The sequence below is a fragment of the Tasmannia lanceolata genome, unplaced genomic scaffold, assembly GCF_043159265.1.
Source record: "Tasmannia lanceolata isolate RefF3 unplaced genomic scaffold, GAP_Taslan_0.1 ptg000007l, whole genome shotgun sequence".
NCBI lineage: Eukaryota > Viridiplantae > Streptophyta > Magnoliopsida > Canellales > Winteraceae > Tasmannia > Tasmannia lanceolata.
The window spans coordinates 17770054-17891747 of NW_027518684.1; the positions used below are offsets into that span (position 1 = coordinate 17770054).

Sequence of the window (121694 nt, forward strand, 5' to 3'; positions counted from 1 at the left end):
GTAGTCCTCACGATTCCAACAAAACGCATTCCCAAGAATCTGATCCACCGTTTCCGAAACGCCATCGAGAACAATCTCAACCACCGCCGGCGTCGGAATCCCGCCGGAGCTCCGGCGAGATTTATTCCCACCAAAAGAAGCCCCACTCCCTAACGATAAAACCATCAAATCATTAACGCCGTTAACTAACGGAAAATCCCTCTTATTATTCAGCACGTGCGTAACCGCAGCTGCTGAAGGATTATTCATCACCAAACCCCCATCCACCGTTAAACAACACGTTTTTCCGTCAACCGACGTTAACTCAAACGGCTTAAACAAAGTCGGGGTCGCTGACGTGGCACGGCACACTTTCCAGAGCTCGAAATCGAAGCTTCGAGACTCGGTAGCATCTGCATGGGAGAAAACCAACGGCCCAGAACTATTCAGATCGTAACAAGGAATCAGGAGAGGCTTACACGTGTCCCTCAATGTCAAAGATGAAAACACTTCTTTTAAAACCTTTTCCAACCTCTTCCCGGAATATATTTTCCTGAAAATTCCACGTTTGAACATCTTCGACTTTTTTTCCGAGAAAAATTTAACGGCGTCTTTTGCCGTGAAGAGAGGTCGGCCGTTACCGTTATCGGCTGTTAGCATGGCGGCGAATAAGCCGCCGACACCTGTACCAGCGATGATGTCGAAGAAATCGGCTATCCTTGAATCTGGGTCGTTGGTTTTGGACTTGATCTGATCTTCTAGATGGATTAGAATTTGTCCGGTTATAAGACCTTTGATTCCACCACCATCAATGCTGAGAATTCTAGTCTTTTTTGTTGGGTTTTCGTATTCTGAAAGCCATTTTTTCTCTAGCTTTGAGAAGATCTCTAATGTTAGTTTACTCAGCTCCATTTTGGCCTGGGCTTGTTGGGTTTTTTGTTTTTTTGTTGTTTTCTTTTCTGGGTTTTTGGTGAAAGCTAGAAGAACAATGCATGCAGTGTGAGAAGGAAGAAGAAGGGTTTTAGAATAGTAGAGTTAGTAGTATGGAAAGAGAAAGGAAAAATCATACCAGTTTGATGATAGGCATTGAAAGGTGGTCTCTCTATTTGGTTTGTCTTTGGCTTGTTATGGTTATCTTCTTGTGAGTTCATAGATTTATAGAGGGAGGTATGAGATTCTGACCATCTTTGTTCTATATTTTTTACTGTCTTTTTTTTTTTTTTTTCTCTCGTTTTATTGTATGATTTTTTTTACTGCTTTTAGGTTTTAACTCATACGTGGTTGGTGGGGGTGGGCAGTTTTCTTAACTGCTCTTACACGTGTCAGTCCTATCTGTCACGTGCACGAGTATCTTCCTGTTTGCTTCATGGCGTTCGGCTTTCTGGAGGTTTGGCTCGGCTCCAAATATAGGGAGATGAGAAATCCACACCCACTTTAGGATAACTCGCACCACGTTACTGTGAATTGACGTCAAAAAGCGTCAAGAAGGAGGGTATGTGGCAGACTATGACGCCTTTTTCACGTCAATTGATGTTCCATGGGTGTGAATTATCGTAGAGGGGGTGCGGATTTATCATCTCCCCAAATATATCGTTTTTGACAGATACGGGTACGAGGGTATTGTGTATACAAAGCACAAATTAATTTTGACAGACATTACCAGTTGGCAAAAAAATATTGAATGATAGGAGCCGTTGATGTAATGGGCTTAGGATCAAGTTAGATCAACGGCTGGAAAAAAGCCAATAAAATATATCTTTTCTTTCTTGGAAAATGGTAAGTAGGTGGGATTAAACCTACCACCTCAAGAAAAAGATAGAAACTCTGGATCAATTGTGCAGTTGTGCTACAAACTCAAGCTCAATCAAGGTTTAAAATTTAGGTTTCAGGTGTAATTTGGGTCCTCACCGAAACCGAAATTTTAGTCGAAATCCTGAAATTTCGGCCGAAATTCGGTGACAATAAAAATTAATATTTAATCAAAAAAATTGCCAAAATTTCGACCAAATTTTGGCAATTTCAGTACTTCTTATAATCTCATTAGGTACCTCATTAGTTTCTTCTTGAGGTTCTAATGAAAATTCTATAGGTGATTTTGAATCCATTAATCTAGGAATGGAAAAGAACATGTTTTCAAAGAAGGTTGCATGCCTAGATTCAATAATAGTATTCATGTCTAATAAGTCATTAGGTTCTATAATTAGAAACTTATAACTAGGAACCCATAAGCTTTACTATGATTTGCATATCCAATGAATATGCATTCAATGCCCCTTTCTCCTAACTTTCTTTTCTTAGGTTTGGGTATTTGAACAATGGCTCTACAACCCCAAACTTTAAGATAATTTAAGTTGGATTTTCTCTTTTTCCAAAGTTCATAGACTATAACATGAGTTTTCTTATTTGGAATTTTATTTAGAATGTGACAAGCTATTAGTAAGGCTTCACCCCAAAATTCTTTATTTAAATCAGAATTGACTAACATGGAATTAACCATTTTCATTATAGTTCTATTCTTTCTTTCTGCAACACCATTCTGTTGTGGTGTATAAGGAGCTGAAAACTAATGTAATATTCCCTCATTTTCACAAAATTCAGGGAATTGGTATTCCCCTCCTTTATCAGATCTAATACATTAGATCTTAGATTTACATTGATTTTCTACTTCTGTCTTATAAGTCTTAAACTTATCTAATACTTCATCTTTATGGCCTAACAAATATACATAGCAATATTTTGAGTAATCATCTATGAAAGTCACAAAATACTTGTTACCCCTCTTGTTGGAGAGTCATGTAAGTTACAAACATCACTATGTATCAATTGTAATAAAGAAGTAGATCTTTCTACACTAGGAAATGGCTTTGTAGTTATTTTAGTTTGCATGCACACCTTACATTTTTCTACCAGATTTTCATCACACTTAGGTATTAGTTCTAACTTTACCATATCATACATTTTTCTAAGATTTACATATCCTAGTCTATTATGCCATAAAGAAATAGAATCAATCATGTAAACAGAAACATTAACTTTATTGATATTCATCTTGAACATACCCTCATGCATATAACCCTTCCCTACAAATGACCCACCCTTGAAAAGTACAAACTTGTTAGATTCAAATACAAGTTTAAAGCCATTCTTATTAAGAAGGCTACTAGAAACAAGATTTTTTCTAACATCTGGTACATTGTATACATCAGTAAGAGTAAGGATCTTTCCAGAAGTGAATTCAAATTCCACTTTGCCTTTTCCTTTGACTTTTGCTATTGAAGAGTTACCTATGTATAGAACTTTTCCATCTTCGACTGATGCATAAGTCAAAAATGCGCTTCTGTCTTTGTAAACATGTTTTGTAGCGCCTGAATCGATCCACCAAGTATCTTCTCCTTCAAGGAAGTTAACCTCGGATATTATGGTAACAAATTTTTCTTTGTTACCTTGAGTGTTCGACTTTTTAGATTGACACTCCCTCTTGTAGTGGCCCATTTTGCCACATTGGAAACAAGCACCTTTGCGCTTCTTGTTCTTATCAGAACCCTTGCCATTTTGATGCTTCCTCTTCTTATTACCTTTCCAAGGTTGAGTAGGGGGGTTTGAAACCGTCATATTGACATTCTCCACCATATGGACTTTAGCAGATATTGGTTCAATATCTTCTTTTTTATCTCGAAGCCTTGATTCTTCCTTAACTTGGAGGGTTTGAATCAAATCTTCAAGAGACATCTCCTCTTTTTTTATGTTTAAAACTTTTTCTAAAGTCTTTCTAAGATGGTGGTAATTTGTCAATAATTGAAGGTATGATGACGGTATCATCAAGATTTACCCCATGTTGATGAACTTAACTAATGATATGTTGGATCTCGTGGATTTGATCCACTACCAACTTATCATCAGTCATCTTAAAATTTTAAAAATGACTTACTATAAAAAAATTTTGCTCTGGTGTTTTCAAATAGATACTTTATCTCTAAAGCCGTCTAAAGTGCTCCCGCCGACTCCATATTATGGTAGATGTCAAATAGTGCATCGGTCATGGCACTAAGGATGTGGCACTTGCACAAGTAGTCATCTTGATTCCACTTCCTTCATTTACGTGTTTGAGCAGTCGTCTCATCTTCAACAATCTCCGATTTTTGTGTAGTAAGTACATACACAACTTTTAGAGTGATGAGAACAAAATGGAACTTCTTTTGCCATCTTTTGAAGTTCCCTTTGTTGAATCTTTCCAACTTCACAAAGTCTTATGTCATTTGCTTCATTGATTGCGCATTGAAGATCATCGAATATTGTCTTAAGATTTGTTTGTGGGAATGTCCTTCAGTCAAGGATATGATAAAGAAGAAGAGAATAAGATGCTTCAAGGCGCGTAATCGCTTTTCTTAAGACAATATTCGCCCCCACCAGTTGTGTGCAAAGGGGATCCGCGAATTGTCTCCAAGATACAATGAAGCCTTGTAGAACAATTCTACAAATTTTTGATGACGCTTTGCACAAGCGGAATCAAACCCAAAACACCTTTCAAGAAACTTCGAGCCTTAGAGAAAATTCACTAAAACTGTTTCTGTAGAAAACATATTTTAGTGATCTGATTTATGAACAAAATTTTAACTTGAAAAAACAAGTGAGAGAGATTGCTAGAGAGAGAAGAAAAACTACATCAATAACTGTTTTTTTTTCATTATTGAAAAGACAAATTTCTGCTCTTTTTATAAAGCACTAGATGTCTATTGTCCAAGAGAAATATCTCTTCAAGACATCCTTTGAGTGGTTTGAATAATGACCATTTGATCACAACTCTTTGTGATTTTTGTGTCTTGGATCACCCACGAAGTGTCATTTGTGTTTGAAAAATATCCATGACTATTGGGAAGCAAAAGATATGAAGAAATGATGAAAAACGGAAGTGAAAAGCCATGTCTATTTTCTCCCAACGAATAGTTTTTCGAACAGCCGCGGTCGACCGGGCTACCACGGTCGCCCGCCGGCATGCTTCTGTCCATTTTATTGTTTACGATCCAAAGAACTGCGGTTGACCTCCGACACCTTCCTAGAAATCAATTAAGTTTCCAGTAACCAATCCGCGGTAGCCCGGGATACCCCGGTCAACCTGCCCTATCTGAAAATTGTTTCTATATTTAAAATTAAAAACTTGTAAAACCATTTTAATTTTCGAATACCACTTTGCATTTTGAAAATCTCTAATATATTATAGGTGAGACAAGAAGTGTTCTTAATAGTACGGCAGAATTGCCACCCTTGAATTTAGGTAATTCCACAGTGTCACTTTGTCTTATTAACCTGCTTTTACTTTGTCCGTACAGAGGCAGCACAATTTTTAAATGAGACAATACCAGGCTCTTTGAAGGAAAATTTTATGGGTCCTAAAATGATTTTGGTGCGTAAATTTTTAGGGGCAGTTTGGATACACGGATTTTAGAATCTTGGATTTCCTTAAAATCGTAGTTGGAAGACGAGGGAAGAAGGAGAGCAGCCGTCGTTTTCTAATTTCTCGCCCTTCTTTCCGTCACCAAGAGAGTAGGAGATCATCCCATGTAAGATTTTAAAAATCTCAGAATGGAAGAGAGATTTCTAAAACCTGGATTTCTTACTTAAAATCCAAGATTCTTAAGCGAAATGGAAGGTCTCCATCTTCTATCATCTCCCATCTACGATTTTGAGGAAATCCAAGATTCCAAAATCATTTCCGTAATTTCGGTCTAAATTTCAGATTTACCAAATTTCAGCTGAAATTTCAGATATAATAAAATACAACTTTTTTTCTATTACCGGATTTCTGCCAAAATTTCGGTTAAGGCCAAAATTGGGGCCGAAACCGAAGTTTAAAACCATGGTTTCGAATGAGTGGGGCCCATTATTTTACACCCATGCATACGAATAATGCAAGTATGTAGATAGATAGATAGATAGATGGCCGAATACACGGCACCCCCCTCCACAAGTGACAAAGTGGATCCAATGCAGGCGACAAGATCACATCGTGAAGATAAATGTATTACAGACTGAGAAACTGAGAAAGGTGAAACGACATTCATGGAGAGAAGTGCATCCAAATTGTGCATGGGTGTCGTATCTTCTCTTTCTCTTGGCAAGACGAGGAAGTTTCTCTCCACGTGAACCTTAGCAAAACGATTTAATTACAAATCACGTGACCAGCCACAAAATACTGGTTGGGAGAGTCAAATTGTGTTGGACCCGGTCTAGTTAAGTGATTCTAGTTAAGTCAACTTCACAGGCTCTATTTATTAACTATGGTTGGAGTTTATATACTAATGAGAAGTCTAGATTTTATTAAAAATATCAAACCTAGGGTTGTACTAAAAAAAACAAAGCTCTAGGGTTTTATTAAAATATCAAAGTTAAGGTTTATTAAAATATTTCGCACGCCTCTCGACCTTAGATCTTGGATTTTCTTTAATGGAGTTATCACCCTTGCCATGTTGCTCGAAACAGTCTTGCTCCCTAGCTAGATGGCTAGATCTATTTTGGAGATTATTTTAAGAAGAAAATTAATGCAGACAGATATTTTCACCATGCACCCCCTTTAATAGCACTTTCACCTCTTATAGTATGTCTTTATGGAGAATTTATATGATGGGTGGCCGTGAAAACACGTGAAGTCTAAAAAAAAGTAGGTACGGCCCACTTTTTTTATGATCCAAACCGTTCATCTGTTTGGGCACAACGTAAATAGGTTGTGCCCCAAAAATCAGTTCCATAGGATGATCCTAACCCTCCGATCTGAACTGATATGAATATGGAGATTTTCAAAAATCATTTATGGAATCTTCTACAGATCGGAGGGTTAGGATCATCCTATGGAACTGATTTTTGGGGCACAACCTATTTATGTTGTGCCCAAACAGATGAACGGTTTGGATCATCGAAAAAAGTGAGCCGTACCTACTTTTTTTAGACTTCACGTGTTTTCACGGCCACGCATCATATAAATTCTCATCTTTATGTTAGAAATGCTTGTATTTTCACCTCTGTGTGTCTGTCTTCTATTGAAAATGAAGGAAGAAGACAAACAAAAGGGGTGAAGCTATCATTTTCCAAAGAAAAAGCAATTTAATGTGTATTTTTTTTTGTGTCACACACTTGTTTTGTGTACTTTTTTTTTTTGTCCAAAAATAAAGATTATTGGTGTGATTTTTGGGCCATAGAAGATCAAAACTAACCAAATGTAGGGCTCAGATCGATCAAATGTGGGACCCTCTATGCAGACTGGTGTGGCGCACTGAGGTCAGGCCTTACTGTGGGCCCACTGATCACATTACATTTGCCAAGTTGTCTTTGAGCTGTTTGGATAATATCGAGCTTGTGGGTCCCACACAATCACTTTCTGTGTGGGGGACTGTGAGGCCAAGAAACACGTGAGGCGTGAACGAAGGAGAGCACTACAAGGGATGATATCAATTTGCACCCTTTTTAACGTGAATTGACGTCAAAAAAGGTTATAGTCTGCCACATAAAGGGATGCGAAATATTCTTAAGGGGGGGTGCGAATTTATCAGCGCCCCGCTACAATTGTAGTTAAAGCTCATTTTCCAACGCCGGCTCGGCTCGGCTCGGTTTAGGAAGCAATTTCTAGCCGAGCATACACGAGAAATAAAAAGTTCTATAAATGATTAAATGGACTTGTATGGACCATTTCCCTGAGATTCTTTAAGATACGTGGGCGTGAAATGCATGGGTACTAAAATGTACACGGAGGCCTTCCGGTTTGGATGAAAGGGAAATGATATACTAACCCACTTTCCTTCCGTGGGCACCCCTTCTAGTGTAAAAAGAGTATTCATAAATACACTGAAGGGGTAGCCTGGAGAAGAAAAAAGGAGTGAATATATCACTTCCCTTACCTAAATCCTTTATTGTTGGGAAATGCTATCAGCGCAACCATATTTTGATATTTGCACAAACCCAGCTGTCTCTTCTTCTTTAATTGACTTAGGAAGGCTTTTCAAGAAGAGGAGTAATATATCCGCCCCTTTTGATTGCCTGGGACACCCAGCAACAGTGTATCAATGGCTGCAGAGGGACTAATGTACTTCACGTAAGAAGGATTCAATAGCGCTGATTGCCACGTACACTGCTGCTGGATGTCCAAGTAATCAAAAGATGAGGATATACCCCTTTCAGGAAATGTAATAGCCTTTTGGCAACTCTTTAAGTACTAAAAGACGAGGGGTTAGGGAAAATATCAAAATATGGTTGTGTTGATATCATTGCCCATATTTTCTGGTCCCGAACGGTTTGGTTAAGTCGTGTTGACACAAGAACCCGGCCGCTACTAGAAATCCGGTACCGGAAACTACTCCAACCAAACAATGACAAATAGCCTCCGGCAACCTATAGAATTAGCCCAAATGAGTGTATGCAATAATTCAAATATGTAGTGAAATAAAGAAAGAAAATAAAAGAACCAGAGATTTACGTGGTTTGGCACTTGGCCTACTCCACAAGCAATCCGGCAAGTATAAATTCACTATCAATGATGCGAAATTACAACAAGGGTGGAAAACCTTTACCTCTCCAACAATTGCGAAACCTCACCAAGACACTCTTCTTGCAGCCCAAGCAAAATACCCAACTCCCTCTTACAATGTCTCTCGTGAGAGCACCTTAAAAGAAACCAATAAACTTGGATCATAGCCCTTACAAGAGAAGAAGGAGAAACCCTTGGAGAGAGAAAACCCCTTTTCTTTTGTATAGAAAAGCTTTAATTTCTTCTTTTAGAAACAAGTCACACCAACTAGAGATAAATTTAACTTATAAAAAACACATTCCAAGAATGCCCCTTCTTAAAAAAGTTAATCTAAGTGATTTCAGATCACAGTTCTAACAAGTTGAGTCCTAAAAATCTTCTAGGTAGATGTTCCTAACCCTTCAAGTTGTGAGAGTTTCTGCAACCTCATATTTGAACTTTCTAGGCCATCCATTTTACAGTACAGTACGCCTATTGATCAGTTAGGATCACCCTATGAGGATAATTTCTTGGGGGCATGGCCTATCCACCATGGGGCCAACAAATTAATGGTTTAGATCACCGAAATTGGGTGAGCCCTACTGTAATTTTCGGTGGAAATACACACTCTAACTTGCAAAACATCACCAAATCGTATATCACTTTATTGCGTAGGTGCAACAGCTGTGTAAGTAACAATTGGGTCAAGTACTATCAACAGGACTGTTGATATTGTGATTCTTAATTGTTAGGCTGTTACCTAGCAGCCACTCTAGCTGCATTTGGATTGCCGGAATCATGAATTCCAATTCGTATCTCTGCTCCGTTTGGATGCAAGAATTTTTTTGGTTCTTGGGACTTTTGTGGGATTTCCGCAGGAAACTCACGTTTGGTTGCTAGTTATATAGTGGGCAAAAAAGAATCCCACAAACCAAAATAACCTTGCACGAAACCCAAAGCTGGAAAAAAAATCCCAGGAACCAAAATAATTCCGCACGAAATCCGAGGAACCAAAATAACCAAAAGAAGAACTTTTGTCTTCCCAACCGTTCAAGCAACCAAACAAAGGGATTTTTATTTTACCGGGATTTTTTTTTCCCACCATAGTCCGGTCAACCAAACATGGGATTTTTATTTTACCGGGGTACTTCCAAGGAGTTTTTTTTCCCACCAATCTCCCAGGAAGTTTTTTGTTCCACAAAAGTCCCAAGAACCAAAATAATTCTGGCATCCAAACGGAGATATTGATTTTCTAGTAAACAGAATGGAAAAAAATAAAATAAAAAACATTTTATTAGGCCATGTCTCACTGCTGCGATATTTTTTCATGATAAATCGGAGTCTCCAAGTGGTGAGAGAGGAATAGGGTAGTGGGAGAAGGAGAGAGACTTGATAGGGCATGATTGAGATGAGCCAGAAAAGTGGCTACAATTAGGAAAAAATAAATCCGATTTTGAGTAGAGTTTTTTGTATCCTAACTTTTTGCCGCTTCTCATCACCCGATACACTAGTTTCCTATTTTTTGTTTTCTGATTTTTAGGCATGTTTGTTTTGGATTTTAAGAACCAATTGTGAGTCCAAAACTGGTTGTTGGAATCAAAATTAAACATAAATTTGAGTCCAATAAATCACAAAAAATATTCACTCTAGCTGGGCAGAATCAGAATATCATGCATTCCCTCCCTTTAATTCTGCCCCAATATCAATTCGACAACATGATTCCCTTCGTGTAATTGAACCAAACACCTAAATTGGGCAGAATCAGGATAGGATGCCGATTCCAATGTGATTCTGGCAATCCACACACACCCAGGTGACGTGTGCCAATGCAATGAAAGCTTTGTAGCCAAATATTTTTTGTGTATATCTTGAGAAGAAAAAATTATAAAAAGATTGGATGTTTGGTTCTTTCCTACTTTGATCCAATGATGCTAACTCGCCCTTTGACCACAAGCTCAGATTTAGTTGCACCAAGAAAAGTTGAACTAGTGATTTTTTCGGGGGAGATGATTTTTTCGCACCCCTTTTAGGACAACACACCTTTTGTAACATGAATTGCGGCCTTGCGGGCAGACTTTTAATGCTTTTTGACGTCAAATCACGTTAACAAGGGCACGATTCATCCTGTACGGGGAGCGAAAAAATCATCGTCCCTTTTTTATGCCTTTATCTTATGGATGAGATGATGTTCTATAAAATTAGGGGCCTCGATTAGAGATGCATATCCCAATGTGGACCCGTCGATTGACGTTAACAGCCCCCTCTATATAGGACTGCAGAGGGGTTGATTTACTTCAAGTGGGAAGGATTCAACTATCCTGATTGCCACCTGGAGTTAGCTGTCCCATGTAAAAAAACAGAGTGAATTTATCATTTACCATCCCCCCCCCCTTTAACGTTATCCGTTAAGTTTTAAAGGTAGAGAAAGCGTTAAAGGGGGTGAATTAACCATTCTCACAGAAACCGTTAAAGGGGGATTTTATCCGGGGGGGGGGGATATCACTTCCCTTTTTAAAATGTGAAACTTTAGAAGGGAACAATACATAAGTAAAACAAATCCGTCTATGGTACGTCAAGATCAATCCTAATGATCAACCTTTGGATCCCACATAGGGAGATGTAGGTGTGATCTAGATCGTTGATCTTGTAAAATAAGAAGGTAACCCCATGTCGCATTCTCAGGTTAGGTAACCCCATGTCCCATTTTCAGGTTAAACTAACATCTCATCCGTAAGTCTAAGGTATATGAAAATCAATGTTTTAGCTTTTCTTGATTGTTGGTGCTGAGATCCAGACTTCAGCGCTTGGTGGTCGGTTGTTATGGGCTCGGACTATGCAGAGTCTGCAGACACAGAGAACAAGGTTAAAAGGCCCAGAGTTTGGACTTTGAAGGAACCCTTCGACACTCAAGTTAGTACAGAGCACAAAAAGCACAAAACAGGAGATCAGAAAGCAAGAGTACTGGCAAAATTAGGGGATCAAAGAAGATGCGTGCCTTGGCCACCGGGTTCCCCTCTTTATAGTCGATTTGAGTAGGATGCAGATAGGAAAACTTGGCTTCTGTGGAATCTATCGATTGGGCAAGTTTCCAAGGAGGTTGGCCGTTGCCCAGATTCAAAGCGCCCGTCGGGGCATTATTTTGAAAGGTGGCTACAAGTGTTGGAGCGTTAGGCATAGGTGTGCAATGACCTTTGTGCCCTTGATTTCCTTTATAGTCGTTTGGGCCTATTGACCGACAACTCGCCATGTGGTGAAGGTTGGTTTTTCACCCTAACATATTGCCTCCCACTTCCTTGCATCGTCTTGAGCCGAGGAAGTAGTTTGGTCTATTCTGTCATATAGTTCCTCATAGCATCATTTTCCTTATGTCGTCAACTTATGGAGTTGTCCTTGGTGCTCTTAGTCTACAGCAGACTGAGATGGCTCATCTCGGTTGAATCTTGCCGAGCCAGGGTGCCTGGCGTGCTCATCAGTGATTGGAGTTCTCGTTGTTTGGAGGTCGACGCGCCGATCTGTTCTTGGGTCAGTGGGTGTTACACTGTTACTTGGCGTGTCTATTGGATGGTAGTGGTTAGGTTCTCAAGGTTGGAACAATAGTGCCAAGCGTAATACTTACAACGCTTCATTTCCCGAACTGTCGCATTGGTAATTATAGCGGTACGTCTTTTTAGGTAATAATGATACACATGGTCCGCCACCCGTCTAGCAAGTTTGTTGAACTCCCATTGTGGGCACGTCAACTGGTGGCTATGGCACAGGATGCGCATTCGTCGGCTAGTAGTGGGCTTGCGAGCCGTGCTGGGCGCTTGGCTCGCCACGGAGGGCAACCCTTGGAGACCATACGGATTAGCATTTGTATTTTGGGTACTCTTTCTGGTGGCCATGGCTTTCATATCTTAGTCTTGTTAGTTGAACACGGGATCCAAACGCAAAGAAAGAGGCCAAGGAAACAAGTAAACCAAAAAAATATATATCCCTTGTTCTTAATCCCCAAATCTCTAGATTACTAGATTGTCGGTGGTGATCGAATTAAAAACATTCAAGGATAGAAATTTATACCAGAATTTACTACCCAACTGCTAGTCTCTTCTTGATCCACTTCGCACTCGGCTTCTATGTTTCTCAAACACAGACACCCTGAAAGTTGGAGTGATGGCTCCTCTTGATCACACAAACACCAAAAGATTAGGAGAAGAATTATTCTTCTCTACCTTGGTTCCAAGACAGAGACAAAAATATGGAATTCTATTTGGACTTAATTGGTGGGGGGGGGGGGGGGGGGGGGGAGAGGGGAGAGGGATCACTTGCGAAAGAGGAAGGGAGAAGGAGAAAATGTCAGAGTGTGATTTCTCTCTTCCCCTTTCCCTATAAGGGAGGAGGCATGTTTTCTACTCTAAAATTTAGTAACCTTTTTTCTTTTTAAATAAAAATACTTATTTCTTTCGACGAGTTTCACAATTAGCAACTAGTCCCCTTTCTTATCTCTCCCTTTTAGATCTCCTCAAAATTAGAACTTCACATTTCTACAAATAATTAATTAATTAATTAGCTAATATACAACATGTTTGCACTAAACAAGAGTTCAAGTTGGTGTCTTAATGCCCAAATTCGTTTGGCTTTTACACTCAAATTACAATTAGAAAGTGTAATTTGAGTTAACTTTCCCTCTCCAAACGTTTATGAACTTAAGGATTCAACCCTAAGTAAAGAAATGTTGATTAAATATTCAAGGCCACATGTTTTGGCAACTCCAAAACATGGAAACAACCAAGGTTAGAAACTCTAATATCGGAAAATGTCTTACATGCCACTGTTGCTAGACACTCGTTCTCGTCGTTGCTGCCTAACATAACCAAAACACTTGTAGCGGATGAGAGAATATATCTTGATTGAATTTTGCCGCTGTATGCTGTCATTGAGAGAGAGAGAGAGAGAGAGAGAGAGAGAGAGAGAGAGAGAGAGAGGGGGGGGGAAGGAGAAAATGTCAAAGTGTGATTTCTCTCTTCCCCTTTTCCTATAAGGGGAGGAACTAGTCCTGTTTCTTATCTCTCCCTCTTAGATCTCCTCAAAATTAGAACTTCACCTTTCTACAAATAATTAATTAATCATATTAATTAATTAATTGATTAATTAATTAATTAGCTAATATACAACATGTTTCCACTAAACAAGAGTTCAAGTTGGTGTCTTAATCCCCAAATTCGTTTGGCTTTTACACTCAAATTACAATTAAAAGTGTAATTTGAGTTACTTCCCTCTCCAAACGTTTCTAAACTTAAGGATTCAACCCTAAGGCTCCGTTCACTTATTTTCCCCGGAAAAGAAAGGAAAGGGTTTCGTTTTCCTTTCCTTTCCAGGTGACATGGCAGAAGGAAAAGGAATCTAGGAAAACTGTCAAGAAAAAGGTTTTGTTTTCCTTGGAAAGCCTCTTTCCGATATATTTAATTGGAAACCAAATCTCCAGTAACAAGGAAAATGTCAATTTCCACGTCATTTCCACGTCTGATAATATTTTCCTTGGAAAAGAAGTGAACACAGAAATTCTTTCTTGTCAAGGTCTTGTCAGGTAAAAAAAAAGGCTGTTTTCTTGGGAAAACAGAACAGAAGTGAACAGAGCCTAAGTGAAGAAATGTTGCTTAAATATTCAAGGCCACATGTTTTGGCAACTCCAAAACATGGGAACAACTCGGAAAATGTCTAACATGCCACTGTTGCTAGCCACTCGTTCTCGTCGTTGCTGCCAAACATAACCAAAACACTTCTATCCACACCACATACCATCACATGTGGACTGGTAGGTGGAATGTTGTTTGTCCCATTGGGTCCTCGTAGTGTTGGTGAAGAAAAAAATTGCCAAAAGAGAAAACAACACAACCACTTCAATTATCGATCGAGAAATCCAACAGAGCATACTTAATCCGCACATATTCTGTTTTTTACTTAGAGATTCCTCCTCTGTCCGATACTGTGTTTTGAATAACCTTTCCTCTGTTTCATAAATTCATGTTTTGTTATTGAAATTTGATACTTCCCACCCTTTTGTGAGCATGGCGAAAGGGTTTTCTCCTTTTCTCTTTCTTCTTCTTCTTCTGATTCATGGGTTCTTACTTCCAATTGCTTTTGGTCAAATGGAAGGAATGGAACCAGTGCTGAGAAGGCTTGCAAGTAAACGAGCTTCTCCCTCCATACAAGAGGCTGCTGCTCGTGGGGTTCTCAAGAGATTGTTGCCAACCCATTTATCCAGCTTCGAATTCAAAATTGTTCCCAAGGTACCCATTTATCCAGTCGATTGATTGTTGGGTTTTTTGTTACATGCCTAGATGGGTATTACTTGGTGTGGAATAAATTAGTTTATTAGATTTTGTAGCTTTTTGAAGTCGGGTTTTGCTAAGGTGCATTGAAACTTCATTTTGGAATCATTTTACCCATGCTTTGAGAGTTTTACACTTGTTTTCTGGCTTTTTTTTTTAAAATCAAAACATGTGTAAAATGAAGTTTCCAATGCAGTTTAACTAGTGCCCTAGCAAAACCCTTTGAAGTTTGTTTTCTCAGTTGTTAGGCATGGGTAGTATTCTTAGAGATAAGGGTTAGGATTTTCTAGATTTGTTTGTGTAGGAGTTTTGGAGGAATTGTTCAGTTGGCTGCCAATTGGGTTTTCCGTTTGGTATAAATAACATGTAAGTAGTTTTTTTTTTTTAAAGTATTTTTTTTTCTCGAATCAATGAAGAATTTCAAACTCAAAACTGGGTTTTTGCACAGAAAGGAGGACTGACCCTTCCCTCGAAGTGGGTCGAGAGGCTGATCTTCCCTCTAAGAAGATCAATCACGTTGCAAACCGATTTCTGTTCCTAACAATTTCCCTTGTGGATTATTCTCTACTCCTGGGTCTTGATCCATCAATCAATTATTGGGTTTCTTCTGGTGGGCTTTGTCTACTATCCAATTTGTGTGTTTTTTGTTTGGTTTTCTACTTGGAAAACTCAATCTACTCAAGACAACTGATTCAACCTTCTAATTATTTTGGTGAATTTTGTTTACAATCCAGTTAGTGTGATTTTTGGTTGGTTTTTTACTCAAAAAACACAATATACTCATCTACTTTTTTCTGTTCACAACTCCTACAACCTAACTGAATAGTACGCAGCATTCTCTCATAGATTTTGCTTTGTTAGAGTACGAGAGATCTCACCGTTAGATCATCATGGTGGTAGATCAGGCAAGTAGATTAGAAGAGGTAGCCTAGAGTGATTAGGAAAGTAGGTTAGAGTAGAAGGATTCTATCTTTGTTTCTTTCTACAATTTCTCCCTATCTTTCTATGTTTATCTTTTGAGTGTTCTATATAAACATCCATTAGGCTCTCTGTAATTCAGTTAATATTATTAATAATCTCATAAATTTATCATGTTATCAGAGTGGCCGATCCTGTTGAGAAAATCCGTCGGGAAAATATGATTCGATCGTGCACAAATAACCGAAAAAGTAGAAAATAAACATAAGCCACAATTAGAAACAAGTGTTTTTTAGGTTTTGTAAAACCTAAGATATAAAAGGGCAAGAGAGGCAGTTTTTCTCTCGAGAGGAGGCTATTTATGCAGCAGCTGCAGAGAAGAGGTGAGAGAGAGAGAGAGAGAGAGAGAGAGAGAGAGAGAGAGAGAGAGAGAGAGAGAAGAGTGCTTCTTCTCTAGTTTTTCTCTACGGTTTTTCTCAGATTTCTCTTGTGTATGGCCTTGGTTGAGAGGACAGGGAAAGAGTTACGGGTTTGTGGCTTGTGGCTTGTGGCTTGTAGTTTTGTTTTCTCGTAGTCAAGATCGTGTTCTCGCCTGTGGGTGTAGGCATCTTGGCCTAACCACGTAAAATCAGGAAACAAGGCAACTTTCCCAACAATCTCCACCTTAGTTTGTTTCCCAGCCACATGAAGATTTTTTGTTGATGTTGCCACCAGTCCGCTATCACCACAAACTACCATCAGCCTTCTGAAGTACCATCTACACACCATCGAATCATCCATCGCGACTCGATCAACACGTCCTTCACCCTCATCTGTCATAAGGTGAATCTAACCTTTCTATCTAACCAATTGATGCTAAATTGGGTAGAAACTGATTTTACCGCCATCTCAAATCACTCTCGTTGCGGAGGTCCATCTCAATCGAGAATTTCTCGAACAATCTTTCTACCACTAATGATCGCTCTAACCATGATCCAACCACGATACCTAAGACCCTTCCAACTGTAGCCCAATGACGATCGCTCCAACCTGAGCTTTGATACCACTTGTTGAGAAAATCCACCTGGCAAATCTGATCCGATAGTGTACAAATAAACGGAAAAGTAGAAAATAAACACAAGCCACAAGATCAACACCGAGATTTTACATGTTTCGTCCTAGATGCCTACATCCACAGTCGAGAACATGATCTTTACTATGAGAAAACAAAACTATAAGCCACAAACTTGTATCCCATTCCCTGTCCTCTCAACCAAGACTGTACACAAGAGAAATCCTAGAAAAACACGAGGAAAATCCGAGAAGAAGCACTCTTCTCTGCCTTTCTCCCTTCCCTTTCTCTCTTCTCTCTCTCTCGCCTCCTCTTTGCAGCCACCACACAAAGAGCCTTACACAAAGAGCCTCACGCCAAGAGAAAAACTGCCTCTCTTGCTCTTTTATATCTTATGTTTTACTAAACCTAAAAAACACTTGTTTCTAACTCAAATCGATGAAAAAAAGGCAACTTTCCCAACAAATTCAACCTCGGCTCGAGCACAACACTCGTCTTTCCTTCTTTCCTCGGACGACTGATCTAGCTGTCCACCAGGCCTCTAGTGATATCCACAACTGCCCTCGTTTCTTTACCTCGTGCCTCTCTAGGCGCTTTGTTGCTGACCGGTGTATCGACTTTGGCCGTCGTTGGATTCACCACGATCACCGCCTTCTCTAGATTGGTTGTTGGTTGCCACAGCCGACGAAGATTTCCTTCCATTTGCGTGATGTGTACCCTATCGGATTGTCCCAACTATGCTATGGCAACCCGAGAGAGAGAGAGAGAGAGAGAGAGAGAGAGAGAGAGAGAGAGAGAGAGAGAGAGAGAGAGAGAGAGAGAGAGAGAGAGAGAGAGAGAGAGAGAGAGAGAGAGAGAGAGAGAGAGAGAGAGAGAGAGAGAGAGGGTTGTGAATTGGGTTTATCAAAATCAAATTCCTTTTGAAAAACTTAAACCAATTTCAACCCAAATTAATTTAAGACAATCACTTTAACAATTAAGCCCAAAAAGATAAATCAAAAGTGCAAGAATGTAAAGGAGATAGAGTTAGAAAGAGTGCACCTAAGATATATAGTTGTTCGGTCCTCTATCTCAAGAGGCCTGCTCCACTCCACCAACTAAGAAATGTCGATGGCTTCCACTATTTGACCTTCTTAACTTTGGCAAGATCGTGCCGTTTACATCCAATCGCTTTAACCTTGGTGGCGATCCTTCACCACGGAGAGAGGGCTTTGCTTCTCCGGACACTCGCCCCATTACAATGATGTTCGAAGAAAGAAAGAATAAAAAAATCCCTTTGCAAGGGTTACAAGATGTTGAAGAAGATATACAATGAAGCCTAGATCCAATCCTTTTGCTTTGATGGTCAAGAGAGGTACAATTAAGCTAAAATCACTCTTAGGGTGTTCCAAGTATGTTTGGGAGTGAGTTGGATAAGTTTCAAAGGTTGGCGGACCCTTATATAGGGTTAGAAACCAAACCTAGCCGTTTTAATGGGATTTTGGTTAAAATTCTGCGAACTCCCCCAAAACTTGCCGTTGTAGCCATAACGGCTAGTTTTTTCATAGGCCCTATTACGATCGACCAGGCTAGTGTAAACTTGACATTTTGTTTTTCAATAGCGTTCAACTCTCGGTCGATCGGGGTGGCCGGTCGACCGGCCCTGCCAATTTTTGCACATTTAATTCTAATTAAATTCCTATCTTTTGAGTGTTTTGTCCACCACTTGTTCCTTGTTTATTATCATGTTTTGGGACCCTCTTTAATGCTTGGCCATGCCTCAAAACAACCCTAAAGCTAAGGATTGGATTTACATTCTAAAGTGACACTTGATCTTTTCTTGAACTTCAACACTTCAAGCCATCTTTGCATCTTGGATCTTCTTAGGCATTTGCACTTTGATGATACTCCAATTAGTCTCTACCACCTTGATCCAAGCTTCCTTCATTCCTTGAACAAATGTATTGCAAAATCTACAATTTACATGGGCAAACTCATTAGCAACACAAAATCACTTGTGTTTGGAATCATCAAAACAAGATGGGAATTGGCCAAGGTAGAACCATTGGGCTTACACATGAGTTATGATTGAAGAAATGATGGCAAAAAGAAGAAAGGCTGAAACTTTAGCCGCACGCTTTCTCCTCTAGCACGTGGTTTTCCTTTTCATCACCGTGAGCCACGTCCCATTACTTTTTCTTTGGTTTTAACTTTTAAGAGGGAAGGTGGTTCTTGTTGATTCTCATTTAATGCCATTTAGAGAAGCCGTGCCAAACATCACCCTCAATCTTTGATTCCTACACCCATCACTTGGTCCTTAACATACTCATCACTTTGTCCTTAGCATGATACCCTTGAATTTGATATTGGCACCCCTTCCATCTCTAAAATTTCCTTTTTTTTTTCTTTGCATTTTAAAAGCGCCTCATTCTCATAAAAACATCCCCCTTTCATCGTCCTTTGTAAAATCCCCAATTGGATACACCGAAAAAAGAAGAAAATCTTGCACTCTCACAATTCATAAATTTGTGCTTTTCCTGTCGATATTTCGTCGCCCTATCTTAGCTGCTACCTGCTAGTTGCCCCTTTCTCCTCTATTTATTTCCTTTCTCTATACAATTTTCTCTTATTTTTTAAACCTTACATTTTCTTTCATTTATTTTAGTTGAGGTACCTTAGTTGAGTTGCGTGCCTGAAATAATGCTCTACTCAGCTGAAGTGCCTCGGTTCATTGAGGTGAATGTCTAAGAGCGTAATTTCATTTGAAATTCCATGAGGATTGGTACCAAAAGTCGACCTATGGTGTCTAATTTCATGAGGATCGGTACCGAAAGCCGACCCATGATGTCTTGCCCATCGGGGCTTGTTTTTTTCCCATTGTGGCATTGGTCCATGTGATCCATTTCCATTAGGACCCGTACCCAAAACCAGCCCATGAAGACTCACCCATTGATTGTAGTCCCATTAAGCCCGTTGAGGCTCTTCGCAGCTCATCTTTCAAGTGACACATTCTTCAACAACAGGCAGAATCATCATCTTTAGCAACATTGGCAACATACATCAGCCAACATCTTCAGTGGACATTGGTCATCAATATTCAACAGGGTGCATCAAAATTGGAAAATTTTATATTTATTATCGGGGATATTTATTGTAATCAATCGTATGTCGATTTTTCAATCCACATATGTTTGAGGGGGCATGTTAGAGTACAGGAGATCTCACCTTTGGATTGTCTTGGTGGTAGATTAGGCAAGTAGATTAGAAGAGATAAACTAGAGTGATTAGGAAAGTAGGTTAGATTAGAAAGATTCTATCTTTATTTCTTTATACATTTTCTCCTTATCTTTCTATGTTTATCTTTTAAGTGTTCTATATAAACACTCATCAGGCTCTCTGTAATTGAATTAAGATTATTAATAATCTCCTAAATTTATCATGTTTTGACACTACTCATTGCGGAGAAGGCAGCTGATTAAGATATCTAATTATGTTGGTCAAATTCCTTCAAAATCTGTAAAGAATTACAGTTGGATTCACAACCAGTGCCTCATGGAGCAATCTGAATAATGTACATTGTTGAGCACCCAAATCCAAGTTTATTTATATTGATTTATCTTTATACTTATTATGTAAGGGTATATTAGTCATTTTATTGTTTTTTCACTTATGAGTGGCATAGAATGTAATTGTCTCTCTTACGCAATTAATAAATTTAAGAGGAAAGTCATGAGGCTTGATTGAATCCTTCTCTCACCTCACAATGTTTCTCTTCCCCCTCTTCTCTTCTTTTTTTCTCCTTCTCTCTTCTCCTTTTACCAAGCTCTATTCTTGTTCTTTTTCTTCTTATATACTAATATTTATCGAGTGGGTGCGTTTTTCAATTGAATTGACTTGGCAAAGAGAAACTCAGAAGTCAAAAGTTTCTGATCTGAATTGAGTTTTGACTTTTGACTTTTTTGCATTGTTTTCTTATCTTAAATATTCAACCTGTACATGCATAATCCTTATATTTGCCTTCAGGCAGATTATGATTCTAAAAATTGCAAAAGTCTCTATGGCAGAAACGGAAGTTGTGCCTGGATCTCAGAGGTTACCTTAGAAAAGTTTAAATAGTTAGAGCAGTTATTCTTTGATTGCATCGCCTCCAATTTTCGAAATGTTTGTGCTTGTTATTGTACTGATTATCTGTGTTTGAAAATTTCAGGGTCTTTGTGGTGGATACAGTTGCTTCTTGATAAATAATTTTAATATCTCGAGCAAGAAAGGACGAGAGATTATGTATGTACCTTTTTTCATATCGGAAAGAAAACAATTTTTATTAATTTCATTTTGCAGTAATCTGTAACACTGTTTTGTTTTGCTGAATGTAGGTTGATGTCTATTTTCTAGAGATTACATTCTGAATATTTACAATAATGCTTCCAATTTCTGTTTTTTTCGTCCAGATGTAGCTCGGTGACTTTTCTTGGCTTGAATATGAGATCTGGATCGATAGTTCATAAAAGTGTCTATCTGCTAGATGTGTTTTCAAAGCATTTTCAAATTGAAATATGTTTAAGTGTGGTAGAATTCATAAGTTTAATGATAATGCATCCGAATCCTTGCCTAAGTGGTGGTTATCATTACTTGCATGCTGGCATGCTGCTGGTTGCTAAGCCTCTACCTTAGTTTTAAATTTCGGCCAAAATCCAAAATTTCGGCTGAAATATTTCGGTTTCAGTTTGGACCGAAACCAAAAGTACATTGAATCGGATTTTTACATGATTTCCCCAAAATTTCACCGAAATCTGAAATTTCAGTGTTTTTCACCCTTATTTACAAAATTTCTACCGAAATGCAAAGATTTCAACCGAAATTACTGAAATTTCAGTGGAAATAAAAAAAAAAAAAAACCAAAATTTTTGTCGAAGTTTAACATGATTTCGGCCGAAATTTCCACCAAAACTGAAATATTTCAGTTTCAGTGGTGGCCAAAACCGCCACCGAAACTGACATTTAAAACCTTGGCCTCTACCACATATCTATCTCATAATGTTGTATGGGAAAACTCTGAATAATCAATTATCCTGCATTTGAAGATCTAGAATACCTCTGAATCCTCCCTAGTATGGTAGTATTGGTGGACTCTAGTTCAGAATGGATGAATAAGACTCGAAAAGTTCTGGTTTGTATTTTCCTTGTATTTCATAATGGTTGACCGGTTATGTCCTTTCCATCCAGGATAAAAGGTACTACAGCAGTTGAGATTGCATCTGGTCTCCACTGGTATTTAAAGTATTGGTGTGGTGCTCATATTTCGTGGGACAAGACTGGTGGCAGTCAAGTATCTTCCATTCCCAGACCAGGATCACTTCCACGTGTAGAGGATAAGGGGGTTATGGTTCAGCGTCCAGTTCCATGGAACTATTATCAAAATGTTGTTACTTCCAGTTGTAAGTACTGAACCTTGTATCTGTGCTTAAACTTTTCCTTGCATTGTGACTACCCAATAATAAAGTTTTCCGTTTGAGAGCTTTTTGTTGCTTTGATAAAAAAATTTGGAAGTCTAAAGGAGCGGGATTTGAAATGCAAGAAAACGTCAGTAATCCTTGTGAACTTCTGCTTCTCCCATGTGTGGGGTGGTGGGACCCTCCTGGCATTTTTTGAAACCCCATTTTGTACTTGTATTGGTTACGTTTGGGGCCATTCTTGCATAGTGGGAATGACAGACTTCAATTTGAGATGGTTTCCAAGAGTATCAAGGACCGTGGAACCTTTTACCCATAATGGAAATAATGCAGCTGCACATGCAAGTTCACATTTGATGCCATATGATTATCATGTTCTATTAGGGTTTTCCTGTACTTTTGCGCTGTTTGTCCATATACTATATTTCTAGATATTTTTGATAGGTTAGCTGGCTTGAACCCACAACCTTGTGGTTGTCACACTTGATTTTCCAACTGGGATATGGGCTCAAGCCCAATTTCTAGATCCGTTTAGCATGCACATGTTTAAGTGCTCATAAGCCCTATGGGCGTTAATACTGATACTTGTTCTTCCACCATGTTTCATTTATAGTTTCCATGGTTTTAAACTTGATATCTAGGATTTCATGCATCTACATAATCACATAGATTATGCATAGGAGAAATATTAAACCCTGATGATTAGAGTCCAGTAGCTGAAAGTGTCAGTAGCTTACGCTCTGACCCAAGTAGTATGGGGCACGTGGAATCCCGTGTGAATCAGAAAAGTTAGTTCTTGAGAAAAGATTGTGAAATTCACTCGGCATTTTTGCATTGTTATGTGTGAGTGTTGTATGGGTTTTCATTAGCAACCACATATGAGAATATAATTTGTGAGCTACTTTGGCAACACGATTTCAAATGATTGAATGGGTGTACTCTTTGTGATGTCAAGGTTAGGACTTTGTTCAATATTTTTATTCATTGATTTCCTTCCCACATATGTATTTTTTTTCAGCAATATACTATCCTTTCAACCTACTACTGTTTTGGAAGGAGAGGAAATTCCCTTCCTGAAAAGATAAAGCCATATTTTTATGAAAATTCTTTCTCTATGATCCATTGAAGTATGTGGCACAATTCCAAGCTTCTTGGCTTGATAACGATATTTGAATGCTTCATGCGATGGTTACATGATTGTTTGTTCTGAGGCTTGTGTACCTTGAAATGGGCTCCTTGGTCATGGTTTTGAACTGAAGAACATCTAGTAATACTTGCTGCTTTATGTCCATCAGTTCTGATTTCTTTGTGGTGATTGATTGATGCCCTTCTCTGCTGATGGTACTCTTTCAATTACCTCTATAAACCTTCATCTGTGGGTTCTACTAGCATTGCCATAATTCCATTTAGTGTTGGATGTTCTGAGCATACGAATGTTCTCAATTCTAGACATTTTGAAAGATACCGTAGTAGCATCTATGCAGAGTTTAAAGCTATGTAGAAGTATCTATTGCTAAAAGTGGGGTGCGGCGGATATGAGTGAATCTGGGTTCAAAGCGATTCATTGCTGGTCGTCTTTGGCTTAAGAAATCGTTGTTTCCTCCCTTGTCTTATTTTGCATATTTAGAGAGATGGAGTTATTTTTGCCATTCATAATGAAGGAAATTCTCCTTAGCTAATTTTGTTGTATTGTGTAATGATGCAATCTGACATAGATGCCTAAGTTTTGATTTGTCCTTAGGTTATATATTTTTCCCTTTTTTTTTCTTTACCTTCTCTAGGGCGTTTATTATGTTTTTTATTTTATTTTAATGAACTACTTGTGAAGAAAATAGTGTCAAAGAGCTGGATGTGGATAATTATTTGCTTTCATCTCGTTCAGTAGACCTATCTGAGATGTCAGAGTATGTGATTGGAGTTATAATGTGGTGGAAGGAGATGTGAGGGTATGTAGATGGGTTGCTCCTATGTCCAACAAATGATGATAGTTGGTATATGCAGAAAATGCTTGAATGGAGGAGCAATTACTAGTTTGTTAGTTTATGTCTCCTCAACTCTATTGAACCAAAAATTGTTAAGCTAAACTCTAGACGGATTCTTACCTCGAATTGATGTCTCCGGTGTTCGAAACGATGTCCGGCAGCCCTTGGTTCTCATCTGCAGTCTCTCCTCTTAGGTTTAGAGTTTCTTCTAGAGAAGATTTGTTTAAGATTAGTATACATATACCAAAACTTAAGAAGCCCTAATCTTTATTATTGTTTTGAAAAAAATACCCCTCCCCTCCTCATAAAATGACTTTCACAGTGAGGGTTACTTGGGGTATTTCTAAAATTATGAGTATTCCCAACATGGGAGAGATCTTTTGTTATTGCAACATACAGGAAAATTACATTAATAGCCTTCACGAAGGGTTAGACAGAAGACGAAAAATTGCAGTTATATTCTCTCTTGAATAGCAACCACTTATATATTAATTTGAAGGTAGAAAATATTGCTGATTATTTAATAAATTTAGCTGTCAAGCTTAATTGTTTAATAGTGATACCTAAATGTGAGTTTTGGTTTCACTTATTTTCCATGGTGTAGTCATCTTTTGGGATTTTGATCTACTCATTCCGTAACTTAATAGTAGGAATTCTCTTTGTAGTCATGTTGTGTTTTCTGATATCTTCATTATATTGATCATTTCCCTAAGTCATCAGTTTATGCAGCTCAACTTGTTGATAGGCTGGTATTAAATGTTTTACAGATTCTTTTGTTTGGTGGGATTGGGGAAGATGGGAGAAAGAGATTGATTGGATGGCTCTTCAAGGGGTTAACTTGCCATTGGCATTTACAGGTCAAGAGGCCATTTGGCAAAAGGTTTTTAAGGTGAAATGAGTATTCCACAATTTTCTGTGCTCAAATCACATAACTAAACTGAATTGTTGTTCATTATATCACGTTTCTCTGCAGCGATTGCACTTGAGTTGAACTTTTTTTCCATTGCATGAATTGAAAAATGATTTTACTTTTTCATGTACTAACCTTTTGGATGTCTGGATTTTTAATTATCATATGCTTAGTTCCTAAAGTCACATCTTTGTTTTATAAAAGGTATCTACATTGTTAATCATAGAGAAATGTAGTGGCACATCAGTCCTTTTTATGCCAATTCTATGACTTGATAAACAATTGCTGCTTGTACAAAATGTTTGACTTGATCTGATGGTCCATACGGTGTGGTTTTTTTTTATTGTTGCTTGTTTTCTTTCTTGACAATATTTGAGATACCATGGGTCGTCACAGATTTGTACAACTGTGCTAGTGAGATGGCACTGTGATGATGCAATTGGTATTTATGCATACAAACATCCATGGACATATGTATGTGGGACTTTGTGGATACATTTGTGTTCTTACACAGTTTCCACTTGTAACAGATGCAGTTCTGTTGCATACATCAAAGCTTGGTGTATTCTCATTGCTTTCTATGCGTATCTTGGCATGATTTAGATGAAGATATTTTTTTCTTCTTGCCTCGTTGGTTTGATAGTAGACCTTTCCAGCTCTGTTTCAAAACAAAAATCAAATATCAAGTTCCAGGGGAAAAACTTCCATATGGTACTTTGTAGGTGCCAAACATGCTACTAAAAAGATTGATTATGCAAGTTGTTTTTAGTCTATTTGTAGTAGAGAACAAAATTTGATTGATGCTACTTTATTTTGCCTCTACTTATTCCCAGTACAAACTTCATATCTGCATGTGAGAATTTACCGTAGTAACTCATGAGGTCTTGGAATTTTTCCATAGTATTTTCTTTTTTTATTTTAACTAAATCCTGTCATTAAAAGAAGAGAAGAAAAAGAATTTATTACACTAACTTATTCTATTTTTTCGAATAGCGTACTAAATTATTATATAGTAGCTTCAATGTGATGTAATTTTGGTGTGATTGATGGTCTTCTTTTTTCCATTAAGGTATATAATGATCCCAGTCTTGTGTTACATTCAAAAAATCTATATACACATTTGATTTTTAATATCCAGGGCTTAGTTTGTTTGCTGATTATGTCCTTTTGCTGACAGAATTTCAATATCAGCAAGGACGATTTGAATGACTTCTTTGGTGGACCAGCCTTCCTTGCTTGGGCTCGCATGGGGAATTTACATGGGTATGTTAAGGTGATATTACAGACTGGAGCTGCTTATACACGTCAATTTTTTCTTTCCTATTGTTTTAATTGGGAAGGTAGTAGCATAAATTCATTTTTTCTGTATCATATTTAATTGTATGTATCAGACATTGGAAAATGTCATCTTTTCGCCCTCAGAAAAGATGCTTTTGACATTCTATTATCGGCAATGAAATTCGACGTGGGGGCTTGAGCATGTATCACAACTATGGATTTTAATTTTGGTGTTGGTGCCGAAGCCAAAATTTCGGTCGAAATCCTGAAATTTCGGCCAAAATCCGGTAAAAAAAAAGGTATTAATTTATTATTTAATTTTGGAAAAATAATATATTTTCTCAAAAAAAATTTCAATTTGTAAAAATTTTGGCCGAAATTCGCTCGAAATTTGGTAAATCCAAAATTTCTGTTTCGGTTCAAACCGAAATCTGAAATTTCAGACCGAAATTTTGGATTTCGGCCGAAATTTAAAACCATGATCGCAACCATGAGATTGTAGGTTCAATCCAAGCCTATTTATTGGAAGATAAAATTATGAACAAATTCTGCATTTCACTTGGGGTTGTAGCCTCAAACCTGAAGCTGAGTTTGCAATTCTTCTTTAGGAGTCACTAGTAAATCATAAATTCAAATTCTAAATGTCACCTGGAGTTGTAGGTTATGGAGTAGATAGCTCAAACCTGAAATTGAGTAGGCAATTCTTTTCTAGGAGTCACTAGTAAATCATAAATTAACTCAATCACAAACTATTGACCAAAAGGGAACCTACATGAAGAAAACTCAAGAAACTTGTAGTAGACAGATTAACGTCAATTAAAAGTATATCAACAGGTTACAAAGGTGCCACCAGCATTGTCCCAGTCTTAATTTCTTCTGACCGAGTAATAAATTAGTACATGGACTGCAGTTCTTGTTTAACTTTAAGTTTGTTTCTGACTTGGGTCTTTAGGGGATGACTGCTGTAGAATATGGCATGCATGGACATAAGAAAACCTCAAAAAGTATATTAGCAGGAAAATGTACAACTGGAGCATACATATTCAATTATTCAAACAATTCATCTATTGGGACCTGCTATGGACAGGCTGTACCCCAACATTCTTTTCTGTTTGAATTTCTTAACCATCTAATTTATGGTGAATTTCTTTATGAATGTGGACCATAGCCTTTTTTCTTGTTTAGTAGAGAAATGGATTCAACATTGTCAAGGATCTTTATGGTACCGATGAGATTTTTGTAGATCTACGAGACAAATGCTGGAGGTTAGTTTTGACTTTTATAATGGTTGTCACATCGCTTGGAGATCATAGTATCTTGGAGCTTCATGGTGATGGGCTTGAGGACAATTTGGCAGAGACAAGTCCCACACATTGGTTGAGGAGTGATACAATGGCGTCATATACTATATGACATCACAAGTGCAAATTCAGTGTTGAATGACATGCCATGCCTCTATTAGCCAGGCACATAAAACGGGGTTGTAGGCATCATTGCATGTTCCTTTTGGGTATTGGGTGGATATCTTAATATACTCGGGTTAGGACTTTTGAGGACTCAACAAGCAATGAATCCCATCTTTGTAGTGGTTGATAGGTTCTCCAAGATGGCATATTTTCTCCTGTACCAGATGACTTCTGACACATTCATGATTGCCAACCAAGGTTTGAAATTTCAGTTTCAGTTTTGATTTCGGCCTCAGCCGAAACTGAAATTTCGGTGTAGATTAAAAATTTCGGTATAAATTTAGGTTTCAGTCCCGGTTGAAATCTGAGATTTCGGTGGAAATTTTGGTATTTCGGCTGAAATTTAAAACCGTGTTGCCAACCTCTTCTTTAGGAAGGTAGTGCCGCTACATGTGTACCAAAGACTGTTGCTTGACCATGACATGGAATCCCTTGTGTATTTTTTTTATGAAACTGTAATGACGCTTAATATCCAGAGACAGATGGACAATCAGAAGTGTTAAATTGGACTGTTGGAATCTTCTATGGTGTTTATGTAGTGATGAAATTAGTTGCGGGACCAACAACATGCCCAAGCTGAATTTGTAGATAGCTGCATGAACAATAGATAGATTGGCTGATATCCTTTCAATGCACTAAATGGGTAGATCTCTTATCGGTTGTGCCAACCATGGAAAATGAATTTTCCAGCTTTTGGTAATCCTTAATGGATAAAATTTTGGTGCGCTCCATGAAAGTTACACTTGGGACTTGGTTCCATGTCCACTTGAAGCATGTCATTAGAAGCAAGTGGATTTATTCTGTGAAACTCAAGTTTAATGGATAGATTCAAGTCTGATCTATCAACTCTTCTTGGAACTGAATGTCATGGGAACTGAATGTCGAGGTCTCATTAGAAGCATCAGTGCACTTTGGTTCATTCAATTAGAGTTGATAGATCTGATACCATGCACTCATCCCTTCACCAATTCATTTTCCGACCATCGAAAATGAATTTTCCAGCTTTTGGTAATCCTTAATGGATAAAATTTTGGTGCTCTCCATGAAAGTTACACTTGGGACTTGGTTCCATGTCCACTTGAAGTATGTCATTAGAAGCAAGTGGATTTATTCTGTGAAACTCAAGTTTAATGGATAGACTCAAGTCTGATCTATTAACTCTTCTTGGAACTGAATGTCGAGGTCTCATTGGAAGCATCAGTGCACTTTGCTTCATTCAATAAGAGTTGATAGATCAGATACCGTGGACTCATCCATTCCCCTGTTCTCATACAGTGATTCCTTAAGAAGTGGCTTTGACCCGTAAGCAAGTTTCTAAATTTCGATTTCAGTTTTGGTTTTGGTTGCCGCAGAAATGGAAACATTTCAGTTTTGGTTAGAAATTTTGGTAGAAATCCTGTAAAATCCAGAAACATATGGAAATATATGGAAATGTTAGAATTTAAAGATAAAACTTCAGGAAATGCTAGAATAAGTACAACTACAACTACACACTTAGAAACCATCACATAAGCAAGGCAACCATCCATAATGGTTTAAAAACATCGTACACCTCGTGACAGGCATTGTCATGTCTGATAATTTAGCACATACCAAATTTCACATGTAATTCGTATAAATATTTATTCATAATATATGCACCACATTTCGCATGCAATTCATATAAATCTATATGTAATACATACTAAGATAGCATACAGTATACCACTTTTACACACGATCTTGGTTTTTGCATTTTTGTTGTTTCGTTTTCGGTTTCGGTGTGGATGGAAACAAAAACATTTTGGCCTTTTCGTGTCGGTTTCCGTGGAATTTTAAAACCATGCCCATAACGTGAATTCTCAAGTAATGGCTCCTTCACTCAAATGGAATTAACAATATATACAACATTTCTATTGCTAGACTAGAGAAGTTGTGTCATGCTTTCAATATCAAGATTTTACCAAGGTCAGCAATTGCACATAGACTATTGTGATATGATTTTCTAGCATCTTTGCTAGAGATTGCAGACTATTACATGTACACTAAGATAAATCCACCATTTACCTATTCATGGATTGCTCATTTTCTAGAAAAACATGGGTTGGCCATGAGTCGGTGGCCTCTTTGAATGATTTGTTTCCCTGGCACCCTTTGGAACTTGCAGAGTGGTGCACCATATGAATTTGATTAAGGGGCAGATATGACCTAAAATGTTGGATGTGAGGAATATCTAAGTGTAGGAAATCAGTCACCATAGTAAAGATTCTATGTATAATCCAAATCACGATCGTCCAATTAGGAGCATCTCCAATAGTTTAGAACACAATGTACTACAATCTAACAACAATTTCCTCATGAAGGTTGGTTTAACCATGATTTTGATGGAGCGTATTTTTCTAATTTGGGTCTAGTCAGGGATGCCTCATTCAATATTATAAGGGAAAGATCCAAGGAACCAATACCTATTGAATGTAACAAACGTTCCATTGTGGATGCGAATGAGACCGTGACAACAACAGCTGAGCTAGAAACTTAAGCTCCTTGTGAGCATCTGCTGGAGTTTTTGATTTTGATGTCGGGCAGTTCAGCATACATATAGGTAATGAAACTATTTACCTGACTTGGCTTGGTGAGAAAGTGGTGGCTACTATAATGCACATATATTGCTCATAGTCAGACACACTCCTTGGAGAATTTTGAAAATCTTATCTATAGATGTTGCCCTGCTTCCTTTACTGCCTGTTTTGATTGCAGGAAAAACATTTCCAGAAGAAATTTTTATTCTTGGAAAAAAAATGTTTCCTTTCAACGATTTATAGAGAAATGATATGGTTATAATTTATTTAGAGATAAGTTATCTTAAATTGAAGGCCTCTCTAAATAAAACTTGTACCACACTGGTGAATCTATCTTTTTCATTTGTAACTTAACAGTTGGAAAATAGGAGATTTCTGAAAATTTCTCCCTTTACAAAAATTTTCAAAAAAATTCTTGCAATCCAAACAGGGACTTTGGTTGAGGGTCTTGTAGCGGTATAGCTTAGTTTTTTCCTATGATTTAGCCAACACATCGAATTTTCAGCAAACATAGGAGTTGAAACATGTTGCCTCCGACACACATGTCAATTGTCAACACATATCGACACTTGTGAACATATGCTAGAACTTTCGGACTTAATGCGGGCACATTGAGACATTATTGTATCAAATCAAGTGAAATACTATCGAATATTGTTTTTACCTCCTTTTTTTTATCATTAACTCTTATGTTAATATTTACTTTTCTTTAATTAATATTTGTTGTTATCCGCCCTTAAACCTAAAATACTAAACAAACACTTTTCCAATATTATATTTGTTCCTATTAGTCTTTATTTTTCGATGCATATTGGTGATTGAAGAGAACTAGATTAGATTGATGAATGCACTGCTATTGATTATCTTATGTTACTTTGAGACTTATAGTTGTTTAATCATAAGATTTATTAGTTTTTTAAATGAATACCTTATTTATTTGTTGCAAATTATGATTAGTAATCATTAATTTTATATTGTAGTACGCGTACAGGCGTGTCCCCGTTTCTAGATTTTTAGGGGTTGCGATATTAGATATCTCGTATCTGTGTCGATACTCGACACACAAATCCGTGTCTATAAAGACTTTTTTTTTATAAATGAAAGTATAAAGACATGACTTTTTCTACGAATATGACATCTTATATGTAGTTTTAATAGTTTATTAATAAATGCATGGCTATAGTACTTTCTTGATTTTTATGCATTTATTCCATAGAGGAACACAACCATACTTTATTTGAATCAAAAGAGTTACATATAAGATGGAATTGCCATGATCCACATTTTTTGTCTTTGAAATAATTTCTTGCAGTTGGGGCGGACCACTTCGTCAAAGTTGGTTGGATCAACAATTGGCTCTACAGAAGCTTATCCTATCTCGTATGATAGAGCTTGGCATGACTCCAGGTATAATTCCATTTTAACATAGTTTCTTGGAGAGATTTCACGCTTATTCTTTTCATATCTATTTAACACATCAAACACTATTGAAAATTGAAATGGAATATTAATTTGTTGGTACTTGAATTGTTAACCTAAATTTTTAATGTCAAGCGTGCATTTAGAACAGATTTCCATTTATATTTCTTTTTTGCATAAGAATGAATTTTTGTTATCTAGTAGCAATGCGTAAAATGTACTTTTTCAAACCTTTACCATCGCTCTATGGGATTTTTTTTCTTTTCTTCATCCTAATACATCAAGAAACTTTATTATTGGAATCTCTTTGGTTGAATCCATTGTTTGTCTGTCCTTTAAAATAATTACTCTTTTCCTCACTTAAATCTTAGTTTTTGGTATATCCTAATATAATCGTACATTCGTAAATCTGTACCACTTTGCCTATTAATATTTGTCTTCTAAATTTAGAATGATTACCTTTTTATTGCATATTTTGGATAAACTTATGCATCTTCTCATGCAATAAAAAGATTTGGTTAATTTCCCTTGGGTTTCCCCATCCGGGACATGGATGTCTAAGCTGAGCGTAGATGGCAGAACCAGAGCAACAGTTCCCATACTACAATCCAGATAGTAGAGTTCATCAGAGTAAAGCCTGCCACCATCGCCCTCTTTGTATTTAGTTCCTAACACACAAGACGAGGGGAGGAATGCTGTATAACAATAGAGAGACGTAGTTTACTTATAGACAATAAATTAAAGAAGAACTTTGGAACATGTAAGATTGAGGATAAAAAATACTACTTGGTAGGAGACACCATTCCTTGACCAGCCACGGGAGCTAATTATTCATAAGCTAAAGGAACAGAGAAATTTAATAACGACTTATCAAATAATTAGACTACTGTCTACTCACTTCAGTCAGAGATTCCTGAATCAATGACCCTAACAAGCTTTTTTTTAATGGCAGATTTTAAATAGCTTTTCATACTCTTCTCATTAACAAGCTTTTCATACGCCTCATGTTGGATAACAATTGAATCATGAGCAGGAGTACTTTGTTTCTGATTATCAATGGGAGCATCCCAAGAAGTATTTCCCCATCATCTATATAGGAGAAATGACTCCCCTGTGTTGATTTTCCGAACTTATCCCAACGCTTATCAAATGTCTGGTATGATCTGTGCAATATATAGGAAAAATGACTGCCCTGTGTTGGCTTTCCGAACTTATCCCAACGATTATTAAATGTCTGGTTTGATTTGCTTAATATGAACACATCTTGTTCAAGGATGGAAAATTCGGGACTCGGTCTCCACTCGATCAAGTTCTCGGATATGACATGGTGGGGTCAACGTGGTGGCTTGGACGAGTCAAGATATTTCGTAACAGACATTTAATAAGACAAACAAACATCCAAATCAAAGAATAAGAAGTTTTTCATGTAGAAATCCTAAAGAATATGTCAAAGACAGACCGAGACAACTTCAAAGGACAGTAGCAACGTCAAAAAATAGAAACAAGTACGATAACAACCCTTCATAAATAAATAAATCCTTTCGGATGCACAGGTGCGCACACACACAGACACATGAACAGATAGAGAGAGAGGGAGGGCGTGGGGGTTACCAAATAGCTCATATACACAAGATATATTAGCACTAGAGGAATATATGCTCATCCGCTCATGTACAGTTTCCATGCCTCTTTATCACTATCAAAGAACATAGCTTCCCTGCTGTTCTATATTCAGAGAGTAGGACAGGAATGGATATGCAGGTGTAACAAAATATAGAGCAGTAATGATAAGAAACCAACCTCCACTACTTGAATAGCAAACCAAGGCGTCAGAAATTCCACATGAAGGCAGTACATTCGGGAAGCAGCATAGTACACTAACTATCCACGAACGCAATACAACCACAGTTTGATGTAGCAAATTTGTAACCTCCAGACTCCACACAAGGGCAGTTGACATTCCGCATGAAGACACAACTGCTCAATTTTGAGATGTCTGATTAAGTTTCGATGGTGGAGATATATCATGTGCTTAGTAATGTCTTTGGTCTTTAGTGACAATTATATTCCACTTGATTTGCCATCGTCTTCATGTGGGTTTTTGGTTTTCAGATGTTAGTCATTTTTTCTATAGAGATTTAAATTGGTTATTTTAATATTTCTGTTAATTTTCCTTATCAAACTGATATCTGCCTATTTTCTAACATGCTATTGTGGTGACTGTCAGTACTTCCATCATTCTCTGGGAATGTTCCAGCAGCATTGAAAGACAAATTCCCTTCTTCCATTATAACAAGACTGGGTGACTGGTACTTTCCTTCATTATTATTATTATTTTTGATTCTATTTATTGTTAAAATGTTTTAATGTTCATTCATGATTTTCTGTTAGAAGTATGTAATGGTATGCTGGTGATCTAAGTTTCTAGTTTTTGTTTCACATATTATTTTGATAAACTGCATAATTTATCCTTACATTACACCTAGATTCTACTCTCCTTATAGTATCCTTTGTTTAGTTGAATGATCAGAGTGTCAATCAGTGAATTTGTATTTCCCCTAAAATCAAGCACTCACATTCTCTTTGCATGATAACTCTTTTTTTTTAATGGCAGTTTGCACGATTAACTCTTAATGGATAAGAAATAATAAATAGGTCATTATCTGATCTGAAATATTCTTCATATCTATTGTTTCTCGAGTTTTCTCCTAAATTTCACGATTTATTTTTTTATTTTGATTTATTTTATAATAGTCTCTAATTGGCACCCGCCATTACAACCCCACTTCAATTTTTTGGTCTGGTTCATTACATTATATCTTCTCGAAATTTAGTTTGCGACATATCGCTGAATCATTTCTTTATTCATGAGTTAGAGGTAGTTGGTAATTCATTTTTCTTCCATGTTAGGAACACTGTTAATGGTGATCCTCGGTGGTGCTGTACCTTCCTTCTTGATCCATCTGATCCCCTTTTTATTGAAATAGGGGAGGCTTTTATCCAACAACAGATGAAAGGTTTGCATCCTGTGTTAACTGATTCACTAAAAAGTTGTTTTGTAAACCTTAACTATATTCCATGAGCACTTTGATATCTTTATGTTAAAAAACTGTTAGAACTTAGAACATCATCATTTGCACTGAACTGTGAGATGTGAATACACCCTTCCTTCAAATATCCACTAGAGTCAAAGTATACTAATACAATGATGGGATGATGTTAATCCCAGTCCTCCAAGCTGATGAAGATTCTTATAGCTATGGTTAGTTCTATATGTGCATATGGCATTTTTGTAGCTTCAAGAATGTGATCTACTGGTGTGTAATGTGTTATTACATATATTCTCTTGCATACCATTCTTTTGTTTGCTTTTTGTAATGATTTTTCAAATTTTTTATCTTTCTATCATGGAAACTTATACGTAGCATCTTAGTCTGTTTACATATTCCACTTTCTATCATTTAGTTCCCATACGGTAAAACTCTCTGATTGCCAATAACTATCTCTTCTTTGTAATCCTTATTACAAATAATTTCCTCTTCGAGGATAGCTAGTGAAATGGAATTATTCACTTGAAGCTCTCATTTATAGAGATTCCTGAAATGGAGGGGACTGGACAATTATATTGGCTGCTCTTGGGAAAGACTCAAAACCAGGTCACCATAGAGCATATTTTTCCAACAAGAGTAGAGAAATGTTCAACCTGATGGAACACCCTCACTGTCTATATGAGTGGATATGTCTTGGGCTCCCTCACTATCTATCTGAACTTTTCCTAGATGGGATTCATGGGTAAGCAGGTGACCCGCGACTGAACCAGAATGTCTTTTGAAGATGTGCTGTCTTCTTCGGAGAACAAGTCGATGGGGATGTGAAGAAAGGAAGAGACGGAGTCTCTAGTTTAAAAACTCTATCAAAGAAAGATAAAATGGAGATAGTAGACATAGAGAAAAGAGATAAAAGGAAAGAAAGATGCAGGAGTTGGGGAGAAAGGAAAATGTGAGTTACGCTCAATCCCTAATGATCCATTAATTATAATAATAAGAAAAAGACTAAAATACCCTCGTAAATTGGGGTTATTACTCAAGCTAGTGAGTAGATCTCACTCATACCCAACTTGCTTACAATTTTCTCATGTTTTCTTTTGCTGATAGCCTTATATAAGATATCCAATTGTTGATTCATAGTTTACATAGGGCATACAAATCACTCTAGAAACTAGTTTCTCATTTTTGATGTGCTGATCCACTTCAATATGTTTTGTCCTATCATGTTGAACTGAGTTATACGCAATGTTAATGGATGCCTTGTTGTCACAATACAAGTTCCATAGGATTTTGAACTGGATACCGCAACTATTGTAACTGTTAACTTACCAACTTCTCCAAAAGCTTAAGCTTTTGGAGAAAGGCGTTATTTATCTTTTATACTTTAACACTCCCCCGCACGTGTGGCCCACTTGGCAAACACGTGGCACATGTGGTCCCATTTTGGGCCGACCATCGTATGCAAATTTTTGCTATCCGGGAGGTTTGAACTCGAGACCTTTGGCTCTGATACCATGTTAACTTACCGACTTCTCCAATAGCTTAAGCTTTTGGAGAAAGGCATTATTTATCTTTTATATTTTAACAGTAACAATATTTGTAACCATAGTAACTCACACGTACTATGTTCCATGGACCTAAACTCCTCTTCTGCAATATATCTAGACACACGTCACAACTAACTGTTTCTTGCTTCACCAAATTACTAGGATTTTCCCTATTAGTGTGCAATTCTATAACACATACCTTGCCCAATCAGCATCCTTCCACACTTTTACTCTCAAGTAAACCCCTCGACACACTGTGTGCATGGCCCTTGTAGACTGATATGCATAATGGTCAGCCCTCGTTGTAGTCATACTTTGTGTTCGGATTACTGTTTTTAATGTACTTGAATTTTGAAAATCATATAAAGAAAATATTACATAAACGCTCCCACGACGCTCCCAACCTTAGACTCCTCTTGATTCCCACGATTCCCCGCCCCCGCCCCCGCCCCCGCCCCCGCTTTGTGCTTCTAAATGTTCGCCCTTATAAGATTTCGTTCACACGTTCTGAAATTCTAATGGACATATGCATGTTTATCCATCTTCTCTGCTAGAAGCCTATTTCTCTTTGTATGGACTGAGCAAATGTCCTCTAATTGTGCCCAAATCTTGATTATGAGCATGTTTGGCTCAACAGAACCATTGCTATCCTTTGTAATTATGGATGCTTGTTGTCGTGCAAACTCCCCCATTCTGTTGTATTCAATTGAAAATTCTAAAAAATGTTATGCATACAAACTTAATACCACTGATGTACCTCCGTATGAAACCTCTAATTTACTTCTCTCCCTTCCCAAAGGTATAATGACTTGTACAACTGCTCACTCCATTTCTATGTTGTGTCATATCAAGCATTATTCCCTTTGTATCGTGCTTTAACATCGGCTGTCTTGTTTAATCAGGTTCCTTGTTTTATTCGTGATCACTATCAACCACCCCATCTGGCGAGCTGCGATGGATGACAGAGTAGCTGCTCGTCGGAAGAGCAACGGTTGGGAACTTGTTCCCTTACCTCTTGTTAAGCGTGTTGTTGGGCAGAACTGGGTATTCACCATGAAACACTAGGCATATTGCTCTATTGAACAGTACAAAGCTTGACTGGTTGCGAAGGGGTTTACCCAAACATGTGGCTTGTACGTCAGTTCCTCATTTGCTCCGATGGCTAAGCTTTTTTCGTTCGTGTGATTCTTTCCATTGTAGTTTATCGTTATTCTCTTCTCCATCAACTTGACATTAAGATTCTATTTCTTCATTGTGACTTGATTGGAAGTATACATGCATACGCTTTAATGCCCCAGGGATTCATATGCAGGGGGAGACTGGGAAGATATGCTGCCTTCTCAGCTCGATATATGAGCTCAAACAATCTCCTCATGCATGGGTTTAGCTTTAGGTGTGTCATGCTCGCCATGGGTTTCCTTTGTTGTCAGTTCTGTGAAGATGTGTTCATCCAATCTCGATCATCTAGGCCGACTGTAGCTCTAATTTACCGTTGATGATATTGTCACCACTGGTGATGACCACGGCTTTATCTCTGAAGGTAAAGTCTGATATGGGAAGTGTCTTTGGTGTAAAGTCCGATACATTCTAGGCATTGATGTTGCCCGCTCCCCTTAGTGTACTGTTTTCTCTCAGCACCGATATGTGCTTGATCTTCCTCAGGACACCCGTATGTTGAGATGTCGTCCCTCTAGCTACCCAGTGGAATCGAAACATTCCTTCCATTCCAATAGGGGGAGCTTCTCCCTGATCATTTCACGTACTAGTGTCTGTTAAGCTGGTTAATATATTTAACCAACATTTGACCAGATCTCAAATTTGTTGTAAGTGTTAGCGGCCAGTTTCTTCATGCTCTGCATCTGGCTTCCATTCATCATATCTCCCACTATCTAAAGTCCTCTGGTGTAAGTGGTCTTCAATACTTCTGGAATGGACAACTTTCTATCTCTGGTTATTACGATGCTCATTTGGTTCGGGCAGCCACCCATCTACATTCTACTTCTGGAGATTGTAACTTCATGGGAGGAAAGTTAATCATCTCGAAGCGTAAAAAAATGGCAGTTGTCTCCTCCTGTTCCAGCACCGAAGCAGAGTACTGGGCCATGGCCCGTGGCACCTGTGAGATTATGTGGTTGCAGTCTCTTTTGTTAAAACATGGTTTTCCTTATTCTCCTACTTCCCTCCACTATGACAACTTGACTGCCATCCATATTTCTTCTTATTTTGTGCTTCATGTGAGTACTGACCACATCGAGATTGACATTCATTTGTGTGAGAGATGGTTCTGGCCAACATTATCTCTACTCCATTAGTCCTATCTTCTCAGTAGCTGGCAGATCTCACCAAGGTTTTGGGATGTTCATTTCTTCGGGTGACTAGTCAAGCTGGGCATGTATGACATCTTTGCTCCGCTTGATGGGGAGTATTGTGTTTTTTATAGTTTGCATCTTTCCCCCTTTTGCACTTAGTTGGTTAACTATTTTGGTATTGCCCTTAGGGTTCCCTTGGTTGTTATTTGTTCTCATCATTATAATATAATGTGGCTAGGGATCATTTGAATCCTAAGGCAACATTTCCATCTTTCTCTCTTCTCTTTTATGTCATCCATCTCATGATTTCTGTTATAGTCCTGTCCATCTACTAAAACAATGTCATACAATTGCTCGTTTTTGAGTGTTTGTTATAACTGATATTTGTTTTACATGGTACGTTTAAAGATAAATACAACTCAAACTCAACTCAACTAAGCCTTTGTCCCAAACTAGTTGGGGGTTTAAAGATAAATCTCAATAAAATTCTATGATTAAGGTGGGTTGATAGATCGGGAGGCGGACATTTGATCACAACTAGAATGGTTGGCTTCTTCTTCTGTGCTTGCAACCACTCTGGATAGAAATGCATCTTTTTAATCATGTTGTTCTCTAGGTATCTGTAATATTAGAATATTCGGTTGTACTATCTACTGGAAGTTCATACTATCTGCCAGAAAGAACCTATTGGCCCATAAACTGCTTTGGTACAATGTACGTAATTCTAATGGAAAGATCAATTACATTGTTTGACAGGAGATTCCATTGGTTCTATCATGAAAGTTTCCTCTTATTGTTTCTTCAATGATAAGGACCCTAGATTATTTGTCCATACACTAGATGAACGAAAATGCAATTGAGATTTTGCTATATTACAATATTCTTTAAGAATATACAAGTTAGTCATACATAATAACTTGATCTTAATGAATACAGTTTATAATTAGCCTTCTTATAAAAAATATATCAGTGGATTTTTTTCATAATTTCAAGATAATATATTATTGAGAAGTTGTGTGTGGGATGTTTATATTATAACTTCCAGGTTTCAGATTGGAAGCACCTATCTGTTATTCTTTTTATGTTTTCATTTACTTGGTGTTTATCTACTTCCTCATTTTCTACTCCTGTGCATCTTTATTGCAGAATATGGAGATGTAACTGACATATATAACTGGTAACTTCTCATGCCATTTAAACTTTGTTAGGTCTCATCTTACTTAATCGAGAATGTGTACAAATTTCTGTTTTCTGTATATTTCCTTGCACATGTTACAAATTGGAATGTAGGCTATAGTCATTTCTATGTATGCTTACATATATTTTTAATTGATTCTATGTATGGTTATATTGTCCATAGGAATCGTCCTATTTCATTTATGCACAGCCTTTGTGATCCAGAAGCATCCTCACATTCAATTTGCTCATAAAATAAGGAAGAGAGAGAGAGAGAGAGAGAGAGAGAGAGAGAGAGAGAGAGAGAGAGAGAGAGAGAGAGAGAGAGAGAGAGACTTTGGCCTTTTAATTTATTATCCTATGCCAATGCATGACCAAACTTTAGATAGTCGCAAATGGGCACAGATATGAAGTGGGCTATGGAGACCCTGTGCATTCTAGCAATGGATTTAGGTTGCCTGTTGCCCAAATGTGGGAAACGTGAAAATAGTATTGACAGATGGATATTTTTAAGAACAGTACGATCATGATTTTCAACTGTCATGGGTGAATGATTGTAGGGATTGTTTTCCTTCAAAGAGACAATCATGCCTAGGATATTGCCAAGATTTGTATTCGTACAATTCCCAAGAAGGCAGAAAACGTCCTGTTCATAATAAAAGAAAGCGTAAAGAGACAACAAGAGATCAATTTTTATGCTGGTTTACAACTACAATGGATCCATGTGTGGTTTATGAAGCATTCTATTTTTGGTTCTAAACGACAAAATCATGGAATTTTGTATGATGATGGGTAGATGGGTTTTTAGAATCTATGGGATTGGGACACTTTGGATGCTAATAAAGAATTCATAGATTTTGGCAAGAAAGTCATCTTTCATTAGGTTAATTAAAAAAATGTACTTTTTTTTCTTTTGAAAGAATATATTTTGAGAAAAGGTGTTTACGATGCCCGTTGCAAGAAAAACAGAATTTCAAAAATGATAAATGACACATAAACCTACTCTATTAGTTATTTACTTTTATGAATTGCTAAAATTTTAGAAAAAAATAAACTCAAAGATTTTGAATTATTTTACATCAAAGAAAATCTACTTCTTTTGATTCATAGAAGGCCTCCATCAATGTCTTGATAAAACAGATTTATTACAGAACTAAACATGCAAATCAAGTAAAAAAATATGTGCCATATCCCCTTTTAATTATTCAATTATTTTGATTTTTTTTAATGGTGATCCAATTATTTTGATATGCATATAAGAACAACTATATCTAACAAAATTTCTAATTTCACATCTTAATATTTTGTAAAAATGGGACTACTGTTTGCATTAAAAAATAGGCTTATGAGTTTGGATTCACTTCTCAAATATGCAGATCCCTTTTTTAAATTGAAATAATTTTTTTGAATGGTAAATTGAAATAAATGTTACCAATTACTAGGGAAAAGGCCCCCGAAGGGAATCTTTTTGTAAAGAAAATAAAAAACAATTACCTAGTCCACAAAATAATTTGGGGCCAACAAGTTTATTGGTGGTTCCCTCACCGGTTCAATGCACAAGCCACTAAAGAGTAAAGACCCTAATGTATCAATTACGAGAGCCAGCCCAAGGTGGCCCAACATGTGGAGACACAAGGATCGTAGGGTCCCATGGGGCAAGTCATAGCCATGTGGAGACACTAGGGTTTGTACTTGTACAAAGTTTTTTGTATTTTTAAATTCGAATCATCCATGATATCTGATGCCTAGTCCCTGTAGACTAGGGTTTATACATGCACAATGTTTCCTGTTGCATTATTGACTGATGCAAATGGCACCTAATATCTCTCCGAACATCTGAATGAGAAAAACCATCTCAGTTTCAAGCACATATTTTGGTTCTCTGTAATCTTTGGGGTTGTTTATATCATTATTCTTTAACTGGATTTTGAATTCATATGTCACCGTTGTTAATGTAGTGACACATTTAATGAAAACTCTCCACCAACAAATGACCCAACATACATCTCATCGCTTGGTGCTTCTGTTTTTAAGGCGATGTCTAAAGGTGACAAGGATGCTATATGGCTGATGCAAGTATGTTCCACAATCTTACAAAATTTATAATACGTATGAATGCTTCCTCATTTCTTACATGTCAGTTTCCAGACAAGTTTAACTTCATTTTTATTCCTTGAATATATCAAGACATTCTTGTATATTTTCTCAAGAATCCTGTCTAAGATTGTGTGTTTCATTCTGGAGGTGCAGCATGGGTTACCAACTAAAGTTTTTAGGTTGTTCCTGATGATTTTTTTCTTCTTTTTGTTGTATTTTGGCCGTTGGAGGGTACTCCTCTGGCTGTTCATGATGTATGTAATGGGGTGGGACTACTTGTCCCCAATCTTTGTAAATCTTGTTATTATGAATATATATGTCAATTTTCAAAAAAATAAAAATAAAATCCTGTTTATGAATGGAATATGGGTTAGGAGTTAGGACAAGATATTGGTGTCGATTTGGGGTTAAACACCACACATCGAATCGAAATAAACTGGTGGAAATTGACTTCAATAAATTTGGGGTTTCAAAAATTAACAAATACTGTTTCAAATCAACATGGGACATTGTTTCCATGACAGAAAGCAAATGGTTTGGAGAGGATCTTAGAAATTCTCGCATCACATAAAGGGGAAAAAATGAGTCTGATAATCAGCCAACAAACTATTTCTCAACACCTTGGGTCCCAAATAGTTCCTTTCTGACATCATGAAGAAATCAAGAATGGAGTGGGGAGCACATGAGATCAGGGAGAAATATCTAGGTTTCTGAGATGCAGTTGCAATGTAGATAGGATAGGTGACTGGTTCTGTTCCAAATGCAAACAGATTAACTTTAATTAGATGTGTCTGATAAGTGTGATGGTAGATTACTCGATCGTGAGATTTGTAAAGAAGGAAATGGGGGATAAATTCTCTTGTAAAATGTAAAAAATGTCAGTAAAGGTTCTATTCGTGCTGCAATTAGAACAGAAGCCATCTTAATTAGTTCAAGAGCCGGGGATTACATGATGAGGTATAAACTCTCTGCCCTGGTATCCTGCGGTTGCAACTGGAGCATGAGCAGTTTGGGTCTGATTGTGCAGTGTTAACGATACACGTGCGAAATATGGCTAGAAAGTAAAGTCAATTTTGGAGAAGTCATGGACATGGAACAGCGGACACTGTGTTCACTTTGGCTAACCTAGGGTTGTAGTGGTTACAGGCTGTGTCAGAAATATCGCTGTCGGGAATTTCTCGGCAAGGGAAAATCTCAGGATATATTATTATTATTTTTATAATTTTCAGGTTTATATTAGGAAAAAATGATAGAACAAATTATTTTAAAATATATAAATATATAAAATTTAAGAAAAAATATAAAATAAAAATATCGTAAAAATACCAGGATATTATCGCAATCTTTTATGATAAAAATGGAAATATCGCTATATTTTTAAAATCACGGGAGTATTTCTGGATTTTGTCATTTTATCAAGATGTCGTGATAAAAACGCAATATTTTGAAAATATCGTAGATATTTGTGAAATAGATCACAAGGGAATTTTGTGGGTCTGAGTCAGTGAAAATGGCAATAGATGGAAGTTGGTTTTCGATTGGTGCAAGTGAAGTTGATATTTAAGATGATATAGAGGTCATACTGACTTGGCAAGCATTGACATGTTTTTTCTTGCGCTAAATATGACAGGACCATGTTAACTGGATCAATTGTTTAGTCAAGCGTTCAATTGCAAACCATAGGATAAGAACAGTTTGATTGTGTCAGTCAAGGCTGAGGGGGTTGGTCAGGCTTTCAAGGTAGTAGGCAGAGAACCAAGGTGTTCCTCGGACTTCAAGGTAGTAGCATGGTATCAAATGTTGGCCAAAAAATGTTGATTTCGGCCAACATGTTTGCATTTCCATGGCCATTATAATATTAATCTCTGGAAGTGAAATCGTTACAAAATTTTGGCCAAAATTTCAATCATGTTTGCATCTCGGTGTTGTTTCATTCATGTCAAATGAAACACTATGAACACGTCTAGATTCCGATTAACGTATTTAAATCTCAACTAAGTCCGTAAAAAAGCTTCTATTGACAATTTTTTTGAAGTTTCTTTAATTACGATGCAAATGTTTCGCCTAATTGTTGATTTGATGTATTTGTACATGGATTTGTGCATAAAATTTCAATCTGTGCATCATATATATATATATGTGTGTGTGTGTGTGTGTGTGTGTGAGAGAGAGAGAGAGAGAGAGAGAGAGAGAGAGAGAGAGAGAGAGAGAGAGAGAGAGAGAGAGAGAAGACTTCCTACATCCTAGTGTAGATAAGTTATCTACACTCTAGGCTTAAAATACAGTGGAGGCCACATTGTTTGGGTGATCCAAAGCATTCATTTGATGGCCCCTCACATAGATAGGGTGTGCCCAAAAAATCAGCTCCATAGATTCATCTCAACCCTATGATTTGTGGAGGTAAAAATGGACGTGTATACACCTTCACTAATTTGTCCATTTTTCGTCTGCATAGTTCGAAGGGTTAGGATGATCCTATGGAGCTGATTTTTTGGGCACACCCTATCTATGTGAGGGCCCATCAAATGAATGCTTTGGATCACCCAAACAATGTGCCCCCCACTGTATTTCAAGACTAGGGTGAAGATAACTTATCTACACTAGGGTGTAAGAACTCCTCTATATATATGAGAGAAGAGTTCCTGCTCCCTGGAGTAGATAACTTTTCTACTCCGTGGGGTTAAAACACAGTGGGGGCCACACTGTTTAGGTGATCCAAAGCATCCATTTGATGGGCCCTCACATAGATAGGGTGTGCCCAAAAAATCAACTCCATAGGATCATCCTAACCCTTTGATTGGTGGAGGCAAAAATGGACAGATTTGTGAAGGCTTATCCCGTCGATATTTGCCTCCACAAATCGAAGGGTTAGGATGATCCTATTGATCTGATTTTTGGTACACACCCTATCCATGGAAGGGCCTTCCAAATGAATGCTTTGGATGCCCCAAACAATGTGGGGCCACATGTGTTTTTGAGCTCGAGCTCAGGAGCACTTTCCTCTCTCTCTCTCTCTCTCTCTCTCTCTCTCTCTATATATATATATATATATATATATATATATATATATATATATATATATATGAAAAATTATATTTTGAAAAAGCTTATCATATATCATGTATGCATTTTAGGTTGTAATTTTTGTATGTGAGTTTGTTCTTTGCCCAATCAACTGATTGACACAGTAATTTTTTATTTTTAAAATTAATTATTTTTAGGAAAGTTTAAAAAATAGAAAAAACTATATTTTTGATAAAACTTATCATATATGCATTCTTGATTCTAATTTTTTATGAATTATTTTTGCTCGATCTACTGATTGATGGAGATTTTTCAGTTTAAAAATTAATTGTTTTATTTATTTTGTAAGAAAATCTTGTATTAAAAATATTTGAAAATAATAAGATTTCTTGAAACTGATAGAAAATAGAATGGATGGGATTGTTTAAGTAGCATAATTCATACTATTGTATTCTTAGAATGACCCTTCCTATCAACGAATGTCACTCGGGCTTCGATGTTGTTAAATCATTATGGAGGGATGTATTGGTTATTTGGAGGTTGAAGTGTTTTGTGCTTATTCTAGTATTCCCTAAACTTTCATCATTTAGATATGTTTTCTCAAATTTTTTTGATTTTACAAGATCTGTACTAAATTTTTTCACCAAAAGCAGCATTTTTTCATTTCCATGGCACCGACATGCATGTAAAAACCGACATTACAAACCTTGGATAGAAGGAAAAGGACTACACGTGTATAATATGGATAGAAAGCAAACGTTTAAGTCATGGATGTGGGCTATGATGCAGACGCTGGTTCTAGTGATTACAGGTGAATTTGCTGGTTAGAGCCTTGAAAATCGGCACTAGATGGGATATGGTTTTCGATTGTGGAGGGAAGTAGATATGTGAGATGATGTAACGACCCGATTCCGTCAAGTCGCTACGAGCAAAAGAACAACGCAAAACTCATGGAAATATATATATATATATATATATATATATATATTTTTTTTTTTCTTCTAAGATAATCAACAACCACGACAAAAATCTTATTCCAAATTAAATAAGTCTACCATAACAAGAGGTTCTTTCAATACTCATACTCCAAATGAAAAGTAAAGTTTTAATCACTAAAGTTCAAACTAAAGAAAGTCCCGACAAAATAAAAAATAGAAAATGACGCAAGACGTCATAGCGCAATAATCCATGAAGCGAATTCTCCGATCATACGATCCCTTATCACATGGTTTCTTCGTTTGCAAACGCTCCGCCATCTAACGCTTCAACCCCTGTGGTGGAGAAAACAACGTTAGAGCAGGGTCCTCCAGAGACCGAGCAGAGTAAGAGAGACAATATAAAAAGTGCATACAATATAATCCAAATCCTTAGCAATATCTAAAAACAATAATAACGACTGAAAATGAATTACACTATCCATGGCAATATAATAAAAATGAGTGACAATGATTCAAGTTTATACTATGTATGCAACGATTATATAAATTGAGACAGCACATTCCCCAGGTACATCCGGCTTTTTCCCAGTTTACCTTGCTGTCAGTTCTTTTCTGACTTTCTCCTTTTTGCCGGTGTCCTTGCCGCACGACTACCCGTAGCCTGTCCAAGGGTAGTGGCGTTATGGACTCAGATTTCGGTCTCGCATTTAATGCCGAGCCGTTTCGGGGATAATATCCCTTTGGATGGTTTGCCAACGAAAGGCTGTACACGCTTCTCGCGTTGGCCTTTGGACGTTAGGTCCCATGATGATACCACCACACCCTTAATTTCCCCTTCACTCTCCCCCATGAATGATATGCAATTAGGGATTTTAAAGTACATTACCTTTGTCTTCTTTCCTGCATTGTTTCGCATAAGCTTTAGAACAATTTATTTTTCATTTCATTTCATTCCAGGTAAGCAAGTATAATTAAGCTAAGCAGGTATCAATAAGACAAAATTTTATAAATAGAACTACATTGCATATGACAAGCTATATTGGAAACCATTACAAAGCAAGGTCTAACTATCACCTGCCTTTTTAAACCTGGAGATGTGTGAGAGATTAAAATGGGCCCCTTTAAGTGGGAGAAGGAAGTAGTAGGCCTGAAAGCAAAGAATCATACGCTAAGTTTGTCATAAGCTTAAAATTTTGATTAAGGTGAATTAGACCTTACCATTACTTTAGAACCTTAAGTGTATATGCTAATAGGTGAATTTTATTGTTCAAGAAGATTTTCTCATAAAATTTATTTGATCTTTAGTACCAAGAACGTGGAATATATGAGAGCATCTCTTTGGAATCTGACGAAATAAAATAATGTGTGTGTACGAACACATTTATGTGGAAATCTGTACGGAAGTCATTTAATCTTATCTTACTGAGTATAACTACTTGGTAAAAAAATCATTGGGGTACTCACAAAATTAGATGATACACTCAAAATATGATTTATTTGGAAACTCTTTAGTCCACAGTACAATCGTCTTTCTTTGTTGAAATTTTGTTTTGGGTTTTACCTACTGTTTTGATTTTGTAGATTAGAAGCAAGGCATGTAGATCAATTATTTAAAAAATACTATATGCATCACTGATGAGATACTAACCGTACACAAAATTGTACTAAGAGGGTTAATAGCATAGAACTGATAGATTGAAAATTATAAAAGAAAATCATTTTGTAGGATCTATTAGGAACTGATAAAACCGTGCATTACAACCTTTGGGAAAAACTTTAATTGTTCAAATATCTAACTATTAAAGTTTTCTATTTAGGAACTAATCCAATCACTACTACGTACTCAAATGCTGCTATCCCTTATGAGTAGCTATAGGGAAAATATCCTATTTACAGTTTACTTCTCAAATAGACTTCTAACTGTTAAAGTTTCTTATAATAATTTTTGGAAATTTAGAATTCCTCATATGTGTTTCCTTAGTGGGAATAAATTATAACAATGCTGGAACAGCCTCTGACGCATGCCTTTAGAAAAGACGAATAACAAAAAGGGGTGTCTCAAGGGTAAAACTAGGTGTATAAGTATGTATAGATTACTTTATTTATTTTTATTTTTCCTTTTTGTATCTTGCTTCCTTTGTTTACAGCATCCCTATTTTTTTCTTTTAACATAGGTGTGGGTTTTGCAGGTGTTGGAACGTGAGATTGGGCATGGAAGAAATCTTGGAAATGGAATGGGTTTTAAAGAAATAAACAAAGAGGGCTCCATTGTATACAAGGTTGGGGATGCAATTCCATGGCTTCCAAAAAGGTTTGATGAAGAAGTTGTCATGGAATTGAGGGTAGTTATTGATCAAGTAATTTCAAGTAAACTCAAAATCAGCATACCTCTCGGCTGTGGTGAATGGCGAAGACGAAGTAGCAAGATGGGTTCCCGGCCAAGAACAAGGATGTTGTGCCCGAGCCTCTCTCTTTCTTCCTCTCTTACTGTATTCTTTCCCCCCCTTTTTTTTGTTTCTGATCTTAACAATAAGGTAGTGTAGCTAATTTGGTGGGATTTTTAGGTTTCAAAGCAAGGATAGGTGGTCCCACAAAATATACGTTCCACATAGAAATCTTGAGTTTTGCCCACTCTTCTCTCAATTTTAGAGATCGTGATTTCCCTCCCCAAAATTTCCAACTGTTTTTCCTTTTCAACCTTACTAACCTTCTTAACTTAGCCATCATATGACCCTAATCACTTACCCTAATTATGCATATTGAATGGCTTTTGAATGTTAGATCAATTTAACAGCAAGACATACTAAAACATTGGATTTTAAAAAGGATCTTCAAGTGAGCCCACACTCCTTAAGGAAAGTGCACACGTTTTCCCACAAGAGGGAAAACGTGTGACTCCCCACTTGCTATTTATTCTCCACTTTTAAGTTGTTTTTCCATGTAAAATAATTTCCAAGGAAAATCCTATAATTACTAGCCATTTCATGTATTTATTGAATTAAATTAGGGCCCTTGATTCTCAAATCGTTTGATCCAAGATAATCAAGGAAGGACGAAACAATCACTCTCGAGAATCGATCCAAGGCAGATCGATAATCTCGACCCTAAATTTTGATTCAATGGTCTAGAATTTACAGTTTTTTTTTTTTAAATAACTTTATAGATGAACAAGGGTAGTCGTTACATTCTACCCCCCTTAAAAGAATTTCGTCCCCGAAATTCCTCTCTCAATTCTTAGATAAGGGTAGTTACATCAAGGGTTACACAACAAATCTTGATATGGTACTACCTAGCAATGATTTCAAACATAAACGGTATCACTAAATAACTAAAGGCGTACCTCCAAATAACTCTGGAAATTTTTTTTTAAAAATAACTTTATAGATGAACGAGGGTAGTCGTTACATTCTACCCCCCTTAAAAGAATTTCGTCCCTGAAATTCCTCTCTCAATTCTTTGATAAGGGTAACTACATCAAAGGTTACACAACAAATCTTGATATGGTACTACCTCGCAATGATTTCAAACATAAACGGTATCACTACATAACTAAAGGCGTACCTCCAAATAACTCTGGAAAATTTTTCTGGATATCGGATTCTCGCTCCCAAGTAGCCTCCTCGACGCCATGGTGACGCCAAAGTACTCTGACAAAGGGGAATCGACTTGTTCCGCAAAACTCTTTCCTTGCGCTCCAGAATGCGCACAGGCCCTTCCGAAAAGGACCAATCACCCTGAAGCTCCACCTCGTCCTCCTCTAGCACATGAGAAGAGTCGGGATGATATAGACAGAGCATGGATACATGAAATACGTTATGCATCCGTTCAAGGTTTGGAGGTAATTCCAACTCATAAGCTCGAGATCCAACTCGCTTAGAGATGCGATAAGGCCCGATGTAACGAGGGCTCAACTTACCCTTCCTGCCGAGCTGCATAACCGCTTTGAATGGCGAGATTTTAACAAAAACCATATCTTCCTCAGCGAACTCGAGCTCTCTACGCCGCTGATCGGCATAGCTCTTCTGCCTACTCTGAGCTGCCTTTAACCTCTCTCTGATCAAGGTTACTTTCTCAGAAGTTTCTTCCACCAATTTCGGCCCAAGCAACTGCCTCTCACCAACTTCAACCCAACACAATGGTGATCTGCAAGCACGACCATAAAGAGCCTCGAAGGGAGCCATCTGAATACTCTGCTGATAGCTGTTATTATATGCAAATTCGACTAGGGGCAAGTGTCGCTCCCAGTCTCCCCCAAAATCGAGAATACGGGCTCTCAATAGGTCCTCCACAATCTGGTTAACCCTCTCGGTCTGACCATCCGTCTGAGGATGATAGGCAGTACTAAAATTTAGCTTCAATCCCAAAGCCTCTTGCAACCCACACCAAAACCCAGAAGTGAACCTGGTGTCCCTCTCTGATACTATAGAAGCGGGTACTCCATGCAATCTGATAATTTGTGCCACATACACCTCAGCCAACTTGTTCAAAGTCCAAGTCTTTTTCATGGCAATAAAATGTGCAGACTTGGTGAGACGATTAACAATCACCCAGATGCTATCACAACCGTTCTTGGTTTTGGGCAAACCCATGATGAAGTCCATAGAAATGCTATCCCACTTCCACATGGGTATCTCCAAGGTTCTAGAGTGCCTCCAGGTTTCTGATGCTCAATCTTTATTTTCTGACAAGACAAGCATTTCGAAACATAGCTAGCCACTTCTCTTTTCATTCCGCTCCACGAGAAGTTTCTTTTCAAATCATGATACATCTTGGTGCTACCCGGGTGAATGGTATAGCGAGACTTATGGGCCTCATCCAAGATACTCCTTCTGAGATCTTCTTTAGCTGGCACACATATCCTGCCTTTAAAGTACAAGTAACCGTCTGCCCCAATTGAAAAGTCTGGTCTGGAATCTACCTCTCTCTTCACCCTGACCAACTCTGCATCATCTGCTTGAGCCGCCTTCGGAAATTTGTTAGCGGTCTTCGCCCTTCCATTAAGGCGAGTATCGTTAACCTTGGTACTAGTACCTTGGCAGAGGCCTGTGAGAAGGCCGAAGTGGCGGAAGACTGCGAGAAATCAGTACAAGCAGCTAGATCTCAATCAATTGCTAGCAAGAACCAGGGACCTCCACTGAAAAAGCAGAGAACAGATGGAGGTTCGCAATCCCAGACCTTGTGCCCGCTTTTATAGTTAACGATACTATAAAAGCAGTATCGTTAACCAAGGTCCTAGTACCAAGGTTAACGATACTCGCCTTAATGGAAGGGCGAAGGCCGCTAACAAATTTTCGAAGGCGGCTCAAGCAGATGATGCAGAGTTGGTCAGGGTGAAGAGAGAGGTAGATTCCAGACCAGACTTTTCAATTGGGGCAGACGGTTACTTGTACTTTAAAGGCAGGATATGTGTGCCAGCTAAAGAAGATCTCAGAAGGAGTATCTTGGATGAGGCCCATAAGTCTCGCTATACCATTCACCCGGGTAGCACCAAGATGTATCATGATTTGAAAAGAAACTTCTCGTGGAGCGGAATGAAAAGAGAAGTGGCTAGCTATGTTTCGAAATGCTTGTCTTGTCAGAAAATAAAGATTGAGCATCAGAAACCTGGAGGCACTCTAGAACCTTTGGAGATACCCATGTGGAAGTGGGATAGCATTTCTATGGACTTCATCATGGGTTTGCCCAAAACCAAGAACGGTTGTGATAGCATCTGGGTGATTGTTAATCGTCTCACCAAGTCTGCACATTTTATTGCCATGAAAAAGACTTGGACTTTGAACAAGTTGGCTGAGGTGTATGTGGCACAAATTATCAGATTGCATGGAGTACCCGCTTCTATAGTATCAGAGAGGGACACCAGGTTCACTTCTGGGTTTTGGTGTGGGTTGCAAGAGGCTTTGGGATTGAAGCTAAATTTTAGTACTGCCTATCATCCTCAGACGGATGGTCAGACCGAGAGGGTTAACCAGATTGTGGAGGACCTATTGAGAGCCCGTATTCTCGATTTTGGGGGAGACTGGGAGCGACACTTGCCCCTAGTCGAATTTGCATATAATAACAGCTATCAGCAGAGTATTCAGATGGCTCCCTTCGAGGCTCTTTATGGTCGTGCTTGCAGATCACCATTGTGTTGGGTTGAAGTTGGTGAGAGGCAGTTGCTTGGGCCGAAATTGGTGGAAGAAACTTCTGAGAAAGTAACCTTGATCAGAGAGAGGTTAAAGGCAGCTCAGAGTAGGCAGAAGAGCTATGCCGATCAGCGGCGTAGAGAGCTCGAGTTCGCTGAGGAAGATATGGTTTTTGTTAAAATCTCGCCATTCAAAGCGGTTATGCGGTTCGGCAGGAAGGGTAAGTTGAGCCCTCGTTACATCGGGCCTTATCGCATCTCTAAGCGAGTTGGATCTCGAGCTTATGAGTTGGAATTACCTCCAAACCTTGAACGGATGCATAACGTATTTCATGTATCCATGCTCTGTCTATATCATCCCGACTCTTCTCATGTGCTAGAGGAGGACGAGGTGGAGCTTCAGGGTGATTGGTCCTTTTCGGAAGGGCCTGTGCGCATTCTGGAGCGCAAGGAAAGAGTTTTGCGGAACAAGTCGATTCCCCTTTGTCAGAGTACTTTGGCGTCACCATGGCGTCGAGGAGGCTACTTGGGAGCGAGAATCCGATATCCAGAAAATTTTCCAGAGTTATTTGGAGGTACGCCTTTAGTTATGTAGTGATACCGTTTATGTTTGAAATCATTGCGAGGTAGTACCATATCAAGATTTGTTGTGTAACCCTTGATGTAGTTACCCTTATCAAAGAATTGAGAGAGGAATTTCAGGGACGAAATTCTTTTAAGGGGGGTAGAATGTAACGACTACCCTCGTTCATCTATAAAGTTATTTTTTAAAAAAAATTTCCAGAGTTATTTGGAGGTACGCCTTTAGTTATTTAGTGATACCGTTTATGTTTGAAATCATTGCTAGGTAGTACCATATCAAGATTTGTTGTGTAACCCTTGATGTAACTACCCTTATCTAAGAATTGAGAGAGGAATTTCGGGGACGAAATTCTTTTAAGGGGGGTAGAATGTAACGACTACCCTTGTTCATCTATAAAGTTATTTAAAAAAAAAAAACTGTAAATTCTAGACCATTGAATCAAAATTTAGGGTCGAGATTATCGATCTGCCTTGGATCGATTCTCGAGAGTGATTGTTTCGTCCTTCCTTGATTATCTTGGATCAAACGATTTGAGAATCAAGGGCCCTAATTTAATTCAATAAATACATGAAATGGCTAGTAATTATAGGATTTTCCTTGGAAATTATTTTACATGGAAAAACAACTTAAAAGTGGAGAATAAATAGCAAGTGGGGAGTCCCACGTTTTCCCTCTTGTGGGAAAACGTGTGCACTTTCCTTAAGGAGTGTGGGCTCACTTGAAGATCCTTTTTAAAATCCAATGTTTTAGTATGTCTTGCTGTTAAATTGATCTAACATTCAAAAGCCATTCAATATGCATAATTAGGGTAAGTGATTAGGGTCATATGATGGCTAAGTTAAGAAGGTTAGTAAGGTTGAAAAGGAAAAACAGTTGGAAATTTTGGGGAGGGAAATCACGATCTCTAAAATTGAGAGAAGAGTGGGCAAAACTCAAGATTTCTATGTGGAACGTATATTTTGTGGGACCACCTATCCTTGCTTTGAAACCTAAAAATCCCACCAAATTAGCTACACTACCTTATTGTTAAGATCAGAAACAAAAAAAAAGGGGGGGAAAGAATACAGTAAGAGAGGAAGAAAGAGAGAGGCTCGGGCACAACATCCTTGTTCTTGGCCGGGAACCCATCTTGCTACTTCGTCTTCGCCATTCACCACAGCCGAGAGGTATGCTGATTTTGAGTTTACTTGAAATTACTTGATCAATAACTACCCTCAATTCCATGACAACTTCTTCATCAAACCTTTTTGGAAGCCATGGAATTGCATCCCCAACCTTGTATACAATGGAGCCCTCTTTGTTTATTTCTTTAAAACCCATTCCATTTCCAAGATTTCTTCCATGCCCAATCTCACGTTCCAACACCTGCAAAACCCACACCTATGTTAAAAGAAAAAAATAGGGATGCTGTAAACAAAGGAAGCAAGATACAAAAAGGAAAAATAAAAATAAATAAAGTAATCTATACATACTTATACACCTAGTTTTACCCTTGAGACACCCCTTTTTGTTATTCGTCTTTTCTAAAGGCATGCGTCAGAGGCTGTTCCAGCATTGTTATAATTTATTCCCACTAAGGAAACACATATGAGGAATTCTAAATTTCCAAAAATTATTATAAGAAACTTTAACAGTTAGAAGTCTATTTGAGAAGTAAACTGTAAATAGGATATTTTCCCTATAGCTACTCATAAGGGATAGCAGCATTTGAGTACGTAGTAGTGATTGGATTAGTTCCTAAATAGAAAACTTTAATAGTTAGATATTTGAACAATTAAAGTTTTTCCCAAAGGTTGTAATGCACGGTTTTATCAGTTCCTAATAGATCCTACAAAATGATTTTCTTTTATAATTTTCAATCTATCAGTTCTATGCTATTAACCCTCTTAGTACAATTTTGTGTACGGTTAGTATCTCATCAGTGATGCATATAGTATTTTTTAAATAATTGATCTACATGCCTTGCTTCTAATCTACAAAATCAAAACAGTAGGTAAAACCCAAAACAAAATTTCAACAAAGAAAGACGATTGTACTGTGGACTAAAGAGTTTCCAAATAAATCATATTTTGAGTGTATCATCTAATTTTGTGAGTACCCCAATGATTTTTTTACCAAGTAGTTATACTCAGTAAGATAAGATTAAATGACTTCCGTACAGATTTCCACATAAATGTGTTCGTACACACACATTATTTTGTTTCGTCAGATTCCAAAGAGATGCTCTCATATATTCCACGTTCTTGGTACTAAAGATCAAATAAATTTTATGAGAAAATCTTCTTGAACAATAAAATTCACCTATTAGCATATACACTTAAGGTTCTAAAGTAATGGTAAGGTCTAATTCACCTTAATCAAAATTTTAAGCTTATGACAAACTTAGCGTATGATTCTTTGCTTTCAGGCCTACTACTTCCTTCTCCCACTTAAAGGGGCCCATTTTAATCTCTCACACATCTCCAGGTTTAAAAAGGCAGGTGATAGCTAGACCTTGCTTTGTAATGGTTTCCAATATAGCTTGTCATATGCAATGTAGTTCTATTTATAAAATTTTGTCTTATTGATACCTGCTTAGCTTAATTATACTTGCTTACCTGGAATGAAATGAAATGAAAAATAAATTGTTCTAAAGCTTATGCGAAAGAATGCAGGAAAGAAGACAAAGGTAATGTACTTTAAAATCCCTAATTGCATATCATTCATGGGGGAGAGTGAAGGGGAAATTAAGGGTGTGGTGGTATCATCCTGGGACCTAAGGTCCAAAGGCCAACGCGAGAAGCGTGTACAGCCTTTCGTTGGCAAACCATCCAAAGGGATATTATCCCCGAAACGGCTCGGCATTAAATGCGAGACCGAAATCTGAGTCCATAACGCCACTACCCTTGGACAGGCTACGGGTAGTCGTGCGGCAAGGACACCGGCAAAAAGGAGAAAGTCAGAAAAGAACTGACAGCAAGGTAAACTGGGGAAAAGCCGGATGTACCTGGGGAATGTGCTGTCTCAATTTATATAATCGTTGCATACATAGTATAAACTTGAATCATTGTCACTCATTTTTATTATATTGCCATGGATAGTGTAATTCATTTTCAGTCGTTATTATTGTTTTTAGATATTGCTAAGGATTTGGATTATATTGTATGCACTTTTTATATTGTCTCTCTTACTCTGCTCGGTCTCTGGAGGACCCTGCTCTAACGTTGTTTTCTCCACCACAGGGGTTGAGGCGTTAGATGGCGGAGCGTTTGCAAACGAAGAAATCATGGGATACGGGATCCTGTGATCGGAGAGTTCGCTTCATGGATTATTGCGCTATGACGTCTTGCGTCATTTTCTATTTTTTATTTTGTCGGGAGTTTCTTTAGTTTGAACTTTAGTGATTAAAACTTTACTTTTCATTTGGAGTATGAGTATTGAAAGAACCTATTGTTATAGTAGACTTATTTAATTTGGAATAAGATTTTTGTCGTGGTTGTTGATTATCTTAGAAGAAAAAAAAAAAAATTTCCATGATTTTTGCGTTGTGCTTACTTGGACCTAAGCAAGCATTGGCTATGTGCTTGCCCTACTCAGTATGACTGAACCATGTTGATTGGGTTGATTGTTTTGGCTAGCCGAAATTGTTCATAAATATCTGTTCTCTCATTTCTCATCTTTCATGTCCTAGTCCTCAGCCTCAAATGACACACTACTCCCCATCCTCATCTTCATCAGAAACTCCACAACCATCATCATTTTCCTCTCCTCCCTCATTTGTAACAGGATCAGTCATTTTTTTAACAACTTACCAACTCGAGCCATACATACTTACATACTCCTCAAGACAACAAAAGTAGTTGGCCAGAATATTCTCCCCCTTGAGTGATAGTGTGTTCTACCTAGTACACTCTGGCAACAGTTTTCTGCTGTGAATAAGTTTGGGCAATAGAATCCCACATTTGTTTCGATTGTTTGAGAACAAATATCCTTTACTGATATAAGGTTGCTTTGAATGCAATAGCAAAGACATAATTAATAGAGTTCTTTGCCTCCCATCGATCATAGGACGCATCTGAACAGTTTGTTGCTTTACTTTTCCATTCAAAATATCCCATCTTACCCCTTCCAGCAATATAATGCTTGGCAAATTGAAGCCACTCAAAGTAATTAGTCCCATCAGGCTTAGCAATAGTGAACTGTAGACTTTGATTGTCACTATGGATACCCTTGATTGTTTGATAGACCCACCACCAGGATTACTTGTAACAACAAATGTATCCATACTTTAGTTGGTTACTGACATCTTAAGGAAGCAAGAAGTCTCCCTGAGACCCTTAAGATGCAACTCCAAGGACCAATACAAAACTCTTAAAGCTATGGTGTACCATAGGACAAATATAGTCCATCACTCAATACTTCTCCAAATTTCACGACACCATTCACCAAGCATGTGATCAGATTTCACAAATCTGAATTTTCAGGAAAAATGAATATTTGGTCACACCCGACCTTGGAGATGTCTATTTTTAAAAAAACTGCCATTAAAGCTCTTAAATCATCCTCTATCGACCCATATAAAAATCGAGTAGGGTTTATGGATCTGTCCATATGGCTGCTGACATTGGCAGTACGACTAGCTGAAGAAGACTGCTCTTCGATCAGTTGATACAAAAAACTTGTTGATCTTGAACCTGGCGCTGATACCAAGTTGAATATGTCAGATTCAATAAAAAAAAGGAAAAGGATAAAGATAAGGGAAAAGAAGGAAGGGGAATCATTTCTGTGTGTCCCCACGACCTCATATGTTGTATTATTTAACTAATACAAACAATATTTCCCTTATAGTTTGGACTTATTACAGCTCAAGCAATTGGTGTGCGTTATCAGCCCTTTCTCATATTCTATTTGGAAAAAGGCCACCAATTTCTGGTAGGGCTTGGAGGCAGGGTTGGGAAGGAGGCAGTTTAGTGGCACAACACAGCTGTATTATTTTCTTTCTCGATGTTTATCTTGTTCAAACCATTTCATCTTAATAGGGCTTTACTTTTAATCTTACTACAGTCAGTGTCAAACTACCTATCACTCGAAAAGCTTAAGCTGTTGGAGAAGGTTTGATTTAATCTTTTATACTTCAACACTTCCCCTCACATGTGGCCCCTCTTTCTTTGGGTTGGCCTACACGTGGCACATGTGGCCGCACTTTTTGGTTGACCATTGCATGTGGATTTTTGACATCATGGAGGTTTGAACTGACACCATGACAAACTACCAATCACTCCAAAAGCTTAAGCTGTTGGAGAAGGCGTTATTTAATCTTTTGTACTTTAACAGTCAGGATTCCACATCACAAATATCAGAGTTCAAGGATTGATTTATTTGATATGATGGTGTGAAATCTGGATTAATGTTCTCTAATACATTTAAAGTATGATCATTGATGACTTGCCTATGTGCAGGGATGGCTATTTTCATCAGATGCTAAGTTCTGGAAGCCACCCCAAATGAGAGTATGCTGCTACATCTCCAAAAAAGTTTCTTACGCTTACATGTATCTATAAGAAATGGAATTATTACTTCAATCTACTATATATTAGAAGAGGAATGATAGATGCAAGGTCCCTCTTTATGCAAGAGCCTGAGAAGGGCCCTTGAATAGATCCACGTCATTTTTAAAGTCGGTTGAGAAACTGAATTCGGTTGCACTGAATGACATAGATCTATTCAAGGGCCCTTCTTTAGCCCTTGCATAAAGAGGGCCCTTGCATCTATCATTCTTCATATTGGAAAGCTCCTTCACCATCTTTTAAAATCATGTACAAATATGCTTGGACATTAAATATACTTACCAAACAAGAATATATTGTGCTTTTGACCTTTTTGGTTCTGAGTATGCTAAAGGATGTAATGTTTACTATAGCTACTATTGTTGAACCCATGGAGATTGATAACATATTTTGTTTCAAAAAAGGTTAGCAGTATTTTTTTAAACCGTTTATTTCCAATTTGTGTTTCTACTTAGATTAGCAGTATTCTTTGAAACCTTATACTGCGAAAGTGGTATTTCCAGCAGGATCATGTTAATTGTGCAAATGGCACCGATGATAAAGGGGGGTAGCAGGCCTGTTATTGGTAATGATATGTTATGTGAAGTATTGTTTAATGATTCCAATCAGATGGCACTATATAAAATCCTTATAATTGTTCAAACACAAACACACGAATGCAAGTGCAAAGCTATCCCAGTACAAATAACTAGTACTTGGGTAAAAAAATACCTAAGAAGAAATTGCTCGAATGGGATAAAGAGAATCAAAATGTTTAAGATGGCACAACACTTAACATATGTTAATTCTTTGAAAGTACAAGCTTCAAGGCCTATCTAGTATAAAAATGTCATCGAACTCAATGGTGCCTTATTTGAACCAGTCCCCTTATATAGGCAAGACTTAAAGACTTGGAACAACATAAAAAACATAGGAAAATGTGACCAATTAAAGATATGCAACCTAGGAAAAATCAATAATGCATGCAGAATTGAAATACTAAATTCATTCAACCTAGGTACAATCTAGTAGTCTACAAGGCAAGGAGAAAAGTAACACATGGTTCCAATGACATTTAGAAAATGCTACTCTCATAACTGTCCATTGGACTCCCAATATATGGTCAAAGTATATTGACCATCATTATTTTCTTTACAAAAAATGCCCCTTCTTTTGGTTTCCTTTTATGATCTTTCTTTTCTCTTTTCCATTACGCCCTTTTTTTGTGTTGTAAATGAAAAAAAGTCATTCTTACGTTTAAGATGTGAACCTTCCTCATTGACTTCTATGCTTTGAACTACATCATTCCTTCTCAGTTGGAAGAAACTTAACCTTGAGTATGGTGGACCACGCCGATCACCAAGTGGAATGCAAGAGGTTTATCCTGGAAATTAGTAATCTGGCGATTTGAAATCCCCCTCGAGTCCTCGTTACCGACAATGGCCAACAGTTCAACAATGTGCGCTTCAAAAATTTCTGTGACAACCTGAACATCGACCACAAGTTGACATCAGTGGGGCACCCTCAAGCCAATGGCCAAGCCGAGGTGACAAACTGAACTCTCTTACAAGGTAATAAAAAGAGACTGGATCAAGCTCTGGGACTAGGCAGACAGAGCTACCAAGCATACTCTCGGCCTACCGGACGACCCACTGAGCTGCCACCGGCGAATCACCCTTCAACCTAGCGTTTGGCCCCGAGGCAGTAATCTCAGTCGATGTCGGGCTCCCGTCCTGCAGAATTCAAAACTTCAGCGAAGTGAACAACTGTGTAAGAATGAGAAAGGACCTCAACCTGCTTGAAGTAAGAGAGTGAGCTTGATTACGGATTGCAGCCTACCAGCAAAGGTCGCAAAGTACTACAATTACAGAATGAAGGAAAGCATCCTATCCATCGGTGACCTCGTACTCTCACGTGCCTAGGTGTCTGATCCAATTAACATCGAGAAGCTCGCTTCGAACTGGGAAGGCCCCTACCGAATCACGCAGGTTGTACGACTTGGCACCTACCTACTGGAGACCCTCAATGGAGAACCGATCCCCGGAGCATGGAACACAGAGAATCTGAGAAAATTCTATCAATGGGTCAGAAAAAAAACTTGATGTAACTTCAATTTCAGTCCATCAATAAAGTTATATTTTTCCATAAAAGAATTGTGTAACAGCTGTCCGGGTCCCAGTCTCGGTACTCTAATACCGACCCCAATAGAGCCCTTGTCTTACAAGGGGACCATCCCGGGTCGGTCAGCAGAGCTCAGAGGTGAATCCAAGGAGCAATGATTGATAGCATTAATACCGACCTGCCAGGAACCGAGGCCAAATCAGGGGATCATCCTCGATTGGTCGGTAATCTTGAATACCAACCAGCCCAGACTAAAGGCAAACCTAGGGACCACCCCCGGTGAAGCGGCTCGATCACAAAATCCGAGGGCCACCTCGGATAGATCGTCTAAAATCCTTACTACACAAACCAATTGTAGAGCCAAGGACCACCCCGAGAGATCTCTCCGAGGACGACTTATATGGCCTGCTCTAAAACCAGGAGACTGCCCTAGACGTAACCGGCATTATGCAAAGGAAATCAAGAAGAGAGGAAGACATACTATGAGTGAGCTGAAAGGATTGCGGAGAGAGAGTAGAACACCAAGATGACAGAACACACCAAAAGGGAAAAACGACCCCATTCGACCGTGCTCAAACTCTCGCAGACCAATCCGAAGCTCCCGAGCGCTCTGAAAGTGAATGCTTGCTGAAATGAGAGAAAAACCATGAGCTCTCCTCATTTTATAGACGCTCATTGCACCATCTGACAGACCAGACGTCACAACTCTTTGCCTCCCGAGCTACCAAGTGACACATGGCATGATTCCAGTAACACTTAGGAAGTCGAAACAACTCGCCATCATTATGCTGACAAGACCCTTTGAATTTCAAAGGGCCCGTCATGATTTTCCGTCACGGTTTCCCCCCACAAGTAGCGAGGCTCCCTCATAAAATCGAGAACAGCTCAGATAGGCCATATCAAGCTCGGACGCTAGCAGCTCAGTTACTTCGGTTCGGAAGTGACAAAAGCCGACCTAGAACATCCAGCTCGGAAAGACCACCAAAGGCTCCAGTCTCCAGTCCACACTCGAGGCAACAAACAACCAAATAGAACCCATAGCTGAGAGAAAGTCAACACCGAGATCTCTGCAAAAGGCCTACTCAAACAGTCAAGCCGAAGCGAGTCATTGAAGAAAACTCAAAATTCGATCCAATAGAATACCACTTGCTAGGCCGAGCCAACATCCTGTGCCAAGATGAAGTCTTAAACTAGGGTGGGACGGAAGATTAACCCCGAAGACGGACCCCGGAGATCGATCTCCAAGGAATTGAACTCACTGTGAAGGCAAGCATTGACCAAGGTCAATGAGCCAAGGTGAGAGGTCTCGACCCAGCAAGCTGACCCCATGAGGCTGACAAAGGCCACTTCCTCAGCCGGAGCAACTAGGGGTGCAACACGGGTCGATTTTTGGGAATTTGGGTTGAGCTTTACCTTAAAATCGGGTCGGGTTCGGGTTGATTCCAATTCAGTTTTTACCAAAAGCTCGACCCAACCCGACCCGACCCGACCTAAGTTGCATCCCTAGGAGTGACCCAAGGAAGTATGGGGCAACATGTTAGGGTAAAAGTCCAAACTCCAATAGGAGGCCAACACGTGGCACCAGGACTCATAGGGCCTCCCGGACAAGCAAAACAGGCAACTAAGCACAGTGGTCATTTGACATCTCTTCCAAAAGCCCTAAACTGAGCCATTAAAGTAATCTCACTGGCGGTCATGGTTTTAAATTTCGGCTGGAATTTTGACTGAAATTTCGGATTTCCACCGCGACCGATATTTAAAACCTAAATTGAAATTTAAAAATTTTAGTCGAAATTATAAGATTTTCTCTGAAATTTCCACTGAACCGAAATTTTGTTTTCGGCTGATGCTAAAACCAAAACCGAAATTTCAATCCTTGCTGGCGGCTAAGATAAACATAGAAATCAATTTCTTAGGGAAGTCGTCCAATTGCAAAGACTCCAACAATGGCAAGTTTCCTAAACTATCGAGGACTCTAAGTCTATAAAAAGGGACCAAGCTCCAAGGTACACAATCACAATTTTCACGCTTCATTCTCAGCTCTTCCTGGCTTTGCTTAGTTCTTATTCTTGGTGTGCGTCCTGACTTAAGCATTGGAGGGTCCACTGGAAGTTTGGACTCTGGCCCTCTGATGTTTTTCTCTGTGCTCACAGGCCGCATGTCACCCCTAGGAGCCGAGTTCATCGCGGGACCTCACCAGTCGGCCAGTTTGTATTTTGAAACCAACAGGGCCCATCTTAGGATGGCCATAGTGGCACTTTATGTAATTCTTCTCTTTTGCTTATATAGAAGCGTATGGGATGTGGGATTGTAGGAACAGTCTCCACGATTTCTCTTTCCTTCATCTTATCTTATGTTTTCTCCTCTCTCTCTTTCCTCTTTTCTCCTCTTTTTCTCCATACAAATTGGGTGTGCTGGTGGATCTAGCATTAAATTTAATTGCGGGGGCGGTGGGGGAAGTAAAAAAAATGCTATGAAATTACTAAATAAGCTCCTATGCAGTATCCATAGAGTATGTCTATAAACAATGATTGGATTGATAATTAATATTGAACCTAAGCATCTAAGATTGTTTTGACATCAATGATTCCTGTAATAACCTGTTGCAATTTTTCAGAATGGATCTTTGGATCTTTTTCCATCACTTCATTTTACACTTCCTTGTTTATGGTTTCGATTCTGCAGGCGCTTCTTCATTCTGTTCCATTTGGAAAAATGATAGTACTTGATTTATTTGCTGATGTCAAACCCATATGGAAACAATCTTCTCAATTCTATGGAACTCCCTATGTCTGGTAATTCACATTTTCTTGGTAATCATAGTATCTGCCATTGCAAATTGGCCTTTGGACATTAATTCCTTTTGTTAAAGTATAAAGGAATAAATAATGCCTTCTCCAACAGCTCAAGTTTTTGGAGTAACTAGTCGTTTCGCATGGTATCAGAGCCAAAGGTCCTGAGTTCAAACCTCCTTGATAGCAAAAATCCACATGCAATGGCCAAACCCAAAAGAGGGGCCACATGTGCCATGTGTAGGCCAACCCTAGAAAGAGGGGCCACACTTGAGGGGGAGTGTTAAAGTATAAATGAATAAATAATGCCTTCTCCAACTGCTTAAGCTTTTGGAGTAACTGTTACTTTTACACTTTTTAACCAAATTTTCATTCCTTCCATGAAAATTAGCAAGTTGCATTTTCAGGATGTTACTCTTTCAGTTTTACCTGCTTTCTTCGTCATTTTTTTACTTTATAGTTTTGATGCTGAATCCATCCCTAGCGGGAATAATAACATTGATATGTTATCAATTATCATTCATTAATATATAATATTGCATCAGGTGCCTCTTGCATAACTTTGGTGGAAATATTGAAATGTATGGCCTACTGGATGCAATTTCTTCTGGTCCAATTGATGCTCGTGTCAGCCAAAATTCAACCATGGTATGTTGGAACGCACATTTCCTGTGCAATAATGAACTATTGCAGGGATACACATTTTTTGGGAAGAACGGGATTATTTAATTTCAAAGTTAATGTTGTTGGGTTTGTTACTAGTGTTCTTAGATATTCTCTCATGTTCATAGAAAGCTAGAACCAGCCCATGCATTATTTTGCTGATTTTGGAGAGCATGCTTGTTATTCTATTTACTACATTATGCAACCCAAACATCGAAAAACCCACCTTTCATGGGCATATAAAATGCATTAGAGTTTAGTATTACTCAGGAGCCATAGCTGCCTTCATGTTAGAACTCAAGACTGACATTTGTTCTTTCAATATGTAACTTCCATTATTTTATTCTCAATTTCAGAGGTGGGCATATAAAATGCTTTAAAGTTTAGTATTACTCCATTGAGGAGCCATAGCTGCTTTCCTTCTACAACCCAAGACTGACGTTTGTTCTTTCAATTTGTAACTTCCATTATTTTATTCTCAATTTCATCATTTTGTGTTCTTTTTCATGCGATATATGTTCCCCCTTCTTCTATTTATCATCCGCTGTCAAGTAACGTTAAAATATACTTGTAGAAATGAGTTTTTTTTTTAATTATTATTTTTTTTTTTTGGAGAAATCCATTTAACGGTGAACTTGGTTGCATTTTCAGCTTTGTATACTGTCACTTGAAAGTCACTGTTGTGGACCTGGTCTAAAAAGTGAAACGTGCAGGATCTTCTATGTTGTGCACAGTTATCGTTTCTTTTTCATTCTTGTCACTTTTTTCCATTTTTTCCTATCACCGTGAGCATGCATTAAATTTGCCCCATTGAGTATATCATTGCGTTTCTTCCTCGAAAACTTGTAAGCTTTATTGTTTCCAACCATTTCCCCGTGTTTTTTCTTGGATTTTCAAGAGGTGTCACATGTGATTATGAATTGTTTCTTGTGTAGATGTTACCATTTCATATGTATTTTTCATTTCTTAATACAAGTGCATTTTGGGAAACCAACAGTCACCAATTTCCTTAAACCTTTTATGGAAATGTTTCCTTTTGAAAGTTTGGGTTACAGCTAATGTAATTTGAATAGTTTCGTTGTTGTTGCGATGGTGTTCTGGTAGCCAACTATCAACTGTAAGTTATTGAATAGAAGGTGCCTTTTTGACGTTGTTAGTAATGTTAGAAGGTGTATATTTGCCTAAGGGCATTTTGGTCATTGTACTTCTCTCTTCTCTCTCTCCCTCTCTCTCTCTCTCTATATATACACACACACACACACACATTAGTGAGGGGGAGCTTCTCTCCAACTCACACTTTCCTTTCATTCTTCTTTCTTTCTCTTCTCTCAACATGGTATGAGAGCCCTAAGGTTTTGATCCCCTAGGGACCAACTTTTTTCATCCTCCTTCCTCTGTCCTCCCGCCCTAATCCTAAACTTAGCCACCTATCTCCTCCACCTCGCCGCCTCTCCCTCTCCCACTCGTTGCTGTCCCTCGTCCCCTCCTCCCAAGCCCCACCTCTCAACCCTCTCGCCCCTCGTCCCTCCTCCCAAGCCCCACCCACCCTCCTCCATCCCTCGCAACTCCTCCTGAGCCCCACCTGACCCTCCTCCACCCCTCGCCCCTCCTTCCAAGCTCCACCCGACCGACCCTTCTCTCAACCCACCAGCCCTCTCCTCCCTCCTCCCTCCCTTCCACCAACACTTTTAGCTCTCACCTCCCTACAACCCTCGCCTCCCATCCCCATCCCCATCTCCTCACCTCCTCCCCTCTCCCTGCCTCCTTCCTTCCCCAACCGCCCTCTCCTCGCCTCCTCATATCCCCAACAGCCCTCGTCTCCTCCCATCTCCTCGCCACAAAGCCCTATCCTAAAACCTAACCCGACCTTTCCTAACCCTCTAAATCTTGAAACCCTAATCTAATATCTCTCTACCCTCTCTTGTTCCTCTCCCAACTCCCTTCTTGTTCCTTTCTCTATTTCAAACCCTCTCCTAAATGTCCTAAATCCTCTCCGTCATATTCCTTATATTTCTCTTCTTTCTCTGGCCAGTAGCCCTACGTCTACTTTTGCTATGTGTCTTCTTCGGAGCCGGGACATGCTGTCTGGGCCTGTCTGGTATTTTTCCCTTCGCTATTGCTCCTCTGCTGTCGTTGTGGTTGAGAGTTTCGAGAGTTTCATTCTATCTCTGTCTTCATGGATCCTCCTGTCAGCACGACTCCTGCTGTCAGCATGACTCGTCCACCTTCGGCTACGTCTTCGAGTTATTCCCCTTTTGTGGAGGCTTCTTTCCACGGGTCCAATTATCTGAATTGGCGTATGGCAGTTGAGACCTACCTCCTAGCTCGGGGTAAGGTTGATTTCATTGAGCGTGATCCTCCCTCTTCCACGGATCCCTCATATGATCGATGGCGGCAGGATGATGTCCTGATCCACACTTGCCTCTGGCAGAGCATGGCTCCTCACATCGCTGGCACGATGATGTGTCTCAAGGCAACCAAGGAAATCTGGGAGCATGTAGTTGTTCTCTATTCCGGGGTTGATAACCTCACCCGTATTTGCGATACCTATTTAGAGTGGATGGGCCCCCAGCGCGAAGATATGCCCCTAACTGCCTTCTACAGTCAGTATGTTTCCCTTTGTCAGCAGTTGGACGTATTTATGCCTTTCATAGTTGATCCGACAGTTCTTGCCAGACGTCAGCAGGAGCTCCGTGTTATTCGCTTTCTTAACGTCTTGGGCCTTGATTTTCTTTCCTTCTGACAGCAGATTATCTGCTATGATTCCATTCCCTCCCTCACGGAGGTCTACTCTTGTGCCTAGCAGTGTATCCGGAGTGGTCCCTCTCATGACCTCTATGTCAAGAGTTCTTTGCTTGCTGCATATGTTGGCGGCGATTGTTCTGGCCGAGGCAGTGGTAGCTTTGGCCATGGTCGAGGCTGCGGTGATGGCCGTGATCCTGGAGGTGGTCGTGGCAAGGTTGGGTGTGGGCGCCCTTGTTGTACTCATTGTCAGATGCTACGTCTTACATCCAGAGCTTCGTCCACTCCGCTCTGCTCCCATCACATCTGCCACCCTTCCTGATGTCTGTCCATCCTCCTTCGCCGGCACAATGGTCCATGATGTCTCTCTCCTTGTCTCCGGGGCCGACTATGATGAGCTTTGGCACTTGCGTCGGCCATGGTTTTAAATTTCGGCCGAAACGTGATGTCTCTCTCCTTGTCTCCGGGTACGATTATGATGAGCTTTTGCGCTTGCGTCAGCCATGGTTTTAAATTTCGGCCGAAATGAAACGTCTAGGCCAAAATATTTCGGTTTCGGCGACCGAAACACAATTTACATGAAGTCGTTTTTTTACAAGATTTCAGCGAAATTTCACCGAAATATTTCGGCCGAAACGGTTTCGTTTTGGCCGAAATATTTCGGTTTCGGCTGCGATCGAAACGAAATTTACATGAAGTCGATGAGTTGTTTCTTTATATGATTTCGGCAAAATTTTGGAAATTTCGCCGAAATGTCACTGAAATTTCGGTTGAAATTTTGTTTTTAGCCTTTTTACAAAATTTCCACCGAAATTTTAAATAGATTCACCGAAATGTTATAATTCCCACCGAAATTTATGAAATATTCACCAAAATAGCCAAAATTTCCACTGAGATCGCCGAAATTTACACCGAAATTTTAGGCATTTCGGTCGAAATTAAAACAAAAACGAAATCATTATCATATTTTTACATGGTGGTGACCGAAACCGAAATTTAAAACCTTGGCGTCAGCAAAGCCAGCAACAGAGTTAGCCACCTGCTACGACTTTAGCCCAGCAAGGTAGTTCTCCTGTCTCTCTCCTTACTACCTTTAGCTCCTTCTGGATTATTGATTTGGAGGCCTTGAACCACGTGACAGGTAATTCTTCTTCCCTTAGTTCGTTTAAGTCATTTCATTCTGCCTCTCATACTATTACTCTCGCCGACGGGACCACTGCTCCCATTTCTATTATTGGTGTTATTTCTCCACATTTTGGCCTTATCTTGTCATCAGTTCTTTGTGTTCCGAAGTCTCCGTTTAATTTACTTTATGTTAGCCAAATCACCAAAAGTCTTAACTGCTCCGTCTCTTTTTTTCCTTATTGTGCCTTTTAGGATCTCTCGACTAGGCAGATGATTGGTTCGGGCTGTGTGTTGGATGGTCTCTATCTCCTTGATTGTGGTTCCTCACGTGCCATTTTGCATAGTTCTGTCTATGCCTATCAATGGCATTGCTGCCTTGGCCATCCCTCCATTCCGAGACTTCAACAGACGCCCATTGTTTCTGGCTCGGTGCAGTCATTTCAGTGCGAGTCTTGTGAACTTGGAAAGCACCATCGTGTGTCCTTTCCATCTAGAGTTGTTAGTCGGGTCTCAAGTCCTTTTGATTTAGTCATTCGGATGTATGGGGTCCTTCACGATCATTTCACTTTTTTGATGTAAATATTTTATCATCTATGTCGATGATTTCTCACGTATGACATGGTTATTTCTTCTTAAAGACCGTTCTGAGGTCTTTCATGCTTTTCGCACTTTTTCATTATGAGATTACTACCCAATATAATTGCACTCTTAAATGTTTGCGAACTAATAATGCTAGAGAGTACTTTTCTTCATCTAATGCTTTTCAGGATTTCTTATCTACTTATGGCATAGTGCATCGGTCCTCTTTTGCATACACCTCTCAACAAAGTGGTGTAGCAGAGAGAAAATTGAGGTATTTACTTGATATGGCCCGCACTCTTCTCTTTCAAATGTGGGTCCCTAAAGCCCTATTGGGGCGATGCCATCATTACCTCATATTTCTTGGCTAATCGACTTTTTCCCACGGTTTTAGATGATAAATCCCCCTTCTCCGTCCTTTATCCTTAGCGTGATCCATTTCTTCACTCCACAGGTCTTTGATTGTGTTTGTTTTGTTCATAATCTCACCCCTGGCTGGATAAATTAGACGCTAGGGCGTAGCGATGTACCCAGAAAGGTCAGCCATGTTAAAGTCTTCGATTACGCATGTTATTTGTTTCCGTCGATGTCACCTTCTTTGAGTCCGGCTCCTTCTTTACTACTCCCACTGAGAGTAGTCAAGTTGTGCTCGCCTTGCAGGTCCCTCTTCCTCTCCCTGTTCAACCTGACCCTATTTAGTCCACTTCCATAGCATTGCATGTGACCTTGGCTCCTCCTACTACTCCTCTAAAGGTCTATCAACGGTGTTTGAGGCCAGATGTCCATCACAATACGCCCGAGGCACCTGCCTTCTCAGCCGAAGATATTAGCTCCTCCTTCTCAGGTGCCTCTCCTTCCCTCTTCTGATGGTCCTGTCAATTCTCCTATTGCTTCTTGCACTCGTTCTTGTACCACTGCTCATCCAATTTCTCATTTTATGTCATATGATCATCTCACCCGTCTGTTTCGTATTTTTGCCTCTTCCTTTTTCTTCAGTCTATTTGCTTTGGTCTGTGCCAGAGGGCCTCGATCATCTAGGTTGACGTGCTACTATGGATATTGAGATGGACGCTCTTCAGGCCAATCATACTTGGGATTTGATCCCTCTCCCTCATGGTGTTCAGCCCGTTTGCTATCGTTGGATCTTTGCCATCAAATACTTGTCAGATGGGACAGTTGAGCGCCTTAAGGTGCGCTTGGTTGCCTAGGGTTATACACAGACATTTGGGGTTGACTATGGTTCAGGGATTGATTTCCCTGCCCGTCAACCGGGGATGGCCCTTATATCATCTCGATATCAAGAATGCCTTTCTGTATGGGGACCTCACTGAGGAGGTGTACATGGAGCAGCCTCCTGCGTATGTTGCTCTGGGGGTGATTTCATCCTAAGTTTGCTGATTTCACAAGTCCATATATGGTCTCAAACAATCTCCTAGAGCATGGTTTGGGAGATTCAGTGATGCTGTTATCGATCTGGCATGATGAAGCAATGCGTAGTTAACCATTCAATGTTTAGTCATCGGTCTGATGCTTGTTATGTTCTTCTCATCGTCTATGTGGATGACATTATCATTACAGGGAGTGACACAGTGGACATACAAAAATTGAAGGCCTTCCTGCAAAAAAAAATTTCCACCATAGATCTAGGGCGTCTAAGATATTTTCTGGGGATTGAGGTAGCTTACTCTCTCAATGGTCTCTCCCTTTCGTAAGGGGAATATGTGCTAGATCTATTGGATGAGACATGTACTCTGGGTATGAAACCGGTTACTCTTCCCATGGACCCGAATATCAAGCTACTTCCATATGAGGGAGAGTTGTTAGATGATCCTAGTAGGTACAGGCGGTTGGTTGGAAAACTTATATACCTCACAGTTACTGATCCGGATATTTCATTTGCAGTAAAGGTTGTTAGCCAGTCCATGAGTTCACCACGTACCTTCCACTGGGCAGCAGTGATTTAGATCCTTCGCTTCTTGAAAAGCATGCCAGGGAAAGGCCTGCTGTTCAAGAGACATGGTGTAACGACTCGGATTTGGGGCAAATTTTTAGACATGATTTTTTTTTCAAAAATCCCAACATCCGAATCGTTACCCCAAAAAGGGAAACAACAACAAAAAAATTCTATTCCATTAACAGAATGTCTATTACATGATTTATCTCAACCCCAAAAGAAACCCTATGAGTGCTCTCTCCCATCCCATGTGCCACTTAAATTTGCTCATCGACGAAGGCTCCTTCACCTTCCTCACCTACAAGGTCTGGAAAATAATCTAAGTTAATAGCAAGGTCATGTGACTGGCTCATGCAATAAGAGTGATAAAAATGTAAATTGCATTATAGTAGTGGTTCTTATGGTATTCACGTGATAAGAAGGAAACAACAAAAATCTCAAGATAAATGATCAGGATATGGAATACCGTGAAATATGTGAGTATCAACTGATAACTAAATATGATGACAACATGTAACAAGTAAAATAGACACAAGGATAAAGATGCTACCAATAAATCATCTTTTATAAATATATGAAAGTCCCATCTAATGCATCATATGTATATACTCGGTGAAGATCATCACAAACCGTAGTCTGTGGCTATCTAAAACCATATACATATACAGACATCTCATACCTTAATATGAGGCAACAAAGGTTCCCGCGTATATCTCATATGGCCTAAAAATTAAAAATCCTAAGTAGGCACTTCTAACCGCAGATTTTCTCAACAGTTCAAGGATACATGTTCTAAGATATGAGAATAGTCATATGAAACAAAACTACAATAACAAAATCATTAATGTAACCATTATTACAAGAGTCAGTCATCACTGCCTTATAGTTTGAGTGTAGAATGAGACGTGAAGCTCTATGTACCAATCGGAAAGGAACTCGAAGACGAAAATTTAAAACGAAAAAACACCAATTCTTCTTCTCCTTTTCTTCTCTGTTCCTTTTCTTTTCTTCTTTTTTTTTTCTTCTCTCTTGGTTTACACAAGTAGGGTTGTGAAAGCCCATATTTTGAATTTTTAATAGCTAATGAGTTTTGTGCTTAAATTGAGTTTCCCAATTAGATTTAATGTTAAAAGTTAGTTTCCTAATTTAAGTCTTCCACAATTAGCAAGAGTCCATTTTTATTAAAACTCCCTAAGGGTGTACTTATCAAATTTAACAACTAAACTAAAGTTTTAAATAAAAATAAAAACCCAAAAGTTGCCTAATAAGACAAAACTCGTAACTATGCCCATTCCTAACAAAAAAAATGTCATAACTTGGTCAAATCACTTCCGAATCGCTAAATCTTGGATCCGTTGGATAGGTATTCGAAATACCCATCTACCGGGACCAAAATCATGTCGAACGGACAAGATTTGATGCTCCAAAAATTGGTTATACTAAAAAAAACGAAAATACGCTTTTGTGATTTTTGGTCTGGGGATCTACGGTCCAGATTTAATTAAGGTTATTAACTTTCTAGGCTTGTGTGGGGCCAAGTCTTTACACATGGACATGAGAAGTTGGAAGGATTTTGTGATGCAAACTGGGCAGGATCTCCAGCAAATAGGAGATCCACAACTGGGTACTGTACCTTCGTTGGGGGTAATTTAGTGTCGTGGCGAAGCAAAAGGCAAGACCTAGTATCCAAATCAAGTCCAGAAGCCGAATACCAAGCCATGTCACAAAGAAGTGGAGAGCTCATCTTGTTGCGCTCTCTTCTATTAGAAATTGGTTTCTCTTCCTCATACCCAGCTCTCCTACATTGCGACAATAAGGCTGCTATCTACAAGAATAAATAACACCTTCTCCAACAGCTTAAGCTTTTGGAGTAACTGGTTGCTTCACATGGTATCAGAGCAAAGGTACTGAGTTCAAACCTCCTTGATGTCAAAAATCCACATGCAATGGTCAACCCAAAAGTGGGGCTACATGTGCCACGTGTAGGCCAACCCAAAGAAAGAGGCGCCACACGTGAGGGGGGAGTGTTAAAGTATACAAGCGTAAATAACACCTTCTCCAACAACTTAAGCTATTTGAATAGCTGGTTGTTTCACACTACCAACCCAGTTTTTCATGAGCAGACCAAGCATATTGAAGTGGGTTGTTACTTCATTTGTCAAAGAATTCGAAAGGACGAGATAAGCACAACTTTCACTCGATCAGTGGAACAACTAGCTGATGTATTTACTAAAGCATTGAGCGATATTCTCTCCAACTCACACTTTCCTCTCATTGTTCTATCTTTCTCTACTCTCAACAAGTAACTTACGTCAAGACATATAGTATTTCATCATAATAAAAGTATATAATCTGCAAATGCTATTAGTTCTAAAGTTGAATTTATTAATAATCATAAAATTGCAATTCTTAATTTGTTTATTGGTAAAATGATTTGCATATGGTTTTCTCTTGTACTTCTTTCCTGTAGGTTGGCGTTGGCATGTGCATGGAAGGAATAGAACATAATCCAGTTGTCTATGACCTAATGTCTGAAATGGCATTTCGTAGTAAAAAAGTTCAAGTTGAGGTAATCTCAACTTGTTTGCTTCTGGATTTTTAAATGTAAAATGTTCAAGAATTTTTTTATATATGCAAAATGTATTGAATAACCCTAAATAGTGTGTATTTTTTTCCCAGTGGGTAATCTAGAACATTATATTTATCCTTTCGTTGTGACTTTTTGGCATAGCGGTGGTTAGGAAATATTAACTTGGCCATTCAAAAAAACAGAAGGAAATATTAACTTAGGACTGCTGATTTTAATCACAGCTCTAGGGATAAGGGATAACTCGGGGGGTCTAAAGTGTAGTCAAGAAGTCATGGTGTAAAGGAAAAAGGGACATGTTTCTTAAGGGTCTGGGAATCGATTAAGTATAGTGTTGGGATGGATTGGAGGGGCTGTTGGGATGGCTAGGAGGGACTGCTGTGGTGTTTCGACGCACTGTTGGTACTGTTAAGAGGGATTGGTGGGACTGTTGAAGAGATTGTTTGGAGTCTGTGGAAGGGATTGGTGGGGCTGTTGAGATGGAACTGTTGTACTGGGAATGTTAGAACTGTGAGAGGGGACAGGTTTATGTTGGCATATTGGGTAGGAAATGAGGTTCGGGTGGCCGATTGGTTGGAAGGGGTTGATGATAATTGGTAAGGGGTTTTAGGACTGCATGTATGGGGTTTAGGACTGTTCTTGTAGTTATAACAGATCAAGAAAGGGGACTGGTGTTATGGTTTTTAATGGGATTTGTAGGACAGTTGGGCTGATCAATGGGATGTGGATTGGTTTTTTGGCTGTTGACTTAAAATAGAGGCTGTGTATAGGGTTTAGGAGTAGGAAAAATGATCTATGACTGTTTCTTGGATTTGTGGACAGATCAAGAAGAGACTTAAGGAATCAAGGTGGGCTTTCGGTGTGAAAAATAGGAAAAATCGGTTGGGAAAATAAAAAATGATGGGAGCAAGGATGGTGATCGGCTGTGTTGCAGGTGATGGTAGACTGTTTTCTTGAGAATAAATAATGCCTTCTCCAACAGCTTAAGCTTTGGAGTAACTGGTTGTTTCACATGGTATCAGAGCAAAGGTCCTGAGTTCAAACCTCCTTGATGTCAAAAATCCAAATGCCATTGCCAACCCAAAAGTGGGGCCACATGTGCCACGTGTAGGCCAACCCAAAGAAAGAGGGGCTACACGTGAGGGGGAGTGTTAAAGTACAAAAGAATAAATAATGCCTTCTCCAGCAGCTTAAGCTTTGGAGTAACTGGTTGTTTCACATAACCAAAGAAGAGAGAGGAAGAAGAAGACCAAGAACCACTCTAGGATTCGTAGGAATCACTCCTAGGGACAAGAGCATTATACTCCAAGAGCACAAGAGGCTGTAAGTCTGAAATCTTATTCAATATATGTATCTAAGGGGTGGGTGCAAAGGCCTTACATATATATAGGCAAATCAACCCCACGACCACGTGAGTGTGGGAGCACTAATTTCACTACCTCTCGAAAACATATAAACCAATAACAACTTGCCACTTAGAAAAGAAACTAAACATGGACTCTTGGTATGCTAAACTTGGACTCTTTCTCACTTACGACATGGACTCTTAATCATTTAATACAGACTCTTTTTCGACATTCCAACACAACAAGGAGTTAAAATAAACTCCACAAGACAATAGGACTCTAATGCCTCGAAATAAGTCTTTCCTTCTTGTTGCAAGTATATGTGTGTAGGGATTGCGCCTCTAGCTCAATGGCCAAGGCTGTGTTCTTCATCGTGGAGGTCGGAGGTTCAATCCCATCTTACCTACCTAAAAAAAAGGGTATGTGTGACCTCTTGGTTCACGTAAATGAGTTGAGTGTATTAGAAGATAAAAGATTTAACTACTTTCACAACTAGGAAGAAGGAAAATGCCCCATTATATGGGGAATCTACCACGTGGACTCACTTCATTTTTATGCCAAATCAAGATTGGATCTTTGGATTTTAGTCCTTGGTATCTCTTTTGGTATATTTTTAGGGGTTGTTTTCGATTCCTACCATCTCTCCCCAGCTGAAAAGAACTCTGAAGAACAAAGAGGCCATGCATTAGGAACTTATTTTCAGGGGTTGTTTTCGATTCCTACCATCTCTCCTCATCTCGCCGAGAAGTATTAAAACTTATGTATTAGGAACTTATTTTCTTCACAATCTTGTATTGACCAAAACTATGTGAATTTAGATTCTTAAAAGCGCCTTTAGAAAAATGTTCCTGTAGAATCCGCACCATCACCATTTCACTTGTTGATAATACCATTGGGAACCGAGATGATAATATTGATACCCTTTTTTAGTACAAGAATAACCTAGGAAAGCATACCTTGTTGCTTGACGTGACAACTTCTCATTATCTGGACTTAAATTCTAAACAAAGCAAATACAACCAAAGATACGAGGATACATATTAAACAATGACAAGTTTGGAAACAGAATAGAGTGAGTAATCTAATTGTTCAGGACAGATGATGGCATTCAATTGATAAGGTATCACTTGAAGAGTATGCCATTCGGCCATTCCTCATTCGTTGTTCTGGAACATACATCTTAATCAAGATTAGTGCAACTTCAATCAAATGTTTGTTTTTGCACTCAGCTACTCTATTTTGTTGTGGGGTATTGACACAATATGACTGATGAATCATGTCATTTTAGGCTTAATAATCTTGTAAATCAGTTTTCATAAAATCTTAAGCATTATCAAATCTCAAACTGCTAATAAGTGTCCCAACTTGGACTTCTATTTCCTTACGAAAAAATTGAAAATAGAGAGAAGCCTAGGACAATCTTTCATGTCATTCAAGAATATTCATCAATGACTGTAGCAAAGTACGAATGACCTAATAAACTCTTATGTCTCGCAAGACCCCAAATATCACTATGGGCTACTTCAAAAGGACTAGGCTTACGACTCTCGACTCTAGAACGAAACGGCACTCTATGATGTAGAAGGAAATGACACTCTATGGTGCTTTCCAACTTTACAAGCCTCACGTTCATGCTGAGTCAGACTTTAGTGACAGAACTAACTTTAACCTTTGTGGAGAATGGTGGCCCAAACGAACATGCCACCAAGTTGCAAACACACTAGCGTTGAGAGCAGCATCACCAGATTGAGGATCAATATCCTGATACTATTAGCCATCGACCTCACACCTGCCACCAATCATCCTCTTTGTCTTTGAGGTCTTGGAAAACAGAATAAGGTGCAAAGTCACTAAAATTGAAGATATTTAGTTATTTTTTAGCCAGAATTTGCGCAAATACACAGCTAGAAACCATTACACAAGCAAGGCAATCATCCATTTACGTTTAACAACATCAAACACCTAGTGACATGCACGATCACGCTCACGCATGTCTGGAACAGTAAGGTTCATTCTTAATAAGAGATTTCACATGTTTTAAGAGTTGATGATCATGTTATTTATATACTTTTCTACTTATTAATGGAATGACACTATTATTTCTTGGATGGGTGCGCCACAAGAAATCAAACTTCGGACTTCTGTCCTAACTTTGTTCCCCATGTAAGAAACATGTTTGTTAAAATCGACACGCTTCAGTGGAAGCTTAAAAACTTGTCTTGTGGGAGTTGACTCTCAAGGATAGTTACGAGGTTAGTCACATTGCTATTAAGTTTTTATAAGGTTTGCCATTTTTCTATGGATGATATTATCTTCAGAACACGAATTCTCATTATGGGAGTCGGTAAAACTGGCTGAAGTTTTCTTTATGAACTCCTCAAATATCAGCCAAAGCCTCTCAAACCATAGCCAAACAGTACACAAAAAAGCAACCTACTATTTAAAACTCCAGGCCTCAAGGAATGATTAAAAGCAATGGATAAGCATACACCCGCTAAGCTGCCTCTCTTGTTAGTTACTGATTTCAAGACTTGCATTAATACTGTAATTGGAAAAAAAAATGACCAACATATCCCAAATTTAGAGTAAATGACTCTTGTTCTTGAATAATGAGACTATTCTACACCCGGCAACGCTTTTGTCTGAACTAAAACATGTTTGTACTATTCGCCAGAACTTGTAAATATGTGGATTCCTTTATCTGCTGGTTCTATTATGCTAAATTTGATAGGTGAAATTAAGGTAACTGGATTGTATGCTGTATGAAGGTATTTTCCACTTTCTTGTGCTATGTTTTGTGACTTTCTTGGGGTCTTCCGCTGCTATATCATTTTTGCCAATGACAGTTGCGGATTAAGGATATTTTCTTTTGATTAATTAATTGTGCACCTCTACATTCTTGAAAGATTGAATTTTATATTCTTCTCCTCCAATGCTTCTTATATTCGGAAAAGAACAAATCCTTTGGCTAATGAGCTGACCAATTGATATGTATCGGACTTAACTATTTTGTTTGGGGGACCTTTATTTGTTTTTTTATAAGCAAGTGGCTTTTTTCTTCCCTGATAGGTTACTGTCAGTATGTTCTCTTCCATACATGTTTTTTCCTGGCAATAAGAGAAGTTTCAAAAAGCACACGATGAAGAGGTTTTCACGAGCTTCTATCCTCGCCGGAAGCTGGAAGCGTCTCTTGTTGGTGGCTCTCGGATGGGTCGCCTCTGGCTTGTAGGTTCTCTGAGTTGGAAGTTAGCAGAGTGGGATCCCGCGGTCGGAAAGTTTCTCCGGTGGTCGTGGGGGTGGTGTTTGACTCTCTTTCTCGGCGTGTCTCTTCCACTTCAGCCATTAGCTCTGCCCATTCTGATTCGGTTACTGAAGTTTCTGTGGCTGAGTCTTCTTCATCGTATACATCAGGTTCATCGAGCTCCTCTTCAGTGTCTCCGATAGTTTCTTCGGAATCGTCCTCTGTTTCTGAGTCTTCACTGGTCTCAGAGTCGGATTCCGGTGGGTTTACAGTTATCAGTGGACGGCACATTTTCTGGTTTTTTAGGGGTAGGTGGATATCTTCTGAAAACAAAGAAGGATGATCAAGGGTGGGGGATCAGAGTCTGTGCCCGGAAGGTTCAGAGGGGTATCTTCTAGTGTGGCAACAGGCCCTAATAGGATTCCCCTAGGAGGGTTTTTTGCAGAAAACTCTTGGGCGGTGGTGAAGAACAAATGGTCAAAACGGGTTACTAGGATTTCCAGTCGTCGATCGGAGGGCGGATTGGGTGATTGGAGATGTTGAAGATGTGGTTTTAGGAATTTTCAAAGAAGGAACTGTTGTTGGGAGTGTAAGAAAATATGGTCCAACATGGATTATAATTTTCCTCCTTTCCAGGTTTGGGCTGCTCAGGAAGGAGGTCGGAAAATGGAGGCCAAGAAGGAGGAGGTAATTCGGGCAGAAGAACCCCTACTATCGAGAACACTTCCTTTTGAGCCTCAGATATATGAGGGAATGTGTTTTAATCTGGAAGTGGTTCCCTTACAGTCTATTAGTAATGCTGAGTTAGGGATTTGGGGTAGAGTTTCCCCTAGGTGGCTAGGGGATTTAATGTGGAACGGTGGTTGAGCAGTAGGAAAGGTATTAACTGTGAAGTTATTGTATATAAAATAGCAGAGCTGGAGATTTTGATTTCCTCGCCAATGGGGGTGGACAGACATCAGCTAATGAATATCTGGACTAATGCAATCAATTCACCGTTTTTGGAGATTTCCTTATGGGATCAGAAGTTCAGGTCAGAGGGCAATACTCTTTGGTGGAACATAGGCAAAGTGCCTCCTGAGGCGTGGTGTGAGGAGAACTTCCGGGGATTGGGGAAAAAATTGAGGAGGTGGTGGAAATGGGGCAATCCTGTCAAGCTGGGAAGGGTTATTCCATTGCTCGGATGCGAATTTCAGTTCGCGGAAGTATTGGGCTGGAGCTGGCTATTCAGGTCTCTTTGGATGGAGCCGTCAGATGGGTTCGAGCGTGGAAGGAGGAGGAAAAAGAGAGATCATATCTTGAAGAGCTTAGTTCTAGTAGCAAGGGTGTAGGTGGTGATGAGGATTCGGTGAGGATTCTCTCGGAGAAAGTGAGCATTTCTGTCCAAAGGGTCTCCGGGAAGGAGGCGGAACTTGTCATCGGCGAAGAGATTTCTGGTTCTACGCAGGTCCCGGTGAAAGAGTCGGCTCACGGTAGTGATCTGGGCTATCTTATGCAGCATGAGGTGCAAGATAGAGTCGAGTCACTGGGCGGAAGTTTTGAAATTCAAAATAATGTTTCTCCTGTAGGGTACAGATGGCGAAGCGTCTGTGGAGGGATTTCTGCTTGCTCTGAGATGGTGGGCCCCTCATGTCACGTGAATAGCCTCTTCGATATTATCGACGCTCTTTCTCCATGCCCTTCTAAAAAGTCGGATTTGACCCCTTCTCGGGAACCAGCTCTTCAAATATATACTAGAGTGCCTTGGGAGTTGGGTCCTTTGCCAGCTGCAGCAGCGTCTGGGTGTTGGGCTGAGGCCCTTGTAAATGAAGCTGGGCTCTGTGGATCCAATAGTAATGGGCCTGATTTAAAAAGTATCAATAAAGATCGATCAGCCTCAATCTCAGCTGTTTGCTTTGCAAGCTTGGAAAGATCTCGATCAAAATCATTCAATTTCAGGAGGGATATTCTGGAAGTGGGGGAAGAGGATAGGGTCTCCTTTTCTTGCTCCCCGTCCTCAGTGGAAGAAAGATCTGTGAGACTAGACTGTCCTTCTGAAGGTTGGAGTTCGGCGGCTGGGGTTTCACGAGCTGTTTTGGCAGATGTTGCTTCGCATCTGATCTTTGATATGGATATTGAGGAAGATAGCATCGTGGAGGTTGAGAAGAGTAGCAACCGGACAAGATCTCAAACGGATGGGGGCTCGTCTCTGGAAGTATCCTCGCAGGTTGGGGATCAGGCTCCCCAGAATGGGATGTCTTTTTCTATGCGATCTGGAGCGATGGGCTTCGTCATCGAGGAGTGCGGCGGTTTGAGGGATGATCAGCAATCAAGGAAACCAGTGATGGTTATTCGAGTGGATTGTCTAGGTCTTTATGAGATGGAGAAATTCCGTATGCCCTCCGTTCTTAAATTGTCCCTTGAATCGAAGGGGAGATTGACCCGTCCTATTGATAATATGAAGTTAAAGGGTTTTGGAAAAGAATTTAAGAAAAAATCCCCCAAATATCTTAGTCTGAAGAAGATATGTCAGGGGGATCCTTTTTGTTGCCCGGAAGTTTTGACTAAGGAAGTTCATTCGGATATAGTAGATAAGGGTTTGAGACCAATTGGGGCTTCTTTGGAAATAGAAAGTGAGTCTCGGGAAGATCCGATAGAAGGCAAATTTATTGAGGACCTTGTTGGTCATACCCTGGGGGTTAGTAAAATTTTGGGTGTTGTTTATGCCGGTCCTGAGGAAGATTTCATTTCTGAAATCCGATCAGCTAAGATGAGAGATTCAGTGTCGAAAGAGTCTCTGCGCAAAGGAGCTGGCAAGGGGACTGGCGAGTCTTCAAGTAGGAAAGATAGAGAATTACAAAAGCTAAGGATCGATCTAATCTACAAGCCTGAAGCGGCAATCGATGGGGAATCCGTGGATTTGTCGAGAAGAAATACCAGTGTTAGGAGGGGAAAGCGGTCTACAATATCGGGTGCGTGATGAAAATACTATCATGGAATGTTAATGGCTTGAATCATCAGGAGAAGAGAATTCACGTTAAGGAGTTGGTTCGAAAGTTCAAACCGGATCTTATCTGCTTACAGGAAACAAAAATGGAGGTTGTAAATCGAAGAATTGTACAAGGTTTGGGAGTACAAGGGGTCTGGGATTTTTCTTTTGTGGGATCGTCTGGAGCCTCGGGTGGGATCTTAGTAACATGGAATGAAAATGTCTGGGGGCTTCAGGATGTATGGAGGGGTAGGTTTTCTCTGTCGGTGGTCTTAAAAAAGGAGGATCATTCGATGTGGATGTTTTCAGGGGTTTATGGGCCGGTTCTGAGAATGGAAAAAAGTCTGTTGTGGGAAGAATTAGAGAAGGTTAGGGATTTCTGGTCCATTCCTTGGTGTATTGGGGGGGGACTTCAATGAGGTTAAAGAGGTGGGCGAAAGAATGGGCTTTGCGAGATCTAACTCTCACATAAAAGCGTTTGCCGAGTTCATTGCAAAATTTGAACTAATTGATATATCTATGTCGGGCGCTTATTTTACTTGGGCTAGGGGCTCTAGCAGAAGTAGGTTGGATAGATTCCTTGTAAGTTCTGAATGGTTGGGTATGGCTCCTGAGAGTTTTTCCAGAGCTCTGGTGCATTCAGTATCGGATCATTGCCCTCTCCTTCTTGACCCGCGATTAGAGTCGTGGGGTCCTCCTCCTTTTAGATTTGAAATGGCATGGCTTCAATTTCCAAAAATGGAGGATCGATTGGGGAGTTGGTGGTCCTCATGTAGTGTGGAGGGGCCTGCAGATGTGGTGATAGGGAAAAAACTTAGATTTGTGAAGCACAATTTAAAAGTTTGGTCTAAGCAACAAAATCATCTAAATCAAGGAAGGAAGGTGTGGTTGGAGAATCGCCTTAAAGAATTGATAGCTTTGGAGGAATGTGGTTTAAGCTCAGAGGTGGATTGGGCAGAGATGGGAAAAGTCAACAGGAACATAAAGAGTTGCTGCTGCGGGAAGAAATTTCATGGAGGCAAAGATGAAGGGTGAGATGGCTGAAGGAGGGAGATAAGAACTCGGCTTTCTTTCACGCGATGGCTAGTGTTAGAAGAAGATCGAATAGAATTGAGTCTTTATCTGTGAATGGACTCAGGAGAAATACTAAAGAAGAGGTGTCCTTAGCTATCGTAGACTTTTATACTAAGTTATATGCTTCTGAAGGATCTTTACGTCCTATTCCGGAGGGTGTGGAGTTTAATAGTTTAAATCTGGAAGCCAGTTCGAGTTTGGAACAACCTTTTTCGGAGGAGGAAATTGAGAAAGGATTGTTCTCAATCCCCAAGGACAAAGCGCCTGGTCCGGATGGCTTCTGCTTAGCTTTCTTTCAATCCTGTTGGTCGGTAGTTAAAAGGGATATCTTTCGATTCTTCAAGGAGTTCTTTGAAGGTATGGGTCTTGATAGGAGCACAGGGGCTACCTTTATAACATTAATCCCTAAAATCAAAGGTGCGTCCAGGGTGTTTGATTTTCATCCAATCAGCCTGGTTGGTTGCCTATACAAGGTGTTAGCCAAGGTATTAGCAGACAGGATTAAAATTGTGCTTCCATTTGTTATCTCAGATATGCAGAGTGCCTTTGTTAGTAAAAGGCAAATCTTGGATTGTTCTTTAATTGCGAACGAAGTTATTGACTCATATTCAAGAAGTGGCTCTGGGGGAGTTCTATGCAAGCTCGACATGGAGAAAGCCTATGATAGTGGACTGGGATTGTCTGGATTATCTTCTAGGGAGAATGGGTTTTGGAAACCGTTGGAGAAGCTGGATGAGACAATGCATTTCCTCGGCTTGGTTCTCTGTCCTGGTAAACGGGTCGCCAAAAGGCCTTTTTAAGTCATCTAGAGAGCTAAGGCAGGGGGATCCATTATCTCCGTTTCTTTTTCTAATTGTTGCGGAGTCTCTCAATCGGTTGGTGGTAAAAGGAAGTAGTAGGGGTTTGTTGGAGGGCTTCATCATTGGTCGTGACAGAGTTGAAGTGTCGCTCCTGCAATTCGCTGATGATACCTTATTGTTCTGTGCCCCTGTCAGAGAGAAGATTTTAAATTTGAAGGCTTTGCTAAGATGCTATGAGATGATTACTGGGCAAAGATCAAATTTCCAGAAATCCAGCTTGTTTGCTATAAATATTCCTTCATCAGTAGCTATCGATTTTGCAGCTGTGATGGGATGCAGGTTGGAGACTTTTCCTTCATCATATCTTGGTCTCCCTTTGGGGGTGGGAAGGCCGGGAAAAGAGATATGGAATCCTATAGTAGAGAGAATTGAAAGAAGGTTGGAAACCTGGAAAAGAAACCTTATGTCGAAAGGTGGCAGATTAGTTTTAGTCAAAGCAGTTTTGGCTAACATTCCTATATATTATCTGTCACTATTCAGCTGCCCGGTGAGTGTTATCTTGAAAATTGAAATGCTTCAAAGAAGATTTTTGTGGGGTGGGTCTTCCTCGAAAGGAGGAATTCCTTTAGTAAAATGGGAAAAGGTTTGTATTCCTATAAAGAATTGAGGGTTGGGAATCCGGCGTTTAAAAGAATTCAATCGTGCCCTTTTGGGCAAATGGCTCTGGCGATTAGGTTTGGAACAATCGTCGCTATGGGTGAAAGTTGTCGGGAGCAAGTATGGCTTGTTACAAGGCAGCTGGTGTTCGGATGATAAGTATGGTAAGAAAGGAAGGACCATTTGGCGTAATACTTTGAGGCTCAAGCAAAATTTTGAGGCCGGAATCAGGTTTAAAGTATACTCGGGTGATCGAATTAGATTTGGTCGGACCCTTGGTGCTCATCCGATCCTTTGGCAGTGTTGTTCTCTGGATTGTTCTCAGTGGCCTCGATCAAAGACGTGAAGGTTTCTGATTGCTTTGAAAGAATTTACAATCGGGTAATATGGTTCCCTTGTTTCAGAAGAAATTTTTTTGAGCGAGAATTGGCGGATATCTCTCAGTTGCTTTATCTCATTGAGGGGTGCTATATTAAAAAAAGTGGGGTGGATAAACGGATCTGGATTTGGAATCTTTCTGGAGTTTTTTCCGTGAAATCCTTTTACTATCGGTTATTACCTGTTCCTGGATCCCCTAGTTTTGCTGCGGTCTGGAAGTTTCTGAGCCCTCCTTCGGTATCTTTCTTTAGTTGGGCGGTGTGTAATGGGAGGATTCAGACCATAGATTTTTTACGAAAGCGAGGTATGTGCTTGGTGGATCATTGCCCGCTTTGTCTGGAGGATGGGGAATCGATTGACCATCTGTTTATCCATTGTAAGATATCAAGGGTGATCTGGGCATTAATTCTGGGCAGGTTTGGGATTTGTTGGGTCTTCCCCAAGTCCTTAGCAGATCTCTTCTCGAGCTGGGATTATGTCCCTTGGAAGAAAAAAGGTAAGATGCTTTGGAGGTTATGCTTGGTTGCATTATGGTGGGTCATTTTTGAAGGAACGAAACTCGAGAGTTTTCGAAGGATCCGCAAAGTCAGCATATTGGTTATATAATAAAATCATAGCGCTGGTCATTTTTTGGGTAAAAAGCATTCCTTTGTTTAAGTTCGTCTCAACTTTCGATCTTTGGGAGGGATGGCGCTCGGTGTGCTCTGAAGGTATGAGTCGTCAAAAGAGAAGTCTGAAATGGGAAGCTCCCCCAGAAGGTTTTATTAAATTAAATTTTGATGGGTCATGTTTTGGAAATCCGGGTCCAGCTGGGATTGGAGGCCTTCTTCGGGACTCCCGAGGGGGAGTTTTGTGGGCTTTCGCAGGTCAATTGTGGAAGGAGACTCTTCTAATGTTATCGGTTGGTTATCGGGCAGAGTGGTTCCTCCGTGGCGCTTTTTAAGCTATTTTGAGGAAATTCATGACCTTATTTCAGAATCCGATCTGGTTTGTAAGCATGTTAGGCGTGAAGCAAATGGAGAGGCGGATTCCCTCGCTAAATCTGGTGTTGCAAGAGAAGGGCTGGAGTGGTTCGACTTCCTTCCTCCGTGAGAAGAGGGGGCTGTTACTTTGATGTTTCTTTTCCTGTTTTTCTTGTATTAATATTCTAGTTTTATCTTTGTATCTCTGGTGGTCCATCTCGGATCCCTTTTTCTATATATTATCATTTCAAAAAAAAAAGAGAGAAGTTTCAATACTGATGTCATTGTTCATGTGAATGTACACTGAATCAATGTTCTCTTCCTTAAAAACTGTGTTGTTTGTCTAGTCTAAACTCCATAGTATAACTGATCAGTTTATAGCGCTTGGAAAAGTGAGATACAGCATCAAAATTGTTATTCCTTCATATTTGTTCTCTTATCTTTGCATATATTGCCTCATGCTGATAACTTCAATATTTAAGACATCATTATTACCTTCATGACAAAAAAAAAAAAAAAAACTCAATGACATGAATTTACTATGAATTCAATTTGCACAATTTTTTTTTGAAAGATATATTGCACAAGTTATGTTGCAATCATTTCTGTTTTTTATTATTAATTGTAGCTAGAGTAGGATAAACATAATTTCTTTCTTCTTGTAGGAATGGCTGAAAAGCTACTCCCAACGCCGATATGGTAGAGCAGATCATCAAAGTGAGAAAGTTTGGAAAATTCTTTATAGCACTATTTACAATTGTACTGATGGAATTGCGGTATGTTCTTAAACACAAGTTAATCAGCAGTGGCATCTCTCTAAATTAGTAGATTCTTTTTTTGAAAGTTGACATTTATTAATCGAAAGTCGAAACCAATTACAAAAACAAGGGAGGGGACGAGGCATCCCCATGACAAGATCCGGTGTGGTAACCACCCGGATTACATCAGAAACACTTCAAGCTACATATTTTTCGCATTCCAGCCTCCGTGCCACTAGGCGGAACTTGAACCGACGTCGCTTCCAGTGTGGCTCCTTGTTTTGCCAAACCGTCCGCCATTTCATTCGCCGAACGCCTTCGATGCTCAAGTTTGGGTCATAGTGTGCGGACTAAGTCCCTAAATTAGTAGATTCTAATGAACAATTCTTTTGTAATTAATCTCTTGCTAAATAACTAGCCCAAGAATCTTCTAATCTGTAAACTAACAAATCGCTGGAGATCAATTGTATTTTTATCCTAGTTTATACACATCCTTGTTCATACCTTTTCTCGATTTTTATGCTTGGTTTGTGTTTTTTCGGCTTTTTTAACTAAAAATCTTGTTCTTCATTTAGACAGTGATCCATCAGTTCACTAGCAATATTGATGTGATCTTCATGTTACAAGTCATAAAAAAAGATTGACCGCAAGGTGTGCTTTGTACCTAGCTTTTAGGGTAAACTGCAAACTTCTCGTCCAGGCATTTAGGCTTGTCAAATGGAAACTGCCCCTCCGGCTGTTGCTGTCATAGGTAGTTGGACGCTTCAATTCATCGCGGATGAACCAAGAACTTCTGCTGTGCTGCTTAACATGACATGGAAGTTCCCATGCCCATGGAGACCACGTGCATCACAGATGGGTAAATCTCGATAGAACTTGTGGCACCTAACGGTTCTGCCATCTTTCAAGGCTGCTGATGTTCGGCCGGGAATTTGGTCTGGAAGATGTGGCTAAGTACTAATTTAGAGTCCATGAGGATTTCATGTCGAATCAGTTTCAGCACTTCTCACATCCGTGCCTGCAACAACACTGCAAGGTCCGGATCAAAGAGCATTTGGTGCACACTCTTGAGAACTTTAAAAACAGTTGCAAAAGCACCATCAGTCTCACTTTTGTCCTTCTTCAATTCCAATAGGATTTTTTCACCGAAACCAAATTGACGACAACTTTGAAGCAAAAAAATGATACTTTTCCATAATCAGATTTTCTTTGTGCTTCTGCCACACAATCTCGGTGTCGTAAAGGATCACAAAGCGTTTCTGATGTCTTTGGGTGCAATCGGCTTGTGAATTTACTCTTGAACTGAAATACACTCTGCCAGGATCAAGCATCTTGGCAATTTCAAGTGCATATGAATGGTCTGCCATCGTGTATGCATACATCTCAAACATACTACTCACTTTCTTTGCATACTAGCTTTCTTTCATAAAGGTGCGAACAAAGGGCCTTAACTTTGTCAACATGTGCATATTCTCCAATTTGAACAGGTCAGAATCAATTTGCAGAGAACCTACTTGTCTCATTAGGTATTCCTCCTCAACTGTATCTTCTACGAGCAAGGTTGAGTTAAGTAGAGTGTGGTCCAAGTCTAGAACCAAGTAAAGCATCCTATCACGTAATAAGGTCTTCAAATCTGCTCCACTCAACCTGGCAATGTCTATTGCACTAAGCTTTCAATCCTTATGTATGTATCCCAATGCAAAGCCTGAATCATGATCTTTCTGTTTCCCAGATTGTATGCACATTTCTCTAATAAAACCTGTATATGAATATGAATACGGGTGTCCCATTTACTCCCATACCATGAGATAAAACACAAGACATGTATAAATAAAATATCATAGAAGTTATCTAGATTTAAATTAGAAGAGTAATAGTAAACTCTATAAGACACGCGTGTTCAAAATTGTAATTGCAAATATACAGCACTAACTAGCAAAAAGAATTATAGTTAATTCAAAGAGTGGCATGTTTCAAGCCTTCATAGTTATTTTGACCAACAAAAATACCCATCAAGTATCTTACCATATGAGTATGAGTAAGCCACTGACCAATACCTTCTCAAAGAGGCGTCATGATCAAAAGATATGGAAACATGGTGAAACTGGAATCAATGGAACAGACTCGTGGCGGTCAGCAGATCAGCAGAGCTGCTCAATATATAAGGGTGCCACATGTGTCGTAACACACTCGTGTTACCGGAAACTGTATCATGCTCATGTCATCCTACTATGACTCTTTAGGATTATATGTATAACGATTAAATGAATTTAATAATTAATGAATCACATTTTTAATAATTTCATCAAAGTTCCTTTATCGAATTTAGTAATGTTAATCATATATTATAAGTTAGATCAAGTACATTATTAGGTAAAGTTTAATGACTTGCCAGATAAACTGTAATCTTAAATTGGTGCAGTTTATGAACCTATGAGTCTTAATGATTGGCACATAATTGAGAATAGATGCTCATACTCTATGTCTAGCATTATTTACGTATTTTCGTTTCTCTTTGTCCGTGCACCTGGGCAGGATCATAACAAAGATTTCATAGTTGAGTTGCCGGATTATGACCCATCCTTGAAGTCAGGTTCTGATGGTTCTAAAGGACGCCAGATGCCAAGTCTCTCTATGCTAGATAGAACTAAAAGATTTTCCTTCAGAGAAACAAACTCTGATTTGCCTCAGCCACATTTATGGTATTCTACTGAGGAAGCAATTCTTGCCTTAAAACTATTCCTTGATTCTGGAGATAATCTTGCAGGAAGCCTTACATATAGGTAAAGTTATAGCTACAAGTATACTTCTGCTTTAATACTGTAGTTTTAACTTCCAAAAGCACTTACTATTTTCTTTGCTATTATCTGGCTGTTGTCTACTTTGTGGTTTTAACTTTTACTTTAATCTCAATGCTCATTATCTCATATGTTCATGATTCCTTCTATTTATGAAACCAATAAACAACCCAACTAAAGCAACTGAACATAATCATAGCTACCAATATCTGTTACATCGGATTTCTAGTCTATCAACCATTGCAACTTAGTGACAATTGAATTTGATGAAATCTTCATAGTGTTTCTTTCTTTCTAATTGTACTAGTGTTTATCAGATATGACTTAGTCGACCTCACCCGGCAAGTATTATCAAAGTTAGCAAACCAGGTTTATTTGGAAGCTGTGACTGCTTTTCAGCAAAAAAGCGTCAAAGCATTATCACATCAAAGTAAAAAATTTATTGAACTCATCAAGGATATTGACACTCTTCTAGCTTCTGATGATAATTTTCTACTTGGTCCATGGCTAGAAACTGCAAAAAAACTTGCAGTAAGTCAGACAGAACTGAGGCAGGTGAGAATCAATTTTTTTCCCAGCCATTCTTACCAATTGCTCTAAGTGTTTATATTACTGAGCTCTATAACTCTTAATTTTTCAGTATGAATGGAATGCAAGAACGCAAGTGACGATGTGGTATGATAACACAAGCACGAATCAGAGCAAACTTCATGATTATGGTATTGTTACCCTTTTTAAAGTAGTGTTATTAGTTGAAAAATTACAATCCAATGTTGTGCTTGAGTCTCTCTCTTTCTTTTTTGTTCTCATGTGATGATCAGCAAACAAATTCTGGAGTGGGTTGTTGGAGAGCTACTATCTTCCAAGGGCCTCAACCTATTTTAGTCATTTGCTGACAAGTTTGAAAGAAAACAAGAGTTTTCAGTTAGAAGCATGGAGAAGAGAGTGGATATCTTACTCCAACAACTGGCAGAAGGGCGAGGAGCTTTACCCAGTGAAGGCACAAGGGGATGCCCTTGCAATTTCTAAAGCTTTGTTCACAAAATATTTCGGCTGAACTTTGGATGAACAGCAGATCTGTAAGAATATATATAACAATGAAATAAAAATTACAGACAAATAGGTGAATGTGTGGCATCCCTTCAAAATGATGGTCTTGTTATTTATATAATCACTTATTTGTAATTCTAATTGACTTCTTTTTCTTGGGACATAACCTCACAATTGGGGCAAAGTACAACTCTGTTCTTGGAAAAGGAAAAAAGTGGCCATTTGAACACCCTTTTTCACAGGGATCTCCTTTGTTTACTCTCTCGTTTCTAATCTAATTTACTCTCTTGTTTTTATGTCTTATATGTAGTGATAATCATGGTTTAATCATGACTAACCTCTGTGGATTCATAGTTGTCAGGTTCTCAGTTTGGTTAGGGTGCATTTCACAGGTGCCAAGTGAACAATTACACTGATCATGGTTCACCATCAGAACTTCATACTCTTTTGATGATAATTAAAGTGAAGCTTTTATATATCATAAAAATTATTTGGGACCACATTATTGGGGAATCTAAACCATTGAGAAGTTTAGATAGGGCCTCCCCTAAAATGGTCTTCATTGGATGATCCTTAGTCCTAACCCTCCAAGTTTTAGCATGGTATGTTAGTTTTAAAGCTATGGAAAAATAGGTTTACAGTGTTTAAATAAAAGGTGTTATTTCAAAGCCATCACTTCCTTCCAAAACTAAAAGTTGACAAATTATATGATTAATGGCCATATAAACACGTAAAGGTGTTACGATACAAGTACCACCCTTGATATGTGATCCAACAGCAGCTCTTGAGATGATTAGTACGTGTTTATAGGGCCATCGTATAATTTCTCCTAAAAGTAAAGGTCACTTACATCTTGTGTTGGGTGCAGGGGTGGAGCTAGGAATTTGCTCTAGGGGTTGATGTATAATAATCAAAATATTATTAGAAAGTCAAAAAATCAAAAGATTACAGTGGTCCACGAAATCCCATGCATAGGGTGAGGCACTGAGGCCCACAAGTTCTTATGTTTTGATGGCGTGGGACCAACCATTTTACATCACACGCATAGCATCTTGGGGCCCACCATTTAACGCGGCATATATAGCATGCTGGGGGCCACCATTTTACACCATGTTTTTATAGTTTGGGCTCACCATCTCCTCCTAACACATGCATAAGGTGGAGCCCACAATTTACACCTCATATTTTGATGTGCGTGCACTCTATTTACCCTTCATGTTTTGATGGGTGGGGTCCGCTATTTTAACCCATGCATAGCATAGGCCTAGAATGCTGGTGATTTAATAAATTCCAAGCCGTGAAAAAAAAAAAGGTTCCCTTTTACATCACATGCATAGCGTGCCCTCTATTTAAGCTGTAAACTGTTGATTGTTTGTGTATCTATATCTCCGAACTCAATCTGGTAATTGCTGCTTACAATAATCTTAATCCTTTGATATGCGGAGTTTTGTCTGTTATGGTGTCGATAAAAAATGGGGGCCACAGATTGAAGACTTAGAATAATCCTATGGCCCCCATTTTTAGCCACGGCGGGAACAAAAAAATGAATGGTTTAGATCATCCCTATAATTTTTTGGTTAAATGAGCATTGTAGGATCAACGGCGTGGACCTGGTTAAGAAAAAAAGTATGATGGGTGGGGCCCACTATTTACATCTCATGTTATGATGGGTGGGGCCCACTATTTTACACCCATGCGTAGCATGACCCAAGAATGTAACCTTTTATATGGTATGTGCATGTCAAGTCCACTGTTTTCCAAAAATATAATGGGAAGCACTTCATAGGATGATCCAAACCGTTCATTCGTTGGGGCACAACGTAAATAGGCCGCGCCGCATAAGTCATCTCCATAGGATGATCTTAACCCTCTGTTCTATAGAGGTTTCTATAACGGCAATCTCAATGTAGATCGGAGGGTTAAGATTATCCGATGAAAATGATTTACAAATTGCAGCCTATTTACACATTAATTGTGGTCCAAAAAATGAACGGTTTGGATCATCCTAGAAGTGTAGCTAAGGTGTACACAATATTTAGAATACTGTGCAGCGAAGGTGCAATTAACTTATCCATATTTTTTTGGTCGGCTCTTGCTATATGGAGAGAGACTGAATTTGTAAAAATCCCGACTGGAGAAAGTTAACGAAAAGACATTTATTAGAAAGCGAATAAAAAGAATCCCTAATTTGTAACAAAGAGAGAGAGCATTAAATTAGAAACAAAATGAGACAGAGAGAAAACTAACGAAATATCTTGAAAATCAGGGGTAGCTTTGAGGGAAAAAAAATCTAATCTGATAGATCCAAGGGAAAAAAAAAGTTATTTTGAGCAATAATAAGGTGTGTTCGGCAACCATTCTAAAAGTAGGTTTTCCTATTTTTAGGTGTGGAGAATGACATGTTCGGCAAATTCGGCCCACCAAGCCTGTTTCTATCTTTTCCTATTTTTAGCCCTAAATAGATGAGATTCTACAGAGCGACTCCGAGTCGCTTCCTAGATTTTCATCTACCCGTTCCCGCTCGATTTTACTGTAAGAATGAGAATTTGGTTGTCGAACACGCAAGCTAAAAACAATTCCCCTTTTACCAATTTTATAGTTAAGGGTATTTTCATCTTTTCATTACAAAGGATGTTGAGGTCTAACCTTGTTTCTCGAAATATGGTCAAACACGACCCTTGGAAAGATAAGAAGAGCGGATGTGCCTCCTCCCAAAAGACACAAGTGACACTAACCCCTAATGTTCCATAAGATCAACGCTCTCGATTGCCCTTATATGTCCTCTAATCACCATTGATATATTGTAAGGTCTGCTCAGTCGTTTACCGAATAGAGATCTTTGACAAACTATTTCTGCTATCAAACCCATTGCCTAACCGAGAGTGGAACTGAGCATATCCTTGCACCCCAACATGGCATAAAAAGGTAGTTTTTCCATTGGCATAAGAGGGGCAGTTTCGCCAGAGTTTTTATAAGGTGTAGGCCCTTATAGTCCTGTATTTTTCAAAAAGTAGACCACACTACAGGATGATCCAAACTGACCATGTGATGGCCATAGGTTATTCCCAAAAAGTCATTTTTATAGGATTATCCCGCAGAGGAACTCCATATTAAGGAAATCTCTATAAATCGGAGGACTAAGGTCATCCTACGGAAATGATTTTTGGGGCACAACCTATTTACGTTGTGTTCCATCATATGGACAGTTTGGATCATTCTATGATGTGGTCCGTACAATACTTTTGGAAAAATACGGTACTCTTAGAGCTTACACCATACCATATTAGGAAAAGGCCAAAAGAAAGAAACTAGGAAAAGACAGAGAGTAGTTGTGCAGGCGTTGAGAGACTATTGCGTTTCATATTTATATTATAGGAACCCAATTGGTTCCCAGCAAGCCTAACAAAAACGTACCCAATTGGTATACGTATCAAGGATACCAAACCCACGTCATTCAATTCGTCATTTTAGGGTTTGTAGGATCAAGAAAGTGAGAAGATGAGTGGAAGTGGGAAGGTGGTATGTGTTACTGGTGCCTCTGGTTACATAGCTTCATGGTTAGTGAAACTCCTTCTCAATAAGGGATACACTGTCAAAGCTACTGTTCGTGATCTCAGTAAGAACATTTTAACCTACCCTTTTTTGTTAAATAGTAGAAATGCATGCTTTTGAATTCATTCTTTATGTCTTTTCTTTCACTTCATGCAACATAGGTACATGGGTCTCTATAGCACCCGTAAGTTTAGAATTAGAATCGAGCCCTATTCGTGTTTTAGGGCTATAGTCTCAATTTGATCGCCATATTGAATTTTCATGTTGAGAGATTTTTTTTTTTTTTTTTTTTGTCTTTTATTAGATACCCATGTTTTTTTTTTGTCCTAGAATCTCTATGAGAAAATGGACTAGATGGAGAAGAGAAAGGTGGTGCTCGACTGATATAAAGAAGATGGTCTGGTAGTTTAGAAAGGCTAAGAATTAGGTTTGTGAAGGGTGTTAGGTTGAGATGGGTTTGGGTTATGGATATCGAAAGCAAGTTGGCAAGGGTTTTGGTTGGGTTTTGGGTCTGTTTGTGCAGGTTTTGGATTAGGGTTAGGGTTTAGATGATGGAGATGAGGGAGAAGGGGATGCGAAGATGAGGTTGGGTGTTTTTTTTTTTTTGTGGGGCAGAGTTTTTGGGGAATCTTTCTGGGCTTGGTTCTCAGACTCCGGTGTGGCGGAAGACGAGGCCCTATTTGGCAAGATCAACAGCTCTCTAATCAAGAAGGGTGCTTGGATCTTTTTCTTTGATACCAAATTTGATGTAGCCTAGGGAGAGAAAAGAAGAAGAGAAGTAGAAGAGAATGAAGTAAAAGAAGAGAACTTGGGAGAGAAAGAAGAGAACTTGGGAGAGAAAGAAGCACTCAAATTTGTAATCAAATTAATTAATCATCCAAAAAATAACAAAAAAGCTGCAAATTGGCCTATAAATAGGCATTCAAGAATCCCTAAAAGACTAAAATTTCCTAAAAATTATAAAGACTAAGATAACCCTAACAATACCAAATAATCCCTAAAATATCCCTACGACCAATAAAATAACCCTAGGTATTCCTTCGGGCGCCCATGAGTGGGGCCCTGCCTAGAATAAACCCGTAAGGGTTGCTATGATCCCCATCAATAATGAGGAGTTTGACGATGGAAAACAGAGGATGACATCTAGTTGATGAGAAAACATGCAGTTAAGGCTGGATTACTTTGGGAAATTTTTGGTACTTTCATTTGAAAATTAATGCACATGTAATCTAAAGTAGATGGCATTTCTTTCTTTTAGCAAACCCATTTTTGAGCTGTATGGGCAGATGAGGCTGAGTACTCGGTTAACATCTGGACTCAAAACTGTTTCTGCTTCTGCTTCTGCAAAGGTTGCTTTTTTTTATCCCTAGAGGAGACCGATTCAATTCCACATCACACTGATATAGGCCAGAGCGCCCACCATAATACCCCCTCAAACAACTTGATACCGTTTTAAAGCGAAGGGTTAACTATTGGTATATAAGGATGTTCATATCCAGATGAATAGACTCAAATACTTTATAAACTACAGGTGGAGATTTAGTAACTAGGCTAATCGGCGAAGAATGAAAACTGGGCTCATCTACACAGAGGTTTCACCTTTCTAAGGTACTTTCGTTTCCCTTTGGCAGTGAAGAAAACCTCCAAGAACTCGGCCTCTGGAACATATTTACTACCATTAAGTTTAATGGAAGTAACCTGGACATTGAAATAATCAGGGAAGAAATGAACATTCCAGATTTGGTCTTCATTAAGGTTCCCCAAAGAGCAGCCCACAAGTTACTTAGGGAAACCAACCAACACCTGTAGTGCAACTATAACAACAGCTGCAAAATGAAACAAATACGATCACTATAAAAACCAACCATTCATGGTGAAGAACTATCCACACGAAGAGCCTCAACATACGAATCAACACTCAACACTAGAAAGAACTGCACGCCCACAACAGCTGCAGCAACACCGTATCTTTGAAATATCTCAGAGAAGTCATGCCTCTTGGTTGTTTCATAGCTCTTTTTTCGAAGTATAGAACACACATTATGCGTATGTTGAGAGCATGACATATCATATTTTATTTTTCGATTTTGGGAACAGTAAAGGGTGAGAAATTGAAATTGGTCTTCTTAGGCCAATCTCATCTTGGAAGCCATTGATTGCATACAGTTACCATCTGACCTGAGTGTCAAGGTAAACTGATAATCAGCATCTTGAAATTCTGCTCCACCAGTATGATATAACATGTAAAATGTTTCTGATGGATGCTTGGCAGTAGTGTTTTGATACTGAATGTCAGGTCATGTCACCTTTTATTATGTTTTCATTTTTATCTTTTGAATAAGACAGGATTTTCATTTTTCCATTGCAAAAAAATTGTGATCTAGTAGTTTCAGAATGAATATAATGATGAAGTGCAAAATAAAATGCCATTCCATCATGAACCTGCTTCCCCGTTATAACTTCTAAGAGAAAATATTATAACACATTATATTTACTTGTTTGTTGAGTCTATTTTGAGAGGGATCAAGGCTGTTACCCTTTGTCCTGTTTTTACTTAACTTAGTCATGTGACACTACAGATGATCCAAAGAAGACAGAGCATTTGCGTTCACTGGATGGAGGAACCGAAAGGCTTCATTTGTTCAGAGCAAACTTATTGGAAGATGGAGCCTTTGATGCAGTGGTTGATGGCTGTGAAGGGGTTTTTCATACAGCATCTCCCTTTTATCACGCTGTCACGGATCCACAGGTTTATGCCATATATTATCTTTGCTTGATAGTCATAATTTCAAACATTTTTCATATGGTATGCAGGTCATATGGAAATTTGGGGAGTGGGGTTTCAATTATTCTGTAAAAGGGCATTAAATAACAATTAATTAATGAGTTCATGAAGAGAGTCTACTAATTACACCTCATTTTCTTCTCAAGAACATATCCTTTTCCATTTTTCCTTTAAAACACCTCTTCTCAAACTTCAGAGCAGAGTGACACTATCATCTATTGTGACATAGGGTGGACAAATCTTACATAGGGTGGACAAATCTTACGGATTTGGATGGGATCTTTAAAGATGTATCATAGGTCCTCTTTTCTCCCATCTTTACCAAGATTTGTTTTCCTTTATAAGGAAACACATTTCCTGTAAATGAGAACTGTTTCTCTCTTAATATGCAATTTTCCTTCTTGTTTCTGTATGCCAATTATTTGAACCATGTCATGTTATTTGCATTTTGAGAATCAAGATTGTACCATTAAGTGCCCCTTTTATGTTTCCATTCAATGTTGCAGGCTGAATTAATTGATCCTGCAGTGAAGGGAACTCTTAATGTTCTTGGATCTTGTGCGAAAGCTTCCTCTGTCAAAAAGGTTGTGGTAACGTCCTCCATGGCTGCAGTTGCATACAATAGGAAGCCTCGAACTCCTGATGTGGTGGTTGATGAGAGTTGGTTTAGTGATCCTGAGCTTTGTAAGGAGACAAAGGTATTTAGTATGTCTTATTTTAGCCAAGCTTTGAAATTTGGTCGAATTTCTGAAATTAAAATTTTTGGCACTGTTGCAAAGCTTCGTGAAATTTTGTAACAACCCAAAAAATTTTGAAACAATAAAAAAAAATCAATGTGGCTGAAATCTCAGATTTCGGTTGTGACCGACACCTAAAGTATCCTGTTTCAATGTCGGTCTAGGATTTCGGCTGAAATTTACTAAAATTCCGAAATTTCTGCCAAAATTCTAGACTGACACCGAAACAGGGTACTTTAGGTGTCGGTCACAGTCCGCAATTTTGTATTTCAGCCGAAATTTAAAACCATGATTTTAGCCCACGGCTGTTTTTGTATGATTATCTATATTCTTGTAAACATAATGCGTGATAGTAGATTCCATCTTTGCAATGGATAAACTGGATACAATTAGGTTCGCAGAGTTGATTTTGAACTATGATTTCATATTCCCAATTAACGGGGCTGCTAAATTATAGATTGTCCTTCTACTTAGTTCATACTTCTGGTTGGTGTTTTTATTTTTAATTCCGCAGTTTGTGGCCTAGAGGATATTTTGGGTTATAGTCCCAGTTGATGGTGCTATTAAAATAAAGATAATTTATTCAGTTCATATTTATAGATTGTCTTACAGAAGCTCTGTTTGATCTATTTCTTTATCTTTTTGTGAATCGTATATTTGTAGTAACGACAGAAAATTCTCAATTCCAATCAACTAGGTGTATTTTATCGAGTCTTTTTAGTAACGTATTTGTTGGCTTTCTTCTTTATCTTCTATAGAGTTTTTAAATGGTGAACTTGCAGGCATGCGAGCGTAGCAAGAAAAAACTAGTCGAGCCCACATTTTTTGGTGATCTAAACCATTCAGCTAGTTGAGCCCACATTTTGGGTGATCTAAATCATTTAGAACTTTGGCACCTATGTAGATGGGCAGTGTTGTAAGAATATTTTCTATATGATGATCTTAACCGTCAAAAAAGCAAATTCTAGGGGGGGACCTTAATATTCCACACCTTTGCAACATGAAGATCTTCTTGGATCGGATTAAGACCCCTGAAGAAAGATTTTACCGAGAAGAAACCGGAAGAATCCCAAACCCATAACCTCTTGTCCACACCTGAAGAGCTGATGTAAGTATCTTCCAATATCTGAAGTAACGATACCAACGAGGGCAATTCCCTATCGAAAAAGCTTCTACGGAATAGGGGCTTCCAGATGACTTTACTGTCCCTTCTCTCAAAACAATCTTTGACTAAAACTTACTTATCTGCTGCCACAATATAAAGATCAGGATATAAGTCTCTTAAATGAATGACGGAACACCATAACATGTTCCAAAAAGATATCCTATCCCCTAAATAAACTCTATATCTAACTCCTTGATCGAAACTGGAACTCAAACGCATAATATCCCTCCACATAGATACCCCTGGTTTGCTGAAACTGTTGAGAGATTTCCAATTACCTAAATCTACCCTGTATTTACCTCGAAAGACTTTCGCCCACAATTGCAACTGCTCCTCGCCAAACCTCCACAGCCATTTCCCCAATAGAGAAACATTAACCTATTTATCTTTTTTATCCCTAGACCCCCTCCTTTCATAGGTTTACAAACATCTTCCCACGAGACCAAGGAAAGACTCCTCTTATCCTTTGATCCATCCCATAAAAACCTCCTCTGAATCGATTCGATACGCTTCACCACGCTAATAGGACACTTGGGCAGAGATAGCTGGTAAATAGGAATATTGGACAAAACAGCCTTAACAAAGTCAATCTTCCCCCTTTTGATACCAAATTCCTTTTCCAAGTGTCTAGTCTCCTTTCAATTCTTTCCACCATGGGAGTCCAAGCACCTAACTTAGGCCTCTCCCCTCCCAAAGGGAGCCCAAGATAAGAAGAGGGAAAACTATCCAAAAGGCAGCCCATTAGATTAGCCAAGCTCTTTGCTTCATCCTCTCCCACATTCACCACATATAATCGAGACTTAGAAAAATTAGATCTTTGACCGGTAACAATTTCATAACACCTCAGCACTGCCTTCAGATTTAAAATCTGCAATACCTGGGGTGAACTAAATAATAGAGTATCGTCCGCGAATTGCAAATGCGACACCTCGACCCCATTTTGGCCACATTTTATCCCCTTTACTAGCTCCGCTGACTTTCCTTTCTCCATTAAAAGACTCAAAGCTTCAGCGACAATCACAAACAGGAAAGGGGATAACGGATCCCCTTGACGCAAACCTCTAGACGATTTGAAAAAACCTTTTGGAGACCCATTAATTAGAATGGAAAACCAAGCCGACGATAAACAACTCTTTATCCACCCCCGCCACTTGTTTCCGAAACCCATTTTCCGGAGGAAAAAATCCAAACAATGCCATTCCACTCAATCATAAGCCTTTTCCATGTCGAGTTTGCAAACAACACCTGCAGTGCCCGTTTTAACCAACCAATCCACCGTTTCATTTGCCACCAAAGAACAATCCAAAATCTGGCGCTGACTCACAAAAGCACACTGATTTTCCGAAATAATAAGGGGAAGAACCACTTTCATCCTGTCCGCCTGTACCTTTGAGAGGACTTTATATAGGCATCCAACCAGACTCACAAATACACATTGAATATATTAATTATATTGTTTTAACCATTTCTTATATTTTGGGATTTTTTTTCATATTTTAACTATTTAAAAAAAAAAATTCCCTCGCCGGAGTGGAACGAAAAGTTTCGAACGAAATGCCGAACGAAACGGACGAAAGACCGAAACGTTCTGTTCCGGTAGGCAAAACGAAACGGCGAATGAAACGGCAAACGAAACGGAATTTATAACTATGGTTTGTAATGTGATACCAAAACTAGTTTTCATAACCCATATGTTTGTAAAGTGGTACCAAAGTAAGTAATTGCCCCTACTGGCTATCATGCCTGTGGTCTTTCAAGGATGCCATCTTAGTTGCATCCTCATATGCTTAATTAACTAGTTAGCTTGATGCATATTAGAGCTTTGATGACGCAGTTTGCTAGAGTAAAAAAATTACTTGTTATTTGTATAACATTGATAATCAGAAACTATTTCTTAACAATTTTATTGTATCATCTAGTCATGGTATGTACTTTCGAAGACCTTGGCGGAGGAGGCTGCTTGGAAGTTTGTGAAAGAGAACAAGATTGATATGGTTACTGTGAATCCAGCAATGGTGATTGGTCCACTGTTGCAGCCAACTCTTAATACAAGTGCGGCTGTAGTTCTAGATTTAATAAATGGTAAGCTTTGTTTTTATTCAACTTATCATGTACTGTTTATCCTCCTAAACTGAAAAAGAATGTATTGCTTCTTTCTTAGTGTGTAAGATTGCATACTAAAAACACCAAAAAAATAAAAATAAAAATGGAAGAGACAAATGTGGTATGACCAGATATTTTGCTATGACTAGAAACATTGACCTAATGGAATTGATTTTCTTAATGTGGTGCATTTCTTACTGCCAACCATGCTGATAGGAGCAGAATATCAGCTTCATGGACTTCTATGAACCATCTAGATTATGCTGTTAGGCCGATAAAATTCAGGGCATCGTAAATTTCAGTTATTAAAGTTTTTTTTTGGGCTATGTTCATCTTTGGTAGGTGAAAATTTCAGGGACTCTATACTTTTTAGTTCTCATAGATCATCTCCTGCCACGTTTTTCCTCTTGGCTTTCTTTTCTGCAGGATTTTTGGGCTTAATGAGTATTTATAGACTCTCACAATGAGTCCTTTTCTTATGATCTATAATTGCACCTATTTTCTCTCTTTAAAGAATTTGTTATATATTTTAGAAAAAGGCGACTTCAGAAAATGTTATTAATAGTTCACTGCTGCCATGGTGCCTTCCAAAAGATGAATTGCACAACACTTACCCTACCAAAAGTGGGCCCCTCACAATTATCCACATCAAATCTTATACCTTTCTTGGAGATCTCAAAATCCGATACTATTCCAAACTAGGAAACTATGGGCTTTCTATCCTCCCAAGTAGAAGAGATCAACCCTTTTTTTTGCATGTAAAGCTCATGATATGTGCCGATAAATCACCATCACTAGAGGGGAAAATGTTGCACCACCACTTAAAAGGGCAACAATAAGAGACGCCATAGCCATTAGAAAAAAAACTATGGGCTTTCTATCCTCCCAAGTAGAAGAGATCAACCCTTTTTTTTGCATGTAAAGCTCATGATATGTGCCGATAAATCACCATCACTAGAGGGGAAAATGTTGCACCACCACTTAAAAGGGCAACAATAAGAGACACCATAGCCATTAGAAAAAAAAGTCTTCATATCTCTTATCCCATGAAATATGTTTGACAGTAGGGTCCCAACTAATTCAGTGGGACCTTTTGAAATGGGAGATGCCATTCCATGAGTTCTTTTGGAGAATTCCCAACTTCAAGGCAAATGAGTCTAGATACCATTCAAAAAAAAAAATGAGTCTAGAACATGAGAAGGTATAGTCTATAGAGAGTCCTGGCTTTTCAAAGGAAACCTAATTAGCAGTGAAAACAAGATATCTACCTTCCAAAATTCCAGCCTAGATTATTATCAGATTCTAATATTGGTACATTGGGGAACTAATCTTAAATGGACAACCTAAATATTTTATCACAAGAGCTCTCATTTCGCATTGTAGGATAGGATATCATCTTGAGCAAGATAGTCATTAATGTTTGATATTGCAAAAATACTTTGTTTTCTTATTTATGCAATGCTTGTAGTTCTCTCAATAGCCGAAAAGTTAATGTGTTGGTCTTGATCAAGGGATGTCACAACCAAGATTAAATTATCAATCCGGTTCAATTGATTGATATATTTTTTTTATTGCTACGTAAGGGAACATTGACTTAACAATTAACATATCTCGGTTGATTGATTGTTTGTTACTTTTTTGGAAAGGAATATTTAGTTATGGGTATCCTTACTATTAAAAAAAAAAGCTATAGGTACTCTTGCTAGAGGAGGAGTTGATTGGTCAAACTTCAAATTAGGAAGGCCTTGCTCAATCTGGCCATCTCCTCCTGTCCTATATGCTATTCTTCTACCCATTTAATTTTCGTAATATGCTTTCCTATCTTGACCATTAGGTTTTTGTATGATATCTTACATGTTTGTCAAACTTCTTTTTCAAAAATTTCAGTGCCACTTTCTGTGGCAAACTTTATAATTCATGTTGACTCTATACATTAGAAGTGGCATATAGCCACCCTTCCTTGGTTCAGTGCTTGCTATGTATTTTATTACATTACTTCATACAAATGATTCATAAACTAACATCAAATATCCCTCTTGTTCATTGAGAGGGAAATTGATTATTAAATAAATATAAAATATCGCTCTTGTTTATTTGAAGAAACTTATTATTAAATATATTCTACATGCCTTTCCTTGATGTAAAAACTTGATTTTTTGTTTTTGTTTTTGTTCTAAACCAGGAAAGCCTACATTTCCAAATGCAACATTTGGATGGGTTCACGTTAAAGATGTTGCCTATGCCCATATTCTTGCATATGAAGTTTCTTCAGCAAGTGGACGATATTGTTTAGTTGACCGAGTTGCTCATTACTCAGAGCATGTCAAGATTTTGCAGGAGCTTTACCCTAATGTCCACCTTCCTGAAAAGTAAGCTTCTATTTTTGTTAGCAATCTAACTTCTAGTATTTATATGGTTCTTTCTCAATACTATTAATGCAATTAACCGGATACTTTCACAAAGCCCTTGCCCATTGTTTGATTGGATTTCTTGATTTATAAATTAAGAATGCCAGCCAAGGTTTTAAATTTTTGTTTTGGTTTTGGTTTCAGTCACCATAAAAACAGAAACGTTTTGGTTTCAATTGGAAATTTCGATGGAAATCCTATAAAATTACTGAAACATATGGAAACATGCAAACGATAGAATCTTAAGATGAAACTTTTGGCAATTCTGGAATAAGCACAAATACATGTGTATAAACAATCACATAAGTAAGACAACCATCCATAGTGGTTTAACTAACATCATCAAGCATCTAGTTACATGTGCACCTTCGATATATACTAATACAGTAATACCACATTCCACATGTAATCGATATAAATATTTATAGAGAATATATGCAGCACACTTCAGATGCAATTCATATAAGATAATTAAATAACATATACTGATTGTATATACCATTAATTTACTTCTGATTTTGGTTTCAGTATGTGTTTCGGTTGTAGTATGCATTTCGCTGTCGATAGAAACAGAAACATTTTGGCCATTTCGTGTCAGTTTTCGTGGAAATTTAAAACCATGATGCTAGCCTTATTCAATGTTATAATTATATGTTTTCATATAAAATAACATGTTTTGTTATTTTTTTCACCTTCAATTTGTCTATTTGGTGAAATATGTATTGTCTTGTTATTTTAACATCCAACAGGACTTTTCACTGTTCACTTTTTTTTTTTTATCATTTGGAGAATGGATCCTAAGGAAGTTTCACTACTTTATTTTTGTTTGTAAGAATTAGGAAGCAATGTTGAATATGTAAGCCAACTTTAAAAGTCTTCAGGCCTTATCTATTATATGTCCAATCAGATTAAGTGAAATCTTCAAAAATAATATAAATGCAATGATAATATATTAAGTGGAGAAGATGAAAAACCTTGGGAAATCTTTTTCGTCTAGCACGCTTCGTCATCCACTTTCTTAATTATTAATATGGAAATGTCTTCAATCAACGTAGATCCTTTATGTCTTTGTCCTTTAAGGTATCATATCTTGAAATTTTGGATTTGAAAACAAGCATCAAGCATTTGTAGGCTGCTACTCAGTGATCATTAGGTCATAACAAGGCGTGTGAACTTCTATGGAAGCGACATGATACGATGTTGCAATTGTTGGATGTTGTAATCTCCATTTTATGAGGGCCTATCATGGTAGCTACTTTCACACTTAAAAGATGTGGTCAATTCTTCGTCCTAAGAAAGGCCATTGATATGTTCACTGAAATTGTGAAATTGTGACCATGAGCTACGACAATTAAAATCTAGTGAATATTCTTGCACCTACTTGTTGCACGAAATAAGTAGATAGGTACTCGACATATTGAATTAAGGTGGATCTTGCTATTCATGTTCATTTAACAGCTAGTAAGATGAGTTGCTTTGTCCTCGAATAAACCTGAAGTGGAATTAATGGATATCTTTAATAGGCGACATGAACAGTTGAGAACTTTGTCCAGTAATCATTTTATGTTACCTGGTAAAATCAAGGTTTAGCATAACCGAGAAAGAATATGTTGGCATACTTTGAGACCTCAGCTGATAGCTGACATGCCAGACTTAATGTTCGGCGGTGTTTTCGGATCCAATCCATTGATAACTTGTTTACTGACCATATGCTATTCCTTAAATATTTGTATAATATTTCAATTACTAAATATTGGATGGCAAATTATGTTTGACGCATGAAGGTGTAAGCAGACTGACCTTTTGTTGGATGCTTTTTACCATGATTTGTTTTGCCTAGAGATTTTATAAATACCATTTACAACCCATGTAACTCAACTTTTAATCATCAAATTCATTTTGCGGTGCAATTTGGGTCAAGTCGGCTTGAGCTTTTGCTAAAAAACGAATTATAATCATCTTTCAAAAAAAAAAAAAAAAACGAATTATAATCAACCCAAACCCGACCCAATTTCATGGTAAAAGCTCAACCCGAATTCCCAAAAATCGACCCAAGTTGCACCCCTGAATTCTATAACTGATACTGTTTGTGAGCATCTAGTTGCCCTTGGAATATGAAGTGTGCATGCTTTTCTTTTTTTTGGCAGGTGTGCAGATGATAAGCCCTTTGTACCAGTGTACCAGGTATCCAAGGAGAAAACTAAAAGCTTAGGTATCGACTACATTCCTCTTGAGGTGTCTCTGAAGGAGACTGTTGAAAGCTTGAAGGAGAAGAAGTTTGTGGATCTCTGAGTCATGGCAGTAGTAAGTTATAACAACATAAATAAATGCTGTGGGGGCAGTTTCTTTTACTTATGTTCTCATGCTTCACAGTTTCAGTTGAATTGAATGTCTGTTATCGAACATCAAGACTAAAAATGGGATAAGGATATTTGGGTTTTGTTTGTGAGGTGCCAATTCTTCTGCACCCCAATAAAATTATGTGATCTTAAACTGGTTTTCTCAAATCTATTGGCATAAAAAATATTGGCATTAATCAGAGAGCCTCGTCGTGATGAGATCTCACCATTTTGATTCTGTGGTGTGGATTGAGTTATATTTTCTGTTGCTCAAATCAGAAGGCACTCAACGTCACTGTTTGGATCTTTACTTAATTATAAAAATAATAATAATACAGATATGAGTATAAAGTTCTACATCACATTCTGAATCAACTGATAACCAATGCGTGGCCATTCATATACTAGTGCTGTAAACAGTTCTACATCACCTTGTGTTTACCATCTCTCTCTCTCTCTCTCTCTCTCTCTCTCTCTCTCTCATATGTTTGGTAATCATAATAAAAATTGATGCATGGAATATTTATAGCTCAATTGGTTAAAATTGGGTTTTTATCCTGTTTTTAGGGTCTTTTCATGTTATCATATCACCCCACCTTCTCAAGTGGGCGGTAGGTAAATGTGGCAACGTAGGCTTAGACAGTCAAGAGGTTGTGCCCTAAAATCATTTCCATAGGCTGATCCTAGCCCTCCAATCTATAGAGGTTTCCAAAAAAGCATAAAGGAGGAGGGTAGGATTCAAATTATGTGGCTTTAATGGGCGCCTTTGTTAAAAAGTATAAAGGAGAGGTAGGATTAAAAATGTGGGTTGAATGTGTGCCTTTGTTAAAAAAAGTGTTGTGTAATTCTCATAGAATTTTTGGGAGAAATTCAAAAAATCTTTTTCCTTTTCTCTTCTATGGATCTGATTTTTTGTGGACACCCTATGTAAGTAAGGGCCTTTCAAATGAATGGTTTGGATTTTGGGTGGGCCCCCACTGTTTTTAGCTCGACCAAGTAGATAAGCTTATCTACTCGACCGAGTACGGTCACTTTTCCGTATATATACATATAGAGGAAACTGTTGGTAAGCTTAAGCTCACCAAACTTATGGTGAGCTAGCTTGCCCAATCACATGGGGGCCCACTTTGTTAGGATGATCCAAACCATTCATTTGAAAGTCCCTTACATAGATGGGGGGTGTACAAAAAATCAGCTCCATAGGATCATCCTAACCCCTCCATTTGTGGAGGACAAAAATGGACAGACACAAATTTGCCTCATTTTTGTCCTCCACAAATGGAGGGGTTAGGATGATCCTATTGAGCTGATTTTTGGCACACCCCCTATCTATGATAAGGCCTTGCAAATGAATGGTCTGGATCACTCCCCAAAATGTGGGACCCATGTGATTGGGCAAGCTAGCTCACCATAAGTTTGGTGAGCTTAAGCTCATCAACAGTTTCCTCATATATATATATATATATATATATATATATATATATATATATATATATATATATATATATATATATATCAATCAAAAAATTAAGGGGGTTATTCACTTATACTTGAGGTCAAACTGTTTGCATATCCCATCAATTCAAAATCAAAATTTTTAATGACGGGTGTGATAAGGTTTTAACAGTTGAAACCCAAACTGGTCATAAATGGTCATGACCTAACGGTTGATAATGTGGCTTAACCACCTATCGAAGGGGTCTCTTAAGAGACTCTAGTGGGTGTCTTCGTCTCTTTAGCAAATTTACTGCTTCATTTTTTGTTACTTTGTCCTACTTCCTCTTCCATTTTTCCCCCCTATGTGCGGGCATACTGATAATGAACTGGGGAGCTTGAAACAAGCTGCCCCGGGTGTAATAATTGGTGTAAGAATGACTGATAAGCACTAGATGTTCGAGCTACCGCGGATGTTGCCTTCGAGAACCTTCACTCACCGGAGATCTGCCGGTGAGGCTCACCGACGTGAGCCACTACTTCGGCTTACTCTACTCATTGCAATGCTCAGAAGCGAATATTGAACGAAACATAATCTACCTCCACAAGGTTGAAGGAATCGACCTCCAAATTTTTTTTACAAAACACATCAGCATTGCTCAGACAGTTCCAAGGGATTTTTGGAATGTATTTACTCGACAATTTTCGACTTTGTGAGTCCGATAATCAGTTTGGACTCACAACCGGTTCTCAAAATCCAAGACAAACAGGGTCTAAATATAAATCTGAGTATTCGATTATATGTCTCAACATTAATATAATTTTGAGTCCAACAATCAGTTTTGTGAGTTTTGACTCACAATTGGTTCTCAAAATCCAAAACAAACCCGGCATAAGGCATTAGAAAATGATGTAATATAACTAACAATCCACTATTATGTCTTCTTGCCATGTAAGCATTAGAAAATGTAGATGATACATGGGTGCCAAGGGGACTTCCCCACAGGCTAAAAATTATTGTACTGAAGTCAGATCCTCAATGTTTTCTTCGTTTTCACCACCAAAGTTGTGATTTGAGTCCATTAACACCTTTCTTCTTCTTTTCTCAAATTTATAGAGGCAGATCTGCATATATCATCAGACTTCTGAGAAGGAAAATAATTAGCAGCAAAATGTAGGAAAGAATTACCAAAAAGCTGGTAAAATGCTGATTTATGTGTAATCCAGTTTACTAGGTAAAAGCTGTGTACATCAGACATAGTAATGGCAATTCAATTCATAATCCAAGGTTCCACACAGTTGGCCTGTGGAGAAAATAAAGGTAAATCATACCTATTGCTTTCCTGCCATGTAAAAGGATAGTAATGAAAAGCTCTACGCTAGAGCTCCTCGAACCCGTCTTCATCCCCTTCTTCCTCTAGCCTTTGAAATTCTCTCCTCCAGGTCTCCATCTGTGAAACAAAAAATGTTTTTACTACGTCAATTCATTTTATCAAGTGCACCAAACACTCAAAAAATCAAAACCATTATTTAATTCAGCAACACCCGAGTGATGTTCTGGTGTAGGAGCAAGTAAAGCAAAGTAAACCAGTAAATCACAAGCAAGCAAACTATATAAATGGGGGAAGATGCATAAGGCCATATTGATCTTCTTATTGGAAGCAACCTTCAGGGTGAAGATGGGATTTCACCGCTAAACAGTAATTAAAGTTTTGATCTCCACTACTTTTCTTCATGGAGCCGGCGTTGAACCTTCGGATCTTCTGCCCGAAACAGATTGAACAGTGGCTTTGTGCAAGTTTCTCATAAAATCAAGCAGAGTACTCTGTAATTGAAGCTGAAGATCGGGAATTTAGTTGACTTCGGAGGGACTGAGAAAAACCACTAGCACTTGTAGCACCCAGGCCGGCCATGTTTCCTGGGTGTTGTGAGATGGACACTAGATCTGTATCCAATATTATACATATGCAGTGTATCTGGGTAAAGCAGATGGGCATTGCCCAGAATGTACTTACACACGCACCATTGGATGAAACGACAAAATGCAAATGCGTCGTTAGAATGTACGTTGCCCAGAATGTACAGCAAAGAGAGCAAGTACAAACTCCCAGCATTAGCTCTCCTTGCATCAGTTGGAAGTAAAAATGAACATATCAATTCAAAAGGCCAAGGAATTAAACCACAAAATTTAATCTGAGGTCCACTTCACTAAATCTATATGCCAACAAATAACTCCTGGAAGTCTTGAAGGGTCGAAGATTTCATCATGCAAGACTGCCAAACATTCGCCAAGAAGATCTCGATGAGACATCATGTGCTTGGAAAAAAAGCTGACTGATAAACAAGCAAAATGTGGGGGGTTGGAAAATAGTTGCAGAAGAACATGTTCAATGGCGAATTTTTTTCCATTGAAATGTAAAATGGGAAATAAATTCGATTCGGTTTCCCAAAATATAGGAAAAGTAGGGAAAGAAGTAACTCAAACATGAGAAAACAACCAGGAGACACAAAGAGAACATGTTCCCTTTGGATAGAAGTTTGGGAAATGTAAGGTGTATTTTTTCTACAGTACTTCCCAAGAGTTTTCCGTCCCAGTGGTTTCCATGAGTTTCTCATTATTTCTTTATGCTTCCCCTGCTCCCTTCATTTTCCTGCATTGCTTTGGGCTTTTGCTTAGTACATGGAAAGCTGTGAGTTATTCCGTAACTGGGAAATAAGTACATCACCTGATCATCAGACAACTGCAACTGCTGTGCAACAAAAAGTATGTTTTCATAATCTCCCGATGGAGGATCCCTGTTTACATCTCTTGCAACTTTGTCATAAGCCACCACATCCACCCTGAAACCATGGCTGATGAAAAGCTTGTCCATCCATTTCTGTGTATTGGACTGTGCCAGGCCATATTAAATAAAAATATGTTAAATAGCTGTTAAATTAAAATACAGACTACAAAAATAAAGATAAAAAAATCAAGCTACACTATATTGAATTGGAGTCATAACATATCAAAAAATAAATAATACAAAGGAAGAGCTGACCTTGGTTCCAAATTCAGTTTTTACGAAACAGAGTGGCAATTCTCCTACAAAAATGCATCCTTTCATGGCTAAACTACTAACAACAAAAAGAATTTCTTTAAAGCTTGCCAATGTCCTCACTGGTAGTCCCTGCAAGACAACCAACACAAAAAGTCAATCATCTTATCAAGCTTTCTGCCATAACTTATGACTTTGCCTTAATGAGCCCAGGGCATGCTGAAGTAGGGGTTATTACTTTTTACCTAAACTTGTCAATATTACAAATGTTCCAGCTTGGAAATATAAGAAAAGTATCACAGTCCACAATTTAAATTACTTTTCTAATCGAAACAGGAAAATATTTTAGTTACCAAATGTTTATAGAAATAAATCAACAAGAATGACAAATGCATGTCTTTAGAAAATGGAAAGAGATCATCAGAGGAAGATGGACAAAGGAGAACAAAGTATTAGGATAGAGATCTTGACACCTCTTGTTTTAATTTTGGAATGATCATGGATGCTCTTTAGGAAATCTGGGGGTCGGTAGTATGCATAGAAATGATAGAAGTGAGTTGGTGAAGACAATTTGGGGTTGATAGGCAATAAGGATTCACATGAAGCCTAGGCGGGAGATTATTCACAGGGCTACATTTGTTTTTAGAAAATCGGAAGGGACTTCATGAGTCAAAGGTGACTTACCCAACCATCTTTTAACGTTACATCATAGACTTGGGTGATGGTGTTTGAACCACATAGTGGTCAGGACCATTATGTATGAGGAATAAGGATATCTCCTTTTCTCATGTTTATGGAGGCAAATGATGTTCTGGACCCTTTGGCTACATGGGTGTATAGAGAAGTTTTAGTCTTGATGCAATCTCTATGCCTGATAAATTATTGTTGTCATTCAAAAAATTCACCAAGAAAAACCAAGATAGTGAAACTTACCAAAAAAAAAAACTAAAGCCCATGAGAAAAGATTACTATAAAAAAATTAGGGGCAGCATATCTTAGGTGATGGCTGGATGGTATTAAGAAAAGGTTCAGGAAGTCTCTATTCAGATCCGAGGTATGACATAAACTGGTATCATAACCTAGGTTCGACTGGCTGCTTGAAGTAGTGGGGCCTTTTAAGAGAGAATTCACCAATGATGATGATGAGCCACCGAAAAATGTGGATACTTCGTTCGCTTCCGTAATGAGGCATATACCAACCACACCGAAGGAGGATGCCAAGGAAGATTGGCTTCACAATGTTATTTTCTACGCTCTAGTCACGAGTGGGGATAATTTTTGCTAGCTTATTGTTGTGCAAATGTCTTATATTCTAGCAACGGACTAAAGTGCACGACGCACAAGCAGGTCGAGCTGCGCGGTCAGCTTGTTAGGGGTGTCGGCATAGTGCGCCCTGCCGAGGTTTCCAGGGCAGCCCGCCCTGGAAGCCTGGAGTCCTTACTTAAAATCCAAGAAACACTGGCAGGACAGCATACAGCAGCCCCTCTTTTACACTGTTTTCAAACTAAAACCTGAATTCTAAAATCTGCGTATCCAAACAGCCCCTACGTGAAACAGCTTGTCATTACCCCTACCATTAAACCATGTGGTTACAGTATCCTTTGATGGACTGCACAATTCTTGAACTCTTTAACCAGCCAACCTCTACCCTACACTATCAGCCCTTAAGCCAGATTCCATTGAATATCTAGGACAGTCCCTAGACCGTGAAAAGTACACAGTTAAAATCTATCCCCCCCTCTCCCGTCTGTGCCTTGACACAGGTCAACAGCTTTGACACTTGTCAACGGCCTCAACACCTGTAAAACTTTCTTGAAACTTGTCACAGTCCACTCTAAAACCTGCAAAAATTTCGACCAACCGCCTGTAACCATACATCTAGCCCTCCCCAGACCTCGCAATGGCAGGAGCCTCGTGCACTGGGCCGCCCTTTTTTTTTCACAGTCCACTCTAAAACCCGCAACAATTTCAACCAACTGCCTGTAATCTGAATTATTTCCCCATTCCCTTAACTTCCTAGCCAATACCCTATCCTGGAATTTTAACTTCATATCTTCTATCCATTACCAATTTTAACTTTACTTTATATCTTCTATCCATTACCAAAATTTCTGAGATGCGTCAAGATCTGTCACCCATATTAAATCTGTCACACAACAGTCCCTATTTCCTATTCTTTAAGTGTACCAAAGATTGCTCCCTTAACCCTTACCATTCCCATTACCTAGTTAACGTAAGTCCAAACCCAAAGCCTAAAGACATCTGTTTCTCTTGGCTGTCCGACATAAATTGGCGAGAGAGCTACAATACCTAGTGTCTTCCATTTTGGTACCGCATAAATTTGGTATCAGAGCTACAATATCTACTTTCCTACCCTTTGGGTCATGCATTATAAATTGTGGAGCACCAAGTCGATTAGGGGAATATACTTAAAAGGATATCTGAATTTCTAATAGTCAATAGCATCAAAAGATATAAATCCAAATCTACCTGGAGCACCCATATACTTGGCCTCTCACCAGTGAAGCCCTTCCTGTGCAAGATCCCATGGATATCAAAGGTTTCCAATGGAACATGGACCAGTAGACATGTTCTTGAAATCTTAGCTCCAATACCTAAAATTTAAAGAAAATAAAAAAAGAAAGAAAAAAAAAAATGGCATCTTTCATGAGTCTCGAGATGAATCAAGTATTTAAGAGAATTCAGAAAATTTCATAAAGTAGACATTTATAAGAGGTAAAATTTATTGAGATGACTGGCAAGGAGAACATAATCAAGCACTGATTGTCTTTTTTCATGAAAGAAACAAGAAATGCATCAATGGGGAAGTTTGAAGACAGCAAAGCAAAATAAATGAGGAACCATCTAAGTAATAGGATTATAGAGTAACCTCAGGAGAGACCATTCCTTTCAATTCCATTCAAATTTTACGCAGGGAAAACATAATCATGCAACTCACTACCCTTAAATGAGCAGGACTTGAACTAGGTCTGACTCCTCTAATAGTCCACTTCGAAGAGCAAATATAAGATAAATATTGGAGAAAAATGAAAGAGATTGTTTTCAAAAAAAATGAAAGAGATTGTCTTTATTTTAAGAGAGGGCGTCTTTGTTTGGGAATCAGCTGTTATTAGTCAAGAGCTAAGACAATGTCTAGCTCTGATAATCGCATCAACAATGCATACGTTTAAGTCACGATTCACCTCACCCCTACCCCAGAACTGACTACAGATATATTTTGATGATTACAAACCTAATAATAAATTGGAATTAGTGTTCAATGTTCATATATCTAGTTGCCCATTATGTAGAGATATCCAAGACAGCAGCTAAAGGTCTACAAGATTGGAGGGTTAGGATCAACCTATGGAAATGATTTTTGGGGCACAACCTATTTAGGCTATGGCCCATCTAATGGACGGTTTGGATCATCCTATGGTGCAGGCCATACCGTACTTTTAATAAAGTGAGGAGTGCGATCATCAAAATACAGTAGTGCTGATAACATTTCCCTTTTTAAAATGTAGAAGCTAACGGCAAGAATTGTGTCATCATTTCTAGTTTTGTCCTCGTTTTTATCTTTTTGGGCAGTTTCCGTTTCTAACAGTGTGTCTGTGTCGACATGCAACACTTGTGCCCATATCCACAGAGAGCATAGGAAAAACCCTACATGAGGAACCAACAAGAAAATATCCATGATTTCAGAGTCAATAAAATGATGCAAAGCAACAAAATATCATTATCAATCAATTTATTGATAGATGGCATACCTCCAAGTCTTTCAGACGCAATTTTGAAAACTCTTGCTGGAGAGATATCAAATATTATGGTTGAAAGTGGCCAATTGAGCCTATATGGTCGTGTATCCATACCATCTGTCAACAAAACAATCTGTATGGTATAAGAGAACTTCATTGGGATGGTAAGAGAGAGCAAGAGTGATACAGTGAGATAGAGAGCATTCTAATCAGAATACCTGCCTATGTCCATCCATATGTTTAACTGTACTAATCAATTGATCATCGATGAACTTCGTTGCTAAGCAATAGTGGCATAAGGTCCCCACCGATGTCAAGCACGGCTTCATATCCTTATCAACATATGCAGTAAGAAAGCAGCCGGCATATGGGTCGATAAAAAGGGGATCTGTAATCACATTAATTAATTGCAAACATACAAACTTGTAGTCATAAAAAAGAAGGAACAAAAAAGAAGAAAGAGATAGAACTATTTCAACACAGATAATGACAATTCACAGATAAGAAAAGCAAGGTGTCATCAAATAACATAGAGACTAATGGTCGTGTCTGAAATAAATAAATATTGTAATACCATAGCCTTCTTCTGACATGAACATTGGCATAACATATGTGTTAAGTTGTTTGCTGATACTATATGGTAAATATGGAGACCAAACAAGAGCATGAGAATCCCATAACCTTCGACCTTGTTAGTAGGCCCTATTCATTTTGGATTTTGAGAACTAATTTTGAGTCCAAAACTGACTATTGGACTCAAAATTAAGTTTAGGTCTCAAAATCAATTTTCAAAATCCGAAAAGGGCCTTAGGTTTAAGAGGGAACTATTTCTAATTAGTCCTCTTGGCTTGCAAATTATTTCCAAACTGATAGAAATTAGGGAAACCCAATTCGTGCATACATCAAATGGGCTAGTGCTGGCCTTTAATACAATTCATCTAAGACAACCAAAACTAAAAACATAGAAGAGTAGAAAGCAAAGAAAAAGGCCTACCAGGGCGATGGGTTTCTTGAAAACGAAGATAAGCGGCATGGCTAGCCGCCTGTAGAAGTGGGTCTTCATCGTCATGAAGTTTTGCTCGGACCCTAACAAAGGTCATAAAAGTTTTCTTCTTTGAGAGGCGGATGGGCGAGGGTGAGTGAGGGATAGCGGCGGATGGTGCAGTAGCAAAACATCCCATTTGCAGAAATACGCCGGTGAAAAGCACAGAACTGTTGGGTAAAAGATGGGGAAGAGATGCTCACTCTCTCGTATTTATTGGCTATTGAATATGACTATGAGAAGATTTTTCAGGTCAAGCCCAGTCTAAATCAGGGCCCACAAAATGAACAGTTTGGATTGCTCAGACAATGTGAGCGCAACAGTATATTTTTGGGTCAACGTTCAGTGAGAGCTTCATATCACAATCTCTGATGGCTGCTTTAAAGGCGGGGGCCATCAATAAATCAGCGGGCTTTGGGCGAGGTCAATTGTTGGCGAAGTAAGAGGCAACTCTCGACCGAGCTCTTGAAAGGATGCGATGGACTTCTGTCTCTACCAAAAATTAACATGTCATCAACATATAAACAAATAACAACACCTTTGCTGCCCTTAAATTTACTGTATATACATTTATCTGATTCATGTATCTTATAACCATTTGACACTAAGACTTTATCAAATCTTTCATGCCATTGTTTAGGAGCTTGCTTAAGCCCATACAAAGATTTGATAAGCTTACATACTTTATGCTCTTGGCCTGGCAGAATAAATCCCTCAGGTTGTTCCATATACACTTCTTCATCAAGTTCACCATTTAAGAATGCGGTTTTAACATCCATCTGGTGAATGTGAAGTTTGTATATGGAAGCAAGGGCAATCAACACTCTAATGATAGAAATCCTAGCAACAGGTGCATATGTGTCAAAGTAATCAATACCGGGTTTTTGAGTAAACCCTTTGGCAACTAATCTTGCCTTAAACTTTTCTATGGTCCCATCTACATTGATCTTCTTCTTGAAGATCCATTTACATCCTATAGGTTTAGACCCAGGTGGTAGATCAATCAAAATCCAATTTTTATTACCCATGATAGAATCCATTTCGTCATTAATTGCTTCTTTCCAAAAAGCAACATCTTGTGACTTTATGGCTTCTCCATAGGTTTGAGGGTCACTTTCTATGCTTAAGTTTAACAAGACAGAACCTTGGAGTTTTTTCTTTGTCCCTTCTACCAGGTAGGTTACAAAGTCAGGGCCAAAACTCCTATCCCTTCTATCTCTTGAACTTCTTCTTATTTTACTAGGTTGTACACTAGGTTCACCAACTTCTGTTTGTGATTCTAAAGGATGATCTACAGAAGTTGTAGGTTCAATTTCTTTAGGAATTGCAGTGAACCTATTTTCATAGAAAAAGGCATCTCTAGATTCAATTATGGTATTGACATCTATAAAATCATTGGGTTCTATAACTAAGAACCTATAGGCCTTACTGTGACTAGCATATCCCAAAAAGATACACTCAATACCCTTTTCACCTAATTTCCTTAACTTAGGTTTAGGGACTTTAACTATAGATCTACAACCCCAAACTTTAAGGTAACTTAAGTTTGGTTTCCTTTTCTTTCACAATTCATAAGGGGTTATATCAGATTTCTTACTTGGTACCCTATTCAAAATGTGACAAGCTGTAAGTAAGGCTTCACCCAAAAAACTTTTATTTAAACCAGAATTAACAAGCATAGCATTAATCATTTCAGTAAGTGTCATATTCTTCCTTTCTGCTACACCATTTTGTTGTGGTGTATAAGGGGCAGAAGTTTCATGGACTATGCCTACTGATTCACAGAAATGAGGAAAGTGATATTCACCACCTCTATCTGATCTGAGACATTTAATGCTTGTAATACATTGGTTTTCTACTTCAGTTTTATAAATCTTAAATTTTTCTAAAACCTCATCTTTATGACTAAGTAGATAAACATAACAGTACTTAGAATAATCATCAATAAATGTAACAAAGTACTTTTTACCTCCCTTTGTGGGAACACTATGTATGTCACATACATCACTATGAATTAAATCTAACAAGTTAGAAGTTCTATCTACTTTAGGAAATGACTTAGTGAATATCTTGGTTTGCATGCATGTTTTACATCTATCTACTAATTAAGTCATTTTCATATTTAGGAATTAAGGTTAACTTAACCATATCATTCATTTTCCTAGTATTTACATGTCCTAAACGATTATGCCATAAAGATAAAGAAGAATAAAAAACATAAGCAAAGACATTCACTTTATTGATATTAAGTTTGAACATCCCTTCATACATATATCCCTTCCCAACAAAAGTACCCCCCTTAGAAAGAATGAACTTGTCAGATTCAAATACAAGTTTGAAGCCATTCTTGTTGAGAATGCTTCCAGACACTAAGTTCTTTCTAACTTCTGGTACATGGTAGACACCGGTTAGAGTGAGTCGCTTGCCGGATGTGAACTCAAGTTCCACCTTGCCCTTCCCTTTGACTTCTGCTGTCGACGAATTTCCCATGTATAACACGCTTCCATCTTCAACTGTTTCATAAGTTGAAAACAGGTTCCTGTCTTTACAGACATGCATCGTCGCACCAGAGTCAATCCACCAATCATTGCCATCTTCAAGCATATTTGCCTCTGAAATCATGGCGACAAACTTTTCTTTGTCTGTTGGTGCACTCGACTTCTTATCCTTAAGAAGTCGGCACTCACTCTTGTAATGGCCTGGTTTGCCACAGTTGAAACAAGCACCATTTCTTTTCTTATTCTTATTAGTATTCTTTTCAGGGTGTTTGTTTCTCTTCCAATTGCCTTTTCTTTGTTGGTTCGAATTCTTGACATTTTCCACCAAATGGATTTTAGAGGATTTTCATTTTCTTTCTTGTCTCTGATTCTTGACTCTTCCTCAATCCTGAGGCATTGAGCCAAGTCTTCAATAGACATTTCCTCTTTCTTGTGTTTTAGACTTTTTCTAAAATCTTTCCAATTTGGTGGAAGTTTGTCAATAATTGACGGGACAATGAAGGAATCATCAAGAAGGATGCCTTGCAAATGAATTTGATTAATTACATGTTGTATTTCATGTAATTGATCAATAACAGACTTATCATCTACCATTTTAAAATTTAAAAATTGACTCACAGTGAATTTCTTGCTACTGGCATCTTCCGCCAAGTATTTGGCTTCAAGTGCATTCCAGATTTCACTTGCTGATCCCATGCCTTGATATATGTCAAATAGTGTATCTGACATAGCATTTAGGATGTGCCCTTTGCAAATGTAGTCATCCTGTTCCCACTTCATCCTTGCACGAGCCTCCGCCAAAGTTTCATTTTCATTTGGTGACGGCTTTAGAGTAGTGAGAACATGGACCACTTTGAGTGATGTCAAAATGAAGTGCAACTTCTTCTGCCAGCGCTTGAAATTTCCTTTGTCGAAACGTTCGAGTTTGACAAAGTCTTGGGTCATTTGACGAACTGAATAAAGTGCCATTGAAACAACAGTAGTAAAATCTTGTCTTAAGATTGTTGGAAAATTTGTTGAGGGTACTGTTGATGATAGAAAACAGAAACTTGTTGCTTCAAGGCGTGATATCACTTTCCTTAAGACAAGATTCGCCCCCACTATTAGTGTGCAAAGGGGATCCGCGAATTGCCTCCAAGATACAATGAAGCCTAGTAGGGAAGCCCTACTAATGTTTGATGACGCGTAGCACTAGCGGAATCAAACCCGAAATGCCCTTCCGAAATCTCAAGCCTTAGAGAATTCTCTAGATTCTGTTTCTGCAGAAAAACAGTATCTAGAACAGTAAACAAAAGAAAAACAGTATGTAGAAATACTTGGGGATTTTTGTAGGAGTGTAGAAGAGAGTGTAAAATCAGTCAGAATTGCCAATTCGATTTCTATCTGAAATGACTGAAGTTTGCACATATTTTATAGACCATCTGGTGTCTTTTCAGTGTGAAAAACACCTCTACATGGCACCTTTCCAGAATGTTTGAAATCTGACCGTTAGATCGCACCCATTGATATTGAATGGTCCTGATCGATTCTAGAGGTGACTGTTGGTTTGAGTAAAACCTCTCTCCAACCCAGTCATTGTTAGATCAACCATCTATGGTGTGGATCGCACCCCCTTGGCACATGACCGTTGGGGGAAGGGACACAACCCATTTGATCACACCCTTTGACCGTTGGAGTCTTGGGCCCGTTGGGCCGACCGTTAGGCCCGAACCGAAGCCCAACCCAACTGAACCAGTGCAAAGTGCGCCTAAAAAGCGCCAATAAAGCGCCACTATGCGCCCTATAGCCCATTGCCCACGCCGCGCGCGCACGTGCGCGTGCGCGTGTGCGAACGGTGCGTTGCACCGTCCCGCGGGTCCAACCATGGGTTCAACCCAATGTGCAATCAACAAGAGTTAGAAAAGGTAGTGCTTTATAAGCCCTTCTCTTTCTTTTCTCTCATCCGATGTGGAACTATCTTTTCAATTACACTTCTACATCCTTTTGTAAAAGCAAATATTTCCAAGAAAACATTTTCTTTTTCCCAAACGCTTTTGATAAAACATTTTCCAAAACACTAAAACATATAATATACATGATTTTGAAAATGCAAAATCACTAACAGGTATCATATGGTTTCCTAATCTTCTGGCATACCTCTTGTAACTGGTGTTGAAGGTCGATTAGGAGCGGGTGAGGATGAGTTGGGTCGATGTACCGCAGACGACCCTTCGTGCGTCCACGGAAGTACAGGTTGGTTTTGGGTGGCGAGGTTGATGAATGCTGGTTCAACTGTATATCGGCGTCTGGTCCTCAGGTTCGCCGAGTTTTGGTCCTGGATTGGACTCGTCATCGACGATGAGCCCGCGTAATCATGCGGCCTTCGTCTCTTTGGATGCCTTCCTTCCAAAGACTCGTCCTCCTCCTCGACTACACGAAGCTCTGGTATTGGCCACCCAATACTTTCCCTCATATAGGAGTTGCAGATACCATCACTGTCGTCTTGTGTGCCACTAATTCTGATTAAGAGCGTGGTGGCATTGACGGCAACGACGGCCGGTTGAGGAGGAAGGCCATGAAAGATGGTTCGGAGCATTCCATGCACATCGCCTGCTTGTTGGGATAGATTATTAAAATATCCATTGTTGGTACGACCAGAAGATTAGTAGATACCAGAGACTCGTTTACGTTGGGAGGATGAGTTTCTTCAGGTCGGAGAGCTTGATTTGAAGCGGAGCTTCGATTAGCCCTACTCTTCGTCACTCTTATCACTTGGCTGAGGGTTGGTAGCGTTCTTAGCCATCTTTGCTTAGGCTTAGGAAAGTCCAACGGATGGCACCGATCTGATGATGCCGAAACCTGGTCCCTAAATTGAAGGACTGGTAGAGCTCCAATCTGTGCGGTCCTACACCCATAGAGAAAGCGTTACGGATCCCAGAGCCTGGCTCTGGAAATCCACTCCGACACTCTCAAGTCGAAAATCGGTACAACAGATAAGAGCCAAGTGATAAAAATATAGGGGAAGAATGAGCTTATCCCAGGGTTTTTGAGGTTGAAGGCGAAGTGGGAGAAGGAGAGGGAGTAGTGGTACCTTTGAGCGTGGGCACTTTTATATGAAGGGGAGCTCTTACACCGAGGTTTGATGTAGGTGCGACGTGTCGTGGCCTCACGTGCAGCCATGGATTCATTCAGTTCTCATGGTGGAAGAGTTTGGGGGAAGTTCAGTTCCCTTCATATTTAGGGTCAGCCATCACGTAGTGGTAAGCAATTACCAGAACAAAAATGAAGATGCCAAGAAAATTGGCAAAGAATCCCAGGTCCTGGTCGTCAATCATCTGCAGCAACAGTAAATAATGACACAGAATCAGATCAAAAGTTTTTTTTTTAATTTTTTTTTTGGCAAAACATACTAGAACAGTTTTATCCATTCCAACAAATAGAACATAAATTAAAAGCTTTCAATTTAAAATTGGAAGAGTCAAGTATCAATCTGCAAAGCTGTGTGTTTCCATATAAGGCAAGGAAAATATCTCATGCAAAATCATGGGAGATCTCAAGATTAGATGAATGTTTTTTCATATAAATCACAAGCATGGATGAATTGAAACATGAAGGCCGAAAGTTATTGTGGGGTTAACACAGCAACAAAATCTCCTAGTGAAATTGCAGCTCTTGCCGGAAAACCACCTTGATCTTTACAAAGAACCCACTTTTTTTTATCACTCATATTGATGTCAAACAATATAAATGCTATAGATTGGACGATGGGCTTTCTAAGAAAATCCAGTCCAAGACTCCACCGTAAATCTATCTCTCTATTCGCGTTTTATACCTATAAATACATGCTTTCTTCCTTCTCATCTCATGGGAATTTAGCTGGGCCTGGTGTTAGTGGGTGGTCAGGCCCTTGTTGGAGAAGCAGGGTACGTGCAAACACCCCTCTTCTCTTCTCTTCTCACAAACTATACGACACCTTTGCACGTGCTCTTCTTCTCCAATGGATTCCCCACCTCTCCCTCTCTCTCGCTCTCTTTCAAGCCATGCCTTGTATGTATCTTTACACCCTTCTTCTCTTCCTGCCCTTTCTAATTTCTTTTCATACCTTACCACTATCTCTTATAGCTATCAATATCAGAATCGGTTTGTCTGAAATCCCCCTTAAATTGCTGTTATTTATGCTAGTTTTGACAAAGTATATAAGATGATATGTTTTAAACTCTGCACTATCTTTCAATTTTTTTTCTTCTTTGAATCTCTTTTTATTACTACCCTATCTATCAGGAAAATTTCTTCATTCTCCTAATAAATAGTACAGTTCTTTCTAAGTGGTTTTCTTTCTTGGTTAGAACAAAGAGGCCAGGGATGTGTTATTTACAGCCCCTGCTCTTAGTAAAGTGCATGGTAACAAAACAAGGTGGAAATATCAGTCTCAAGCTTAATATTAGTATTCACACTAGCTGAGACTAATTATAGTTTTCATACTATATAGCTAAAAGAAGGAAATCCATAATCCAATCCGCATTTCTTTCTAATAATACTCTCCGTTTGGTTGCCCGAATTTTTTTGGTTCTTGGGATTTTTGTGGAACAAAAAACTTCCTGGGAGATTGGTGGGAAAAAAAACTCCTTGGAAGTATCCCGGTAAAACAAAAATCCCATGTTTGGTTGACCGGACTATGGTGGGAAAAATTGTTTGGTTGCTTGAACTGTTGGGAAGAAAAAAGTTCTTCTGCAAGCTTATTTTTGGTTCCTGGGAGTATTTTTTTTCTTTCCTGGGGTTTCGTGAGGTATTATTTTGGTTCCACCAACCAAACGTGGGTTTCCTGCGGAAATTCCACAAAAGTCCCAAGAATGAAAAAAATTCCGGCAACCAAACATAGCTAAATTTTTTTTTTTTTTTGGGTGAGGGGGGGTTGGGTTGTTGAGGGGTATAGTTTGATGAAGGAATGTTTGGACAGTTTGACCACGGTCCTATTTTTTGTGTCTCTTCCAAGCCGTGTTTGGATGGTGGAAGGGATTTGATTTTAAGATTTGGAGGTGGCGTATTTGGGTCTTCCTTTCTTTGCAGGTGAATAAGGATGAAGGAATAACAATGGCCTTATCCGGACATAAAACCTTGACACTTGAAACCAGGCACTTCCAACACTAATGATTATTTATGAGACTAAAGAAGAAACCAAGAACGGTTCCCTCTTCTATTGGCCTCTCCATTACCAAGCTCAATTCCCTCATCACCTCTGACAAGAAAATGGAGTGCCATATCAGTTGAATGGTTGAACAAGTTATGCACGGTCCTCAAGGTGAAACTTCTTACGTTATAATTACACACTTTTTTTTAATGATTATTTATGAGAAGAATATATATATAATCACGAGCATGGTTTTAAATTTCGAAATCCGAAATCCGAAATTTCTGGTTTCCGTAAGGTATAACCGAAACGTTACCAAATTTCGAACGAAATTTTGAAATTTCCTTTTTCCCCATGAATGCCACACTCAAATATCAATTTTCTTCATTATTTAATATTTTCCTGAAATTTCGAGATAAAATTTTAGTTTAATAGATTTCGTCAGATTTCGACCAAAGTTTCGGTTTCAATGAGGACTGAAACGCATTCCGAAACCAGAATTTGAAACCATTCTCACGAAAGACATGCACTCTCTTTGTTTCTCTCAACACGCAAAGCAAGGATTGAGAGGTGACCTTATATTTGGAGAAATCCCTTTTAAGTTTTGGGAGGTGATATTCATACCCAATATTCATAAATTAAGCGTCTGCACCCAACGAAAGGATGGAGAGGGGATTTTATTTTATTTTTCACTAATTTGTACTTGACTTGCAAAAATTTTGTATTTGATTTACCATTTTTTCTTGTACTTTCGAAAGTCTCCAACACTACTCTTGTAATTACAAAAATAAAGGGAAATGGTATCAGCACAACCTTGTTTCAATAGTTGCACAAATCCAGCTTGTTTTTTTCTTTTTTAATGGGCTTGTGAGAGCTTTTTCGGAACTGTAATAACCCTTTGACAGCTCTTTAAATACTAAAAGACAAGATGAGTTAGTGAGATATCAAAACATGCAAAATAAAATAACAAA

General features: G+C 38.7%; 4 protein-coding genes, 1 long non-coding RNA gene and 2 pseudogenes across 8 annotated transcripts in view; 3 read left to right on the forward strand and 4 right to left on the reverse strand.

Moving 5' to 3' along the window:
* PLP9 (PATATIN-like protein 9) overlaps positions 1–1198 on the reverse strand; it is a 2181-nt gene extending 983 nt beyond the window's left edge. Inside the window, exon 1 of the mRNA XM_077384095.1 lies at positions 1–1198. This exon is cut by the window's left edge and continues 12 nt beyond it. Coding sequence (XP_077240210.1) covers positions 1–891 — 891 coding nt within the window. The 5' untranslated portion in view covers positions 892–1198.
* A 13070-nt stretch (positions 1199–14268) lies between these two features.
* Positions 14269–88986, forward strand: CYL1 (alpha-N-acetylglucosaminidase family / NAGLU family). Of its 3 annotated transcripts, XM_077385586.1 has the most exons (19): positions 14270–14739; positions 20937–21010; positions 21953–22164; positions 24929–25050; positions 26249–26334; positions 31686–31780; positions 34020–34101; positions 34703–34809; positions 39842–39872; positions 41830–41947; positions 58076–58126; positions 62969–63078; positions 63621–63723; positions 72609–72707; positions 84817–84927; positions 87445–87692; positions 88025–88262; positions 88348–88426; positions 88529–88986. In XM_077385586.1, exons 1-19 carry the CDS (start codon positions 14518–14520, stop codon positions 88762–88764), a joined length of 2424 nt encoding a protein of 807 aa, XP_077241701.1. In that variant the 5' UTR covers positions 14270–14517; the 3' UTR covers positions 88765–88986. The 3 variants fall into 3 exon arrangements, with proteins under 3 accessions (XP_077241703.1, XP_077241702.1, XP_077241701.1); XM_077385588.1 differs by lacking the exon at positions 72609–72707 and having other exon boundaries at positions 14269–14739; XM_077385587.1 differs by lacking the exon at positions 58076–58126 and having other exon boundaries at positions 14269–14739.
* On the forward strand, positions 53701–58058 carry LOC143882147 (uncharacterized). Its single transcript, XR_013252121.1, has 3 exons — positions 53701–54094; positions 55045–55117; positions 55859–58058. It is a non-coding gene; the product is annotated as an uncharacterized LOC143882147 (long non-coding RNA).
* Positions 85574–86699, reverse strand: LOC143881221 (RNA polymerase II C-terminal domain phosphatase-like 4 pseudogene; annotated as a pseudogene).
* A 3230-nt stretch (positions 88987–92216) lies between the features above and the next one.
* Positions 92217–104005, forward strand: LOC143882148 (NAD(P)-binding Rossmann-fold superfamily protein). Its single transcript, XM_077385589.1, has 6 exons — positions 92217–92373; positions 94889–95058; positions 95601–95792; positions 98916–99078; positions 101282–101468; positions 103655–104005. Exons 1-6 carry the CDS (start codon positions 92256–92258, stop codon positions 103797–103799), a joined length of 975 nt encoding a protein of 324 aa, XP_077241704.1. The 5' UTR covers positions 92217–92255; the 3' UTR covers positions 103800–104005.
* A 2049-nt stretch (positions 104006–106054) lies between these two features.
* Positions 106055–113426, reverse strand: LOC143882149 (S-adenosyl-L-methionine-dependent methyltransferases superfamily protein). Of its 2 annotated transcripts, none has more exons than XM_077385591.1 (8): positions 113071–113426; positions 112295–112464; positions 112089–112209; positions 110809–110933; positions 108322–108450; positions 108007–108171; positions 106613–106731; positions 106055–106425 (listed from the first exon to the last, which is right to left on the reverse strand). In XM_077385591.1, exons 1-7 carry the CDS (start codon positions 113255–113257, stop codon positions 106660–106662), a joined length of 969 nt encoding a protein of 322 aa, XP_077241706.1. In that variant the 5' UTR covers positions 113258–113426; the 3' UTR covers positions 106055–106425; positions 106613–106659. The 2 variants fall into 2 exon arrangements, with proteins under 2 accessions (XP_077241706.1, XP_077241705.1); XM_077385590.1 differs by having other exon boundaries at positions 106055–106405; positions 113071–113402.
* A 5345-nt stretch (positions 113427–118771) lies between these two features.
* On the reverse strand, positions 118772–119292 carry LOC143881099 (dolichyl-diphosphooligosaccharide--protein glycosyltransferase subunit 4A pseudogene; annotated as a pseudogene).
* Between the last annotated feature and the right edge of the window lie 2402 nt (positions 119293–121694).

Coding starts and splice junctions, on each gene's coding strand:
- CYL1 (XM_077385586.1), top strand. CDS start 14,518: ATGGCGAAAGGGTTTTCTCCTTTTCTCTTTCTTCTTCTTCTTCTGATT. Junction 58,127..62,968: donor GGAAGCCACCCCAAATGAGA/GTATGCTGCTAC, acceptor TCGATTCTGCAG/GCGCTTCTTCATTCTGTTCC. Junction 84,928..87,444: donor ATTGTACTGATGGAATTGCG/GTATGTTCTTAA, acceptor GCACCTGGGCAG/GATCATAACAAAGATTTCAT.
- LOC143882148 (XM_077385589.1), top strand. CDS start 92,256: ATGAGTGGAAGTGGGAAGGTGGTATGTGTTACTGGTGCCTCTGGTTAC. Junction 95,059..95,600: donor ACGCTGTCACGGATCCACAG/GTTTATGCCATA, acceptor TCAATGTTGCAG/GCTGAATTAATTGATCCTGC. Junction 99,079..101,281: donor AGTTCTAGATTTAATAAATG/GTAAGCTTTGTT, acceptor GTTCTAAACCAG/GAAAGCCTACATTTCCAAAT.
- LOC143882149 (XM_077385591.1), bottom strand. CDS start 113,257: ATGGGATGTTTTGCTACTGCACCATCCGCCGCTATCCCTCACTCACCC. Junction 110,934..112,088: donor TGCGTCTGAAAGACTTGGAG/GTATGCCATCTA, acceptor TTTAAATTTTAG/GTATTGGAGCTAAGATTTCA. Junction 106,732..108,006: donor TGCAGTTGTCTGATGATCAG/GTGATGTACTTA, acceptor TTTGTTTCACAG/ATGGAGACCTGGAGGAGAGA.